Source organism: Giraffa tippelskirchi, chromosome 11 (assembly GCF_054371585.1).
Source record: "Giraffa tippelskirchi isolate mGirTip1 chromosome 11, T2T-mGirTip1v1.2.pri, whole genome shotgun sequence".
Classification (NCBI taxonomy): Eukaryota; Metazoa; Chordata; class Mammalia; order Artiodactyla; family Giraffidae; genus Giraffa; species Giraffa tippelskirchi.
This window is the reverse complement of record NC_137285.1, coordinates 91,462,091-91,606,269: the sequence shown is the minus strand read 5'-3', so window position 1 is coordinate 91,606,269 and position 144,179 is coordinate 91,462,091. Positions and strand designations below refer to the sequence as shown.

The window sequence follows — 144,179 nt, the reverse complement described above, 5'->3', positions numbered from 1 at the left end:
CACAGTAGGTTCTTACTGGTTATCTATTTTATACATAGTGTTATATGCATGTCAACTCCAATTAAGTCCGATATTCTTTTTTTTTTTCTTGATGTGGACTATTTTTAAAGTATAACATTGATTCTGTGTTTTGGCCGCAAATCATGTGGGCTCTTTGCTCCCCACCAGGGACTGAACTCACACCCGCTGCATTGGAAGTCGAAGTCTTAGCCACGGGACCACCAGGAAGTCCCAAGTCCTGTGTCCTTAAACTCAGTGATTCTCATCTTCAGTAGAGGACTCTAAACTCACCTCAAGCCAGTTTGCTTTCCTCCTGGTATGAATCAGCAGAGTCCCTAAAGTATTAGGCATTAAAAAGAAAATGCCTTATGAGTCATAAACAATATGAGCTGAACAAGAAACGAGCGTCAGAGAGTGAAAAGTCCCAGGGGAGCCTCTGAGAAATGATAGAAACACCCAGACTTCCCCTGGCAGCCTGCCAACAGGAGGCCAGTCTGGGTCTGCCCCTGAGTCACTGTCCTGGAGCACACCAGACAGCCACTCCTGGGTTTATGATTCTGGAGGTTGTCTCAACCCATTTGTGGACGAGGCACATCCAGGTGTATCCTGTTCACGACATCCAGAAGGAAACTTCCAGGGAGGTGAAAGTTCCAGGAGTGAGGAATCAGCAGGCTGGTCAAAGAAGAGGATGCATGTGGTCCCCAGAAGACCCGAGTTCGCTTCCTCTGAGTCACTGCGCCTTTTCTGGATGCTATCACAGGACCGTCTTTAGGATCGTGTCAAATTGCGGGTAATACATCTTTTCTCTTCAACAAGCACTTTCACATGGGTGCCTCGCAGAGATTAAGTTCTAGCCATTTCTCCCTACTCTTTGAGGCTTCCCTCAAAGTCAGAGAAATCTCCTGGGACATTATGGGAACCACAGCAGAACATCATTAACATTGTCATTGTTATCACCATCACCATTGTTATTCTTGTCATCAGTTCTTCCCAGACTTGCAAAATTGACGAGTAGGGTAACCATTAGGTGGCAACCAACCTGAGAGCACTAAAGAAAATTAGCCTCCAATTAAAATAAATAAACAAATTAAAAAAAAAGAAATATAACACTCATTGTTCCCAAATAACACCCCCCTCCCCCCCAGCAGCCTGCAGTATTGCCAGAAGTCTCACCCCTTGACTCTCTTCCTTCCCGTTGTCTGTTTTCATGAAAATACAAACAGCTCAAGGAGATTTAGCCCATTGTGTTACTATTAGCAACTTAGAATGGATGATCCTATGAAATCCTTCCTACCAGCTGGATGGAGTCCCACACCCTGGACCTGTTCTGCAGGTGAGAGGCGTGGTGGGAACACTGTGTTGGAGGATCAGGAGGTTGCTTAGACCAGTTTCCCACGGGGCTGGAGCCTGGCCCAGGCAAGCCCTGTGTTTCCAGGTCTGGGGACAAAGTGGGGTGCCCCTCTGAGATCTGGGAAATAATATAACAAATTGCTCTCTACTTGTCAAACAGACGATCAGCCCACAGTAGATCAAAGTAGAAATATACACCTGAAAGAAGCAACAAGGCTCACCACCTGCAGTGTGCTAGTTAATGTCGAACAACCAGCTTGCTGGGGGTGGAGACCACCTTGGTGTGGAACCTGCCAATTTCTCCAGTATAAACATGCCCACAGTGCCTGATTTCCAGCTGCCTGGGTAATGCCACCATGAAAAGCACAGTTGGGAACAATAAAATCTGCCCTCCTTAGCTGGCCACATGGCTTCCCTGGTGGCTCACACGGTAAAGAATCTGACTGCCAATGCAGGAGACCTGCGTTCAATCCCTGGGTTGGGAAGACCCCCTGGAGAAGGGGATGGCAACCTACTCCAGTATTCTTGCCTGGAGAATCTGATCGACAGAGGAGCCTGGTGGGGCTACAGCCCATGGGGTTGCAAAAAGCTGGACATGACTGAGCAACTAACATGCACTCACGCAAGCTGGCCACACACACCGCAACTCCAGAATCTAATCGAGGGCCTTACAACATATATAGAAAAAGTGTTTTCCAGCACAAAAAGGAAGTGTTCAGCCATTGTATATCAGGAAAAGAAAAATCACTGAGACAGACACTGACCATGCCCAGAGGAGCACTCACCAGGAGAGAGGAAGGTCTTGCAACTTGAACTTTGAACATTTCCAAATCCAAAGTCTCCATCACCTGCCCTGTAAAATGAACGCATCATTATTTTTGGCTCGATGCTGTTAAACTTCAACCTACCTAACACTTCTTTTTCTATCCCATTTCAACTGTTAGGTAGTTCGAGTAGGAAACGGGAGTCCAGAATGGCGGTGGCTAAAAGACAAGGAAGGGAAAGCCCACGAAAATAAAACAAAGAAAAGTCCGAGGACCGGAGTGAGGACCTCAGGTAGAACAAACAGCACTCCTGGCGAGCCCAATTTACATAGGGCAGGCCCAGGGGGAGGAAAAAACATATAAAATGAGGAGCCAAAGAGCTGGGAGGTCTCTCTTCTCTTCTCTTCGCGTCTTTGGGTCGGCACGCCCTCATGCCTCAAGGATGTATTTTCCTGTTATTTTCTAAATAAAACTGAGCTGTAACACAGAGCTGTAACACTGATCTGTTCAAGAGCTATAACACGGTCTGTTTGAGACCCGAGAGCTATAACACGGTCTGTCTGAGAGCTGTGACACGCGGAGGGCTTTAACGTCAGTCACTTCAAATTTTTGTTGAGATGAGACAGAACTGAGGAGATTTCACTCACCTGACACAACCAAAGAAACTGATTGTGATAGAGTTTCTGACGTTGTTTTGCCTCTAAGGTGAATGTACACCGAACATAGATTTCAACCTCCCTCGACAATGCTTTATCTTAGCAAATTTTAACAAGTATGTAAGTAAGTGCTAGTCACTCAGTCTTGTCTAACTCTTTGTGACTCCATAGACTGTAGCCTGCCAGGCTCCTCTGTCCATGGCAAGAATATTGAAGTGGGTAGCCTATCCCTTCTGCAGGGGATCTTCTCACCCCAGGGATTGAACCCAGGTCTCCTACATTGTAGGCAGATTCTTTACTGTTTAAGCCACCAGCAAAATCCAAATTTTAACAAAGTGGCTTTCAATATGTTTTGGTCTCCCATGTAGCTTAAGAACATACTGTATTAAGATGCTGATGGAAGTGTTCCAGTCTACAAACCAGTTCTATTTTTCAGTTAACTTAATAAAGTAATCATAGTGCTGTTCCCCTCAATGTCTCATGTGTCCTAGTATAAACCCCTTTCTAGAAGGCTGTCACTTCCGGAAGCTCATCAGAACCTGCATATGCATTCTAAATATGAGAAAATAACTCAGGGTGTTGTGTCCAAACCAGCAGAGAGAATTCTACACAGCCCTTGTTAGCTTCCCCTGAAACACCATGGTTACCCTTCCATCTCCTCTTTCAAGACTTACTTCTTAGTTCTGGGACCTCTCTTCATGAATCAGATATCATGAGGGTGCCCTGAAAATCAGCGAGAACTCATCTGCTGCCATTGTACTTCAAGATGGCAAAATGCATTTGTCAGGATTTCTTTAGCTGCATGCAACAGAAACCCCTTTGAAGCTAGCCCAGTCCCAAATTTACTGGATCACATAACAGAAGCTTGGAGAGGGTCTTTGGATGTCAGGGACTCACATGATGGCAGAACTCGACTACACTATGTTGTCCCCTAGAGTAGAGAGTCTTTCCTCATACCGCACGGTCACAGGCAGCTCTGGATATTCATCCTTATGGCCTCAGGTCTAGAGAGGAAGGGAAGCTTCTTTTTAGCTCTGGCTAGGAAAATCCCCAGAGAATTAATTTTTTTCTATTTTTTTGCCCAGTTGGGTACAGTCTATCTTGGGCCAATCCCTGTGGCCAGGAAGATATGATAGGATGATTGACCCAGTCTGGGTCATGGACCTGTGTGATGGTGGCGGTGTCATAAGAAAGATGAAGGAGGTGGTACAAGATAGATACCTACAAGCTGACTGACTTGTAGATACCTACAAGTGGACTGACTCACAGCTTGATTTAAAACATAGTGATGCCCTTTCAATATATGAGGTGCATTGTGATTTATAAAGCCCTTTCACATTTATTAGTGGACATCTGAACAACACCTATTTTGGTATCTGACTTCTCTTAGAAAAATAGAAACTCTGGTAACTCTGGGCCAGCATTTTTCTAAGCCCATAATCATCTAGGACTGAGTAGACAGTTTGTCATGGGCCCCATCTTTTCTTGATCATCCTTCTGCACCACTTGGCTCATTTAAGTTACTTGCTTTATCACTTTTAGCCACCTGGGTTTGCTAATCCCTAACATAAGCTCATTTCATTTCTGTCTATTCCTGTGAGTACTAATTATCCAAACTGTACAGATTTTAAAGCAATATTCAGAGATTCAACTGACTTAACTAAGATGACACAGTTAGAACCTAGATCTTAGAGTTTAAGGCTATTCAAGGTCACCATACAAGGTTGTACAGGTGGTGCCCTGCACATCATGTCTGTGTGAATGAAGTCCTCTAGAGTTGTATAGTTAACACTATATGTGGAAGCCCTAAGACTATTTTCCCTTCCCTTTCACCAGTTATAAAACTGCTACAAATTTGGTTAAAGAAGTCAATTGTCAATTCCTTCAAATGTTTATTATAGAACAAATACTCCGATGACTAAGAGAAATGATGAGTGATCAGGTTGGAACAAAGACCAACAAGTGTTAACACAAATAGATACCTTGTCTACCTTATGGTAATGATGCCCTTAGGTCTGCAGTGAAGAACTTGCTCCCAAATGGTCATGATTGTTCTAAGGGTGATTTTGCTATCTTTCCATTTCCTTTGCTTTACAAATAATCCAATCTATCCCTAGATTTCAGTTTCCACATGATTAACATGAGAGGTTTGCCCTCAATTTTTCAGTAAGATGGTAGTGCTTAATCCTGACTAAGCACTGGAATTACCAGAGAGAATTTTATTTATTTTCAACATCTGCTTTCAACAGATGCAGGGCCAGTCCCCAAAGATATGAACAGAAGCTTGACCAAAAAAGATATACATATGTCATAAAAAAGAATAAAGTACATGAAAAGATGCTCAACATCATCAATCATTATAGAAATTCAAATTAAAATCACAGTGAAAGGTACAACACACACACCCCTGTGAGAAGCATGAAGATGTGGAACAGTTGCAGCTCTTATTTTCTGTTAATGGGAATGTGGAATGTGCAAGCACTTGCAAAACTGTTTGGCAGCATCATAAAATGTAAATATATACCACTGTATGATTCAGTCGTTTCTCTCCTAGGTATTTATCCAAGAGAAAAGAAAACATGCATCGTACAAAGACTTGTGCATTCATGTTCAGAGCAGCTTTGTTTGTAATGGTCCCAAACTGGAAACAACTCAAATGTCAGTGACAGACGAATAAAGAAATTTCAGTATATCCATGCAATGGAATGGAATACCACTCAGCAGTGAAAGGGAATTGGTGTACAACCACATGGGTAAATCTCAAAATAATTCTGAGTGAATGAAGTCAGACAAAAGAAAACAGTATGTGATTCAATTTTTATAAAATTCTAGAAAATGGAAACTAATTTATAGCAGATTGATGTTTGCCTGGTGATAGGATGGGGAAGGGAGAGAAGGATTACAAAGGGCATGAGGAAACTTTAGGAGGTGATGTCTGTGTTCATTATCTTGATTATGGTGATGAATCAGGATGTAGGTTTATGCTGACAATTTTTTTTTAAATATAACTGTTGTTCAGTTGCTAAGTTGTGTCTGACTCTTTGCAACCCCATGGATTTCAGTACACCAGGTTTCCCTGTCCTTCACCATCTCCTGTTTATTGTGTATCACTTATATAATGTATATAATATGATGTATATCAATGCAGCTATAAGAATACTGATGCCTGGATCTCTGGTGTAAGATTCTGATTGAATTGGTCTGGGCATCAGTATTTATAAGACCTTCATATAGAATTCAGTTGTACATCAGGGTTGGTTCTATGATTTTAGGTCATTACAGTTGCCCTGGGCCAGGTTCTTTAGGAGAGCCTTCCCCTACTTTGTGGACTAGAGCAAAAAGGAACGGTCCCACAGCAGCTGTTTCTCATGCAAAAGGATGCAAGTTGCTCAAATCCATTGCCTCAGTGCCCAGGGGTCCGGTCTGGCTGCTTTAAAGCTAGAGCTGCCTTGCCATTTCAGAGAACAGAAACACTTCACCCCTGATGTTTATACATCTCCTCCAGCCAGGCTGATGTCTTCTTGGGACTTCCTTTCCTTTCAAAGATGCCTTGGGTAAGAATGTTGATGATACTTAAAGCAGACAAAGATGTCAGGTGGGAGAGTTTGTGTGTGTAGAAACAGTGTGATTTGCCCTAGCGAAGGTGCCTCCTAGTAACACCCATCATCAGTACAATCTCAGGCAGGCTGAGAGACTGATACCAAATGCTTAGGGTTCAGAATGACGGCAGCCAAGTATGAATCACAGGAAGTGGAGGAGAAATCCTCCCCATCCTGGTGCTCCCAGTGATGGCAGGAAATCTTGGCCAGTGGCATACGCCAGGGAACAAGGCAGTCCGGAACTCAAACGAGGTGGATGGGCTTTTTACCAAGACACTTTCTACTCAGCCCAGAGACACAGTGAGAAAGATACTGCTTCAAGTCCCAGTGTACCTATTATTAGTTTGGGAAAGTCATTGAACCTCTTTTTACCTCACCTGTAAAATGGAGCTACAAGGTCTTTTTCGTTCATTTTCACAGAGTTGTTGTGGGGGGGGGGGTCACATAAGGAAGCAGATGTGATCATGTCTTATAAACATAAAGGGGTTGTTATTTAGCGTGATTATCTCAGTGTTTCACAGAATGGAGACACAAAGGGGTAGACTCAGTTGGTAGGAAACTGTATAAACCTGAGGAAGGACATCACTGCACAGTCTCCAGAAGCTGAATTTGCTGTGTACATGACTTGCTGCTGCTGCTGCTAAGTTGCTTCAGTCGTGTCAGACTCCGTGCGACCCCATAAATGGCAGCCCACCAGGCTCTGCCGTCCCTGGGATTCTCCAGGCAAGAACACTGGAGTGGGTTGCCATTGCCTTCTCCGGTACGTGACTTGGGTGGTACCATAATCTTAATATAACAATAGCAGCTAAAATCATTGAACTCTTTTGCTCTAGACATTCTGCTGAAGTGCACATCTATTTTTTACAAGGAATTTTACAAAGGAAGGCATCGAGGATTAGGGAGGTTGACACCTTGTCCAAGGTCACACAGCCAGGAATGAACTTGGGTCTTGACATGCCATAATCCAGCTTTAGAGCCTATAGTTATAACCACCAAAGCTTTCTCCTCTAAGGAGGTCTCTCTCCACTCAATGTTTTAATAAATGTTTCAAGTGTTCTCTGCAGGTGTTCTGTCTCAATCCCCAAGCAGGCAGGGCTCTGCCAGGAACCTTTGTTCTAGAATTTTCTCTGCCATCTGGAGATGAGACTGGTGTTTGTGACCAGGTTTTCAATACAAATATTGTCCCTTAGCATCTGAAAATAAGCCTAATGAAATAAGCTTAGGGTTTTCAGATGGGTTACAAAATGCAGGATGATCTGCCTTTAGAGTTTCTGATTAATATTCATTTGCTGAATATTTCATGGCCTCTAGGCTGTCTAGTAGGCTCAGATGGTAGACCAAAGATACATTGTGTATTTGTACACCTTACAGTACAAGGTGGATGAGGCCAGGGGGGAGAGTGACAAGTATAACATGGCAGACAAACAGCGAACACCCTTAATATATACATATTACAAAAATGCCTAAGAAGAACATTGTTGAAATTATCTGTTAAAGTCACAGTTCATCTTTTTTAAGGAATGAGTTCATGGAAAGGAAGATTAAGAATGCAATTTTCCCAAATGACATCTTTTATTGATATGTAATTTTACTGTCAAATTTTTTTTAAATGGGCAAAGGATCTCAAAATAACATAAGTTCCTATTTTGAAAAGGGAAATGATTTTTTAATGCAAAATCACTATCAAAACACTTATTTTTAAGAAGGGGCTAATTTATAAATGCCTTCAACCACTCTTACTAGAGGTGAGGTTGTAGAATGGGGTTCTACCTGTTTCAATTTCCTGGTGTGAAACCCCCATCGTTGTGGACAGGTGCTTAACTTCTGCCTTTTTCTCTGAGCAATTCCAGCCCCTACATTTGATTGATTTCCAAAGATCATGAAGAGTCTTCTGAAGGAAAACCAAGGTTGAGTATCTCTGATCATAAGTATTGTGGGGACCCTGAATGTATTAGAACTGGGTTCCATCAAAAGAGAGACTGTCCATGTCATCTTGGGGCAGGAAACTTGCCAGAAATGTGCCCAGGACTGTGCTCATAGCCTTGCCAATTTGCAGGAAAATGGTACAGATGAAAAATTCAGAGAAATTGTGTAGAAAAATCCAATCTTCCTTTGAGAAGGACTAAGGACTTTGGCTCAAGTGGCACCCTGTGTTGCCTCCTAAGCCCGTTTGGTTCCCTTCAGCCTGGAGGCATGTTTGACCTGCTCAGAAAGTGTCCTCTGGGTCTTCTAGTGTCATGGTCTGCAGGGATAAAACTGAGTCAGATGAGGGACTTCCCTAGTGGTCCAGTGGTTAAGAATCCGCCTTCCAATGCAGGGAATGTGGGCTCCATCCCTGGTCAGGGAAACTAAGATCCCACATGCCGAGGAGCAACTAAGCCCCGCTAGAGAGCCCCCGTGCTGCAACTAAGACACCACACAGGCAAAAAAAAAAAAAAAAAAAAAAGAACTGCTTTCTTAAAAAAAAATTGAGTCAGATGAGGAATTCATCCTCAAAGAACTCACGGTCAGGTTGATCAATCAGTTCATCAAGTGCCCTTGCCTCCCAGCCTGTTTACTTACATGTTACCAGAACAACGTGACCCTGGAAATGTATTCATTTATTATCAGCTAGTATTGCATCGTAAGAGTGAGAAAATGGATCAAAAGTGCTCAACCCATTGCTGGGCATACAGAAAGTGTTTCCAAAACAGCCTCTCTTATGCCAGAGGAGTTGTGAGCAATGGTGTCCTCCTTCCTAACTCCATGGTAGGCAGTGGATGCCCGGTGTGAAGCATAGTTTTGGAGTCCTGATACTGTTGCAAGTGGTCACACGCCACAGACCTTGAGCCATGTTCTTCCTGGGAGAGGCATTTCACGCTACCCCATGCAGGGATCCAACTTCCAGATGTTGGATTGAACAAAGAAGATAAAGAAGGTGATCTGACCATCAACATACATCTCTCTCCAGGGCAGTTTCCTAAGGACTGAATTTCAGAATCACTTATTTTGAGAAATTCAGTATTCTGTAGAAGTTTCTCCAAATGCTAACATTATGTAAGGACACACCATTGCTTTCTTTGCAAGGCAGAGTTAAAAACAACTTTAGGGGGTTGATTTAGACTGAGTCAGTGAAAAGAGCAAAGAAGAAATCAACTTTCAATAATGAGAAACTATGTCTATCCCCAGGAGGGAGCTAGTGTTTTAATGAAAATGCAAACTGATTAGGGAAGAAACTCTCATAGCCTCTTTAGATTTAATTGCTGGAAAATGTAAGCAGATTTTATCCCTGAAAACTATTTTATTCATAACCCTAATCACACAAATATTCTTTTTCTTGAATGAGTATCTCAGTCAACTGGACAATGACAAATATCTAGTCAGGCTTAGCTAGATGTAAATAAATACTGTAATCATGGCTCAACTTGTTTTTTAATTGAAGTTTAGTTAATTTACAATATTGTGTTAATTCTGCTGTACAACAAAGTGATGAACATATATATATACACCTATATACATGCACACACATCCTTTCTTTATATTCTTTTCCATTATAGCTTATCATAGGATATATTGTTCCCTGTGCTATATGGGGGGCTTTCCTGGTGGCTCAGAAGGTAAAGAATCTGCCTGCAGTACAGGAGACCAAGGTCTGATCTCTTGGTCAGAAAGATCCCCTGGAGATGGGAATGGCCACCCACTCCAGTATTATTACCTGGAGAATTCCATGGACAGAGGAGACTGGTGGGCTATAGTCCATGGGGTCGCTAAGAGTCGGACACGACTGAGGGACTAACTCAGTCACTGTGCTACATAGTAAGACTTTGTTTATCCATTCTAGATGTAATAGCTTACATCTGCTAATTCCCAGCTCCCAGTCCATCTGTTCCCCCGAGCCCTGCCTCCTTGGCAACCACAAACCTGTTCTCTATGTCTGTGAGCCTGTTTCTGTTTCATAAATAGATTCATTTGGATCAAGACTACACTTGATCCACTATATGCGTTGCTTAACGAAATAGGGGTGATCCTCCTAGGGACTGCAGGAGGAGTTTCCTGAAGCCCTGGGGTTCAGAGTGGACCCCACTTGCTGCATTCCCCTTGGGCTCTCTACAGGCACCATCTTGCCTGGGGACTTAACACTCTCCAGTGTGGTTTCTCTTCCCTGCTTGTTAAAGCACAGGAGCCTGACATACCACTGCCCTTTCCAGGGCCCTACTGCTCTCAGCCGTCATGTGTTGGAAGCGTCACTTGTATCTAAGAGATCGCTGGGCTCAGTTGTAAGTGTTGAAACAAGCAGCTGGAGCCTGGCAGGGCTGGTGGGAGGAAGATGAAAGTTGTGGACCATTATGTACACTGACCAGGATGTGAACTGTCTTCATCATTACACTGGGAAGGGAGGAAGAGGAAGATGATGGAGACTTGCTTGGGGGGAATGAGACAGATGGGGAAACAGGTGGAGGCCTTTTGGACCAATAACAGAAGTAAGCAAGAATAAAAATGGAAGGTGTTAGTCACTTAGGCATGTTCAAGTCTTCAAGACCTCATGGACTGTAGCCCACCAGGCTCCTCTGTCCATGGGATTCTCCAGGCAAGAGTACTGGAGTAGGGTGCCATTCCCTCCTCCAGGGGATCTTAGCGACCCAGGCAATGAACCCAGGCCTCTTTACCAGGCCAATTCTTTACCGTCTGAGCCAGCAGGGAAGCAGCCCAAGCAAGAATGAAGGTCTGACTTTTCACAGGCCTTCCTGTCATGACTGCATGGGTACATCTCTTTAGCATGGGTGCCACAGGTTCCCAGTTCCTTCCCATTCTAGGAGGCCTTAGAAAAAGTATCTCAGACCCATCTCCCTCAAAAGGGGTCCACCAGGGCCCTCCAGACACATCTCTGTCTGAGAGGGCTCTTGGCTCCTCAGAAACAGTATGAACTGGGAGAACATATCAACATTCCCCAGATGCCTCTCTTCCTAGGAGAGCTAATGATGACTTCCCAGGTCCATCTCTCTCTCCAGAAGGACCTATCGAGACATATCTCAATCCAGGAAGGTTCGTGACTCCTCAGACACTTCCTTGCAAGTCAAGGGGACCTACCATGTTTCCCCAGTTTTGACTTTTCATGTCCATCACTTCCTGCCCCAAACCAAAAGTTGTAAGATACTAGAAAGAGTCTCCAGCAAGCCCTCTCCACATTGGAAGAGCCAAGGACTTTCTCATCAGTCACTTCCAAAGGAGAGTAAATACAAATAAAATAGGGTTTCCCAAGTGGTACTAGGGGTAAAGAACCCAGCTGCCAATGCAGGAGACCCAAGAGACATGGGTTCGATCCCTGGGTCAGGAAGATCACTTGGAGGAGGGCATGGCAACTCACTCCAGTATTCTTGTCTGGAGAATCCCATGGACAGAGGAGCCTGGCGGGCTATAGTCCACGGGGTTGCAAAGAGTCAGGCAGGGCTGAAACCACTTAGCACAGCATATAGCAAGCACCCTGGGAGCTCAGTGGTGAAGAATACGTCCGCAACGCAGGAGACACAGGAGACATAGGTTCAGTCCCTGGGTCAGGAAGATCCTCTGCAGGAGGAAATGGCAACCTGCTAAAGTATTCTTGCTGGGAAAACCCCACAGAGAGAGGAGCCTGGCAGGCTGTAGTCCATGGGGTCACAAGGAGTTGGATACAACTGAGCAACTGAGCATGAGTTCCATGGGGAAAAAGCAAGCAAACTCCTAATCTGCTTCCCGCCAGAGGGAGAGCAGGAAGGCCTCTGGCCCAGACCCTCTCCAGTGTGGGATGGACCTTAACTATGGAGCTTCGACTCTGACTCCAAGACGAAACAGGACCAGCTCTTCTGATTCCAGCTGGACCTCCTGCACTGCGGATGGGCCCACCTCCTGGGCACAGGCTTTCTGGAGCCCGAATAGACTTGGTATTAACTGACACACAAGGAGAATCATAGAAACTGAAGAAGCAAGAAGAAGGAAGCGTGGAGTTTGAAGCTGAATTCTAAAATGCCAGAGTCTAAGATGAGCCCAGACAGATGAGGAACTTGAAACTGGATGGTTTGTATTAACAAAGGGAAGCAGAGAAGATGGGGCATCTGCCGTATGGGGAAAGGGGCCAATCAGAATGAAAGAATGCAGAGGAAAAAATGATGGAGATGAAGAAGCCACTGGGATGTTCCTTTCATTGGATGCTCAGGGGAAAAGGGGGGGATCCGTGGCCAAATTCATTGAGAAGAATAAGACCAGGAAGAATAGGAGTAGGGACAGGAAGCTTTGTAGCAGTGGCCTGGCACTTCTTCCCAACAGATTTGAAATCTAGCCTGGGTACAATAGAATGGAGTTGACAGATCCAACCCATTTGAACCAAAGCATTTTGCAAGCTTATAAGCAAGAAGGTCAGGAAGGTACCTTGGAGAAAGAAATGGCAACCCATTCCAGTATTCTTTCCTGGATAATCTCATGGACAGAAGAAGCCTGGCAGGCTACAGTCCATGGGGTTGCAAAGGGTTGGACACGACTTAACAACTAAACAACAATAGCAACAAGCAAGAAGCTAGTGGAAGAACTTGGTAGTAAGGGGAGTGTTGTTCATGTCAGTCGCTCAGTTGTGTCCAACTCTTTGTGACCCCATGGACTGCAGCACACCAGGCCTCCCTGTCCATCACCAACTCCCGGAGCTTACTCAAATTCATGTCCATCAAGTCGGTGAAGCCATCCAACCATCTCATCCTCTGTCATCCCCTTCTCCGCTCACCTTCAATCTTTCCCAGCATCAGGATCTTTTCAAATGAGTCAGTTCTTCGCATCAGGTGGCCATAGTATTGGAGTTTCAGTTTCAGCATCAGTCCTTCCAGTGAATATTCAGGACTGATTTCCTTTAGGATGGACTGGCTGAATCTTCTTGCAGTCCAAGTGACTCTCAAGAGTCTTCTCCAACACCACAGTTTCAAAAGCATCAATTCTTCAGTGCTCAGCTTTCTTTATAGTCCAACTCTCACATCCATACATGACTACTAGAAAAACCATAGCTTTGGCTAGATGGACTTTTGTAGGCAAGGTAATGTCTCTTCTTTCTAATATTCTGTCTAGATTGGTCATAGGTTTTCTTCCAAGGAGCAAGCGTCTTTTAATTTCATGGCTGCAGTCACCATCTGCAGTGATTTTGGAGCCCCTCAAAATAAAGCCTGTCACTGTTTCCATTGTTTCTCCATCTATTTGCCATGAAGTGATGGGACCAGATGTCATGATCTTAGTTTTCTGAATGTTGAGTTTTAAGTCAATTTTTCACTGTCTTCTTTCACTTTCATCAAGAGGCTCTGTAGTTCTTCACTTTCTGCCATAAGGGTGATGTGTGTTGAGGATGTGTAACTCTTGTGGCAGAGGGTATGGTCATAGGGATGCATACAGCTAGCTGCTACATCTGTCTCAGCTAACAATCAGGGCTCCCTGGTACCAGCAGCAACTTCTTGAGCATCTAGTTCTTCTACGGACTGGAGTTCTAACTAGGGGCACCATCAGCTTTTCAGATACTTCAGGATAGAGGAAACACTGGTTTTTCAGTAGGACATCCAGAGTTTGTTTTGGTTAGGGTTTTTCTCTTTTTTACTTTTCTTAATGAAACAAATGCACATTTATTAGAGAAAATAATCACAAAGGCCCTCAACTTGCGCTTCTGGAATCAGCGAGGAGCTAGACTCAAAACCAGAATTTGGAGCTGTCCTCCTCCTTAAAGAGCAGCCAGCAGCACAGAGACTGGAGCTGGAAGTTGGCTGTAAAGAGCATAGATATTAAACAAGTTCCATATTGTATGAACAATGACTTGGGCTCATATGAAAGCAAACTCAATTGGACCCTTTATGACAAAAAGGTGAGTTACCTAATACATCAGGAAAAAAGCAAACCAAACTGGTGTAGAGAATAGCCAAGAGATCTGCAGCTCAGCGAGTGCTGAGCAAGGTCAAGGTGATAAAGAAGTTAGTGAAAATACGCACTTTGGGCTATAAAATAAGCACACAGAGAAGTTTCATGGTGTTGCAGTCTCCTCTTCCAGATTGAGCATCTAGAGCTTGCCAAGGGCACCATACTCGGTCGTTGCTTCGTTTTGCTAAGGAACAGGGGATTGAACCCCCAGAAAGGTACCAAAAGTACCCACTGATAAGGTCTCACAAGACCATCACCTTCAAGATGTTGAGCAGAAAGAGGCGGACTAGGCAAGTTTTGGACACTCTGGAACTATTTTCCTTCTACTCCCACTTTAAGAGGGAGGGGCCAGCGTTGGACCTCCTGGTGTGAAGGGGCCCTGCTTCTGCTGATAAACAGGTTTCCCCCTTAGCCATCACCGCATCCATGCTCCCCGCCACTACTGGACTCCTCTGTTACTGCTGTAGCTCCCTGGATCCAATCTTGGCATCAGGAATTCACCGCCAACTTCTGGGATCTCTTCCCAGGTCCTGGGTGCCTCCTTCATCCGCTAGTGTTCACACCCCGGCCCAAAAATCCATCCACCGATTCCTGCAGTTGACTCACAGGCCCTAGAGGTCCATCAGCTTTTGGAGTTTATCCTGCTGGCTTCTGTGGGTCACCCCAGCCTCTTAGAGGGCATCCCACTGACCTCAGACTGTGCAGTGATTCCCAGCTCTCCAACGAGGAGGTCCTCACTCCTCTCTGAAGGAGGAAACATTCCTAACCCTCTTCCTAATGAAAAGTTCTGCCCTTCCTCCGCCAAACTTTCCTTCTCTTCTGATTTCCTGTGTTTTCCTCCATAGGAAAGTTTTGGTGATTTTTGCAGAGGAGAGTGCATTATCAACAGAGCTGATGGCACAGATTCTAGCCCCCCCATAACTACGACCAGGATATGAATACATTATAGCAACAAAAATAGAATAAGTTGCTAAGTTAAAGAGGCCTGGGGTATGTTTTATGTAAAATACAATCACAGCCATGCAGAGACACAATGCAAACAAGTGATAACATTTTCAACTAAGGAGCGAGCTGGTGAGCAGGAGAAGGAGTCTCACTTAACGATGAACGGGAAACTATAAAGCAGTGAAACAAACTGCTTCATTGGTCTGCTGGTGTATTCATGCCCGGGGTTATGGGTTCCCCACACCTGTGAGGTGTGGGCGGGGCTCACAGCAGGTGAGTTAGGTGGGAAGAGAAGGCCCAACCAGGTGGCCCCGCGCTCTGCCCTGGGTGGTATACAGTGTTCTCTTCCTGTTTCTCGAGAGACACAACATTCTCAGCTGTGACACAGAACTTGTATTTTTTCTTATAATTCAAAACAAATTCTAACCCGCATATTTGTGTAAAGTTACTGGCTGGTTAAGCATTGTCTAAAGATAATTTTAAGAAGCCATAAAACAGGGCTATGTGTGGGAAACAGTGACAGCTCACACACTGCAGCAGCTATTAACTACCTTGTTGGAATGAACTCAAAGTGAACTTTTTCAGAGTTTTCAAAAACTGGTTTCACCTTACTATTAAAACCCCAGCCTATTAAAAACTTAGACACACTTGTGAAGCCTGAGAAAGCAGCTTATAGTGGTAATTCTCCCTGATGTTCTTGCTTGAAATGAGCTTGAATTAAAGGAATTTTTGGCATGTTTCTGAACCCACACATAACAGGATACATTTTGGTTTGTTTTGGCTTTCTTGAATTTTCTCCCCTTCCTTCTCCTCCCCTTCCCTCCTCCTCTTTCTTCTTTCCTGGTGGCTCTAGGAGCTGGGGCCTCAGCAATGATCAAGACCCAGGCACTGCCCTCAAAGAGCCCACACTGGTGTTCAAGTGCCAGGAAAACCCTTCCTTCCTTGATGAGAGTCAGCGTGAGCAGAGGTGAGTAAGCGGGTGTGTAAACAGTTGACCTCAGATTACGAGACGAGAAGGCAAAGAGTCTGAGAGCTGCCGTTCAGACTACAGACGACGATACCCAGAAAATACAGCGGCAAGAGCCAGCACACAGGGAGATGTGGCCAACGCAGGGAAGGCATCCCGCTTCTCTGCAGGGGCCCTGCACACAAGCTGTTTGCTTCAGCCCTGCACCGAGTGTTCCGTATCTCTGTCCCACTTCCCAGCATTACCATCTACAGCCCTTCCTAGCCAGGACCAGGGTTAATAAATGTCAGGTTACGCAAACATTCAAGAAGGAATGTCCCATTCAGTGGGAGGTGGAGCTAGAAGATTCCTTTCTACTCCAAGATTCTCTGCTTATAGAGAGGGCCTGACAGGTGGCAGGTGCTCACCAAATATTGAGTCAGATGATTCCTGCTTAGGATTGAGTTCATTTGTACCTGTGTTTTCTCTCTCCATGTAAATGAGCTTACCTTTTCTTTAACAAGCACTGTGCTAATCAATTTGCATACATTACCTCACTTACTTTTCACAACAACCCTAGGAGATAGTGTTTTGTTTCCATATCACAAACTGCTCCATAATTTAAGCAACAGTTTATTATTATCCATCATGGTTTGTGGGTTGACTGGGCTCAGTGGGGCCATTCTTTTGGGGGGTTAGGGGGTCGCAGTCAGATATTGACTGGGACCACATGCATTTGAAGGTCCAGTGGGGCTGGACATCCAAGATGGCTAATTAACTTGGCTGGCAGTGATGCTGGCTGCTGGCTGGGATATGGTGAGCAGATGCCTATGTCATGACCTCTCTGAGGGCTTGGGCTCCTCACAGTATGCTGGCTAGGTTCCTACAGGGCACATTATAGGAGACCCAGATGTAATGATTACTCTCATATGCTCTAGCCTTGGAAGTCCTAGAAATTGCTTCTTTTCACATTCTCATGGTCCAGCAAGTCCCTGAGGCCAGCCTGGAGGCAAGGGGATGAGAAGTAGACTTCATCTTTTGATGGCAAGATCATTTCAGAAGAGCAGCAGGGATGGTCAACACTGCTGTAGGAATTTAAGAAAGATACCACCTGCCCTTTGTTGTTGTTTAGTCACTCAGTTGTGTCTGACTCTGCGACCCCGTGGACTGCAGCACGCCAGGCTTCCCTGTACTTCACCATCTCCCGGAGCTTGCTCAAGCTCATGTCCATTGAGTCAGTGATGCCATCCAACCATCTGTCATCCCCTTCTCCTTCTGCCTTCAATCTTTCCCAGCATCAGGGTCTTTTCTAATGAGTCAGCTTTTCCCATCAGGTGGCCAAAGTGTTGGAGCTTCAGCTTCAGCATCAGTCCTTCCAATGAATATTCAGGATTGATTTCCTTCAGAATTGATTGGTTTGATCTTGCAGTCCAAGGGACTCTCAAGAGTCTTCTCCAACACCACAGTTCAAAAGGATCAATGCTTTGGTGTTCAACCTTTTTTATGGTCCAACTCTCACATCCATTGGAAAAATGGACTACTGGAAAAAGCATAGCTTTGACTATACAGACCTTTGTTGGCAAAATAATGTCTCTGCATTTTAATATGTTGTCTATGTTTTGCCATAGCTTTTCTTCCAAGGAGCAAGCATCTTTTAATTTCATGGCTGAAGTCACCATCTGCAGTGATTTTGGAGCCCAAGAAAGTAGTCTTTCACTATATTTGTGGTTTCCCCATCTATTTTTCATGAAGTGATGGGACTGGATACCATGATCTTCATTTTTTGAAAGTTGAATTTGTAGCCAGCTTTTTCACTCTCCTCTTTCACTTTCATCAAGAGGCTCTTTAGTTCCTCTTCACTTTCTGCCATGAGAGTGGTGTCATTTGCATATCTGAGGTTATTGATATTTCTCCCGGCAATCTTGATTCCAGCTTGTGCTTCATCCAGCCCGGCATTTCTCATGATGTACTCGGCATATAAGTTAAATAAGCAGTGTGACAATATACAGCCTTGACGTACTCCTTTCCCAATTTGGAACCGGTCTGTTGTTCCATGTCCTATTCTAACTGTTGCCTCTTGATCTGCACACAGATTTCTCAGGAGGCAGGTCAGGTGGTCTGATATTCCCATCTCTTTCAGGATTTTCCACAGTTTGTTGTGATCCACACAGTCAAAGGATTTAGTGTAGTCGATGAAGCAGAAGTAGATGTTTTCCTGGAATTTTCTTGCTTTTTCAATGATCCAACAGATGTTGGCAATTTGATCTCTGGTTCCTTTGCCTTTTCTAAACTCGGCTTGAATATCTGAACATTCTCACTTCACATACTGTTGAAGCCTGGCTTGGACAATTTTGAGCATTACTTTGCTAGCATGTGAGATGAGTGCAATTGTGCAGTAGTTTGAGCATTCTTTGGCATTGCCTTTCTTTAGGATTGGAATGAAAACTGACCTTTTCCAGTCCTGTGGCCACTGTTGGCTTTCCAAATTTTCTGGCGTATCGAGTGCAGCACTTTCACAGCATCATCTTTTAGGATTTGAAATAGCTCAACTGGAATTCCATCACTTCCATTAACTTTGTTCATAGTGATGCTTCCTAAGGCCCACTTGACTTCACATTCCAGGATGTCTGGCTCTAGGTGAGTGATCACACCATTGTGGTTATCTGGGTCATGAAGATCTTTTTTGTACAGTTCTTCTGTGTATTCTTGCCACCTCTTCTTAACATCTTCTGCTTCTATTAGGTCCATACCATTTCTGTCCTTTATTGTGCCCATCTTTGCATGAAATGTTCCCTTGGTATCTCTAATTTTCTTGAAGAGATCTCTAGTCTTTGCCATCTATTCTGTTCCTCTATATCTTTGCACTGATCACTGAGGAAGGCTTTCTTATCTCTCCTTGCTATTCTTTGGAACTCTGCATTCAGACGGGTATGTCTTTCCTTTTCTCCTTTGCCTTTAGCTTCTCTTCTTTTCTCAGCTCTTTGTAAGGCCTCCTCAGACAGCTATTTTGCCTTTTTGCACTTCTTTTTATTGGGGATGGTTTTGATCACCGCCTCCTGTACAATGTCACAAACCTCTCTGTCCACAATTCTTCAGACACTCTGTCCAGCAGATCTAATACCTTGAATCTATTTGTCACTTCAATTGTATGATTGTAAGGGATTTGATTTAGGTCATACCTGAATGGCCATGGGATTTCGTGGATAGCTCAGTTGGTAAAGAATCCACCTGCAATTCAGGAGACCCCAGTTTTATTCCTGGGTCAGGAAGATTCACTGGAGAAGGGATAGGCTACCCAATCTAGTATTCTTTGGCTTCCCTTGTGGCTCAGCTGGTAAAGAATGTGCTTTCAAGGTGGGAAACCTGGGTTTGATACCTGGGTTGGGAAGATCCCCTGGAGAAGGGAAAGGCTACCCATCCCAGTATTCTGGCCTGGAGAATTCCTGCCCTGAAAATCAGAGAAGGCAATGGCACCCCACTCCAGCACTCTTGCCTGGAAAATCCCATGGACGGAGGAGCCTGGTAGGCTGCAGTTCATGGGGTTGCTGAGAGTTGGACACTACTGAGCGACTTCACTTTCACTTTTCACTTTCATGCATTGGAGAAGGAAATGGCAACCCACTCCAGTGTTCTTGCCTGGAGAATCCCAGGGACGGGGGAGCCTGGTGGGCTTCCGTCTATGGGGTTGCACAGAGTCGGACATGACTGAAGCGACTTAGCAGCAATAGCAGCAGCAGCCCTGAAAATAGGTTCATCTGTACCATTTTTCTAGATTCTATGTATATGTATTAATATACAATATTTGATTTTCTCTTTCCTACTTATTTCACTCTGAATGACAGACTCTACATTCATACATATCTCTACAAATGACCTGACCCAACTCAATTTTGTTACTTTTTATGCCTGAGTAATATTCCATTGTATATATATACCACATCTTCTTTATCCATTCCTCTGTCCATGGGCCTTTAGGTTGCTTCCATGTCCTGGCTATTGTAAACAGTGCTGCTACGAACATTAGGGTACACGAGTCCTTTTGAATTGTGGTTTTCTCAGGGTATATCAGAGAAGGGAATGACAATCCACTCCAGTATTTTTGCCTGGAGAATTGCATGGACAGAGGAGCCTGGTCCTCTGCAGTCCATGGGGTCACATAGAGTCAGACATGACTGAGCAATTAACACACACAGGGTATATGCCCAGGAGTGGGATCCACAGTCCGTCTGATTTCTTTACTATGATGCTTTACCTAAGACAGTGTTCTAAAACTTCGATAACAAAAGAGTCACCCCTTTCAAAGATGCAGTATCATTTTCAAAATTATAAAAACATAAATTCTAGTAAAAATTTATAAACTAGAAATATGGTCAGTTAGAAATATAGTTAGTTCCAGTGAGCTTTGGGATGTTATATTTGAGAAATACTATTGAAAGAAGGACTAACATTTCTTGAGTGGCTTCAGTGATCCAGGTTCTTATGCACTATATATAAACTCGATTAATTCTCACAATAATCTTTTTCTCTCAGATAAAAAATGAAATTTTGGGAGGTTAAATAACTTGCCTAAAGTCACATGGCCACTCAGTGACAGAGGCAGGGTTTAACCACAGGTGTGTCCCAGTCCACTTTCGGTGTGCTTTCCACGCAGCTCCACAGTACAGCACCCAGCGATCAGGCTCTGAGATGAGGTGAGTGAGAAGGAAGTTAGCTCAGGAGTGCTCAGGGATCACACTTGCGAGGGAAGGTGAAGGCACAGGAGCAGGCACAGGAGAAGGCGGGCTGTGATGCGGTCAGAGGAGAGAATGCAGCAGGCCCTCCAGAGCCGTCCCAGTTAGAGGGAAGGGGTCGGGACCCTTATTACCGCCCCAGCCCACGTGGCAGGCATCGTGGTAAATGGTTGCAGAATAAGCAAATGCATCAGTGGTCAAAGCAGATGGAACTGTCAAGGGAGGCGCCTGGCAGAAGGGAGGGCCACAGGGGTAAGGGCAGCCTGCCCTTGCTCCGGGCCGGGAAAGTCTTCCCTTCAGGACTCTAGAATACTCAGGACCCTCCTGAAAATGAGAAGCCAGGTCTCTAAGCCCAAACAAAGTGCTGAGATGAACACTCCAAGTTCCTCCACGTAACCTGTCCAAGGAGCCCTCAGGGCAGGCTGCTACATTTTTAATGTTGTTGAGTGTAGGCATGGGCCCACAGTGAATCAACTTACAGTGTTGAATTTACTCACTGGAGGATTCCAAGTGGTGATGCACACCCGCTGCGGAGTTCCTAAAAGTAAAAAATTCAGGAGATGTTCACTCAGAGAGGCCAGTGCTGGGAGATGGTTGGCTGATAAGAGATTAACAGCCAATCACAAAGAGAGGCATCTTCAAAGGCCGCCGCTTACGAGGTTGGGATGGAAGAAAGGAAGCACATCTTTCCTGTCCTCTGTCTGATCCAGCGTTGTCTTCGATCTCCATGGGAAAAGGGAAGAGGGGAGTGGGGAGGTTAGAGGTCAAGAGGGGAGAGGAGAAATGAGACAACTTGAGGGAAATAGGACTGGTTTATCGAATATATGTTATCTCATTTAATCCTTATTGTTGCTATTTAGTCACTAAATTGTGTCTGGCTCTTTTGCGACCCAATGACCTATGGCCTGCCAGCTCCTCTGACCATGGGATTTTCCAGGCAAGAATACTGGAGTAGATTGCCATTTCCTTCTCCAGGGCATCTTCCTGACCCAGGGATCAAACCCAGGGAACTGCATTGGCAGGTAGATTCTTTACCACTGAGCCACCAGGGAAGCCCTTAATCGTTATTACAACCATGTGAGCCACTCTTTCTGAAAACATTTTTATTGGAGTAGAGTTGCTTTAAAAATTCTGGGAGATAGTGGAGGACAGAGGAGACTGGGTGCTGTAGTCCACGGGGTCACAGAGTCAGACACGACTTAGCAACTGAACAACAAATAGTTGCTTTACAATATTGTGTTAGTTTCTGCAGTACAGCAAAGTGACTCAGTTATACATATACATTTATTCACTCTTTCTAAGATTATTTTCCCATATAGGCCATTAAAGAACATGGCCTGTGCTATACAGTAGGTTTTTATTAGTTATCTATTTTATATTAACATATAGTAGTGTGTGTACCTGTCAATCACAATCTCCCAGTTTATCCCTCTCCTCATGTTCCCCCTTAACCATAAGTTTGTTTTCTACATCTGTGACTCTATTTCTGTTTTGTAAATAAGTTCATTTGTACCATTTTTTTTAGATTCCACACATAAAGTGATATCACATGATATGTGCTTTTCTCTGTCTTACTTCACTTAATATGATAATCTCTAGGTCCATCCATGTCACTGTAAATGGCATCATTTCATTCTCTTTTATGGCTGAGTAATTTTCCATTGTATATATGTACCATATCTTCTTTATCCATTCCTTTGTAGATGGACATTTAGGTTGCTTCCATGTCCTGGCTATTGTAAATATTGCTGCAGTGACTACTGGGGTGCATGTACCTTTTTGAATTATTATTTTCTCTGGATGCATGCTCAAGAGCGGGATTGCTGGATCATGTATGTGTGTGTGTGTGCTAGTCGTTCAGTCGTGTCTGACTCTTTGTGACACCATGGACCGTAGCCCACCAGGCTCCTCTGTCCATAGGATTCTCCAGGCAAGAACACTGGAGTGGGTTGCCATTGCCTTCTCCTGCTGGATCATATGGTAGCTGTATTCTTAGTTTTTAAAGGAACCTCCATACTGTTCTCCACAGTGGCTGCACAATTTTACGTCCCCACCAACAGTGTAGGAAGGTTCCCTTTTCTCTACACCTTCTCTGGCATTTAATGTTTATAGACTTTTTGAAGATGGTCATTCCAACTTGTGTGAGGTGATACTTCATTGTAGTTTTGATTTGCATTTATCTGATAATAAGTAACATTCAGCATCTTTTCATGTGTTTTTGGCCATCTGTCTTCTTTAGAAAAATGTCTACTTAGATCTCCTGCCCATTTTTTGATTGGGTTGTTTTTGTTTCGTTGACATAGAGCTGCATAAGCTGTTTGTATATTTTCAAGATTAATCCTTTGTTTGTCACTTTGTTTGCAAATATCTCCCATTCTATGGGTTGTCTTCATTTTGTTTATGATTTCCTTTGCTGTCCAGAAACTTCTAAGTTTAATTAGGTCCCATTTATTTATTTTTGTTTTTAATCTCCATTAGTCTAGGAGGTGGATCAAAAACGATATTGCTGTGATTTACATCAGAGTGTCCTGTCTATGTTTTCTTCTAAGAGGTTTGTAGTGTCTGGCCTTATATTTAGGTCTTTGAACTATTCTTATTACAAACTTTTCAAAGGAGGAAAAATTGAGATTCAAAAGGACTAATCGCGATCTCATACATGTGGGAAGAAACAGAGAGAGAAGAGAAAGGAGAGAAGGCAGGAGGCAAGGGAAGAGACTAGAGTTGGGCGCATTGATCAGAAAAGGGGGACAATTTTCAAAATGTTGCCGAAACATACTCATGCTGCCAGAACACCACGCTTCCTCCCTGTGCACCAAAACTGGGAAACCGAGAGGGAAGTCAGCCCTTGAAGTCCAGACCTCATTCTGCCTTCTTTCTCTGAAAGTAAGATGATCCTGCTTGTGGTGTTCAAGACCTCTGATGGCCTGTCTTTCCAGAGGTTTTAAACATGTGATCACAGAAATCATTTTTGGCTTCAGTTCTAATAGAATTTTCAACAATGAAATGAACAGATATCCTATTTCTGTAGGATAGGAACTTTCAAAGGATTTCATTTCATGTTTATTTCATTTACTCTGCATGATAGTGCGTGCGTGCTCAGTCGTGTCTGACTCTTTGTGACCCCATGGACTGACTGTATCCCACCAGCCAGGCTCCGCCGGCCATGGGGTTTTCCAAGCAAGAGTACTGGAGTGGGTTGCCGTTTCCTCCTCCAGGGGATCTTCCCGATTCAGGAATCAAACCCACATCTCTTGCATCTTCTGCATTGGCAGACAGATTCTTTACCACTGCGCCATCTGGAAAGCCCAATAATTCTGCCAAAATAATTATTTCCATTTTTGTAGAAGATGAATCTGAAACTCTGAGAGGTTGAGTAACTGATCCAAGATCACACAGCTTGTGTCAGAACCAGAATTCTAAGCCAGGTTTTTGCCTACACACTCTTTTCACTTAATCATCCTGCTTCAAAGTTACTGAGGTCTATGAATCCCACATATATCACTCTGGCCTCACTTTTGGTTGATCCAAACATTCAGGGTCCACCAAGGGGTGCACATTTTGCATGAATCAGTTACTGAATAGTGGGCATTTTATTCTTATCTGGCAGATTTAATTTTTCTTTTTGGGGGGAGAGGGGGTGACTGTCGGTGCCCAGATAGCATACTGGCTTCCCTCAAATAAATTCAACTTCCCATCTGTACTGAATCACTTGGCAAGAAGTGGTCCGTAGCCAGTGCAAATATAAGAAGAGCACAGGAAAGGGTGGTGGTGGGGGAATCGGGGAGAAGAAGTTTATAATGTGTGGAGCTATGAGAGCTTCCCAGGTGGCACAAGTGGTAAAGAACCTGCCTTTCATTTCAGGAGGCTCAAGAGACTCTGGTTCGATCCCTGGGTGGGGAAGATCCCCTGGAGGAGGAAATGGCAACCCACTCTAGTATTTTTGCCTGGAGAATCCCATGGACAGAGGAGCTTGACAGGCTACAGTCCATAGGGTCGCAGAGATTCAGACATGACTGACTCAACTTAGCACGCATGTGTGAGTGAAAACATCTCATCTCTGCCTCCTACTAAAAAACAGCACTCCCTTATCACTGTTGGCCCAAGGAACCATTCAGTCTCTCCTTTGAGTCTGTAGTTCCTTAGCAGCCCCACAGCCAGCACCCCCCCTGCCCTGAGCCATGGGCAGTCATCCTTGGTCTGGGATCGACTCTATCCTGTGTGGACACCTGTGGGTGCTGCCCAGAGTTCCTGAAAGGAGGATGGATGGTTAACCACGGCCCACAGCTCCCCTGGGGCTCTGCCCTTCTGCAAGCCGGCTGGGAGGAACCAGGGGCTCCTGGGTCCCGGCAGTGCACTGAGAGATGGAGGACAAGTCAGAGCTGGAGGGGAAAGAACCATTCTGGGAGCACACCTAAGAAAAAGGAGCAGTCCTCTCAGAACCCAACGAGAAGACAGAGGGCCCCCAAAACAGTCACACTGACCAGCGCTGCCAGGCAATCAAGGAGGTGGGCCAAGGAGAGGGTGGAAAGATGTTATTTCTGGGGCAGATGGAACAGCCCTGTCAAGCAAATGCCAGGGTCAGTGTCAAAACAGCATTCATCTTCGACCCTTGGTGGTGAAAAGAAAAAAATGTATATGCAGTTTCTCTTAAACAGCACTGAGCTCGAGATCCCCTGTGGTTCAGAGGTAAAGAATCTGCCTGCCAAGCAGGAGATGCGGGAGACGCGGCAGGATCTGTGGATGGGGAAGATCCCCTGGAGAAGGGAATGGTTACCCAGTTCGCTGTTCTTAAGCCCAAAGGGTTAGGAAAGATGCTTGGTTTTCTTCCCAGGTCCAGACCTCGAGGAGGAGCCAGGCTTGCGACGGTTTTTGGAATTCTCTAAGGGGAGGGCCCTGGGTGTGGAGGGCAGTTTCTGCTAGGAGGCGCACTACAAAGAGGCTTTGTTCCCGGAGGACGCGCTGGGGCGGGCCTGGGAGAGGGCAGGTTTGGTCCCGTCCGGGAGCAAACACTGTGGCCAGCCTCCAGCAATAGTTTTGTTAAAAATCAGGAATGCAGGAACGTGCCAGAGACCGTTTATTTTCCTCTGGGGTGGGATAGAGGGAAAGCCGCTCCCTTTCTTGAGCGGGGCCGAATGTTGTCCCTGCTTGCAGCACAGTGCAACTTCCCAGGTCCCCAGGGGGGAGGCCAGGTGACCACCCGCCCCTTCCCTTCGGAGACGGCGCACCTTTCCCAACCGCGATCCTTTTCTCTGGCGCTAAAAAGAGACGCTCAGACTCCCAGGCCCGAAACCCGGATAAACAACCCACATGGCTGCTTGGGTGTTCTGGCTTGGCTGACTCTTTGCGACCCCATGGACGGTAGCCCGCCAGGCTCCTCTGTCCATAGAATGTTCCGGGCAAGAATACTGGAGTGAGTTGCCATTCTCTTTTCCAGGGGATCTTCCTGACCCGGGGACGGAACCCACGTCTCCTGAATTGGCTGGCGGATTCTTTACCACTAGGCCACCTGGGAAGCCACTCTTACCCAACTCTAGTATCGAGAGATGGAGAGGTGGTTGGTCCCCAGAGCGGGCAATCCTTCAGATGCTCCCAGAGGAGACACACACACACACACACACACACACACACACACACACACACACACTTTGGGAAACCCCGCGCCCCCTTGTGGAGCAAAGAGCTTCTCCGCTTGCAGGAGGACTCCTGGGTTTGCCCCCCGGGTCTCCGTTTGGGGGTCCTCTGCTGTCTCCAGGCTCCTCTTCCATGGTCGGGGCTCGAAAGAGAAGGGGACGGAGGTTTGAGAGAATCTTTCTTCCCTGGGATCGCTGTCCCCCGCGCCCGCCTCCAGGTGGCTCTCTCAGCCAGGGCAGGGGACCGAGTTGTAAGGCGACAGCCCCAGTTTGGGATCCTGTCCCAGGCGGCTTCCCTGGTGGCTCAGACGGTAAAGCATCTGCCTGCAATGAGGGAGAAGCGGGTTTGATCCCTGGGTCGGGAAGATCCTCTGGACAAGGGAATGGCGAGCCACTGCAGTCTTCTTGTCTGGAGCATCCCAAGGATAGGCGCCTGGTGGGCTACAGTCCATGGAATTAACGAGCGATGAACACTTTCGGCGTTAACACGAGTTTTCAGCGATTAACACGAGCGATGAACACTTTCAGTTTCCCTGTGACGCCCTGGGTGTCCTAGCGCCGCCGGCTGCTCCCACCACCCCCGCCACCCGCCCGCCCCGCTCCCTGGGTCTCTGGTGACACTCGTTAGGAGGATGAGCTCAAAAAAGTAGACAGAGTCTGGCCGGGACAGGCAGGTTCGCTCCCGGAGGCCGGGTAGGGTCATTCCCCCCCCGCCCCCCGCCAAGGCTGGGAGCCTTTGGGCCTCAGAGGGCAGCTTCAGACTCTCTCCGGAAAGCTGCGCTCGCATCCGTCCAGTTCTGCGTGAACCTCGGGGCCTCCCTGGACCCGCTGAAGACCAGGGTGGGGAGAGAGAGCAGCCCTGGAGGGCGCGCCGGCGGCCAGAGCGCGCCGCAGGACCCGGGCGCCACTGTGGCTCAGACGGTAAAGGGTCTGCCTGCAATGCGAGAGACCTGGGTTCGATCCCTCGGTCGAGAAGATTCCCTGGACGAAGGCATGGCAACCCCACTCCAGTATTCTTGCCTGTAGAAACCCACGGATGCAGAAGGCTGGCGGGCTACAGTCCATGGGGTCGCAAAGAGTCGGACACGATTGAGCGATTTCACATTCACACTCATTCATTCGCCCTCACTGGCCCCTATGGGCGCACCCGCCGCGGCCTCCGCCCGGGACCCGCCTGGAAAGGCCGCGCGGCGCTCCCGGCGCGGAGCATCCTTTACTCCCGGACACCACACCCGTGCGTCTGCTCGCAGGTGCGGCTCCTCCGGAAGCCCGCCGGGAGGCGGGAGCTGGCGAAACAGCTGGAAGACGGTGAACCCAGAGCGGTGAAGCCGGGTGAATCGCAAGTATTGGGGACAGACGGCTCGGACCCTCCGCTAACCCATCTGTCCCCACGTGACCAGATCTCCTGTGAGCCCCGTGAGGCGCGTCCTCACCGAGACCCGCGTCCCCTTCCCCCTCTTCTCTGCTGCACCCCCGCTGAAAGACAGGCACTCGGGGTACCGTGTAGTCCGTCCCTCCTGCACGCGATCTGGGCACGCTTCCTCCGTGGGCTGATTTCACAGGGTCACCGGCAGAGGGCAAGCCCATTCCAAGTTCTTGAGGACCCCCAGCCCTGTCTGTCTCCACCGGCCCACGAGGTGGGACTTCCGTCTTGCCTGTGTACAGCCGTCCTCATCCGGGTCTCAGAAAATTCCGCCGAGCCGGCCTTCCTCACCTGCAGTGAGGCCGGGATGAGAGGGTCCCGGCGCGTCTGTGTCTCTAGCACAGTATGAACTGCCTCTGTCCAGATGACTGCGTTTTTATTCTTCCCCTTGCCACTTGTTTTTGGGTTTCCTTGGTGGCTCAGAGGGTTAAAAAAAATCTGCCTGCAATGCAGGAGACCCAGGTTCTATCCCGGAGTGGAGAAGAACCCCTGGAGAGCGGAATGGCTGCCCACTCCAGTATTCTGGAGAATTCCACCGACAGAGGAGCCTGGCGGGCTGCAGTCCCTGGGGTCACAGAGTCGGACACGACTGAGCGACTGACACTGAGACCTGTTCATGTTTGAAGGAGCCACGGAATCGCCAACCAAAGGAAAGCAGGCCTGGGAAGGCAGGGAGTGTGGCGGGTGTGCTTGGGTGTGGGCAGGGAGACAGCAAGACGGCTGCGCAGCCTCTGACCGAGGGTGAGCGAAGGCTTTTCCTGCTTTCTGACATCCCATCAGCTTCCAGCTTTGCTGGCGTGTGGGAGCCCCTTGCTCTGCCCCAGGCGCTCACTTGTACACTGTCTTCCTTAGCGCAACAAGCTCTGGGCTTGGAGCTGTGAGATCTTAACTGGATTCTGGCTCTTTCTCTCCCTATGAATTTCCTTCTAGAGAAGCACCTCTTATCTATTGCACTCCCCACTATGCAATTAAGCACATCAGTTTATCCATTCAAGACATATTTCTATGTGCCAATCTATGTCCCTTTGCTGAGCTTGTAGTCAGACAATAAGCAATAAATACAATAACTATGGTGTGTGTGTGTTAGCAGGGGGCCGGTTGTACAGGGCTTTGCAGACATTCTATGAACTTTAATTTGAAAGAAGTGGGGAGCCATTTGTGCGTTTTGCTCAGCACATAAGTACTTACTCTTCACAAGCATTGCACTTGGCTGTGAATAGGGAGGAACAACAGAACGGGGACCATGGGTGATCTGGGGAGCTTCTTTAGGGCCAGGGGTGAAGAGGAGTGCTCAGATTCTGCATGTGGTTTTCAAGGTAGGAGAAAAAAAGATTCCTGCCCTCCTGTGTTTGATCCCTGGGTGGAGAAGATCCCCTGGAGGAGGGCATGGCACCTCATTCCAGTATTCTTGCCTGGAGAATCCCATGGACAGAGGAGCCTGGTGGGCTACAGTCCCTAAGGTCGCTGCTGCTGCTGCTGCTAAGTCGCTTCAGCCGTGTCCGACTCTGTGCGACCCCATAGACGGCAGCCCACCAGGCTCTCCTGTCCCTGGGATTCTCCAGGCAAGAACATTGGAGTGGGTTGCCATTGCCTTCTCCAATGCATGAAAGTGAAAAGTCAAAGTGAAGTCGCTCAGTCATGTCCGACTCTTTGCGACCTCATGGACTGCAGCCTACCAGGCTCCTCCGTCCATGGGATTTTCCAGGCAAGAGTACTGGAGTGGGGTGCCATTGCCTTCTCTAAGGTCGCTAAGAGTCGGAAATGACTGAAGCAACTTAGCACGCCCTCCTGTGGGATGTGAGGGAAATTGGAGATGACTCCCTGCAGCTGGAAGGGTAGAGCTGCCGCTGGGACTTGAAGACTGTGGAAAAAAGGGGGAGTAGAGCTCAATTTTGGACATATTCAGGGTGCGGTGTCTATTAGGAAAGCGAGTAGAAAGATTGGCTAGGCAGACATTCATGTCTCAGGAGGGCTGGACTGGGGATAGAAGTGGGGGGTTGTTGGGATGCGTGCCCACCATGCTGAAAGCCCTAAGGCTGGAGAGATGAATGTGAGGATGAGTGGGGTGCAGGAGTCCATGCCCGGAGCCTGGGCCACCATCGTGCACATCACCGGGGAACCTGTTCATGCTCGGCCCCAACTCCCATGATCCCCCCTGGATCATGGCTCAGTCCCAGATCTGCTCAGAGAGCATCCGTTAAATGGACAAGCCTCTGACTCTTGCCATCATGTCTCAAATGAACAAAAACCTGGGACTCACTTCATAGGGTTGTCCTTGAGAAAGGTTAAATGAGGTAATGAAAGTGAAAATTCCTTACAAGTAGTAGGCACTCCATGTATTTTAAAGATATAGGTTTGAGGACCTCATCATCTCCCTTTTTTGTAACTCAGGTTTGTATGAACTTTACGGTTTATATCTCTTGATGGTGTCTTCACAATTATTAATAATTCCTGATGCAAGCATGGTTAACACCGTTATTGTCATTTTATGGATGAGGAATGTAGATTTGGGGAGTAGTGATTTCCTGAAGGCTCACCTCTGATAGTGGCTCCAGTGGCTAGTGTATCTGGGCATGTCTGTGCAGGCACTGGGCTGACGATTTTGCTTGCATCTTGCAACAACACCTGAGGTGGGTATTATTATCCTCTTTTGCAAATAAGAACACTGAAGCCTGAAGAGGATGGCGCATAGTCAAGGCCACGAGGTGAGTGGGTGGCAGAGCCAGGTCATGAAGCAGACCTCCTGGTCCTTGACTTGAATGATCTATTTGCATCCTCGGAGATCCTTTTCATCACTGGCATCCTAGACTCCCACCAGAGCAGGGCCTCGCCATGGGCAGCAAGAGTGGCCATCTCCTGGCTTTGGAGTTGGCCAGATACTCTCTCCTCACACTTCTGTCCTACCGTGCCTGCTGCAGGATGTGAAGGTTCAGTCACTTCTTGGGAACTTTCTAGAGCAAGCTAGGGCAAAGCATTTTGGTTCATTGCTTCCTCTCTTTGAAATGTTCTTTCCCTTCTTGATGCGTGATCTTTCGAATTTTGGGGAAACTCCTGTGTGTTTTTCCAAATCCGGCTCTACCGTGAAGCCTTCTCTGCTTGTACGAGATAGAGTTAGTCACTACTTAGTTCCCATGAGATTTTGTTCATACCCATGTCACAACAGTGAAGAGTCTTCTATGCATTTGACCGAGGCCGCCATAAGATTGTGATCTTATTTGTTTTTAGGAGAACTTATTTTTTCATGTCTTTGTATCTGATGTGGTCTTTGCTTCTGAAACACATAAATGAATGAGTGGCTTTCAATAATCACCATCAAAATGATTTTCTGGATATCAAATACTGTTTCAGAGATGAGGAAATAGACTCACAGAAGTGACTGCCCAAAGCCATTCAGCTAATTAAATATTGGAGCCTGAGTGCCAGAGAGCTGATGAGGTTGTGTCTTGTGAAATCTCTTGACAGCTGGTGACAATCTCTTGACAAAGGTTCCACACCACCCTTGCTTTCTCTTTGTGATGCCATCCAGGATCCTTGAACTCTGCCCCAAGTGATCCTGCAGGTGGCAATAGAAGCTAAGGAAAGGTGCAGTGTCCTGGCCCGAGCTGGTCTGGAGGTGTGTGTAAGGAAGGCAGAGTTTTCTAAAGGTGGAGCAAGGTGACTTGAAGAAATCCAAGCAAGAAAAAACATGTTATGCCCCATCGCGTGGAACTCAGGAACTCTTTAGACATTTTCAGGGGTAGCACTAGTCCTAACGTGGAGAAACGTGTAACATGAAGAAAAGGAAAAGGCAACAGAAATAAAAGGACATCAAGTAACAAAGTGAAACCTTATGTTTAGATGGAAAAGCCTCAGAATCCACCCCAAGTCGCAGGAAGTGGGACAGTGAGGGTCAGTTTCAGGACCAGGATGCCTTGTTATCTGCAGAGCAGGTTTCTGTCTGGTGGCTGAACTCAGAGGAACCAGGTGTAGGTTCGAGGACATTTGAGGTGACCCAGAGGCTGTTTGGTCACAAGCTGATGGCCACCTGGACCATCAGAGCTTCTGGCTTGTGAGTCTGTGTCCCCATCTCTGGCCTTGTACACATTTACCCAAGGCTCACTAAACAGCAAAGGGAAGGTCATCGAGTTTGCCAGGACAGGAAACTCTGAGTCCTACAGTACCCAGACGGAAGAGTGGTCGGGGGGAGATGGAACAAGGGGACATTTGCCCTGTACTCAAAATAGCTGGGAGCTTCCCAGGTAGCTCAGTGGTAAAGAATCTGCCTGCCAATGCAGGAGCCGCAGGAGACACAGGTTCCATCCCTGGGTCGAGAAGATCCCCTGGAGGATGAAATGGCAATGGAATGCCAGTATTCTTGCCCAGAGAATTCCATGGACAGTGGAGCCTGCTGCTAAGTCGCTTCAGTCGTGTCCGACTCTGTGCGACCCCGTAGACGGAAGCCCACCAGGCTCCCTCGTCCCTGGGATTCTCCAGGCAAGAACACTGGAGTGGGTTGCCATTGCCTTCTCCAATGCGTGAAAGTGAAAAGTGAAAGGGAAGTCGCTCAGTCGTGTCCGACTCTTTAGCGACCCCTAGCAGCCTACTAGGCTCCTCCGTCGATGGGATTTTCCAGGCAAGAGTACTGGAGTAGGGTGCCAGCGGGCTACAGTTCATGGGGTCGCGAAGAGTCAACCACAACTGAGCAACTGAGCGACTGAGCACGCATGCCTGCAAAGACACTGGAGAAGGGGACTGCGCGGACGTGGCGTGGCTGGAGCAGTGGTGTATGTGGGGAAGAGCAGGGCTGAGGCTTCTGCGATAACAACTCCTGTGTGGGCTCACTTGTAAGGCACTTCCATGATCTCTTTACTTCTCTCCACACGATAGGAGGTGGTAACGGGGAAACTAGGTTGGGAGCATCTCATCTACCTGTCCGCTTACCGTGGAGCTATAGTATCGGTTGTGTTTCTGTGACGGATTATTCTCTGCTTTGGCTCCACCTCTTTAACCAGGCTACATGATCTGCTCCTTCTTTTTTCAGAACATTGCTCATCTCCAATCTCGCCATCTGCCCTAGTATAGGAGCTATTATTAGCGGACTCTTTCTGGGACTGTTCAGCCTCTGCATTTGGTCTCATCCTTTCTTTCTCCCTGTTAGTTTGATATATGCCATAAGAGTAGGGTTGCCAGATTAAGCAGAAAACAAAAAACAAACAAACAAAAAGGGGTGCTCAGTTCAGTTTGAAATTAAGAAAATTAATTTTTATTGTAGGGACATATTAAAATGTTTCTATTTATCTGAAGCTCAAATTGAACTGGGTGTCTACATTTTATCTGGCAACCCCACATGCAGGTGACTGTCCTGAACACCATTCCCACCATTCTGAAAATGTCCAGTTTCCCTATCCATTGGGCGGGGGCCACAAGCTCCTATGGGGCCTGGGCAGGGAACGTCAGTGTGTGCATTGGGCGATGAGTAGGAGCTAAGCTGAAAATTGAAGAGCAGAGGCTCTCCCACTCCAGACATTCAAATTCAGAGTTTTATAATATCATTAAATATTTCAAATAAAATATTAAAGGGAAAAACAAGCCAGCACGCACATGTGCACACACATGATGCTCGGAGTCTGGCTTCATCTTGAAGCCCAGGCGGGCTGAACCCCTGGGCTGGCCTGGGTGGCCCCCGATCACGCGTTCAGCCCTCCCCTTCCTCCCTCCTCTCCTGTCCCCCTCACCTCCCCATCAGCTGGTTCTCGCTCATCACACACCCCTGGCCGTCTTCCAACCTGCCAGCCCCACTGGCCACCCAGATCCCAGTGATCTTTCTCTTTCCAAGGTCAAAGTGCCCTTCTCCTCCCAGGAACCCTCCCCACGATTGTATCCGGAGCCCAAAGGAGGCCAGGGAGTGACATTGAGAGGCCCCATACCATATGCCAAGATCTTTCCATACAGATCTTTGCTTCTGTTTGGTCTCCCATCCTTTGTGGGATGGTGAATGACTCAAGAACCGCAACCCCGTGACATCTACCTCTGATTTCCGTATTGCATTTTGATATAAATATGTGCTCAGAGGACACCGAGCAATGGGGTCAGGAAGGTACAAACTCGTGATCTCAGTAGCTGCAGGCTGGAGGCAACGTCCCAGTGCCTCCCCACCCCCGCATTTCCTCACCACATCCCTGTCCCCTCCCAATTCTAGTTTCAAGCATTTTTCAAATTTGAGGCTTGCCCAAGTTGAAACCTTGGCTTGCACATCCATCCATCTTTTACAGAGCTGATGAGGACCTGAATTGGAAAGATATTGATTCTTTTTTCTGGCCTGAGTCCAGAAAAGATGAGCTTTATTAGGAAATTAGCCGTAGCATCTTAAAGACCTCCTCTTGTGCATGTTGAGCTGAGTCAGACTTGGGGCTCTGAGAGGAATGTCGTCTCATCTTGACAAAGCCCCATCTTTTTGTTTCTAAGAAGGAAAAAGCCCCGAGGAACATGGGTGACTTGGGACAAAGGGCCAGTTGGCCCCAGGCATGATCTGCTTCCAATGGGAAAAGGACAAGGATCCTGGAAACACCTGATTTAGGCTTGGAAAAAGAAAAAAGGCAAGAGCACTGGCTGGGCAACCTTCCAGTCTCCCTAGCTCCAAAGATTTTTCAGATGCTCTCTCCTTGGGATTCCTGGCCTCCCCACCTGGTGCTGGCTGAGAGGTGCTTAGCTGAGCTGGGGACCCAGGCTGCTGCCTGGGCATGCCTTTGTAGCCAGTGGTGCCTTCTTCACAAACTCCATCTTAAGACTTGCTGTGGGACCTGCCCTGACAGGGAACTTTCTGGAAGCCTGGTTGCCTTTGAATTCTGTTATTACTATTTTTTAATATATGCTTTTTCTGATTGGAATATAATTACTTTACAATGTTATTGTGTTAGTTTTTTTCTGTACAACATTGTGAATTCTCTTCCTTTCAACAGGAAAAGATCTCATGACAGAGACTATGTCTCTGTTTTATCATTAGGCTTCAGACTTCTCCATGGGGAAAAAAGTAGCTTTTTCTTTTTTTAAGTTCAATAAACTTGAAGAAGCCAATTATTATTCGTCAACTTCAAAGAGACTGTCCTGGGCTCCTTGGACAGGACTCAGAGCAGTTTCCTAATCACGGGCAGAAAGAAAGAGAGAGCGGGACACATGGGTGAGTTTTCCTGGATTAGTGGTTTTTCCTAAAATAGTGTCTACTTTGCTGTCTGGGGGTGGGGGTGGGTGGGGAGGGGCCGATTTCACATGCCTGTGTGCCAGCTGCTGCTGGGACCCAGGGTCGCCGAAATGAATGAAGTGCAATCCCTGGCTCTCCCTGTCCACTGGAGGAGAAGGGCTTGTGGGGAGGAGCAGGATAGTGCAGTGGTTACCAGCGCCGGCTCTGGGGTCACAAGGCCTGTGCCCTGGCTCGGCTGTTGCTGGGCTGTTTGGCATTGGGCAAGTTACTTAGCTTCTCTGGGCCTTAGGTTTTGCATCCTAAAATGGGGCTCATTGCAATACCTACATCCGTTGAATGAGCTAAAATAAAGCGCTTCCACCCAGGGCTTTGGTCCTTGTGTTTATTATGATCATTCAGAGGGTGGGGAGGAAGTGTGTGGGAGCGTGGAGGAGGGTGTAGCTGACTGCCTGGAGGCGGCAGGGGTGGCTTCAAAGAGCAGGTGACGTATGAACTGCACCCGGAAAGGTGAGTAGGAGTTCTGTAGACCAAGGTGGTGCTGGCTGAACCCAGGGAGAAGGGAGTATGCTCGGAGGCGTGAACTGGCTGGAAGGAGGGGCAGAGGGGCTGGTGGGGCTGAAGCCAAGGACTTGTATCTGGCTTGGGGAGGGAGTGAAAATCACTAAAGGAGCCTGGAAATGTGGGGTCAGGCTGGATTGGGAAAGGCCTCCAATTCCATTCGTTCGGTCGTTAAGTCCCTGTGCCCACATGTGATGTACTTGAAGTGCTCAATAAATATTAGTGTTGTTATTAGTAAGATGATTTTCAAGTCTTCCACAGATATCGTCTCACTGAATTCTCACAGCCCCCCTGCAAAGTAGGTTCTGTCATCCCCATTCTGTAAAACCAAGAAGGAAGGCAGAAGAAGATTTCAGAATCTGCCCAGCATCTCTGAACCTGTAGAGTGGAGCCAGCGGGTGGTGGAGCTGAATTTTGAACTTGAGTTTGTCTGACCCCAGAGTCTAAGCTCTTTCCCGTGGCTTTGTGCATTCTCACAGTGTTTAAGGAGGATTCCTTCAAACAGGGCTTCCCATGTGTGGAGTTAATGGGATTGTATACCAATGATTGGGGCATCCTGGGTGGTGCAGTGGTAAAGAATCTGCCTGTCAATGTGGGAGGCGCAAGAGACATGGGTTCGATCTCTGGGTGGGGAAGATCCCTTGGAGTAGGAAATGGCAACCCACTCCGGTATTCTTGCCTGGAGAATCCCATGGACAGAGGAGCCTGGCGGGCTACAGTTCATAGGGTTGCAAAGAATAGGACACAACTGAACACACACACACACATACGAATAATACTATACTGTTTACCTTGAAATAAATTTAATTAAAGAGATGCAATAGAGGAGTCTGACAGGGGCCTTGAGAGAATAAATGCACCCTTCGGTTGGGGTGTCTTTCAGACAGCCTTCTCAGCCAGGGACCTCTTGGGCTGTACTCTCAAGGCCAGGCCCCAAGGCCCTGCCATCTGACCCCCGATGCTTGTAGCACAAGAATTACCATGGCAACCACGGGTAGCATTTCTTTGCAAACTTCTTGGCAGTGCTGAGTGGTACCTGACACCCTCTGGGGTACTCAGCTTTGAGCAAGGGCTCGGCTCCCTTAGGGGCCAGTGCAGGCCAGGGCATCAGGTCTCCAGGCTCAGACAAGAGCCCAAACATCTGCTTGGCACAGGGCCTGTGGCAGCGTCTCTCCCACCCATTCACGGCTGGCCAGGCCTTTGAGTCCGGGGTCTCAGTTCTGTAGGTAGTCTCCTGTTCTTTGGGGAGACTCACTGGGTGAGGACACTTAGCCCCTGGGCCCCTAGCCACTTCAGGGAAGGTGCTGGGGAGGAAAGAACATTCTCTAGTGGGGAAGGAAGTGGCAGGCATCTGGGAATTCCCCTTCCTCTAACACCCTCCTCGTCACTGTTCACTGGTTCCGCCAATGCCAAAGCTTTGAGAAATCACAGAAGATCCGGTGACCTTTGCCGTGGGACAGCTGCCCCAAATTCACATCCCTGCAAGTAGGTGAACCTGCATGAATGTCACCTCCTCCGAGAACCCTTCCCAGACCGCAGTTCACTCTTGTTCCCTGTCTTTCCCTTTACAACGTTTATTGCAATTTCTAGGCTCTGATACTAAGATTTTCTTGCTTACTATTCCCTGGCCCCTGCTCCTGACTGTAAACGTCTTGAGGGCCGGGAGCTCCTGTTTTCTTGTTTGTTGCGCCGCCGCCGGCATTGAGAACAGGCTCTGCAGGTGGCGGACGGGTCCAGTCTCTGGCAGCTCCTGTCCTGCTCCTTCCCGGGCCTTCTCCTCCAGTTGGCCTTGACTGTCGAGTTTCTCAAGGCGGGCTCTTCTGCTGCACAGCCTTTCTGGAAAGCAATTCGGCAATGAAGAGCATTAAGCGTGGTTTTGCTTTCTGGTCGAGAAGCTCCGTTTCAGGGATTTCCACTTCAGGAGGGGTTTGTATCTGGAGGTTGTAGTGGGGGGTCCATTTTCACTGTGGGGAACCCGTCTCTGACACAGCTTCTTCTGGGGGCCTTTGCATTAGCTGCTTTGTTAACGTGCAGTTTCCTTTGGTGTCTCTGTCATATGCTGACCATGCAGAGACGCTGAAGACAGTCGAAGTGGATTTAACACGGTAACTCTGTGTCTAATGTTTTCCGAGGCAGGGGGTGTCCCCAAAGATAGATGGTTCTCAAAAGGAGCCTCTTGTGGTGCTGAGTGCATAAAAAGTTGTGCGGGGAGCTTGTAAAAAGGGACATTGTATTGGCCCCTTACCTCCCATTCTGATTCAGTAAGTTTGGGTGGTTTCCAGGAACCTCTGTTTCAAAGAAGCTTCCCTGTAAATTTCAGCACACAGGGAGGTGATTTGAACACCATTCTTTAAGCTTGTAACCCCACAGAGCCCATTTACTTTTTAAAGAATTCCCCTAGGCCTTATTTTCATGGGACTATTGTATGTCATACAGGATCTGTGCATTCAAGAAATACTGAAATACCAGACAAGCATTCTTAGCACCAAGTTAGAGAAGAGTTAATTATCAAAGACAGCACATAACTTGTATACCACGCTTTCAAGTGTAACACTGCATATAGAGACAGAGGCATCTAGAATGACTTCAGTATGTAAACCTTGCTCTGCCCACAAGCAAGCACGGGCACTTGCCTTCTTCTCCTGGGGTCATGTGTCCATGCTCATCGCCCATCTCAGCACTGCTAAGACTCGGCCATAAAGAGTGGTTTTAGAAGGAGCTGGGAATTCCTTTTCGTCTCTCCCTAATCTGGCTCCCTTCTCTCCATTCTGCCTGGAGGTCAGAAATCAGGCTGCAGTTCTTCCCACTGTTAGGAAGAGGTCTGCTTGGTGGGAGGTGTTATTAATTTTGCCCACTGGTCCTCAAAATGTGCTGAACACTGGAATGACCAGGAGAACTTTTCAAAACCAAATGTCTTGCATGCACCTCAGACTAACTCCACTAGGATCTCAGGGGTAGGACTGGGGTTCTCAGAGATCAGTGTTTTTAAAGTCCTCAGGTGATTCTAGGTGCAATGTGGTTGAGAACTAATAATTTGGCCTAAAGTTCACTTGAGGTAGAAACCGAAGTAGTGCAGGGAACTTTGTTGAAAAGCCTGGAGAAGAACTTTTCTTTTCCTTGTACCTTATTTATGATTACTTTCTGTATCCACTTGTCTTCCTGTTGATTGGTTTGCTTTTTCTCTTTTCATAGACTTCAATTATTACCCTGTTGTATGACCCTGCAGGCTTCCCAGGTGGCGCTCGTGGTAAAGAACCCGCCTGACAATGCAGGAGACCTAAGGGGCGTGGGTTTGATCCCTGGGTTGGGAAGATCCCCTGGAGGAGGGCATGGTAACTCACTCCAGTATTCCTGTCTGGAGAATCCTATGATGGAGGACCCTGGCGGGCTATGGTCCACGGGGCCGCACCAAGTTAGACACCATTGAAGTGACTTAGCACACACGAATGCATGACTCTGTATTGTAGCTTCATTCCGTTCAGAACTGGAAACTCATCTTATAACCCAACCATTTTCCCCTCAAAGTCTCAGCATATGGCCTCCCAGTTACCACGGATGCTTTTTTAAAATGGAGATTTCTGGTCTCTGGCCCATATTCATTAAATCAGAATTTCTGGGGATGGTCCCACGAACTTGGATATTTAGCAAGTTCTTCAGTGATTCTTATAGTCTAGAGTTTGAGTATTTTGGCCCTAACCTCACCAGCCCAGTTATGAGTACAGTCATTCTTTGGATCCAAAATATTGAGGATGAAGTTTTAAGAACATGCTTAACAGGAATGTCATACGTTTTACCCTGTGAAGATGGACATTCTGAAGACAAGGATGAACAAAGGGCTGATTATTAAGTTACCAGTGACATTGACTCTAGAGATTATAAATGGAAACCCCATGACTGTTTTCAAGGCTGTCCTTCATTGACGGTGATATAAGAAGAAATTTCCCAAACTAGTTTCTCTGTGGAGGAAGCGCTCCTGCCTCCAGCACTGGCGTTCTATCAGTTATCTATTGCCACAGCCATGCTGTGTGACATACAACCGCAAAACCTCAATGGCTCACAATACATACTGAGCTCTGCTCATGAGCCTGTGGGTTGGTGGGGTGATTTTGCTGAACTTAACTGGGCTGGGTGAGGTGCTCCCCCATCTCCCAAGTCAGGAGTCAGGCTAGCAGCCAGGTTAAGAGACTTAACTGATCTTGGGTGAAAAGACCCTGATTCTGGGAAAGATTGAAGGCAGGAGGAGAAGGAGATGACAGAGGATGAGATGGTCGATGGCATCACTGGCTCAATGGACATGAGTTTGAGCAAGCTCCGGGAGTTGGTGATGGACAGGGAGGCCTGACGTGCTGCAGTCCATGGGGTCACAAAGAGTCAGATACAACTGAGTGATTGAACTGAACTGACTGAGTCTTGAGTGGGCTTTCTCACATCTTAGCTAGAACCACTGGGACAATTCAGCTTGCTCCAAGTGGCTCATCCTCTGAGAGAGTGGAAACGTGCAAGGCCTCTTAGAGCCTGTGTCTGTGACTTGTACATTGCACCTCTGCCACACTGTTGGTCAGCTCAGCCACCGAAGGAGCCCACGTCCAAGGAGGTGGAGAAACAGACCCTCCCTTTTGACAAGTGAAGTTGTCAAGTCACGTTCCAAAGCATGTGGCTATAGGGAGGACATCCATTGGTGCCATTTATGCAAACACATCGATCACTGAATCTTTTTCTCCTTAGGTATCACATGGTTAGAAGGCATCAAACTCCGAAGGGTCTTACAATGGTTCTAGACATCAGAAGTGTCTATGCGCACACAGGTGGGAGGGTAAGGCCTTGCATGCCAACAGTTTGCTTTGAGTATCTTAGGCTTTACCAGTCATGGCCTGGAGTACATCACTGAGGGGGGTGTGCAAAAGCATTCGAGAAATTACTCAAGGTATTCAGAAAACATCCCAAAGAAGCCATCACAGTTACCCTGTAGATCCTGTTTCTATGCATGTGTGCATGCTCAGTCACTTTAGTCACGTCCAAGTATTTGCGTCCCTGTGGACTGTAGCCCGCCAGGCTCCTCTGTCCGTGAGATTCTCCAGGCAAGAATACTGGGGTGGGTCGCCATGCCCTCCTCCAGGGGATCTTCCTGACCCAGGGATCGAACCTGCATCTCCTGCTCTGCAGGCGGAATCTTCACTGCTAAGCCACCAGGGAGGCCCTTCTGTTTCTACACTGCCCTGAAAATCTAGTTGGGCTCTGGTTGCCAAGGAGATGCTATTGTTTCAAAATATGGGACAACTCCATGCCAGTGCTAAAGACCCATGGAAAATGGCTTCCATCTCCTTTTCCAAATGCATAAATACAAGCTCTTTAGCCTGACCTTTCAGACCCTGCACAGTCTGACCAAATTACAGCTTCCAAATCCATCTGCTAATGTAGATCCTGCACATGCACACTCCACACTGCAGTGGACTCTTGCCACTCTGTCCTCCCTTCCTAAAGGTGTAGCTCCTCGGTCACTGCAAATCCAAATCTTAGCAATTCTACCAGCACCTGTTTCAAAACTGGCTGCTTGAAAAACCATCACCATTAACAGCTAACAAAAATGCATGATTCTCCCAAGTAAATGGCAACCCTCTCCAGTATTCTTGCCTGGAGAATCCCATGGACAGGGGAGCCTGGCGGGTCAGTCCATGGGGTCATAAGGAGTCGGCCATGACTGAGTGACTCACTCACACACACATCTCTCTTTATTTTGCATCAAGGGAAAAGATGAGTGATCAAAGCCAGACAAATCTGAGGATAGTTCTACTGTCCACTTGTTTGGCTGCAGACAAGTTGCTTCATTTTTCTCTGTCTCTATTTTTAACTCTAAAATGGGGAAGATACCCACTTTCAAAGGGATTATGATAAAATAATGTATTTAAAGTTCTTAATGTTTAGATAGGATACACGATAACTTGATAAATGATGGTTCTTTTTATACCACGTTACAAGTTATTATCTTCTTCTTTCCTATGTTGTCTCATGTTGCCTCTCTTACCCACACTTCCCCCCCTTTTAACGACAAGAGCCATCTCTTCCTTCTTATTCCTGTTATCCACATTTATAGATGAGAAAATGGAGGAGCCATAAGATCTGGTGATTTGTTCATGGCCAGATAGTTTGCCATGGTGGAGCTGAGATTTGAATTTATTCTAGGACCTGCCACCTAAACCCCTGCACTACGTTGCCTTATCTTGGTGTGGACTTCTGGGAAGCAAAGCCTGAGATAAAAGTTTATTTGAGCTTGAGGAGCAGGAGTGGAGGATGGAGGAGTCAAGTAGGCAAAGGAGGAAAGAGTGGACTGGTACTCAGTTCCGCTAGGTCCTCTGAGTCTCCGAACTGAGATCCGGGAAATGGAAAGAAGGAAACGGTCACCCCTGGTCTCCAGTTAGTCACTGCTCATGGGTTGACTGCTAACTCCTCACCTTTGTGGTTGTATGCGATCAGCATGGAGGTCCCGGAGAAGACTCTTGCGAGTCCCTTGGACACCAAGGAGATCAAACCAGTCACACCCAAAGGAAATCAACCCTGAATATTCACTGGAAGGACTGATGCTGAAGCTGAAGCTCCAGTACTTTGGCCACTTGATGGGAAGATTTGGCTCCTTGGAAAAGACCCTTATGCTGGGAAAGATTGAGGGCAGGAGAAGGGGACAACGGAGGATGAGATGGTTGGATGGCATCACCGACTCAATGTACATGAGTTTGAACAAGCTCCAGGAGATAGCGAAGGACAGGGAAGCCTGGAATGCTGCAGTCTACCGGGTCACAAAGAGTCGAACACGACTGAGCATCTGAATGACAACAACAAGGTCCCTCTGGTACCCTGCCACAAGAACTCAGAGCAGCTCCAGGGCAGGAAGCCAGACCTAAGAGGTGCTTTCCCACTGTCTCTGGGAAAACCTGGCCCCAGCCTTTGTGGAGCTGGTGGCCACAGCACAGGGCAGGAGGGGGTTAGCAATGGGCCACGGCCATGGTGAAGTGGTTGGTATGTGAAGTGGCTGGTGTGTGTGAAGCAGTTGGCACTGATGCCTCAGCAAATAAAGGAAATAGTCAATGGGCAGTAAAAGTGTAATCAGGAGTCTTCCTGAATTTCATGTTGATATGAGGATGAAGGATTCGTTTATGTTTATTTTAGAAGAGGCTAGTGCAAGAGGGATTATAAAGCATTCTTGTCTCAGATCTCTTTAAAGAATTCTACAGGTGAATTAAAATAAAAGAGTTCTGTGGAAAGGTGTGGACTCACCTGTGTTTTGAAATATGTCAAGTATGTGAGATTATGGGAGAAGAGACATTTTTCTGAGACTGACTTTCTTTTCAATTCACAGTTAGAAAATTACCTGAGTTAGAAACTGTGCCTTTGCATTGGTAACTTCCACCACATAGAAAAGTCCTAAAAATAAAAAAAAAAGCAACACAGTTTTAAGCTCTTCTGGGCCTTCTTTAAGAAAAGTGTCAGTTGCTCTTTGCAACCGCATGAACTGTAGCTTGCTAGGCTCCTCTGTCCATGGGATTCTCCAGGCAAGAATACTGGAGCGGTAGCCATTCCCTTCTCCAGGTGATCCTCTTGACCCAGGGATAGCAGCTGGGTCTCCTGCTGCAGGCAGATTCTTTACCAGCTGAACCACCAGGGAAGCCCAAGTCTTCTTCAGAATCAGGCTTATTGTTCTCTTGGGAAAAACTTCCAACCTTTAAGCTGACAGGTGAACCTCTCCCCTAAGATATCATCTTTTAAATCAAAAGGCTTATTCAGGACCGGAGGGGGAAAAAATCTATTTTTTAAAATGAAAAAAAGTTGCAAGTTAGCCAGAAAAGTAAGTTATCTAAACTTTTGTTTGGGAGCACGCACTATAATTTTTCAAGTAACTTGTCATGTTGCAAGCATAGTCATTTATATCATTAACCAAGAAACTGAGGATGGATTAAGGTACTGAAGTTCAGTGTAAAAGTGGCGTCAGAAAGACAGGGTTCAGATCCCCCCTGTGCTGATTCTAAGGCGCCAACTCTTGGGCAAAGCTCTCAAGACTGTTTCCTCTTGTGTAAAATATTATCAGTTCTTTACAAAGTTATTATGAGGATTAAATGAGACCATATATGTGAAAAGACCAAGTACATACATAAGGGGTTTCATTTTACTTTTAAAAATGGCCAAAGTTATTAATCAGTTCCTAGGGAACTAGGGTCAAAAAGCTGGATCTTGAATTGGGGAAGAAGTGGAAATTTAGCTGTTGCCTGAGTGTGGTCTGATGTGCCCTGTCCTTTATCTCCCCTGCTACAGCTGCTGCTGTTGGGTCACCAAGTCTTGTCTGACTCTTTGTGACCCCATGGACTGTAGCCCTCCAGGCTCCTCTGTCCATGGGATTTCCCAGGCAAGAATACTGGAGTGGGTTGCCATTTCCTTCTCCATCATCTCCCCTAGAAGAAAGGAAGGAAGGAAGGGAAGTCGCTCAGTCGTGTCCGACTCTTTGCGACCCCATGGACTGTAGCCTACCAGGCTCCTCCGTCCATGGGATTCTCCAGGCAAGAATACTGGAGTGGTTTGCCATTTCCTTCTCCAGAGGATCTTCCTGACCCAGGGATCGAACCCAGGTCTCCCGCATTGGAGGCAGACGCTTTAACCTCTGAGCCACCAGGGAAGTCCTTTCCCCTAGAGGTCACATATTATTGAAAATGACAGACTCTAATCAGCAAGAAGCTGGTTTTTGCTGATCTCCCAGTATAGCTGGGGGCTTCCCAGGTGGCGCTAGTGGTAAAGAACCCACCTGCCAATGCAGGAGTGGCAGAAGATGCGGGTTCCATCCTGGGTCAGGAAAATCCCCTGGAGGAGGGCACAGCCACCTGCCCCAGTCTTCTTGCCTAGAGAATCCTGTGGACGGAGAAGCCCGGTGGGCTACAGCCTATGGGGTCACAAAGAGTTGGACACGACTGAAACAACTTAGCATAGATGTGTGCAGTACAGCTGGACACACGGCACAAAGGGAGAGTTCTTGCCTTTGCTATGAGTTTTTGTGTGATTAGTGAGCTAAGAGAAAGACAAAGTTAGGGCTCTCCTTGGAATACCTTGCACAAAAGACTTTGCACATCCCCTCTAGCTTTCCCAAAGACTACATTTCTACTTGACAGTCTTACTATCACCTCATTACACATGTATATTCAACCCCTCCTCCCAAACTCTCCTTCCTAACTCTTTATTTCAATTAGCAACAGCACTATTCTCTGGGATTTCTCAGGCATCCACTCAGACTCATCACTGTACTGCGTATTTCAAATCCCTTCTTACACATAACCCAATCTCAAGCAACTATCTCAAGAAGGCAATTATCTCCCTCAGATTGTGGTACAGAAATTATGGTTCCTAGAAATCAAGTTACTTAAGGTCACAAAGCTTACGTGAAAAAGCATAAGCTTTGAATTCAAGCTCTGACCCCAGGTTCAATGTCCCTTTCCCCATTCTACCTTACTATTTTTGGTTAATAGGAGATAATAGTGAAATTAATTTTCCTGTTGCTGAGATCACAATGGACAGTTTCAAAGGTAATAATAACTATATTTTGCACAATTTACACTATTCCATTAATGCAATATTAAGTGGTTGTAATAAATGTCACAAGGAAACTGTGAGTCAGGAAGAAATAAGAGGGAAAATGACTCTTACAACAAAGCTGATATCTTTCAGAATGCATATCCAATAATTAACAAACAAAACCTACACAAGAATGCTTCTTGAATACTCAATTAAATATATATACATATAAAAGCAAATAGTCAGTGTTCAGTTTTGCCGATTTTATTGAACCAATAAAATTCCTACTAATAACAATGAAATAAATTTCTGCAAGTATAAATGTGATACAGTTTAACAAAACCCATTGTTCTGTACCTATAAATAGATTTTCAAAATGTCATAAAAAGTGCAGTTATGAATTGTTAACATGTTAATACACAGTTGCTTTATTTCAAATGTGTTTGCCTTGACTCACCAACAGTTCCTTCTGTAGCTGTTCAAATAATATTACCCATCCCTCCAAAAAAAGAAAAGGCATTAAAGCACTAGAATATTACACATAAACTGATCCATTGAGGTCAGCTTTAGTCAGAATTGTAAAATCAGCAACGTAAGAAAAATAAAACCTAGTTATACATAAAAAAGCTTTCATGGGTTCTATACTCTTCTTAACTGCTGACTCATGTGGAGGGCATAATAGTTGAAAAGGCTTATATGGTTAACTAACTTAGACTACATCTACAGCAGGGTATGATTTGCCAGAACAAGTTTAAAGTGGCTGTTTATCAAGTTTGTTGTCTTCAGAATTGAAACTATAAATGTAAGATCACCATTTGACACTGAAAATTGTGTGAATACTAAATTGCATCAATGATCTATTTGATAAAAGCTTATTCTAATTGAAAACCTTATATAGTAAGAGACTGATATATAGCAGTTTTAAAGATCACGTCATCCGCCTCACATTAGTCCAAAGTCACGTGCTTCGTAAAAAAGAAAAAAATTACAGTAACAAAGCACAGGACTACAAAGGCAAAACATCACAGCTTCTGATTACATGGAATAAAAAGTACCAAGGAACGCAAAAAGATAATTCTGTATTAATACTGATGAATTAAAGAACTATAACAGACATTTCACAGCATGCTACATATATCACTCACAACTTAAGGATAAAATGATGTCTAAAATTGAAAGATAAGAAGCTGGCAATCTGATTTCATGTGCAATTCAGCTACAAAGTCTTAATATATACATTCATGATGTAGCTGCCCTGCAAAATCAGGTTCTTTTAAAAAAAGAGAGATTTCAAGTTCAAATCCTATTTCATAAGCTAAAGGATACATCCAGTTCTTCCATGACCAGGAAAGCTATTTTCAGGGTTGAAGGAGCTAATCCAAGTAGCAAGGCCATGTTCCGCACTGACCGGACAGGGTTCTGTGTAACCTTGCTCCAACTGTGCATGTATGTGGCTGTGAGTATTCTATTAGCATGGAGAAGATGCCAAACTGGCTTGTGGTTTGCTTTCTGTGTCTATCTATCTGATTGAAAAGAGTAGATGTGAAAATAGAAAAGAGGAAGGGAAAAAATGGTATTTTCTTTCCAGGGAAGATATATGGATGCAAAGGGAATATCTGCACTAGGTATAGAGTTGGGATGACTTCCCTTGGTTAACAAGGGTAGCATTTAACTCTTTCCCTTCATTTTAGAGAATCAGTGAAGTTCAGGAAGGAGAGAACAAGTCTCAACGTTACAAAGGAAATTTCTTGGCTACCCAGCTGATGAATTTCCTCGATTCTACTTTTTGATCCTTCCTTATCAGATTTGGGAGTCAGTCGACAATTTGTAAAGACTGATTCACTTAAGAAGGAGATGTATAATCAGTTTCATTCAGTAGGTGTCATAATGCATAAACTTATGCTAATCAGGATTGATAAACAATATTTTAGCATTAAAGACTGGAGAGTCTCTCTCCTTTGATTTTTTTTTAATGAGGTTAAACTAAGGAATGCAAGAAAATAGACTGCTTTAGCAAATTTATATACCTAAAATTACATTTATCATAGTTAGACTTACTAACATTTGATGTTGTACTATGAGCTGTAAAATAGGGTGTTTGTTCTAATGGCCATTCTATAGTACGAATGTCATTACTTCAAAGATTTCCACAAGCATTGAAAAGAATCAGATATTCATCCCCCACCCCCACCCCCCCACCGCCCTCATATTCCTTCGGTTTCAACTCTGGACTTCACGGTGGTGCACTCACAATTAATTTAAAGCTAGAAGGAACATTTTATAACATAGCATTTAATAAAAACTATCCCTTCAGTCTCCACTTATCCAAGTCTCATCTCCTAACTAGGCATATATTCATCCCTGGGCCCTTAAAGGTATTCACTGGACTCTGATTTGGAGTTGGGGTGTTCACAGATGGGCGTGGAAGGCATCCGGACACCACCACAGATCATAATATTTTAATTTGTACTTTCAAACAGGGCGGGGGGTTGTCTTCAGGTCAGACAACCGTCTGCAGATGAACATGCCCCCGGATAGAGACCTGACAGCGTTCGCTGCGGACCGCGCTAACCAGGCACCGGCCAGACCGGAAGCGCTGTGGCTTCTTCTTCCCTGTGCGCTCCCTGTTCCTGGATGAGCCTGCCTGGACATCCTGCAAATACCGCCAGGGGCATAAGGACTACGAAGGCAGTGCATTTCCTCTTCATCTCACAGCTCATTTTCCCCAGTGAGAAACAGGGTAGGAACAGGGCTTACGAGCTTAGTCTAACGAGGGAAGTTTGATCAAACCCTTAGGTAGCCAATTTTGTGGTATTTTCTCTATATTATAAATCCAATGGGCTTCTGTGATCCAATGGGACCACCTAAACGCCATTTATCGCATGTCCTTCTATTGGAAATACGTTTCAAGGCCCAAATGACACCCATAAAACAAATGTCAGAAACACCACCCATGCGTATGCCAGAAATTTCCTGTTCCACTGATCGGTTACAGATTAGTCTGGACTGCTGGAGAATTTTCACTTTACATTCAAATAACTTGGACTAACGCAGGTATTTACTACCTAATATAGATCCAGGTTAGGATGGCATTTCAATCACTTTAAAATCCTGCTAAATGCTAAATTCTGCATGGTAGAAATAGTTCAATTTCTTATCATGTATAAATATAAATATTCCTACTTTGATAGAAGGCAAAATTCTTCTATGATTTATTTAAAATATGGAAGTAGTACTTCTGAACAACAGACAGTGAATCCATGAAAATGGTTGGATACTCTGAGTTTATAGGCTCTTTGGGGATGAGGTAGAGGAGAACAAGATATTCTGGCAGCTGGGAAAGGGCAGAACAGTATGGGATGGGCGCGATCGTACGTGGTGCTACATAATTTCTGGTAGGGGATCGAGGGCAAAGGTGAGCCAAAATTTACCTAGATGATTGAGGGATTTCAAGGGATTTGGGACAAGTCGTATTCCTCATGAATGGAGAAAAAGTAACTGGGAAAAGTAAATGCTGGTGACGATCAGCAGGTGGCTGGTGATGTTTGGTTTGTGAAAAGGCATTTACACCAAGATGGGGTGAGGGGAGGCGAGGCGAGTGAGCATGGTTGAGGCTGAGGCACTTGGGAGGAAGAGCAAGCAGGCAGGAAAGGGTGGGCTGAATGTAGGCAGGAGCTCCCGCAAAGGTAAGGGCTCCTTCAGACTGGGTGTGTGATGCTGAAGGCAGCCATGCTATTAGAGTTATGGTCCATGTGTTCTTTGAAAAACTCTTCCTTCCTCACAGGGATCTGCCTCAACAGGTACCTCTACCTCTGCAATCCATTTCACTCCAGCTGTTTTTGTTCTAGGTCTCACCTGAGCAGACACTACTGATGAAGCCAAATTAGCATGGGAGTAAGTTCCACAGGGAGGGGGCGCTGAAGTTCTGTTGACTGAGAGGAATACATTCATGTTACAGTACTGTTTTAAGGAAAGACTAATTTGTTTCTCAGTCTTCAGACGGATATAATCAGGAAACAGAGTTTATGATGATGGCCACCTAGAATAGGTTCTGACTATGAAATTAGGTAACTTAAAACTCAGTCTGAATAGAGGAACCACATAGCTTTCAGTTTCCTGTTAAATTATACTATTAGCAAATTTCATATACTATTTATATAACATTATAGTTGCATAATTTTCACTCCATGCAAGACCGTCTATTTGCATAAAAGAAGAAAAAGCCCCCCCTAGATAAAGAGTTTAAGGTCTTGCGTTTCAGAGGAATGATTTAGAATTGTCTTTAAAACACAACATAAAACAAAAATGAAAACCTCATTTTACTAGCACAGTGCAAATCATTTTTATAACATGCACTGAAATTTATTTTTTTCCCTGATGAACTGCCCTTAGAGTTTAAAAGAATCTTACCACCATATAGGCATGTACTCTGCACAAAAATGGTGAACTATTTTTAAGTACACATTTTTAACTGCTGGTTGATAATTTCATTTTGCTGTAGCATAAAAATTAAAGATTTTGGATTTAAAAACTCTGTAAGGTGGGAAAAAAGTTGCTCAGGAATAATGTTAACCAGGTTTTAGAAGCATTTGAAATCTTTAAGGGACTTTATAGCACAATTAAAATAGGGGCTCTGGTTCAAATATGATTTTGATATAGAGCTGACATTGAGAGTTCTATTCTAAGACAGTCTTGTGTTGTTATTATTTGGGTTTAAAGCTATAATTACAGGCCAAGACCATGCTCCAGATTCCACGTTAGCCACCTTTTACTTAAAAGGTACCCCAAATGGGACAAAGGTTCTTCCTGAGACTAAGACAATATCCTTAGCTCAAAAAGGTGAAGCAAGTTACAAGCTGTCCCATCTCAAACGCCTGCTTTCCTCTAATTATCACGAGTCCAACTGAGGAAGCCTAATCTGAAGGATTTAAGGAGGCACCTGTCTGGCCACTCCCACAGTCAAGGGACTGGGTTCACCATTTACTTTCAGAGAGAAGAGTATTTGGATTTTCTTAAGATGATCGGAGAAAACAGCATTCTAACTCTAGCGGGAAAACTTGAAATCGAAAGTAAACAGAGAACCATTTCAAGCATATACATCAATGGATAATTAGACTAATTTGAAAATAATAAGCAACGGAGTTAGAGACTTCACATTCACATGTGCTTTTTTTTTTTTTTTCACGTACACGTGCACATCTCAGTTTGGCACAATGTGAGCCCAAGGGGTAGGTTAGCAGATCGTATAGTCACATCATGACACCAATTGAACCAGAGAGCTCTTTTAAAAAATATCACATTTTAATATAAAAAGCTATACTATAAATTACTACATAGTAAATTCAATACTCTGAAAAAATACCACCCTGGAAAACCGCATCAGAATTTCAAGTTTGCAGTAGTTGAAGTTCACAGCAAACTCGCTGTACAACGGTATTCACAACCTGGAAGGCTGTGCATGCTGCATCTTGGCAGGTGCTTTGGCACCCCCAAAGTCAATTCTTCTAGGCTGATTCAGTGAGGTTCAGAAATATCTTGTTTTATTTTTGTTTATAGTTCCAAGTCAACTGATTTTCCTGATTAGCGATAAGATACATCCATGCTAAGCTAAAAAGAAACTTTGCTAGGAAAGAGATCTAGTAAAGGCACTAATAATATTCCCATAACCCAAACTTCAACTACTTACATTTCTGGGGCGGGGTGGGGGAATGCAAAAAGAAAAACTAAGTGGCCATTTTAGTTACTTAAACCTTGTTTCCCCTTTTGGTTTAAAGCTCTTATGATGTTCTATGAGAATTTTTCCTCCTTTTCAATATATAAATTATTTTTCAACCTCTAATACAGGTCACCTGCACAAAAACATAGGGATATTAACTGAAAGAATTCTAGCTAAAAAAACAAAATGTCAAGAGAAAAGGGTATCCTCAGCTTGAAAGTTCTAAAATTAGGGAAGTCAAATGGACATGCATGTTATCATTCGTATTTTGCCATTCCCCTAAATACTTTCTTTGTAGTTAGTACCTATATAAAATGTGATATGGAATAACACCAACATATGGTATATGCAATAAACAAAACAGACTAGATCTGGCATGAGTTCTTTGAATCATCTTTTTAAATAAACCACCCTGTCTTTAAAAATATTAGCAGTTTTTTTCCTCACATGGAAGATTTCAAACAAGATCCTGGAATCTAAAAATGCAGAACTACCTTATGTTCATAGGTATACAGTCATCTTTCTATTTTCTTACCTAGAACAAAGCCTAACAGAAAGCAACCTAATGGATTGTACCAGAAAAGGATGATAAATGGAAGGGGACAATGATTGACAAGAATACTAGCCCACAATTCTTTCATGAGAGGAAAGAAAAAGTTAAGTCCTAGATAACAAGTAAGTGTAAAATGCAATCTTTGTGGGAATGCTAACGGAAAAATTTAACTATCTTCTTTACTATGAAAGAAATGGATTTTTTTTTAAATTAGCATGTTTGTGTAAAATTCAAGTCACCCTTGGTTAACCAAAAAGTGTTTAAGCAGTGCAGTCGTGTCCTACCGGATAGCTGTGAGCATCTCTTTAGGCACTTCACTGGTTCATTAACATAATACAAATTAAAGCTATAAATGTACAACGTTGTGCTCTGTGAAGATAGTCTAATCAAGCAACATAAACCAATGCAAAAATGTGACTTTTGGGATGTTTTTTCCTCCCTTAAGACTTGAGATCTTTTTTAAACCAGTTGTCCAAAGAGATTGTTCTGGGAATGGGGATGCTTTGGCATTGTAAAAGGAACATTGTTCAACCCCAGGAAGGCAAAAACCTTGTGCAATAAAGAAATCTGAACTAAACTTCTTTATAGCTCTGTGGTAAAAGGACACTTCTGCAGTGACATACATAATAGGGGGAAAGTTTGTTGAGTCTTTTTCTCTCTTTTTTTTTTACATATTGCACTCCTGTGCTGCTGTTGTTCAATCACATTAATGCATAGAAACACAATTTTTACCTTTGAATAATCAACTGTTTAACCTATCGTAAGAAAAACCATGAAAAGTAAGTTCTAGAAGCCTAACAGGAAAAAAATATAGGCATATTAACCTTCCTCTGCTTACCATAATATAGAAAACACTATGAGAAAAGAAAAATGTGCAAAGAAAATTTTTGGTCAGTCTTGTGTGGGTACATGTTTATATGTGCCAACTAAATGAACTGTAAGCAGTCCTGTGAGCACTGATTACTCTGATGACTGAGGATTACTGTCAGTGATAGAAAGGAGTGTGCATAATTCCACTTTGAATATATACATCTGATATGGAAAACAGAAGCTTCTGTTTCAGAAGAGAAAGAAACTAGCTGAATTTGGCATTTCAGTAGCATGCTATAGAATTCATCATGATCAATTTCACATTAAATTATGGACAATGGCTGTATCACATTTCATGTTATCGCCAATAGCAGTAAAAAAAACAAAAAAAAAACAAAAAAAAATAAACAGTGCCTGACAAACTCCTGGAGACACAGATGTGTGTCCTGTGAGCAGCTTAGTTCAACAGCGCATGCTTCTCCTCCACCAGGTGTAGGACACAACCTTAAAATTCTAGAATGGCCAGAGGAGGTCATTCATTGCTGAATTCTGATACCTGCAGAACAATTGCTTGAGCAGATTGTAAGCGCTTTTCCTTATTTAAAAAAAAAAAAAAGGAAAGAACAAAAATACACATACACACAAACCCCAAAGCACTGAAGTTAAGCATTAACAAACCAGGTTCATGATTTATGATCAGTATCCAAAAACCCAACTATAAACAATGCCAAGTAGTGCTCCTCAGTATTATTTTTGCAGTTGTTAGTCATGTTAAGCATCAAGGAAAAGAAAACACATCATTGCACATTACAGCCGCCCCCAAAAAACGGCTAAAACTTTGACACTAGAGAATTGAATAATGTTTGATGCTACATCACAAACAGCTTCTGATGTGTATCCCATGTGAAAAGGTCTTGACACACATATGATATCTTCCCTGGGTGATGCTTCAGGTCAAATGCCGAGTTATGGCACGAAGAGCATAGAGAAGCTCAGCTTGCATCCGTGCTTCCATTAGAAGTAAATTGACATGAACCTAGAAGTCAAAGTGTTACCAATTTAGTGACCATTATAAACAACTGAAAAAACTTTAGTTTATTTCATATATCAGACATTCAGAAATGTATTATAACATTAGGTATTATAATTGCATCAGTATTACAGACGCACATTCAAACACACACGCCTGTGCATGTTTATGTGTCCACATGATGTAATACTCATAAGAAAACTGTGTTTATTGAAAAAACATGAGCAGTAAAAATGACCCCTAGAATCTTAAAAAGTCCAATAATTTTGTTAGGATAGCTGTAAAGCCAGACAATCCTTTGCGTTATAAAACAAAAATAATTTTTGCAAATTACAATTCTCCTACAAAAAATACTTTCTTCCAGATGTAAAATTTTATATGGCTGAAAATCAGCCTGACATTTTCTATAGCCTGTACTTATTCCTTGGAAATTTTTTACTATTTATAGGCATAGCTCATTTTATTGAGATTTTGCTTTAACGCGCCTCATAGACACTGCTTTTCTTTTCACGAACTGAAGGTTTGCGGCAACCCTGCACTGAGTAAGTCTACTGGCATCATTTTTTCCAACAGCATTTTCTCACTTCTTTGTCACATCTGGTAATCCTCACAACATTTCAAACCCTCCACCACAATAAAGATTATGACTCACTGAAGGCTCAAATGATGGTTAGCATTTTTTAGCAATAAACTATTTTTTAATTAAGGTACAGATACTGCTTTGTTCTTAAAGACATGATGCTATTATACACTTAATAGGCTACAATGTATTATAAACATAACTTTTACATGCACTGGGAAACCAAAAATTCATGTGGCTCGCTTTATTGTGATATTAACTTTGCTGCAGTGGTCTACAACCAAACCCAGAATATCTTTGAGGTAGGCCTGTACCTGGGAGAAATCAAGGTGAAAATCTGAAGCTTAAAGCAATCTGAAATTATTACCTGGTAGTTTATTGAATGGTGATGAAATTTTGGTTATGTGTTTTGTCAAATGTGGTGTGTAAAGTAAAAGTCTATCATTGGCCTTTGAAGTATTGGATCTGACCCAGATGCTGGGAGATTGAGGGCAAGAGGAGAAGGGGGCGACAGAAGATAAGCTGGTCGGATAGCATCACTGACTTAATGGACATGAATGTGAGCAAACTCCGGGAGATGGTGAAGGACAGGGAAGCCTGGAGTGCCGCAGTCCATGGGGTTGAAAAGAGTCGGACACAACTAAGGGATTGAACAACAACAACTCAGATATGCTTAGCTTGCCTAGAGTCTTTCGTATACAGCTGTGAACAAGCACCTGGGGGAATTTTTGAGAGGGATACATCTCACCTGATAGGTTAAAATAAGCACCCACATATTTTCAAAATTTTGTATAAAGAAGTATGATATATTTAAATTATTTTTATATCTTTCTACAGGTTAGATATATCATTGGATCTATTCTCTTGATGAGTAAAGAGAATTTCTCGGTACCACTGAGTAAAGGGAGAAACTGTAATGCAAACTTATATGCAGAGCATAAAGATCCATCAAGGAGAGATGCTGGAGGTAAAGGGGAGTTTATCTGAGGTGTGATTGGCTCTAAGACTTCAAGAAAGACTGCTAGGGATGGAGGTTATAACATTCTCTATCAAAGTCAGATAGTTAATTAGTGAATATTAGAACTCTAAAAAGGTTTTCTTACTCTCAAGCTTAGGAACTGTGGTATAAATAGAAGATTCTTGGATTTAAAGGTCAATAGACCCCTGATTTAAGGCCATACTTATACTATACTATTATATTGGTCATTTATTAGGTCTTAAATAATGTTTCCTATATATTGATATTTCAATCCAAAAAAACCCTCATATAATAATATACTTGGCTCAAAGGTCTGCATTATATCGTCAAAACACTAAATTACCAAATTGGAATGAGAACTATTGTTCTGATAGGTTAACTGTAAAATGGCTAGAATGAAAAAATCTCTAAATGGATATGTCTTCTGGGCCAAGATCCAATTTTCAGATCCAATCTTTCAAAGGCCAGTGCTAGGCATTTGCTTTACACACTACACTGGGTAAAACGCATAACTAAAATTTAGTCACCATTCAATAAATTTGAATTTTAAAACACTGTAAAAAAAAAAAACAAACAAACTGATGGCCAAATGATGCCACTTCCAACTTCTCTGATGGTGCTGATTTATTAATATTTTCACATTTAATTTTTCATAATCATTACTCCTTATGTGGAATATATGTCTATGGTAAGTCATGAAACACACCTTTTCTGAGTGTTTGAACTGACGCCAGTAACTATCATACATGCGCTTGGTAGTCCTCTCAGGATAGCAGGTCACTGTCTTAATGTAAACCTTCAGGCTTCGTTCAAGTAATTGATTAACTTCTCCATAATCATAGTCATCATACCTGTAAGCAATATGATAACAAGCTTTAGAATGGCAGAATCAAAATTTCTAATTTCTGAAGTTATACCAAGACACAATAATTATCCAGTAATTAAATACCAAAAGCCCATTCATTAACTCATTTAAATAATAAATATTTGAGTGCCTGCTATAAGCCATACAGTTTCCATGTACTCCTTTAGGCACTGATGAAACACAAATGAACAAAACAGACAAAAATCCCTGGTCTCATGGAATTTGAATTCTATTGGAGAAAAAGAAAAATGAAAAAGAAAACCATATAATATATCAGATGGTGACAGCTGCTATGGAGATAAGATACAGCTGGGGGCTGGGAGGAGCGCTGTGATTTTAAACAGAGTGGGCAGGAAGGCTTCTCTAAGAGACTGACATCTAAGCTAGTACCGGGAGAGGAGAAGGAGCAAGTGCAAAACCCTAAGATAGGAGTCTAGGGTCTTAGTGAAAATGAAAGTCGCTCAGTTGTGTCTGCCTCTTTGCGACCCCATGAAAGGTAGCCCACCAGGCTCCTCTGTCCCTGGAATTCTCAAGGCAAGAATATTGGAGTGAGGTGCCATTCCCTTTCTCCAGGGGATCTTCCTGATCCAGGAATCGAACCCGTGTCTCCTGCTTGGCAGGTAGATTCTTTACTGTCTGAGCCACCAGGGAAGCCCCTACGGTCTCAAGGAAGAGGGAATAATCAATTATGTCTGATGCTACTGAGTAGGCAAAGAAGATACCACGGAGAACTGGTCGAGGCAAGGAACTATGGAGAGGTCGAGGGCAAGCTCAGAAAGAGTAGTTTCATAGTTTTGTTGGTGTGCAGGAGTAAAAGCCTGACACTGCGGTCAGTTCACAAGAGAACAGGGGATAAGAAAATGGTGACAGCAGGTATACAAAATGTTTTCATAGGGATCTGCTGTGCATGGGAGCAGAAGTGTGAGGCAACAGTCAGAGGGAAATTAAGGATGAAGAAAGGATTTTTTTTTTTGAGATGATGAGAGAAATAAAGGCATGTTTACATATTGATGGGAAAGATCTGATTAAGAGAGTAAAGCTAATTATGCAGGATAGAGAAGGGAGAATTGCTAGAACAGGGATCTTTAGATGAGAGGAGATGGGATTCTGTGCCCTACTGCATAGGACTGTAGATAGTTCATTCACAGGATGAGAGAATAACAGCGTAAACGGGCACAGAAATAGCTATGAGGGGAAATATAGTGATGGGAGCTTGTGGGATTTTTCTTCTGTATTTTCAGTTTATTTTTAACCCAAACAAAACACTTAGTTAAAAAAAAAACTCTGGGATTTTACATAAGCTTTATTTAGTAGCACCCAGCAGAGAAATATCACCATAATATTTGTTATTTATTGCCTTAAATATATCATTATATTGAATCTAATATTAATTTATACCATGTATTGAATTAAAATCTATTCAAATTAAAATCTATTAGTGTTTATTTTTCTTAATTAGGTTGGTATAATATGTTTTAAAATGTGATGATTCTTTCCAGAATAGCAAATGGGCAAATAGTGGAGCTACTATTTACCATCATAATAGTATCTTTTAGGTAGAATATTTCATATTTGTTGACTTTTCCAGGAAATTCGGGATTTTTTTTTTAAGTCAAAATTATAGAAACCACTTTGCTTAACAAATAGAATTCTAATTCTGTTCCATAAGGGCTTTGTGATACTATATCAGAAAGGATATAGTACAGAGTCAATTGAATGTATTCATAACTGGGGATTTTCTCTTTCAGCAGACCTATCTCCACAGAAGTCTTCAAAACCCAGCTCAAAAAGTATGTTCTCCAAGAAGAGCTTACCCAATTAGACCATTTAGTCTTATTCACTCATTCACTCTCGGTTCTCTCAATTCTCATTTTCTAACTTTAGGTGCCACTAATTTATTCTGACTTACAGTTTCATTTCAGTATTCTTACATGAGCTTATGTAAGTTTTATGAGGGCAGACTCTATCTTAGTTTCATTTATACCCAAATTATACCATACCTTCAAAAACCAACCAACCAACCAGCACTTGCTATAGTTATCTAACAGGATATCATGGGCTTCTCCTGTGGCTCAGCAGTAAACAATCTGTTTGCAATGTAGGAGATACAGGAGAAACGGGTTTGATCCCTGGGTCGGGAAGATTCCCTGGACGAGGGCATGGCATCCCACTCCAGTACTCTTGCCTGGAGAATCCCATGGACAGAGGAACCTGGCAGCCTGTAGTCCATGGGGTCGCAGAGATCAGACACCACTGAAGTGACTGAGCACGGCTGCACAGTAGCACATCAGCTATACTTTTGAAAGGTTCAGTTTTTCCAGGAGGGATTCTCAAATGGAGAGTTTTTCTACTGTCCCAAATGATTACTGGTGTCTCTTCCCTCCTTACTAAAATTTTACTACTGTATTTATATGTGCATATTGAGACTTTTAAACAAAGAAAAATGCTCTTCTATAAAATAGAATTAATTGTTTACAGTCAGGAGTCCACATGTAATTTTCTCCCCAGAAGTATATACTCTTAAACAGGATAAAGGTAAGACTCCTGTCAGAATTTTCATTTACAAACATGTAGAACTGTCTCTATATGGCTTTCCAGGTGGCGCTAGTAGTAAAGAACCTGCCTGCCAATGCAGGAGACATTAGAAACGCAGGATTACTCTCCGGGTTGGGAAGATCCCCTGGAGGAGGGCATGGCAACCCACTCCAGTATTCTTGCCTGGAGAATCCCATGGACAGAGGAGCCTGGAGGGCTACAGTCCTTGGGGTCTCAAAGAGTTGGAGACAGCTGAAACAACTTAGTGCACACACACACCTGTCTCTATGACAACCATACCTGATTCCAAACATGCAGTGAACGTAGTTAAATAAAGCTCTTCGCAGCATGGTTGTGTCAACGTCCTCATGGGTGGCCATAGTGTTATAGGTAAGACTGTAGACCATGCGGAACTTCTCGTCAAGGAGGTGTCCAATATCAGAATAAAGTCTGTTCACCAGGGAGAACCCGTGATTTTCCCAGGTATAGTCCTAAAAGAACAAAATGTATCACAAAATGGTCACTGTCCATTTAAAGTCTATGTTTCTGTGAAGTATAACCACTGAAGCAAGCAAATGGAGATATTTCAAAGTCTGTAATTCTTTCACGGATTCTAAGTTTGTCACTTTACCAAGATTGCTTTACCAGCACATCAGTTTGTAGATGGGAGGGCTGCTCTATTTCCTCACGGGGTCCAGGATGAGGCACCCTGGTGATAAACTCTGGCTGCTTCCCGTGGTCATGTACTATGCAAACTACACCCTCATCTGGAAGAGCCCCAGAAGGCCCTGGAATATTCCTACGTGACTAAACCTACTCAGTGACACGGATGGCCAGCAGATCATCTGAAACAAGCACAGAGGAGTCTGTTTTCAATCTCACCTAAACTCTCTTTATTTTATGAACCACATCACTACTGTGGCTCTTATCTAGGGATGGGTAACAGGTGGCCCTTAAGCCCATAATTATAGACATATGGCCTTTTTATAAAAATGCCTTCTTAATATAAATGTGAACATATCACTCAATTTCCTCCCTGCTTCTCTCCAAAAACATGAGCATGATACTACTACCTTGCAATAATGCAAGTAACCACATAAAGATGTTTCCTTTTGCCTTCTTGGGGTTGAAGGTAGGGGGGATGCTGAAATAATAATCCATCAACTGGGACTTCAAATTAGACAAGGCTGAAAAGTAGGTTAAATAAAGATATTTATAGATTCTATCAAAATGATCTATTAGTTTCTTTGGGAGTCAACTTATTCAACATTTCACAGTTAAAATGACAGTATCTCTTCTCCAATTTCTCTGAATTAAAGGCATCTCATACCTGAGCTCGGAATGTTGGCAAATGTTCCTCCCCTCGTCTGGCAAAGTCTTCATACCCAAAACCAGGGTCTTCGATATATCGGGATACATCAGATGTTATAACCATGTCATCCTCAAAATCTAAGGACAATAATGAACAATCTGGTGTTAAGGAAACTGTACAGAGTTAGAACAATGAATTAACTGCATTTTCTTCCAATTTTTCACTTTAGCTTTTCCAAGGATTTCCGTAGTAACAATATTGACTACATGGTTTACATTCACATAAAATACCTTTTGCTCAAGTTTTGAAGACAATTTCATTACTAAATACTGGCAATTGTAACATTTAGCTGTAGCTATTCAGGCAAAAAAATTGACTAAATTAAAATATCTAAATATTAGTTTGGCCAAAAAGTTCACTTGGGATTGTCTGTAAAATGTTACAGGAAAATGTTAATGAACTTTTTGGCCGACCCAATACAAATATTTTTTTCCTAAATTTACCTTAAGAAGTTAAAAATTTTTTAAAAAGGAGTTAAAATTAATATTCTGACAAACCTAAAACCCTAATTTTAATTCTAGCTAAACAAATATTTCAAACCCTGGACTCAAAGGAAATAGTACTTTGCATATTATCCACATTCTTCTGCTCCTAAGAGACAGATACAAATAAAATACAGAAAATACTATGTTACAGTAATGGAACATCATTCTAATTTGAAAAGCAAAAAACTAATAAAAGCTAGTCAACTCTGTTACCAAGCTATAGAATAGTACCCTTGTAGAAAACTTCAAACATTTTCTTCAAAAGGCTTGAAAAACTATTCTTAGAATCTCTACATGGAATCTGAAATGCTTTATCATACTGATCAAACCAAGAAACTTGTTATAGGGAAAAATAATTTCTATTTCCATTTTAAAACTCAGTAAGTCTACAAAAATAACTCAGCCACATACTGAGTCATTTTTCTCTTATCTTCGTGTGACCAGCAAATTTAGTACTGGGAATGGTGAAGAGTAAAGAATTAAACAATTTATTTCCTAATTTATAAATGATGTAGCTTCTTGTTAAAATCAGAATATAACTTTCCACCAAGGTGTAAGGCTTGCTGGTCAAAATTCACTTTAGAAGGCAAAAGTCCTTGCTCAAGCATCCAAGAAGGGAAAGACTGACATTCTAAAACATACTTTCAATAATAAGAAAAGAGCTTCCCCAGTGGCTCAGTGGTGAAGAATCTGCCTGCCAATGAAGGAGGTACAGGTTCGATCCCTGTTCTAAGAGCGACATGGAGCAACTGAGCCTGTGTGTCACAACTCCTGAGCCTGTGCTCTAAAGACTGAGTGCCGCAGTTACTAAAGCCCGTGTGCCTCGAGCCTGCGTTCTACAATAAGAGAAGCCACAGAAATGAAAAGTTCGAGCACCGCAACTAGAGAGTAGCACTATTACAATAGCCAGGACACGGAAGCAACCTAGATGTCCATCAGCAGATGCTTAGGCAAAGAAGCTGTAGTATATACATACAATGGAATATTACTCACCCATAAAGGAACAAATGTGAGTCAGTGGTAGTAAAATAGGTGAATCTTTAAAAAATTTTAAAAAGAGAGTAGCCCCCACTCACCACAACTAGAGAAAATGCCTGTGCAGCAATGAAGACCCAGTACAGTCAAAAATAAATAAATGAAACAAAAAATTAAAAGAAATAAAACATTTATGTCCTTCAAGCTCTAGTGGTCTTAGAGAAGCTTTAAAAATCAATGTCTAGGGAATTGCCTGGTTGTCTATTGGTTAGGACTCTGTGCTTCCACTGCAGGGCATCTGAGTTCAATTCCTGGTTAGGGAACTAAGATCTTGCAAGCTGCCCAGCGTGGCCAAAAAAAGATAAATAAATAAATACTGTCTGTGCCATCTTTCACTGCCATTCAGCTCCAAATATTTTCTAATTTCCACTGCAACTTATTATTTCCCTATGAACTGTTTAGAAGTATACTGTTTCATTTCTAAACATTTGAGAAACTTCTAGTTATTCCTTACTGATTTCTAGCTTACTTCTGTTATAGTCATAAGTTATACCCTGTAAAGTTTAAATCTCTTAAAGTTTGCTGATATTTGCTTTATTAACAGTATATGGTAAAATTTGAAATTGGTAAATTTTCTATGTGCACTTGAAAATAATGGTATAGGTTGCAGTTTGGGATACAGTGTTTTACTTATGTCAGGTAAAGCATGCTAAATAAGTTTACTCTCTTTTTCTAGATTTTGCGTCTACTTACTTTTAGTTATAAAGAGATGTATATTAGAATTTTTCACCCCATGTGACCCCATGGACCGTAGCTGCCAGGCTCCTCTGTCCATGGAATTTCCCAGGCAAGAATATTGGAGTGAGTTGCCATTTCCTTCTCCAGGGGATCTTCCTAATCCAGGGAAAGAACCTGCATCTCTTGCATTGCAGGCGGGTTCTTTACCACTGAGCCACCAGGCAAACCCAAATTTTTCATACTTACAAAAATTAATGTCTAAAAGTAAATACATACTGTTAACTTTAATACACTGTTTGCATTTTAAAATATTGGTTTCCCTAGAAGGTTTATCCTAGGCTCATTACTTTCCTTTGTCCCACTTGTTTTCTCTGGATGATTTTTTATAAACAACTGTTTTGATTTTAACTCCCAAATATATACTGGTAACTTCCAAAACTTTATTTTGGGCTTAAAACCCTCTCCCGTTCAACCCTGGCTGCTCCAAGTGTGGTGTGCAGACCAGCATCATGGGCATTGCATGAAGACATGATTGAAATGTAGCTTCTCAGGTCCTGGCATGGACAGACTGAACACAAAAACCTGCATTCCAACAAGATTCCTCAGTGATTCACATGCATATTAAAGTCCGAGAGACACTTGTAGATGTTTCCAGACTGGAGGTTTTATAAACATCACAACTCAACATGTCACAAATATGGCTGGTTACATGATCTTTAAGGCTGGAAAGGTCATCATGATAAGGCTTTTATCTACCTAATCAGCTTCCTGTTCACAATACCTACCTCATGTGTCACGTCCTAGCAACGCAGAACCAACTGTTCCTGCACCAGCATCCTGCACCTCACCACTGTGCGCCAGCTCAGGCAGGTGTGCTATTTACCAGCAACTCCCCATCCCCCAGCCTCTGCCTGACTCCCTTGCACTCAAGTCTCTAAGATTTAGCTCAGAGCCAAGCGGCTGGAGGAGATCTTTCCTAGGACCCCTTCTGTCCACACCCCTCCCTCTCCATCACTGGGTCCATTTACTCCTCATATTCTGCTTTGTATTGCAATTATTTCTTTCTCTCCCACTAGCGATGAGAGCCTGCAGAGGGCAGCAATCACGTCTCGTTTAGCCTGAAAACAGTGCCTACCACCCCGCTGAGACTGCGTGGAGTACAATAAATGTCTGCAGTATGAATAGCAAACCAGTAACTGAAGCGCTTCTTTATATTTGGGATTTCCTGCTGGTCAGAAGTTCTGAGAAATTATTATTAAATATACTCAGTTTGGTAGATAAAATCTTCCATAAAAGAAATCACTGGGGAAATGATAAAAGAGGGATCTTGTTCTTCCTGGTAAAATTTCTGAGAGCTGTTGGTCAATGTCATATTTAATATTAACAAACCAGTCACGGCCAAATCAATTACCCTCAGGATTTATGAAACTGACTAACCTTATGACTAGTCATTTTGAAGCCCTCTTTTAAACCTACGGAACTCTACTTTAAAAATAAATGTTATGTAGATTGATGACTTGGAAGGGTTTAAGCTTTCAAGTCTACTGAGTCCATGCTACTTTAATAGCGTGTACTATGTGGTGTTTAATATCTTTTTAAGTTGTTATTGAAAAGTTTCCCTCCTATTTCAAAATCTCTCAGAGTATTAGGAAAAGAAATTATTTTAAAGACTAAAGCAAAGAAGCCTTTTGATACAGAAAAGCCTAACTTTTAATACAGGATGAATTCCTCCAAATTCAATCTAAGAAAATGACCTAAATAATACATTTTTATATAATTCCAAAGGTTTCTCCAAAGAAATGCAAATGCAAGTGCAGTGTAACTTTAGAAATAATCTGGAAAAAAGCAGCAGCAATCCTCCCACACACTCCACACTCATGAAAAAGGAAGAGATATTTCTTACAAATTACATCTATTGAAACAGGATTTTACTTATCATTTAAAAAAAATCACACAAGTAGGATGGATTAAATACTCTTATCTAACTCTATAAGCAGTTGGTCTGCTCTGAATAACATTTTATCCAGGATAAGAGCATGAACTACATACATAGCTGAAGTACCTCTCAATTGGATCTGAAATACATTCAAAGATGCAGCAACACAAGAGGGGAAGCAATAGCATCAGCATCAGGTAGAGGAGAACTAAATACAAGGAACATGATAGTGGAATCATTCCATTATCCATGTGGAAAATACTGAAGGCGGTCTGAAGATGGTCAGTCAGGGTTCTAAGAACAACAGGGATCTTCCCGACCCAGGGATGGAACCCGGATCTTCCGCATTGCAGGCAGATTCTTTCTCGTCTGAGCTACCAGGGAAGTCAAAGGCAAAGACAAAAGGCAAAGACAGTGAAATAGAAAAAGCACCTGAATGAGGAAATGAATGAAAAGTATCTCCAGAGACCACAAAAAGACTTTCTTTCTTCTCCTTCTCAAAGCGAGTGGTCATTTCTTCCTGAGACGCCTCTTCATCTTCCCTTTCTTCTTGAAGCCTTTTCATTCTTTCCATTAAGGCCTCTAGCTCACTTAGAGAATCGACAATCTGGAGCCAGAGAAGATAATATTGGGTGTTATTAATATTAAAAGTTGTTCCGGTAAATGTCTCCATCTCCCAATGTCACCTTATGTACAGTGGCACTAGCAGAGTCATTAATTTCCTAAGTGGGCTTTCCAGTAACTCCAAAGAAAATCATATGGCAAAATCAAACATTTTCAGAGGTATAGCATTTCTGCTTCAGCTATAAACACAGAAAGTTTATATGAATGGATTTATTTAATCTAGAATTCTACTGGGTTGGCCAAAAAGTTCATTCAGGTTTTCCCATAACAGCTTTCAGAAACATGCAAACAAACTTTTTAGTCAACCCAATACAACAGAATTTGATATATATTAGATTATATTATCACTTGTTTCTAAAACTGGGGCAGCCTTACAAGCCTTATGATTTGCAATCGCTTTAAAAGCCTCCTTAAGACAATTCAGAACTTCAGGAGCAGGTTAAACTTTCAGGGTAACAAAAAATTATACAAAATATTTCAAGCATATAATATCCTGTTTAATCAGATAATTTCTCTAGATGTTTTTAGTGTAGCAAGTTTAAAGGCAAAGTAGTAAAGAAAAACAGTTAGGAAAACGAACCCCAAAGTTGCTGCCTGTAAGGGATGCATTCTCTATGTTGTTGTCATTAGCGAGATCACACACACAGAAATTGTTGACGGGTATCAGCCGGAATCCATTGGAGATTTCTGGATCTCTTTCTGGATTGATGCCACTACCAAAAACAAAGCTTGCCAAAGCATGATAATGAGCCAGTAGGACCACAGCATGTACCAGCTCAGGCAGAGACCAATTATTTTCTCCAGTTTTGACAAGTTTCTGAAATGAGAAAGCCAATCACGAACAAAAGTGAAAATCATAGAATGTTACAAAGCAATTTTAGAAAGTACGGGAAAATGTATAAAACTTCATATGTCCATTTGTAGTAATAATACTAAAAATTCCATTTAAACTGTTTCATATAATAAAGATACAGCTTTGGTCAAACAATATTACATTAAACTTATCAAAACTAACAATAGAATTACATTGTGGCTTCTCTGAAATTCCTTATACATATAATGGAGTTTCTGTTTCCAAAGCACTTTTCTATATTATGCTATTTTAATAAGGTATTTTAGAGAATCCAAGAACATTGACGCTAGAAGGGACTTTAAAGTTTCTCTAGAAAAACCATTCATTTGAAGGTTTTAAAGGTAGAGACTCTACCTTAAAAATAACATAAAAATGTAATTCAGTAGGTCAGCTTTTAATTGTCTTTTAGATATCTTCTCTGACAGAGGAAGAACCTACAGCAGATGACAGACACTGTAGAAAACTACCTCACATTTGAAGGGACATAAAAAAATAATCTGCTGTATTTAAAATGGATAACCAACAAGGTCCTACTGTATAGCACAGGGAACTCTGCTCAATGTTATGCAGCAGCCTGGATGGGAGAGGGGTTTGAAGGAGAATGTATATGTGTATATGTATGGCTGAGTCCCTTTGCTATCTACCTGAAGCTATCACAACAATGTTAACTGGCTAGAATCCAATACAAAATAAAAAGTTAAAAAAAAAAACCAAAACAAAAATATCAGAGCACTTTTGTTACATGCTATTTTACTGGATCCTCCAGATGAATGGGCTTCCCTGACAGCTCAGTTGGTAAAGAAACCATCTGCAATGCCGGAGACCCCAGTTGTATCCCTCGGTTGGGAAGATTCGCTGGAGAAGGGAAAGGCTTCCCACTCCAGTATTCTGGCCTGGAGAATTCCGTAGACTGTACAGTCCTTGGGGTCACAAAGTGTTGGACACGACTGAGCGACTTTCACTTTCACTTTTTCCAGATGAATGTTGGAATCATAAGTGAAGCCATTAAACACAGTAATCATTACAATACCGGCTACTAATCCATTCAAGGTTTTCCCCCACCAACCTTGGTCTATTACTGTATCTCTCAGTGTATGTAAGGGGGTCTGTTCTCAAATCTAAAACTTTTACTTGGCTCACTTCACATCTAAAACCCAAAAAACTACTTTTGCTTTACTCTCCGTTATTTAACTACATACAAATTTAATACATTACCAAAAGCTCAGGGGGAGAAAAGGGAACAATCAATCATATTCTACCACTTTAATGTATCTTTTACATATCTTCTTTTACTTTTAAGAGTATAATTAAACAATCAGCATATACATCCATTTTCTCTGCTTTTCAAACTTTTTGAGAAATTTGATTTTCATGAGGCTCCACTGTCTTCACTTAATTATATTAAGCATGGGCTATATTGTAGCCCAGAACTACAGTTTCATTTCCTTACACATTTAAATTGCTTCTAAATTTCTTATTTGCTACTATAAATAGCATCTTTCTGCTATAGCTTTGTTCATATTTTATAAACAAGCCCTAATAGATAATACAAATCTGAGAGTATACAGACTGACAAAAGCTAAGTTTGGTTAACAGGGCAAATAACTAACAAAATGAGGGAAAAAACAAAACCAAGGACATTTCCAATGCATTAGAAAAGGAGTTTTAAGTACCTAAGGCTTCTACTGATAATGATTTAGCTGATGACTCCTACTAACTGAATAGTGCCAAGCATGGTGCTAAGCATTAATTCAACAACCTCATCCTGGAGGCCTTTCACAGATGCTGCTTTTGAAGGGCAAGTGCTCCAGTCAATCACAGTTCTCTTTCTTATCTAAGTTCTAGTCTCGAGAGGCATGTAAGCATATACACATCAGTTGGCAAATCATTTTTATTTGCAAAATCATTTTTTCAAAATCTTAAAATTATGAAATGTTAGAACTGCAAAAGGTTTAGAACTCATTTAATCTAGGCATTTCATTTATAGAAGGGTGAACTACCAAGGCCCACAAAAGTTACCAAAGGTCACATACTTTGTAGTTAACAGAGTTAAAGACTAGAACTTAAGTATCTTATCCTCCTCATGCATTTTCTTTGTTCTGCCTACTGCTTGAAAATAGAAATCAACTTTTCTTATAGCTATTTGCTAATTACTGATTACTTGAAGAGGGCTTCCCTAGTAGCTCAGCTGGTAAAGAATCCACCTGCAATGCAGGAGACCCCTGTTCAATTTCTGGGTGGGGGAAGATCTGCTGGAGAAGGGATAGGCTACCCACTCCAGTATTCTGGCCCAGAGAATCCGTCCATGGGGTCACAAAGAGCTCGACATGACTGAGTGACTTTCACTTACAGAGAAGTATTCATTTATATTTAACTTAAACCCACTGACTTATGTTTTCTACACATTTTAATACACTATCTTATTTTTCAAATTCCTAACATGCAAGTATTTCAAATTAAGTCTTAAGCAAAATAGTTAACTGAAAAGAACTCTTACTAAGAATCATTAGTAAAATTTCTTTCTCTCCTAAAGAAATACTCAGTACCTGAATGTGCTCTTTTGTGATCAGCCAGGGTCGGTGTGCTAACAGCTTGTTTATTTCATTAAGATTTTTCAGTCTTTGTGGTACATATTCCAAACCATTCAACCACTCAGCAATACCTCCTGTCTTTAAAAATTCATCCACATGCATGTTTATTAAGTAAGAACACTGATGTCTAGCTGCAGCCTACAACACACAAAAAAAGAGTTGGTGGATAAAACAGTCCTGGTACGGTCTTAATCTACAAGTACTAAGACAGTCATTTAAAGTTCATTTTTATAGCTAATAATTCTTTTCTTACAGAATGCTCTTCCTAAAACTTTCATCACAATGCTGTCATAGATTCTTGAATCAATACATCAAGTTGATACTCTATATAAGTAAATGTCACATGAAGCCAATTACTTCCTTATCCAAAAGTGGTAGGGGTCACTCTAGAACCCATTTTCTATTTATGTGAAGGAAGTATATGTTCATTTCATTATGGTAAGTGATATCAACTTACTCTATTTAAAACACAATAAAATCTCATTAACTTGTACCAATTCAGAATATACGCTAGTTTGAGTATTTTTCTTATTCTCTTTGAGATAACTGTGACTCAGCCTTATCTGTGCCCATCCTTCTATTGAGATGAAACTGAAGCTCACTGACCCTTTCTTTCGTAGGCAAGCCAGAATCAGCCCTGATAAATTGGCAAATCCATGCAAAACAAACTTCGAAGCTCATTTGCCTCAGGACTGCTTCTCAGTTACATAGTACTGTTTTACTCCGTTTTCCACATCTTATTTCTCTCTTTGTCAGTGACCATTCTAAATTGGCTTTCAGCCTTACTGTCGTCAAAACCTTAAGCTGAGTAATCTTAGTCAAGTTTCATCATTTAGTAAAACACAGGATGCAGCCCTTTTTTTGTTGTTTAAAATTTCAGTGAGAGCATATAAACAAATTAAACTTGATAGAGACTAACTCCTGGCTGGCTCCGGTCGCTCTGCCAGCCCAGATGTTCCCCTAACGTCTCAAATATATCGCACTTGCATCTTGTTCTTTTCTCCAGCAACAGTTCAACTGTAGCACTGTTTCTACCTTCCTATTCCTGCTGCCCATTATCCCAATTTATAATTCTCTCTCTCAAACATTAATTAGTTAACTAGCTTGTACCAAGTACTAAACTTAGAAGTATTATAACTTATTTAAGAATTCTTCTCTGACAGAGTCGCCTTTGGTGCTAATACTTCGCTCTTATTTGGCCAAATCAGTGATATTCTTCATGTACAGAATAACTAAATAAAAAGTCACAACTAACCTGCTTTATATTAATACTGAAAGAAAACTATCAGGAGTAAAAAGAAAATTTGAGGGACACTAGGAACTTAACTTTCGACCCTATAAACATCTTCAATCATGAGATCTTCAATCATGAGAGTACACATGGAAAATGACTTCACTAATAATTAAATCAGAAACATTCAGTATATTAAGTGGGTTACAACATTCAAGATGTAACCAGTGGACTTGGAATCCAAAAGGTCACAAGCTTCTTGAGTTGCTGTTTCCGTGTAATTATATTTCGCTCTGCACCACAGGTAATACCAGCAGCGCGAGGGACTAAATGAGGACAAAGTCACGTGAACACAGGAACCGGAAGTGAGCGCACCATGATGGCGATGTAGTGCCGGTGCGGTAGAGGAAGGGGGCCGTCCATGCGCAGCATGTAGAACTGGCTCCTCAGGAAGGACTCCAGGTACTGCGTGTGCAGGCTCATGACCTGGGTGATGTTGTCCAAGCGACCGGATGTAGAGTATTCTTCCACAAGAAAGTTAGTACGTTCATCCACTGTGTTTGCCTGGACAACCTTTCAACCAAGAAGCACAAAGCAAAGTCACGACTGAGAAGTAAACACACCAGTGGTTTACATGCATTATTCCACGACTGAAGTCGATGAAGGTCCTTTTGATATTAACAGACACTGAAATAATGCAGTTGTTCCTACTAGAAACAGAAATGAAAACGAAAGCACCGTTCATTTTTGGCTCTGGGACCACAATTTATTAAACAACAAATGTTAAATTATCAAACACTATACACACAGCTATGAAATTGGAGAAAAGAAGCTTCCATCTGCTTTGCCAGGCACATAAGGCAAAAATTTTCAGGGCCTGCTTGCCTGGCTATTGTCACATCGATTCGTGGGGAGGGAAAGCATTTAGAATTTTATCTCAATAGCCTATGAACACAGTTAATGACTATATCTTAGGACAGACATTTTTCAGTCTGATCCTTTGCTTGTTTTCGTTATTCAACATTAAAAAAGCTTTCTGCATTCTTTTTTGGGGACAAAGAAAAATAGGATAATTTGTAAGAAAGTGTTAATTGAAAAATTAATAGGACACTAGATTCCTATTTTGAGCCTATCATATTAATTACTAGAAACAAGGTAAGTTATTAAAATGGACGTGCAGCATCTGAGAAAATCAAAAGGACTTTCTCAAAAATAGATTATTTACATACAGGTTTATAAACAATGACAGCTTGGGCGTCATACCAACAATTTGCATCTGAAGGTGTTAAGAGCTTATTAGCACCCCGTGGAAGGACTTGTTTCAGTGGGAATCAGTGGACATCAGATGTGTATTTCTCGGCTTGGTTCATTATTTATTGGCATTTTATAATTAGAGTTCTAGAGTTAAGAAGAACTTAACTTGGCCCTTATTTTAGATAAGGTAACAGATTCAAGATTGAATGTCAGCTCATACAGCTATTTAATAGCAGAGCCTGATCTAGAATCTAGATCTCCTCAAATCTAGACTCCTGGTCTTTCTAAAGATCAAAACTGCTCTTAAGAAGCTCTGTTTACTTTTCAGGGCTGGCTTCACAATCTCTTCTGAAGATAAGTACAAATTATACAAAGGCACTATTGATTGAGGAAAATTTAATCCCAAAGGAAGTGTGATGTTTGAAAAGTGTTAATTGTGAGGAAATGTTAATTACAATGGTATAAAAAAAAAGGCAATTCCACTTTGGCTCACTATAAAACCAAATGTATTTCCATTTGTTCATGTCCTCCCATTTTGTCAACCACAGGGAACCAAGATGACAGTTAAAAATGGAATAAGATCATGATAAACTCCATATAGTTAGGGACAGAATATTTGTTGTTTTTGTTTTGTTTTCCAGCAGAAGATTCTTCTGCTTAACTGATGCCTGAAAGACATTACTAGAGTCATATGATGCAACAGAGCCTGAAAACAGCCGTTGCTTCTGCAAACCAGATTGCCTCCAAATACATTCTGTGTAAATGGCAGTATTTCAGGAAGTCTTTATGTATGTATTAGGCAATCACTCTGCTAAGAGCAGCCGTGTGCTCCAGGAGGGAAACAGGACAAGCCCAGCAGTTTCTCTAATGCATGGTCACCACCTAGATCAGCTACAGTTACTGAGCTCCTGAAACACTACTGGTAACTTTGGAGTTTCATGTAAATGGCAAGGTCACTAAAAAGGCAAAATGAACATGATGGAACTGCTGACTCTAGTGATGACCTGACATGTATTACTATTCAATTCTACTCATTCTTTAAGGGATACCTGAAACATCATAGGTGCTCTAAATATGTGTTGACTAATTTCTGAACAATAAAGGAATAATGCTAGTGCTTTAAGATAAATGATATCTTTTTGCAATCAATAGTGAATCAGTATATATAATCATGGTTAATATGAGTTAATAACTCCCTGAAGCAGAGAAAAACTCAATTAGTGGGCCTTAAATTTTTCTTAGCCCAAGTATAAGTTAAAGGCAGCTAGGAATCTCCAGGTCTTAAACATTGCTGTGATCTTTCATAGAGATGTGTACCCACTAAACAGGCATGCAAATTTTCTTACAATATCTTTTGTGTCATTTCACAAACTTTCTTTCTGCATTTACCATCTTGACTCCCCCAGCTTCATCAAAAGTGCAGCTTGTAGTGGAGATTCTCTGACATTCTCTCATCAGAGACTTAGAACCAAATGAAAAGATTAATTACTAGTGATATAATATCATGTTTTCTTCAATAGATTTAGTTGGGAAACTTACTTTTTCATTTTAAAATGTCTTTTCTTAACATTTATGTAACCTATAATCACCATGAAACACTGGCCATTTTAAAACCTTAAACCTACATGATAATATTAAGTTTTATTACTGTTAGCAGCTTTGTTCAGAAATGTTGTATTTAAATCAAATATGGTAAAAATTTATATTTTTCTAAACTTGCAGTACTATCTAACTCCAAATAAGACGATTATTACACATATAATCTTTCAAGTGAAGTTGAAAAGAAAATACTTCTGTGGTTTTCTGACAAATAAGAATAAGAGCAAACCACGTTTACTTCCATATTAAAAAATGCAGATATTCTTTGACACAACTAAGTTATTTTTAAAATCACTTTATATATATATTAAGACAGATTGACTTACTTCCTTCTCTGGAATAAAGGCACTTGGTCCTCTTGTCAAGGGTTGAGATACTCTGATTCTTTTATCCTGTTTTTAAAAGAAAAGTTTTATATATTAATGATGACTTTCTATGAAAAGTTAAATTGGTATAAATTGCTAAGGTATAAAATAAATGGAATAAGTAAATAGAATTATGTAAAATCAGAGTGTTAGGTCTTGGATTCCGCCCCCTCCATCCCCATAACGAACAACAACAGCAAACAACCTATGGGGTCATTGTATGAACAAGATAACGAGACAGACAAGCTCCTACCGCGGTGCTGGGTACACAGGCAGGCTCCTCGAATATTACTCCCTCAGTCATATTCTATAGCACCAGAGATTTTAGCCCATATTTGACATGACTGGAAACCATCAGCCTACATAATAAAATCATATCTAATATTATACTAGGACACTGTTAAACGTCAATTTGAAAGCTAAAGGAAAAGTTAGATTCTAAGAGGATTACATACAACCTCCTAAAGCAATGGTCTGATTTCTGTTTTTCTTTCTGAATAAAAGAGGAATAAGCATATCTAATATAAACTTCTGAAGCTTTCAATAAGAAAAATGTAAAACTTGGAGAAGTAGAGGTTAATTTAACCTGAGAAATGGAGACTATAACAATATTTACTGTTCTATTGCTATTCTACTTAGTATTAATAATTGCTATATTACCAATGGTATGTATGTGTTCATTTTAATTTTTTTTTGAATACTGTTTTTGTGGCCCCATTTAAGTACATCCATCTGTAAGTCAGGAAAATTCCCATCAGGAACAAACTTCCTCCTCCGTAGGCATAATGAAGAGCAGGAAGAGTCAGAGGCAGGCTCTCAGGGTTTGAGATCCTTCTTACCAGGAGAAGAGACAGGAGGAATGGCCACTTAATTTTCTATAATACAAGTAATAAGGCTGTGAAATAGAAGCCCTCCAAAGTCGTAACACAAAAACAGGGACTATGCTATGGTTTATAAATATTATAAAGACGCTGAGGAAGAAACTGAAGAACAGGGGAACAGATGTCTCCTGGAAATGAGTGTGAACACTGAGCTTGCCCTTCTCCCCACTCCCTCCTTCCCTCTTTCTCCAAAAGGTAGCCTGAATCTTTTTTGTTCCTTACAATCCAAGAGCCTACCAAACACAAAAAAGTATTTAAATCCCTTCCTTCATTAGGAAGCAGTCAAGTACTCAACAATCTTTTGAGAACCGAACCAGACACTGTGATAGCCTCAAGACATAGGGTGAGCAAGATAGACCCGGGCCCTGCCCTCAGAAGTTTGGCACGCAGTCTCCAACAATTTTCAGGGTGCTACTGAAATAAATATATTCAACAATGATCATCTTCAACTGTTACTGCTTTAGGAAGAACTAATCATCTAGGTTATATTTGTGAAGGGATGACAAAGAGATCTCAATCTGCTGGTGAAGTACATTCCATGTCAAAAGAAACAACTTAGAATTTCTAATATTGGTATTTCTTCCCTGCATCAACCATCATCTGGATTTACCTAGAAAAATAATTTAGAAGAAAATGACAGACTTCTTCCCTTTGTTAGTCTTAGTAAATTATAGGAAATAAAAATTTGAATACTTTCTATATAATACAGCCTAATGCACCAGTATGTGAAAGGCAATTTCCTTGACAACTGATCACTTCAAATAAACAAAGGAGTTAGAGAAACTGATTGTGAGGACAGATCACAGGTTTGAGGGGGAAAATGTCAATAGGGAGATAAGTGAAGTCTTTTATATATATTTATTTAAAAACTACATGAAATTCAGAGAAAATATAGGGAGAGAAAAATAAACTAAAAGTGTACAAAGGGACATTGGAGATAGAGAATGATTTACTACTAATATGATTTATTTATAAAAATCATTATCTGATATATTTATCAACTGAATTTACCTTTAAAGGTCTGAAATAGTTATTTTGCCTACAAAAATATTTTCTGGAGTGGCCAAGGTTTAAATCTGAAATACATTTTCATCACAAATGGAACTGCATGCTACTATACTTAAAAGAATATAACATCTGTTAATTTTAACCAGTTGATAAGAAGCAACTGATACGATTTCGTTTGTGTCAACATTCATTTGTTCATTTATTCAGCAGATATTCACTGAGCATTCACAATGTGCTAAGTACAGCCAAAGAATTGATGCTTTTGAATTGTGGTGTTGGAGAAGACTCTTGAGAGTCCCTTGGACTGCAAGGAGATCCAACCAGTCCATCCTAAGGGAGATCAGTCCTGAATGTTCACTGGAATGACTGATGCTGAAGCTGAAACTCCAATCCTTTGGCCACCTGATGTGAAGAACTGACTCATTGGAAAAGACCCTGATGCTGGGAAAGATTAAAGGCGGGAGGAGAAGGGGACGACAGAGGATGAGATAGCTGGATGGCATCACCGACACGATGGACATGAGTTTGAGTAAGCTCTGGGAGTTGGTGATGGACAGGGAGGCCTGGCGTGCTGCAGTCCATGGGGTCTCAAAGAGTCGGACGTGACTGAGTGACTGAACTGAACTGAAGTACAGTGGGAACATGAAAAAGTAGAAGACTGGCAGAAATGTATTAACTATATTATAGTTTGTATATGCATATACAAAGCGGTATGGTAGTACATCATTTTATGAATTATCATTTAGTCATTTGCTTCCCCAATGGCTCAGCAAATAAAGAATCTGTCTGTGATGCTGGAGACACAGGAAATGTGGGTTCAATACCTGGGTCAGGAAGATCCCCTGGAGAAGGGAATGGCAACTCACTCCAATATTCTTGCTTGGAAAATCCCATGAACAGAGGAACCTGGTGGGTTCTAGTCCACAGGGTCACAAGAGTTGGATATGACTTTGTGACTAAACCATCACGGTTTATGATGGTGTACAGTTTATGGTGGTGTATGTATGGTTTCATTATTGTAATAGTGCTATGATGAATATCTTTGTATAAAGAGACTTGGGGGCATATTTTGCAGTATTTAAGATGGTTTCTTTAGAAACATTCCCAGATGTGGATTTACTGGGGTTTAGGTTATAAATCTTTATAAAGTTCTTGTTGCATACTACCAATATGCTAATGAAAAAATGTTTTACCAATTTTACTTTCATCAGTTGAGAAAATGTTCACTTAGCTCACTAACTTCAAAAATGAAAAAAAGTCTTCAAAAAATGTTTTTGAAACTTTTAATTGTATACATGGTGGTGGTGGTGACTTAGTCACTAAGTTATGTCCAACTCTTGTGACTCATGGGCTGTGGCCTGCCAAGCCCCTCTCCCTATGGGATTTCCCAGGCAAGAATACTGGTGTGAGTTGCCATGCCCTCCTCCAGGGGATCTTCCCAACCCAGGGATGAACCCTTGTCTCCTACATTGGCAGGTGGATTCTTTACCACTGGGCCACCAGGGAAGCAACTGTATACATAGTTCAGATAAAAATTCCTTAAGCAGAGTTGTGGATCAGATCTGTGTTTTCGATAATACAGTTCTTGGTGTGATAGTCACTCCAGAGACCAAAACAAACAAAAACGCAAACAAACAAAAAACACCCCCAAAGAAAAAAACAAACCCCAAGCTAGGAAGCTACTGCAATAGCTCAGGGGAGAGATAATGTGGCCTCACCTAAGAAAGCTATTTATACACTGAAAAGTGAAAGTGAGAGTCTCTCAGTTGCGTCTGACTCTTTGCGACCCTATGGACTACAGTCCATGGAATTCTCCAGGCCAGAATGCTGGAGTGGGTAGCTGTTCCCTTCCCCAGGGGATCTTCCCAACTCAGGGATCGAACCCAGGTTTCCCGCATCGCAGGCAGATTCTTTATTGTCTGAGTCACCAGGGAAGCCCACTGAAGAGAAGGGAAAACTAACATTTTAAAATTATACCAACATGTAGCCTTCTTCAGTTGTATTTTTAAAATGGTGTCACTATTCAAAGAATCAGCCTACTTCCTGTTTCTGTAAAAGAAGCATCTTTTCTGGTGAGGATATTACTATTGTCTCAGTTAACTGCTTTGTATATTTATATGAAGGTGAAAAAGTTCTTTCAATGATCAAGGTAGTTTATAAATTCTTCTTAAAATTCATTTTACTGAATGTTTATTCCCCACCTACTTTCTATCTCTAATGTTTTTAAAGTTGATAAAATAAAACACAAAAGAAGTAGCATAGTACTGTTGACTTAAAAAGTAGTCACAACCTAAAAGTTGAGAGTTATGTTTTACTTGATGGAAATTTTTAGGACTTAAGCCTGGCAGGCAGCATCTCAAGTAACCCTGAGAGAACTGCTCCAAGGAGGCAGAGGGAGGGGTCAGGTTATACAGAAGTTTGCAATAAAGGGCAGGTCTGAACATCAAAAGTATTTTTGTGAATTAAAGAAAACCAGATACCCCAAGTTAAGGAATTTAGCATTTTTCTACATATGGGAAGATGCAAGAGCCTGGGCTCATTGACATCATTCCTTTCACATGCATCTCAGCTCTCTGGGCCAGTATCCTACATTTTTTTCACATCCTGAGCTTCTGTGCTCACCACAGGGAGTGGCTGCAGCCAGCAGTGGCTGCCAGATCACTTCAGCTTCCTGGGTGCCCTCAGGGCTCAGAAATTCACATTTGGAGAGCTGAAATCACTGATGACTGTGACATCCTTGCTTACTGATATGGCAGGAAATACTCCATTTCTCAACACCATATCCAGAAGATTCCATTTTCAACCATAAGCTGGAGTTCTGGTCTTCTATATAATACTTTGTAAAACCTTTCCTCATCTTTCATTTCAAATCCAAAATGCCCAAGAACTTGGTTCCTACTTTATTCGTGCTCTGGTTAACTTTCCTGAAGTCTCTAGACCTGAGTTGCCTTATACAGTAGCCATCAGCCACATGTGACTACATTTAAATTAATTAAAATTAAATATAATTCAAAGTCCAGTTGCTCAATCACACTGGTCACATTTCAATTGCCCAGCAACCACCTGTGGCTCTGACTCTGACAGCACAGCCTGTGAAGATATTGCCATTGGACAAGGCTCCACCATCACAGACATGCTGCTCAGGACTACATCTGATTTTTGTGAAATCACATCTTCAGGCATCTTAATGCCTTTTGAAATGTTAAATGACTCCTCTGTAGAGTTATTGGTTTGATGGTCACACCTACTCAATCCCATAACCAAGCATTTTAATCTAATTGCAGAAATGCTCTCAACCGTATTGAGAGTGAATTCAGAAAGAAGCAATTTGGGAAAAGAAAAAAAAAAATCAGCCAGTTCTAAGAATCTTTTGTCTCAATGTCTGCACATAGTATAGTCTGCCAAGAAGTATCAAGGACTTTGTCTTTTCCCCTTTTAAAACTTGCGGTAAAAAATACATAACATGAGCTCTACCCACCTAACAAATTATAGTAATTACTGTACAGTACATTACCGTTAACTATAAGCACAACATTGTGTAACAAATGTCTAGGACTTTGTCATCTAGCATAACTGAAACTTCACACCCACTGAAGGGCCGCTCTTCACACTCTTCAGATCCCAGCTGAGATGCTACCTCTGTGATCTCCAGCCTTCTTGCCTCCGTGCAAAACTCAGAAGATCTTCCTTTTGCTAGGCAACTCTCCCCTAGTTTGGCTTTCCTGGCTCTGAAGCACCCAATCCTCCAACTTCTTTCACCACTTGTACTCTCTTCCTAGACATTCCCTGCATCTCCTTCATCAGTATTCATTCTCTCAAGTGAGTGTGCTGACCCATGGCTTCCATCTTCCTGATACAAACAAAACTCTGCTGGACTGTGTGAGCCTCACCATACTGGTGGGAGGAGGGTGGGGTGGGTAAAGGAGAGAGAAGGGTACGTGATATGAAAAGCAAGCAGGCCCTGTAACAGACTCCCGCACCTTTGCTAAAGAGCATGAGTTAGCACTGCTCTGCCCTTCCATCGGACCTGGGCCATTTTGAACTGCCTGTGACATGCTGGAACCTTAAAATTAACATATTTAAAACCAGTCTCCTACCCTAAACCAGCTGGCCCTTACTTTCCTCTTTAAGTTATAAAATCGCCACACAATACCAGTAACCCTGGCTCTGATTTACAGAGTTGTCGTGGACCCTTTATCTTAGGAATCTGCATTTAGTTAGTCGCTAAATCCGATAATTGCCTTTTCCCAACAGTATCTTTCAGTTCTCCTTTCCCCAGCTCTGTCTCGACTGTAAGAGTGTCTCTCATGCTAAGAAATATTTTCCCCTCACAATTGAGTCATGCCAATTCTAGGCCCTAGCTTTTGAGGAGATAACACTTAAAAAAATACCAAAAAACCCAAAAACACAAAGTGCAATACAAAAGAAGATTCTATTTTTATTCTTCTGTCAATTTTCCCTAAAACAAAATAAAACACCCCAAACTAGAACAGCTGTGATATACTTTCTCAACATATGCTACTCTAATAGAAGAATTCCAGCGTTGGTCTATATTAGAAATGAAAATAACTTGCAGTGCAGTTGCACTAATTTTGAGGAATAATATTGCCAAGTTTTCCTTTCTTAAATATAAAGCTAATATCCTGTCCTAGGGAATAAATGACTTTGACCATAGTAGTGAATCTTACACAATGACCTTTAAGTCATAAATCTTGTTTAATAATTGTGTAAAAATAAAACCGAAAATCAAGTCCGGGTTTGTTTTTGTAACTGTACTGTCCATTATAGTATCCCTTGGCTGTTTAAATTTAAGTTTGTTGTTGTGTTAGTTGCTCAGCTGTGCCTGACTCTTTGTGACCCCATGGACTATAGCCCACCAGGCTCTTCTGTCCATGGAGTTCTCCAGGCAAGAACACTGGAGTAGGCTGCCATTCTCTTCTCCAAGAGATCTTCCCAACCCATGGATTGAACTCCTGCATTGCAGGCAGATTGTTTACCATCTGAGCCACCAGAGAAACCCAAATTTAAGTCGATTAACATTAAATAGGAGATAAAAACTAAGTGTCTTGATTGCACTAGCCACATGTAAAGTATATAACAGCCACATGTGGGTACCAAGCTGAATTCTTCTATCATTGCCAAAGGTTCTATGGCACAGCATGGCTCCATAGCATTGATTAGTCTTGGTTTCAGCTACTCAGGTAATGTAAAGATACAAAATGGTTAAAAATTCAGGAATGAACACAAGCAGAATAAACGAGTATTAAGGTAACTTCATAGAAATAAAAATTTGATTTGGATAAGACTGGAAAACCAAAAAACCAACAAAATAATCACAATGGCAGAAAAGTTTGTAGATACCATTCTTCAGAGTCTCAATTTGATGACAATTTTCAAATCACTAACTTAAAAAGAAGAAAGGAAATTCTCTAATATGTTGACTCATTAAAAATAAAAGAAGGTATAAAATATGTAAGAAACTTTAGATAGTAGTAAATTTAATTGATTTTCCTTCAAATATCTTAAGACAACATTCACAGAATTTGCTTAAAAATTTTTCCATAAAATCCTACAGTTTCAATCGAGAGAAAAACTAGTTATAAAATAAGAACTCATACTTTTTATATATCGGTGTCATGTGTCCTAAGAGATTATTTTACAAAGGTTATGATCTCAAAAGTGCTACAAAAACATATCTTTTTTCAGATATGTTATTATAGCTGAAAGAAGTTATGCTTCAAATTCATCAGCTGAAATTATGCCTATTAAGTAATTATCTACTGGAAAACAAAACACCAAAAGCATAAAGATGGATTATATTTAAAAAATTGCTTATTCTGACACTTTTCTGTCAGGTAATTTACTAGATCATTTTATATAAATTAATCCCACTAGAAAATTAAGATATGTGAAAGTTAAAGATTCTTAAAATTATAAGTCTTTAGAGGTAATCAGCAAATTACTTGCCCCTAAGAGACTAACTGTTAAAGAGAACTAATTGCTGCATTTTAAGCTACTAAGTATCTTTAAAATAAATTATTCAATTTAATTCTTACATTTTTCTTGAGTTTATTTCATTAAAAAATGGAAAAGCAAAAAAAACCCCCACAAATTCTATCCATTGAAATGTAAAAGAAAAACATACAAATTCTATCCATTAAAATGTAAAAGCTCCTTATGAATTTATATCTATAGGAGAGAATAATACTGAGAGTAATGTGTGTAATTAACTTTATATACAGACATTGAAGAGGTTAAAAAATGTATTTAACATATAAAAACTTCTGGCAAAGCAGAAATTTTTGATTCCACTGAACATACTAATTCCCCAATTTTTGAAGATTTTTAAAGCTATACTTAGAAGATAGTTTAATACCTTCAAAAAAAAATTAACACACTGCAATAACAAAATATCTTAAGTATAAAAAACATGCTTAAACAAAAATTTTAAAAGTGACTGTAAGAAAAGTAACTGTAATTATCAATACAAGCAGTAAATTACAGTTGTTGACTCTCCTCTCCTTTTTAGATGTTCTATTTTGGCAGAAACCACTGCAAAAAGGACAGAGATGGGCAGGTGGCTCAATGCTTTGAATACTGATGTCATCTTATTTCTTGGCAGACAATTGCAGAAATAAAGACTGGGTTTATAGAAACTGATGACCTTACATATTTCAGAAGGAACAGACAAATGGAAAGGAACACAGAGATGTTCTAAAAACTCTCTATCCCTAAATGAGAAAAGAATGGATTTTAAATTAGATTGTTGTAGATGTGTAATTTTATAGTAAACTCATATTTAAATGTCTGCCATTACCTGAATAAACATTATTTCCCACTATTACAAAATGGCCTAAAAGATTATAAAATTATTACTTCTCCTACTCTAGATTAAAATATGTATTGACCATCAATGCAATAAAAATATGTATTGTAATAAGTAACTGAGATCTAAGGTCATATAGTGAGAGAAGATTGGGAAGCAGAAAATTGTAATACCACCAGAGGCAAGAATCTTGCAAATTACACATCTCCCTAGTCCTTGGAGCCTGAGTGGTATAGGGACCCCCGGAGCATCAGGAGCCCAGCCCTGAACACAGGGTGTGGCAAATATTGGCTGAGGATCCAAAGAGCACTGGAAATTCCCCTTCATAAGTGGGGAATCCTGTCGCCGTCTAAAGGTCTGAGACTTTGGTTCCCCTTTTTAACCGAGCTCTTAAAACCAAGGCAACCAAGCCCTTTCTGCAAGAGTTCTACTGCTGGGTACAATCATTTGAGGAACACTGCAAAAAAGATCTTGTAACTAAGAGCATGAATTTCAGCTTTCTTCAACAACACATACTGATAAAGATTTTTAACTTCCAATCTCAAAACATTTCCACTAAAAGGAGTGCATTTGTCTGTTTCTCTACCTCCTTGTTCGCCCTAGTAAACTGTCAGGTGCTAGCGGACTGGGACAGTACCTTGTTCATTTTGGAGTACATCAACTTTAGTATGGAGTATGGTGTCAGGTAAACTTCAGTTCCATTGTTTAAAGATTTACATAAGGCCACATTAGCTATTCCTTTAAACTAAATCTAAAATCATGTTCAAGTCCAGTGCCATCCAGAGGTAAGCAGCAAAGAGCACACCTAGTTGCCCACTTTCCATGTAATATACCACAGAGTAGCATAAATCAAGTTAGATTCACCTGTAAACGAAAACTTGGTAATTCTAACGTGGCAGATCTTTTCTGTGTTGGGCAGAATTTAGTCATTTGAACCAGTATTTCCTGAGGCCCTGTCCTCCCTTTTTAATGTCTATTGAAATTCTACCCATTCTTCCTTTAAGATCCAACTCAAACACTAACTCCTTTGGTCTTCCTCCACTCACACCGACTCCTAAGTTCTTCTAGGAAATTCAAATGATTCTTCTTAAGGTTCACAATTATATTTAGTTTTTCTCTCTCTTAGAGCTATTAAAGTATATCATCATCTTATCACTTTCTTCAGACCATAAATACCTTGACGAGCAGGATCAATTTCTAACACAGTATCTGTACCCTTACAGCACAGCCACGTGAAAATAGTAGACCCCAGGCAAATGATGAGCTGAACTGAGGAGACAGAAGTCTGGTACAGGCTCTTCTATCCCTTTTCCTTCCTTCAATGGGGAAGAGTATCCTGTGGACTTGAGGCAGTTCTCTGTACTCTTATTGAGACATACCAATAAATTAAATTAATAACCACAGTCCTAGACATCAATCTACTACCTTCCTTGTATCATCTGGGTTCCCTATGTGACAAATATTCCTTTTTCTCTATTTGTTTATCTTCTAGTGTTATTAAAACAAGCAGTACATGCAATTTCCTGTAGTTTGTGCTACCTTCTTAAAAATCAGTAATGATACTTCACGCCTTGACACTGATCTTAAGCAACAAAGGCTCCTATACAAACTTTTAAGTGTTAAACACTTTCTTTAGAGATGCAGAATGACAAAATATACTTGTTGAGTATATTAAAATTTTGGGCTAAGTCCCCCAAAAATGAAATTTCTGTCAGGTACAGAAAACTCTGCACCTGAGACAAAGTCCATAATAACTACTTAACTCAATGGTTCCCTAATGACATATAGATAATATACTTTTCTACCACTAATTATAAAATTGCTCCCCAGCTCGCCATGAAGTATTAAGAACTGCTTTACTTTTATACAATTTTTAATGTGGTCTATTGTGTAATAGTAAAAACTTGGCTTTAATTTTAGAAAGTTTTACCTATTAAAATTATGTCCCAATTAGATTAAAAGAAATAAAAAAAAAATGGGAGCTTTTGAAATTAAGACTCCTATTAGAGACAATTACAGTTACAGAGTCTCTTGGACAGCGAAGAGATCAAACCAGTCCATTCTAAAGGAAATCAACCCTGAATATTCATTGGAAGGACTGATGCTGAAGCTCCAATACTTTGACCACTTGATGAGAAGAGCCAAGTCATTGGAAAAGACCCTGATGCTTGGAAAGACTGAGGGCAAGAGGAGAAGGGGGCAACAGAGAATGAGATGGTTGGATGGCATCACTGACTGAATGGACATGAATGTGAGCAAACTCCGGGAGATGGTAAAGGACAGGGAAGCCTGGCATGCTGCAGTCCCTGGGGCTGCGCAAAGAGTCGGATACGATTGAACAACAGTTACAGAACATTCTAATATTACTCAGTATATGGCTGATAGTCTTTTAGAGAAATAAAAAAATATGCTGTGAATGTAGCTACCTGGTGTATGAAAGAAAAGTAGGGCTTTAAGTCAAACCTCTGTATTTATCATCTACTACCCAGGTTGTAACAAAATCGAAAGGTCTTCTAAGTTATTCTAATGAAACAGAATGACATGATAGTTTCCAGGTTTTTCAAAACACAATGATTAACAAAATAAGGTCACTTGCTCAGCTTAGAGAAATTGTGAAAAAACATTAAAGCTGTGTTTTAATGTATACAGGTAAAGTTAAAAACCATTGTAATCAAAATTAAAACATGACTTATTATGCTCATGTAAGTAGATGGTTCACAAACTTTTTGATATTAGAAACTCTTTATATTCCTAAAAATTATTGATCCCAAAAGCTTTAATATAATTTTTTTTCTTGTTTTGTTTTAGTTGCTAAGTTGTGTTTGACTCTTTTTGCAACCCCATTGACTGCAGCCTGCCAGGCTCCTCTGTGCATGGCAAGAATACTAGAGGTGGGTTGCCACTTCTTTCTCAAGGGGCTCTTCCTGACCCAGGGATTGAACCTGTGTTTCCTGCATTGGCAGGTATATTCTTTACCATTGAGCCACCAGGAAAGCCCAATGTGAATGATATCTATCAATAATTATTATATTAGAAGTTAAATCAAAGAAAAATGTAAATACTTAATTAATTTAAAAATAAAAATAGAATAAACCAATTACATGTTAACAGAAATGAATTTTTTGAAACTGTAATTTCCAAATCAAAACAAAAATTTTACTGAGAAGAGTAACATAATTAAACATTTGTGCAAATATCTGACTTAATTTTAGACAACTGGATTCTTACATCTAATTCTGTATTCAATCTGTTCCTATATGTTTTATAGCATGAAGAAGACTCAGCCTCACAAAAATATTTTAATAACCTTTTAAGATAATTTTGGATATTCTATGATACTACATTAAGACTTGACAAATAGTAGCTTTCAAGTTTGTTGGAATGTGGAATCTGAAACCACATCAATAATCGTCTTACTTTGTTACATTAAAATCCATGGGTTTATCTTATACTTTGAAGAGATCGATTACTCATGTGTGATTTTGTATTATTAACTATTAGCCATCTAGAAAATATTGGATCACTGAGTTCGGTAGGCTTTCCAAATGTTCATACATTGAATATAGTATTTAAAATAAAACATGTTAACATCACCACCGTTCATATCAGAAAAATCTTTAAGCTTTGAGAAATGGACAGCCTCATGGTAGTGGATACCATGAAAATTGTTTTCTCCTCAAAGTCCAAATTTTATTTTGGCAGTAAATCCTATTGATTGTTTTCCTGGAAGCGATGGATTCACTGTTTATTTTTGTATAAATGTCTGCCAGATACTCGTCTGAATAACCATAACTATCAGTCGGTCATTTTTTCATATAAAATAGTGTTCAATAAAAAGAGACTAGTTTGGCTCACAACTCAGTCACACAGCTGCGTTTTCTCAAGACAACCACCATACTTTGGCATGGAGAAGAGCTTTATGTATACTCCCCATTTTGAAAATGATTAAGCATTTAATGGTCAATATTTAATAAAATGCCTAATTTTTACTGTTTTATCAAGGATATTCTTCAGTGAAACCAACTTTTTTTTTTTTTTACTCTGAATACAGAGCAGTGAGGGAAACAATGATTACTATGTCAGGAGAATGCCACTGCTTTGTTTTGTGCTAAATGTTTAGCCAGAGTTCCACAGCCACACTTTGGGAAGCACTGACTGAAATGAATGTTTCCAATATACTCTGCCTCTCTTCCTTCTAATTATGAATCCTTCTGAAACAGTTTCAGTTGCAAAAATATTGCTACAATTAACTTTCATATGAAGACAAGGTATGAAGGAATCATTATGAACAATTACTATTTTTTTACTTTTCTCATTACTGCCATGGCCATAGAACTTCTATGGAAGTTCTTTATTTGTAAAATAAACTTAATTATAAAACAATTAAGCATGAATGTTCAAGAAGACCCTGTAAAAGCAATGTAGGAGGGGTGCTAGCCTTACCACATAGTGAAACATAATAGTTCTATATTTAAAGGAGCTGTATTAGCACATAAATAGACAACAAATGGAACTTCTCAAATTATGACTCAAAATCCAGAAACAACAAACAATAATTCAACTACACATACACACTTTAAAAAATTTTTCTGTATGGTACAAAAATATGATAAAAATCAGAAGACAAATGTTTGTAATTTAACACACAATGGCTAATATATCAATTACACTAGGAGCTCCTGAAAATTAAAAGGGAAAAGCCAACAACCAAATCAAAAAATGAACAAGGAATGGGCAATTAACAGAAGAAACAACTCATAAAAAGAAAAGCGAATATTATATTTCACACACCAGATTGGCAAAAATCCAAGTTAGGCAACATATTTTTTGACAGTACTACAGGGAAACAGGTATTCTCAAAAACTGTGGGAATGCAAAATCAAACAACCCTCCTAGATAGGGATTTGACAATGTCTAGAAAAATTACATATGCATCTGCCCTTTGACACCTAAGTCCCACTACCAGGGCTCTAACCCATCAACACAACCATAAAATAGGATGAAGAAAATGTCTATATATAAAAATAATTTGAACATGATCAGTCATGTCCGACTCTTTGTGACCCCATGGACTATACAGTCCATGGAATTCTCCAGGCCAGAATACTGGAATGGGTAGCCTTTCCCTTCTCCAGGGGATCTTCCCAACCCAGGGATCGAACCCAGGTCTCCCGCATTGCAGGTGGATTCTTTACCAGCTGAGCCAAAGGGAAGCCCGTTTAATCAAGCATTTAGCCCCAACTTCAAATTCATAGGAAACAGAAGGTTAGAGGAACAAATTAAATGACAACATGAGGACAACAAGCATAGAAAATTATCCAGCTTATGAAATATTCTAGAGGAGAGCTGACAACAACCAGTTAAGGGCCTGGAAAACAAAAAGCAAAATAAAAGGAGGAACAACTCCTAAGAGAGACTTAAAAGACCTAACTACCAAAAGGAATGGTGAACCTAATTCACAAAAAGTTACCTCTAAAAAGACACTGAACAATTGAAGGAAACTGAATACAAAGAGGTATTAGATGATTTCAAGCAATAATTGCTAAGTTTGTTAGGTGTGACACCGGTATTGTATCTATACAAGAATGTGTCTGTGTATTTTAGAGACACATACTGACATATGGAGGGGTAGAAGGAAAAGAATTTTAAATTACTTCAGCAACAATAACAACGTGTGTGCTCGGTCACTTCAGCCATGTCCAACTCACAAGCTTGATAAAGAGTGGCAAAATCTTGTCAATACTGAATTTGATGATGGGTTTTGGAGGCTCATTACACTGTTCTTTCTGATTTTGTGTAGTTGGACATTTTTCACTATAGTTTTTTTTTAAAGGTGCATAGCAAAGTCCCTGATATGAAATAGGCATTTAATAAATGGCATCTATTACAATAAAATTTTAGTACTTTACGAGTTTGAAGAAAAAATGTGTTAAGTATATTTTAAACCTTACTAAGATTAAACATTGCAACTTTTATAAAGAAGAACTATCAATGCATTCAACAGATTTTTTTTTTCCTTTTTTAAAAATTTGTTATCTGGAAGTTCTTGGGCTAAAAATTGGAAGTGTAAAGATAAATAAAGCATAGGCACTGACCTCAAGAAAACATGAGGTAAATATATTTGGATGCACAGTTACAAAACCTGTGAGGAGCTTTAATGAACAGGATAGGAAAGCCTAATTCTGCAAGGGGATGAAGCAAAATTACCCTCCAGAGGGTGTTATTCTTTAGGAAGAAATAAAAATCTGCCAGGTTACTTAGAAAAGAATGGCTAGGTCTGGGTGAGTACAACATCCCAGGCAAAAGGAATAGAAAATGCAAAGACATGACACATTTGGGGAATTATATGCTGTTTCTACAGGATCCCTGAAACGGTCTCAGGGACTAAGATTGATATATAGGCAAGAGCCATATCACGAATGTCATACTAAACAGTTTCGACTTCATAGAAATGATAGACAACATTAAAAGGATATTTGTCTTTTGAGAAAGCATTCCTGACATCAGTTAGAAAATGGACTGGAATGGGGGAGCTGAAGGAAATCACGTCTCTTAGAAGGCTACTGTATGTTCTAGGAAAAAGATGCAACGTAGCTAAATAGTATGAATTAAGAAAAGGAATTAGGTTGAGAGTTCTTTAGGAGATAGAATAAATTGAATTGACTGGCCGTGAGGGTAGTGAGAGACGTCTAAGATGCATCACAGAATTCCGCATTGGATGAATGGATGATGAACAGGGTGACACCAGCCGGTATTAAAGAAATCAGGAGACTGGGGCAGCTTGGATTTAGGTTGATTCTAATAATCCAGGGACATGTGTTTATAAGGCAGATGTATGGAAGGATAATGGGGTTCAGGGAGATGAAATCGCTGCCAAGAGTCAAGAATTTCATTCTTTTAATCTGCACCTAAAGTCCCAAATTTCCTATCATGAATAACATCCTAACATCTAATAACAACTTCACATCAGGTTCTTTACTCCCTGTTTACAAAGTTTCTCTTCGTGACTCTAATATGCTTTCCATTTCCATCATCACTACTCCATTCTGGGCTATGATTTATCCCCACCTACGGCAGGGGATGGGAGGGCATTAAGTACAGTAGAAGCAAGAAAGGAAGGTTTTCAACATTCTGGCCCATACTGAGCTTTCCCATGTTTGTTTGCCAAGCATTTCTGACATGAGCACTTCACTTCACCTACACTGACCTGCTGACTCCCCAAAACTCCCATACTTCTGCCCCTTCATCCTTGAGCCCCCAAATGGAATATCACATCCTCTCTTCATATTTGTTACAATGTTACAGCTCATTCATCTCATGAGACCCAACTGAGTTCCTACATTCACCATACTGAGTCATTCAAATCCTGTAAATTGTCTCTTTTCAGGTTCTCACTTACACAGATACCTCATCATATCCTTACGTATCTTTATCTTCTCTGTCACCAATTTGATTATGAAAGACGTGTTCATCTTAATTAACTTGAATAATTAATTCAAATCAGGAACTCAGTAAGTGTTGATTTATCACAATTTTTCTATATTACTGAGTCTATTACACATTTAATGATACTAAGCAATAATTTTTGGACAGCAACCACCTTAAAAATTGTTACTTGGCATCCTGGACTCATTATTGTCCTAAAAAACACACCACACACACAAACATATTATAAATGAATAGAATTATTTTACAACATCCAAAAGTTTTGAATTTGTCTTGGCAACAAAATTCTCATGGTGTAGTTTCTGATGGAAAAGAAAAGAAAGTGAAGTCACTCAGTTGTGTCCGACTCATTGTGACCCCATGGACTGTAGCCTACCAGGCTCCTCCCTCCATGGGATTTTCCAGACAAGAATACTGGAGTGGGATGCCATTTCAAAGAGCTATAATTATGCTACCGTTGAGACCTGTGAAAATAATCATTTTCTAATAATCAAAAGACTTTCCTTAATTTGACATTCTCCTGATGCCTCTTCCTATTTTACAAGCTGGCTTATATACAGATGTTATCCATGCAACTTTTTGTCCTTTCTTATTCTATCTGAACTAACTTCACTTATTTTAACTAAGGATGGCCTGTACTTAAGGTGTCAGTATTAGCAGACTGGGTTCAGTCTTCTAGTTACCTCGAAATAAATAACAATCATTCATATGATATAAGCATTACCAATTTTTAAGCACTGAAATGATATTTAATGGGAACCAGAACACTGCACTAAGCATTCTAAGTTAAAAACACCTATTCAAATCAAACAACCACCCAATCAATATGCACTAACTGAATTGTTCATTGTCAAACAGTTTATGCAATAGCTCTTTTAGGAATATACAAACTAGAAAAGCTACCCAAAAGAAACTTACAAACTAGCTGGTGAAATTAGGCATATATACCTCTAACAATAATAAACAGATATGTAACTGAATGGTACAGGCAAGGTGATACAATGAAAACAGCACAAAAACCCTGAGTTCTTTTCCCTTCTCAAGCACTGAGAGACCTTGACCAGTTTCTGGGGCATCAATTTTCTCATTTGAAAAGCAAAAAATGAGAAAGATGACCTCTAAGGGCCTTTTTGCATTAACATTTTCTGGTTAATCACAATGTGGTGACAGGTTCTAAAAGCTGGTAGAAAGTTTTCAGAAGAAAAACAACCGATTTGCTTTAAAATTGCTTTCTCATTGTTTTCACTAGTTTGAAGCAAATATTGTTTTAAAGGTAACCATTTTACTTATAGTCTATTGATAAACTGAAATAGAGTTTTTGGTAAAATGTTATAAAGCCAAGATAACCTATAAATACATACTATATAATGTATATATCTTTATAACAGAATGACTTTAGTATATCTAAGATTCTTTTCAATGATCCAGTTAAGAAAACATACCATACTCTAAAAAAGCTAAAGAGAAAAAGATCCATTTCTTGTCAGGATCCATGTTGCTTAAAGGTTTTATTCTTTCTCTCAGTTTTTTTTTCTGGCCAAATAAATCGAGAGATCATGATAAACTCCTTTGTGTGAATGATGAAAGTAGTATCCTCATAGGATTTGTAAGTATCCTCATAGGATTTATAGTCTTTTATAAATATCATAAATAATTTTTCAAATTCATCACAATATATGGATTTGTTGACTTGTTGTTCTATAATTCTACTTAACAATGTATTAGAGAGTTTTGGCTTTGGCATTAAGAATACTAGACCTGTCTATGGGGCTTCCCTGGTAGCTCAGGTGGTAAAGGATCTGCCTGCAATGCAGGACACCCCCCGGTTCGATTCCAGGGTCCCCTGGAAGAAGGGATAAGGGATAGGCTACCCACTGCAGTATTCTTGGGCTTCCCTGGTGGCTCAGATGGTAAAGAATCTGCCTGCAATGCGGGAGACCTGGGTTCGATCCCTGGGTTGGGAAGATCCCCTAGCGAAGCACATGGCAACCCACTCCAGTATTCTTGCCTGGAGAATCCCCATGGACTGAGGAACCTGGCGGACTACAGTCTACGGGGTTGCAAAGAGTCAGACACGACTGAGTGACTCAGCACAGCACAGCACAGGTCTGTGTATGTTCATGAATTCTAATTTTCCCTAATGTATTTTTAGGGAATTTACACAATCTTAAGAGGTCTTCAGCTGTTTCTTGCCTAGAACACAGTCTCCAAAAGATACAGGATTTTTCTCTTCTATGTTGTTGCTGCTGTTTATTTGCTAAGTCCTGTCCAAGTCTTTGCAACCCCATGGACTAGCCCATCTGTTTCCTCTGTCCATGGGATTTCCCAGGCAAGAATGCTAGAATGGGTTGCCATTTCCTTCTCCAGGGGATCTTCCCGACCCAGGGATCAAACCCACATCTCCTGCTTGGCAGGCAGATTCTTTACCACTGAGCCACCTGGAAAGCCCCTTTCTCTTCTATAGGAAGAGTCATACAATCATTGCTATGCCAAACATGTATACAGCTATCAGCACGTTGACTGACAGCTCAAGAGGTCTCACTCAAATGCTGGCACCGGTGCTGGCTGTCTAGTGGGTGTCTTGCTGCTTCTCCGCTTTGTCTGCTTTTGCTTCCTCCAAGTATGGCAGCTAGGTTCCAAAAAAGAAGCCTACAAACGGAAAGGTTGAAGCTGCAGATCTTCCTCATGAGTTTTTAGTGTTAGCCCTTCGAAGTGTAGTTTTACTTTGTAAAGCAAAGAATTGTAGTTTTCCTCGTCATTCTCCAAACTACCTTTTCTCTACAAGGAGCGCACAAGAAGTGGGAACAACTTTTCAGTTTCTTCAGGACAATTATATGAGTGATTACAAGAGCTAAGGATTAAGTTCACATGACGAAGTGTATGTCTAAATCAATAAACCAGTCACAAAGATAGCTTTTAGAGCATGTAATGATGAATCAAATGGTGATTTTATGTTATGCTCCAGTGGAAGTGAACTTAACGAAGCTAAGACACTTACCCATGCGAATACAATTATTTTCAATAACATTTGAATAGACACATATGATTATCTAATGAGTAGAATTTAGTTGACATATATTTTTAAACAATTTCAAGGTACAAAAGGACAGCTGCATTTCCAATAGCCAACAATTTCTTTTGTATTTTGTTAATATTATTACATGATTTCTCAGAGAAAAATATGAAAATATCAAATAAGAATGCTATATCGAACAGAGGCCCCAGTTTAATTTCACAGATAAACACTGAAGTAGTATTTATTCCTATCATGGCAAAACATGAAATAAAGATTCATGAGTCTTGAGTGGCAATGTTCTACAATATTTTAAGGCAATGAGGTACTTTGTTAGAAAAATTAACAACATTTTTAACCCAAATAAGTGCTTTTATCTAATTTAGAGAACAATATGATAGCATTTTTCTTATTACAAATAAAAAAAACAAACAAGTGTTTCAAAAATACACTTTTCCTCAGAAGAAAAAGTAATGCATTATAATGGTAACAGTGCACTATGCAAGGCAGCAGGTAAATAATCTCTTCAAGCTTTGATTTATTCTTAGGTCAAGTGGGGATGGAATTTCAACTTCATAAGATATGTTACGAGGATTAAATGAGGTAAGGTATGAAGGAAAAAATCTAGTACTGTGTCAAGAATATAGTGGGCACAAAATAAAAAGTAGCCCTATATTTAAATTTTGGATAGACTTCCTTGCAGGATTTACTAATTTCCCTCCATTCTGGATTATGTCTTCCTTAAGAGCTTCATGAACAAATATATTACATTTTGTTAGTACAATACCCTCCCATATTTGTGTGCTCTCTCGTCCTCTGTAGTTTTTCTTTTTCTTTTTTTCTGATTTAACTTTTTATTATCACTTTTACTTATGATGGAAAAAAAAACACAGAGAGCAAACAAAAGTTCCTCATAATTTTATCACACAAAATCTACTACTACTGCTAACATGGTGAGTTCTATCCTTCCAATATGGTTTTCTAGGCTTACACATGCAGATGGATAAATACAAATGTACTAGAGATTATGATTTTTATAATTTTTTAATTTCTTTTTACCCCAAACATATATTTTAATAATGTTATAATAATAAATTATGCTTTTAACCATGAATTTCGTTGATGGGTTCATGACAGTTCCCTCTGGGCCCCTCACAGGTGACATATTTTAAAGACATCTGTGACCTCTAACGGTCCAACTATTTTAAAAAATCTACTGAATTCCTAAATGCAATTTATCACATCTATAATTAGTAAATTTATTAAATTAGTCACACTATTACAATGAATTACCTAAAAGCCAATGGTAATTTGGAAAGAAAAAAAAGAGGATAACCTTTTCAATTACAGTCATTCTGCTGTATCACAATATATGTGCCCCTAAAAATTTCACTGAACTGTGCAAAATCATACAATAAAACTATAGGCTTACAGGGAAAATGAAGTTAAGGGCACAATACTTAAAAAACTGCATCAGTTTTACATTTTAAAAAAGGAACCTAATAAAAAATGGTATCAAAAGTTTCATACATGTTAAATTGCTAAAAATGACATAAGGATTAAAATAAATATGGCACATTACCTTGAAAAAGATCTGAAGGTTGTTTGTGGAAGTGGGTTATTGGAGGGCCTGCAGCTTGGGAGTTACAAAGCAGTAAGGAGGAGGATGATATGAAATTGGATGGAAAGCTGTGACACCAGACCTGGAGGGTGAAGGTTTGAGCAACATGTGTGTTTAGGGTATTCCTAGGCAGCTCAGGTCAGCTGAGTTGGTTTTCTGAATTCACTGAACATTTCTCTCTGATGAAATTGCCCATAAGCAAATGCAAAATTCACCATCATGCTCAAATTATTCCCTGATACATCAATTGGAACAAATCGATGTGTTACAGTAGAACTAACAGCACGCTGCACTCTGACACTCCATCAGTGAGGCAAAAAGGAAGACTAAAAAAGTTTATTATCCTTGTGAACCAGATGACTCAATACTATTTAATAAGTAGATGTGAAATTGTTTTTATTTTTTAAAAAAGTTAATTTGACAATGCTCACAGACAAGGGGAAGGCAATGAAAAAACTCAAATGTGGAAATTCTGTTTTTGATTGTCAGATAGTTCATGATAAGTAATACTCTATAAATATATACTTATCTTCCTTATATCAAAGATTTGGTCATACCAAAAAAATAGTAAAAACAAAACAAGAGTCAATTCAGGCAGTTTATAATTTGATTTGCATTACTTGAAGACCAAATCTAGAAAAATAAACCTAATTTTATCAAGAAAAATGAGATATTCTGATATTATTAGAGTGATAAAATAGGATATACATCGCAGATAACCATCAACTACTTCCTGTTGCATAGTTAAAGTATGTTTTTAAAAAAATAACGACAAATCGCGTTTGGGGGAGAATGGATACATGTATGTATATGGCTGAGTTCCTCTGCTGTCTACCTGAAACTATCACAACATTGTTAATTGGCTATACTCCAATATAAAATAAAAAGTTTAAAAAAATAATAACAAATAGGATTTTCAAATTCCAAACTTGTAACCCAGTAAAATTTCTATTGATCAAAAGTTATTTTTTTTTATAAGAAGTATAGCTAAGTTACTCATAGAAACACTGGATCAGTGGACTGTTCCCTCTCATGCTAGACAGAATAAAATCCAAGTAATCTTAATATTTCTTCTGCTTTTAAAGGTCCTAGAAATAGAAAATCAAATCTGTTACTTCTCTTGACAATGACTGTGTCCAGCAACTCTCAATCAAGAAATGAAAATGTATTTACTTAATTTCAGAGTTTATACATTTATATAGAAAAACAAAAATCATCGTGACACAGAGATGAAAACTCCTTGACAACTAGTAAACAAACAAACGTGAAAGCAGTTCATTTCTGTTTATGAGATAGACATGGGGGTGACCCATTGAATTTCTATATGCCTTCCTTTTATTTCTGGATATTGAGAATTTCTATCTACATTGAGGGAAAGCAAATATATAAGGAATAGTTGGAAGTGTGGTCATCATAGTGTTAAGCAGGTTAGCTTGTGTACCTGCTATCCTCATCTATGAAATGGGGTTAATAATTCCACCTACCTCATAGGGTCATATGGTGTGAGGCCTAAAATTAAGGTTCAATATTATGTGCTCCTTAGACATACGATGAAATCAGCTCAGTTCAGTTCTGTTGCTCGGTCATGTCCGACTCTTTGAGACCTCATGGACTGCAGCATGCCAGGCCTCCCTGTCCATCACCAACTCCCAGAGCTTACTCAAACTCCTGTCCATCAAGTTGGTGATGCCATCCAACCATCTCATCCTCTGTTGTCCCCTTTTCCTCCTGCCTTCAATCTTTCCCAGCACTAGGGTCTTTTCCAATGAGTCAGTTCTTCGCATCAGGTGGTCAAAGTATTGGAGTTTCAGCTTCAGCATCAGTCCTTCCAATGAATATTCAGGACTGATTTCCTTTAGGATGGAATGGTTGGGTCTCCTTGTAGTCCGAGAGACACTCAACATTCTTCAGGAAGATCTCAAATGGCCCAATTTGCAAGTTCTTCTCCTCACTCTGCTCATGAAGATAAGGTCTCTTAGCCAAATAACCCTTCTTATCAAATGGACCAGGTGCAATTCCTGCTGATCCCTGAGTAGTAGGTTTCAGTTCCCTACCAGCCTGCAGAATTTCTCAAGCAAGACATGCACAGATTCCCACAGGAACCAGGAGGTACCTCACTCTCTTGATACTACAAAATCTCCCTCCCACGACCCCTGATTGCTCACTCCTGAATATAACCTCCATATGGCCTGTATGGCATGCAATGTTTTCTTTCCCTGGGCTGTGGTATATGTAACTAATAAGCTGTTGATCTCATTTGTCTAGTTTTGAGTGTTGTTTCTTTGGTGGTCTCTATGACCTAAAGCTAGGAATCCCTTCCTCACTAATGGGATGAATAGGAGGCTATTGAAACAGGTGGTAAAAATACTATATGAGCTAATACCTGTCAAGCTCTTAAAACAGTGTCATATTATCTACTATATATGTGCTTGCTACTATAATTATGCAACACTGAGTTCACAAAGTTCAATGTAACTAGTCAAAGAGTTTAAACATTAAGTTCAAGAAAAGATTTATAGAATAGACTGGATTTAGAAAGCTATTAATTGACTCATAGCAGTCCCTTAGTTCAATATTTTGCTCAACAAATGACCAAATTAAAAATGGAAAATAAAATTAGAAAATAAAGCTACTTAAGTGAGAAACACTCATTTAAAAAATAATTGATTATACTCTATAATGAGAGGATCATTTTCAAGAAATAAAATAATTAAAAATGTAGAAAGTCATCAAGATCACATCACTCCACCTTAAAAGTAAGAACAAATATTTGATATTTAATACTTGACTAATCTTGTCCATACACTAGCATATTTGGGTAACTGAAGTTTTATTCATGCCTTCATAAATAATAAGATAAATAATAATCTGCAAAAATCTATAAAAAACCAAAAGCATATATATTTTCTATTTTTACCTCCCTTCATAATAATTTAGTAAAGGTCTTCCTTTGCAACCACACAGTAAGTTCTCTAAAATCTAGTTCATATTCTGTATACCTTTGTATTCTTCAAATGCCCTAAAACATAAATACTAATTAAAGTAAATACTAGTAAATTAAGGTTAATACATAAATTCTAATTAAGCTGTAAATTAAATTACTTCACAAATTAATTAACTTTTCTAATCTTCAGGTCCTAACTGAAAACACCTCTAGATGAATATATAATGTTCAAATAACAGATTTGACACATCTGAAAATTATACGAGTCTCATCTATCATACAGTATACAAAAGCAGAATACAACTATAGCTATCTTTTGAATTCTAAATTAAAGAGAAAAAGTAGTTTTCTGATTAAATATTAGTAAGAACATAAAAAAGAAAATTCTGAAATGACTGCTATAACATAAAGGAATACAGTATAGAAATAGCTACACTACTGCCATTCATTTCCAGATTGTATATATCTGTGTCTACATATCTGAGTACTCATTAAAATTGGCACTTACCAAGAGCATTGCCAATGACTGAACTATAAAGGCTTTTGCCATCTGCCATGGAGATTGAACCCAATGCTGCTATAGCTGTTGACCTTCAACAACCCCTGAGGGAATTCAGGGTGAAGTGAGGCACTCTGTGCTCCAGGGAATCTGGTGGGACAGGTCTTTAGATAGTTGGATGTTTTTAGGAAAAGATTTTATGATCTCAATCCTCGAATCTCCTCATATTTAGAGAAGCACTAAATCCCTTCATGGTGACATCAGATCCTCAGGACTAACAAAAACCTTTTGTAAAATAAATGCTTCATGGTATTGAACTCCCCCTTCACTAAAACCTTATATATTGACTTTCCCCCACTGCCACTTTGGAGCAGCCTCTCAGAGCTATCAGAGATGCTGCCTCCCACGCTGCAGTCCTCAATTTGCCCTCCAAAAATGTAACTCATAACTCTCAAGTTGTACATCATTTTTAGTTGACATGAGCCACCTACACACATTATTATTCCCTCAGCAGTCTATCCATAGCTTCTATCATTTCAGTTGCTCATTCTTGTCCGACTCTGGGATGCCATGGACTGTAGCACACCAGGCTTCCCTGTCCATCACCAACTCCAGGAATGTACACAAATTCATGTCCATCAAGTTGGTGATGCCATCCAACCATCTCATCCTCTGTTGTCCCCTTTTCCTCCTGCCTTCAATCTTTCCCAGCACTAGGGTCTTTTCCAATGAGTCAGTTCTTCACATCAGGTGGCCAAAGTATTGGAGTTTCAGCTTCAGCATCATTCCTTCCAACGACTATTCTGGACTGATTTCCTTTAGGACGGACTGGTTGGATCTCCTTGCAGTCAAAGGGACTCTCAAGAGTCTCCTTCAACACCACAGTTCAAAAGCATAAACTCTTCGGCACTCAGCTTTCTTTAGAGTCCAACTTGCACATCCATACACGACAATTGGAAAAACCATAGCCTTGACTAGATGGACCTTTGTTGGCAAAGTAATGTCTCTGCTTTTTAATATGCCATCTAGGTTGATCACAGCTTTTCTTCCAAGGAACAAGCATCTTTTAATTTTATGGCTGCAGTCACCATCTGCAGTAATTTTGGAGCCCAAGAAAACTAAGTCTATCAGATTTCCATTGGTCCCCCATCTCTTTGCCCATGAAGTGATCAGACTGGATGCCATGACCTTACTTTTTTGAATGTTGAGTTTTAAACCAGTCTTTTCACTCTCCTCTTTCACTTTCATCAAGAGGCTCTTTAGTTCCTCTTCACTTTCTGCCATAAGGGTGGTGTCATCTGCGTATCTGAGATTATTGATATTTCTCCCAGCAATCTTGATTCTAGATTGTGCTTCATCCAGTCTGGCATTTCACATGATGTAGTCTGCACATAAATTAAATAAGCAGGGTGACAATATACAGCCTTGATGTACTCCTTTCCCGATTTGGAACCAGTCTGTTGTTCCATGTCTGGTTCTAACTGTTGCTTCTTGACCTGCATACAGATTTCTCAGGAGGCAGGTAAGGTGGTCTTGTATTCCCATCTCTTTCAGAATTTTCCACAGTTTGTTGTGATCCACACAGTCAAAGTCTTTGGCGTAGTTAATAAAGCAGAAGATGATGTTTTTCTGGAACTCTCTTGCTTTTTTGATGATCCAACGGATTTTGGCAATTTGATCCCTGGTTCCTCTGCCTTTTCTAAAACCAGCTTGAACATCTGGAAGTTCATGGTTCACGTACTGTTGAAACCTGGCTTGGAGAATTTTGAGCATTACTTTGCTAGTGTGTGAGATGAGTGCAATTGTGTGGTAGTTTGAGCATTCTTTGGCATTGACTTTCTTTGGGACTGGAATGAAAACTGACCTTTTCCAGTCCTGTGGCCAGTGCTGAGTTTTCCAAATTTGCTGGCATATTGAGTGTATCACTTTCACAGCATCATCTTTTAGGATTTGAAGTAGCTCAACTGGAATTCCATCATCTCCACTAGCTTTGTTTGTAGTGATGCTTCCTAAGGCCCACTTGACTTCGCATTCCAGGATGTCTGGCTCCAGGTGAATGATCACTCCATCATGGCTATCTGGGTCATGAAGATCTTTTTTCTATAGTTCTTCTGTGTATTCTTGCCATCTCTTAATATCTTCTGCTTCTGTTAGGTCCATACCATTTCTGTCCTTTATTGTGCTCATCTTTGCATGAAATGTTCCCTTGGTATCTCTAATTTTCTTGAAGAGATCTCTAGTCTTTCCCATCCTATTATTTTCCTCTATTTCTTTGCATTGATCACTGAGGAAGGCTTTCTTATCTCTCCTTGCTATTCTTTGGAACTCTGCATTCCAATGGGTATATCTTTCCTTTTCTTTGCCTTCAGCTTCTCTTCTTTTCTCAGCTATTTGTAAGGCCTCCTCAGACAACCATTTTGCCTTTTTGCATTTCTTTTTCATGGGGATGGTCTTCATCACTGCCTCTTGTACAATGTCACGAACCTCTGTCCATAGTTTTCAGGCACCCTTGAATCTATTTGTCACTTCTACTATATAATCGCAAGGGATTTGATTTAGGTCATACCTGAATGGTCTAGTGGTTTTCCCTACTTTCTATGATTTAAGTCTGAATTTGGCAATAAGGAGTTCATGATCTGAGCCACAGTCTGCTCCCAGTCTTGTTTGTGCTGATTGTATAGAGCTTCTCCATCTTTGGCTACAAAGAATATAATCAATCTGATTTCATTATTGATCATCTGGTGATGTCCATGTTTAGAGTCTTCTCTTGTGTTGGTCAAAGAGGGTATTTGCTATGACGAGTGTGATCTCTTGGCAAAACTCTGTTAGCCTTCAAACTGCTTCGTTTCATTCCCTAAGGCCAAATTTGCCTGTTATTCCAGGTATCTCTTGACTTCCTATGTTTGCATTCCAGTCCCCTATAATGAAAAGGACATCTTTTTTGGGTGTTAGTTCTAGAAGGTCTTGTAGGTCTTCATAGAACCGTTCAGTTTCAGCTTCTTCAGCATTACTGGTCAGGGCATAGACTTGGATTACTGTCATACTGAATGGTTTGCCTTGGAAATGAACAGAGATCCTTCTGTCGTTTTTGAGATTGCATCCAAGTGCTGCATTTTGGACTTTTTTGTTTACTATGATGACTACTCCATTTCTTCTAAGGGATTTTTGCCCACAGTAGTAGATATAGTGGTCATCTGAGTTAAATCCACCCATTCCAGTCCATTTTAGTTCACTGATTCCTAAAATGTCAATGTTCACTCATGCCATCTCCTGTTTGACCACTTTCAATTTGCCTTCATTCACAGACCTAACATTCCAGGTTCCTATGCAATACTGTTCTTTACAGCATCGGACCTTGCTTCTATCACCAGTCCCATCCACAACTGGGTGTTGTTTTTGCTTTGGCTCCATCTCTTCATTCTTTCTGGAGTTATTTCTCCACTGATCTCACATAGCATATTGGGTACCTACCAACCTGGGGAGTTCATCTTTCAGCGTCCTCTCTTTTTGCCTTTTCACACTGTTCATGGGGTCCTCAAGGCAAGAATACTGAAGTGGTTTGCCATTCCCTTCTCCAGTGGACCATGTTTGGTCAGAATTCTCCACCATGACCTGTCCATCTTGGGTGGCCCTACACAGCATGGCTCATAGTTTCATTGAGCTAGACAAGGCTGTGGTCCATGTGATCAGTTTGGTTAGATTCTATGGATATCTATGAAATCCATGAACTTCTGTTTTCACCTCAAAGCATCTTCAATTTCCCAACTCACTTGGACTTGCTCTCTGTACTATCCTTCACTTAATTTGTTCTAGTCTATTATTTCAAAATGCTAATAGATCTTAATATTTTTATAAAATACATATTTATTGTTAAAACAAACAAAAGGTAATGAAGAGAAAGAGGTGGTAAAAATAAGCTCCAGTAACCTCACTACCCGGAAATAAATACTATTCATTTTGGAGTCTCTCCTTTTGTATTATCTTTTTACATTTAAAAAAAATTAAAATAAAAAAAAACCTTAATATCCTTTAAAAAGGTCTTTTCCACACAGTAACCTATTATGGACATCTGTTCATGTCAATACATCCTAAGAGTTGTCCAGTCTTCCACGGTACTTATGCCACAGATTTTAACCAATTCTCCTGTTAATAATAACATCAGAGTATTAAGTATTTACTGATGATATTTTACAAAAAAGAAATCTGTATGCAAAAAAAAATCTTAATGACCCAGATAACCACGATGGTGTGATCACTCACCTAAAGCCAGACATCCTGGAGTGTGAAGTCAAGTGGGCCTTAGGAAGCATCAGTATGAACAAAGCTAATGGAGGTGACAGAATTCCAGCTGAGCTAATTCAAATCCTAAATGATGATGCTGTGAAAGTGCTGCACTCTATGTACCAGCAAACTTGGAAAACTCAGCAGTGGCCACAGGACTGGAAATGGTGTTTTCATTCCCATCCCAAAGAAAGGCAATGCCAAAGAATGTTGAAACTACTGCACAACTGCACTCATCTCACGTGCTAGCAAAGTAATGCTCAAAATTCTCCAAGCCAAGCTTCAACAGTATGTGAACCGAGAACTTCCAGATGTTCATACTAGATTTAGACAAGGCAGAGGAACCAGAGATCAATTGCCAGCATCTGTTGGATCATAGAAAAAGCAAGAGAGTTCCAGAAAAACATCTACTTCTACTTCATTGACTATGCTAAAGCCTTTGACTGTGTGGATCACAACAAACTGTGGAAAATTCTGAAAGAGATGGGAATACCAGACCACCTTACCTGCCTCCTGAGAAATCTGTATGCTGGTCAAGAAGCAATAGTTAGAACTGGACATGGAACAACAGACTGGTTCCAAATCGGGAAAGCGGTACTTCAAGGCTGTATATTGTCACCCTGCTTGTTTAACTTATATGTAGAGCACATTGTGTGAAATGCCAGAATGGATGAAGCACAATCTGGAATCACGATTTCTGGGAGAAATATCAATAATCTCAGATACGCAGATGACACCACCCTTATGGCAGAAAGTGAAGAGGAACTAAAGAGCCTCTTGATGAAAATGAAAGAGGAGAGTGAAAAAACTGGTTTAAAACTCAGCATTCAAAAAACTAAGGTTATGGCATCCAGTCCAATCACTTCATGGCAAAGAGATGGGGGACCAATGTAAATGTGGTAGACTTAATTTTCTTGGGCTCCAAAATACTGCAGATAGTGACTGAAATTAAAAGATGCTTGCTCCTTAGAAAGAAAAGCTATGACAAACCTAGACAGCATATTAAAAAGCAGAGATATTACTTTGCCGACAAAAATCCATACAGTCAAAGGTATGGTTTTTCCAGCAGTCATGTATGGATGTGAGAGCTGGACCATAAACAGTGAGTGCCAAAGAACTGATGCTTTTCAACTGTGGTGTTGGAGGTCCCTTGAGTGTCCCTTGGACAGCAAGGGAATCAAACTAGTCAATCCTAAAGGAAATCAGTCCAGAATATTCACTGGAAGGACTGATGCTGAAGCTGGAATACTTTGGTCACCTGATGCCAAGAGTCAACTCATTGAAAATACTCTGATGCTGGGAAAGCTTGAAAGCGGGAGGAGAATGGGACAGAGGATGAGATGGTTGGAAAGCATCAGTGACTCTATGGACATGAGTTTGAGCAAGTTCCAGAGTTGGTGATGGACCAGGAAGCCTGGCAAGCTGCAGTCCATGGAGTCAGAAAGAGTTGGACGTGACTGAGCGACTGAACTGAACGGATAATACTTTTAAGTTGAGAGATGATTCAACTGGAAATTAATCCCATAGTTAGATAAGGCTTAGTCAAGGAGGAAATGAATATAGTAAAGGACAAAAGATTATAAAGCATAATGTGGTCTTTTTCCTTAGCCTCTAATACACAGCACAATGATATTTACTGGAGGCTAGATGGCCTAGCAGTGAGAACTATGGGGCTTTGCCTTTTCAGTGGGTACGGACACAAGAGGTAACAAGGGTGGCAAGTTGCCAAGGGTGTCTTTAACAAGAGAAGTAACCCATAAATCCCAAATTGTAGGAACTGGTTAGAAAAAAAATCGCATAAATTGTTAAACTTTTGTTTTTAATTTTGTCATTGCTTCCAGTGTTCCAGAGACAACTCAGTTTAAATGTAATCAAGAATGGCCCATAATTTAGTCAGTATTTTTATTCTTTATGAGAATAAAATTACAGCCAGTCCTAGGCAAGTCTTTTTCCTCAGGGTCCCAATTCTAATCTTGGATCTGAGCTCCTCAAATTTTCTATTAATCTGAAGATAATAATTATCACTATTAATTAAGTGAAGGAATTGTTCTATAGCATTTTGAAATATTCAGACAAAAAGTGCTATGTGAAAAAAGATATGTTAGCTTAATCAGACATGCAAGAACTGACAGGAAATATTCTCATACCTTAACTTTTGCTGTACTGCTATTTTAGACCATGAAAATGCCTTTTAAAATTTCTTTTTTTATAAGCCTCAGAGTCAAAAGCTGACTGGCCATTGCCATGGAGACAGTTCTATTTAAGGTACTATATTAGTCCTTTCCTCACAGAAGGAGGATAAAAAGTGGTCAATAAAAAAGCATCGCTCTCCATGGTTGAGAATTAAGTCAGTAAAAATGCTTCTTGGGCAGGCAACATAGGGAAATTTGGGAGTGGGGTGGGAGGGGACAATTTAATACAGTTCATTACTTTTCCTGAGTAAGATCAACACAGGTTAAATTTTAGTACTAAAAGCAGAGAAAGTACGAGTAAAACTCCATTACCTCAAAATCAGATGCAACCAAATAGCAAAATAAAATTACTTATATTCACTATCCTAGATAGAACTGCAACTAACTGAAATGATGTTTCTTTTCAAAGAGTAATCTTTTTTATTCTTTTCATCTAGCTAGGGCCCATGTATAATTCCTTAAGTTTGCTTTGTTTTAAATTTTCAGGCTTCCAGACATCCCATTTGTAACTGAAGAGTAAGCTACCAGTTTACGAGTAAAAAAGAATAGTCATAATTCATATACATATTTAATCTTGTCTAAGAGAATTAAAACAATTTAAAAAAAGTGCCTATTCTAAATCTGTCTTGGAGACAAATATAGTCATTTCTCCTTCTATTTAAGAAAAGACATTCAAGATAATTTTATTTTCCATGAAAATAAAACATCAATCTTCCTTGAAATAAAAGTAACCTAAGATGATAAAACCCATCAGAGTCTACCAATGTTAGCACTAAAACACTTATTTTTACGTAGAGGAGGGATTCCAAAAGATATTTTCACTTGATTTCAGTCATAAACAAGTTTACAAAATCCATCTTTTTTTTCCTTAGAGTTCAGTATCTAGCAACAATGATATATTTTTCTCAAGGTGAGAGCATATTGTACCTAAAAGTCTGAAATCTATATTTTTTTAAAAAGGCAAAAGAAATCTTCCTGATTCTAGAGCTGGTACTTGTCATTACTATCTCTAAAAAGTAGTGATTTAGTATCGATTTAATTGGAAACAATTTCTTCCTTTTATGATATTTCTCAAATAATTGATAACACATACTGAACATAAAATGGATGTATAAATTTTAATTTGCAGAAGTATTTAGTTATTAATCCTAGACTAGCAATTTTCAGTCCAAGAGTGCTTCATATCACCTGAGGGGCTTATTCAAATCCAGATTGATGGGTCCCTCCTCCAGAATTTCCAATTCAGCAGGTCTGGGATGGGGTCCAAGAATCTGCATTTCTATTCTAACAAAAGTCCCAGGTGATGCTGATACTGCTGGTTCCAAGATCACCCTTTAAGAACAACTGTTGTAGACCTTAAACAAACTTCTCAGACTAGAGAACTGTTATTTCTTATTAATAAAATACTTCAATCTTTCCCCAAATGAACGATTTTAAATAAAAAAAAAAAAATCTTCAGTCCCTGGGGAAAAACAGTTAATCATAGCAATTTGGAGAGGCTATTCATTCAATCAAGACTATGTTAATTCCTAAAAATTGCTATCTAGTGGCTGGATAACTGCTGTGAGGTTACAGTGACATTTAGGAAAATAAACCCCTGACCAGCAATAAACAGCTTGTGTTCCCTGTGAATCCTTGAAAAACAAGTATCTACTATTAAATCATGCAGAAGAACTTAGCACTTGAAAGCAAATTTTTCTTAGAAATAACTGCAAGCCAATTATGCCAATTACATAGGTTCCAGAAAAATGTATGTGTATTGAGTTTCTGTGAGTCTCATGTAGCTTTTCCACTGATTTACATCTTCATTTTAGAAATGCTTGATGTTGGATTGATTGATCCACAACTGACAACACATTATATATTGTTTTCTTTTCTTTGTGTCTCATTTTAATGTAATAAAAGACATCATAGATATAGACAGAGACACTGAGGCAGGCACAGTTAATATGAAAATGGACTTGTTCCTTCTGTGACACTGTTATTGTTGGGTTTATCTAGTTAGGAGATAATCTAGGTTTGGGTTTGTTGTTACTTTGGTTATCCTTCAAAGTACCACATGCTTCACCCATCTCTAATAATGCCTTGGACAGCACATTATATTTTAGTTTTCATGTGCTCTACAGCTCTGTCAGATAGTTAATTACCCATAAACACTAAAATGCATTAAAATGACTATAAGGATAGAATAAAAAGAAAAGACCTTTCTATAGTAACAAGGTACTCCTCTCCTTCTTTTATGGTCATGTAAAGCATACCTGTCCCTGAACAAAAAAGTGATGGACAAGTCAGGAGTTCTAGAGGACAGATTACTTCATTTTTATGACATCAGAGTACCTTTCAGGAAAGGTAACAGAGTGGTTTGTTAAAAGCTAAAATTACTAAACGCACATTGCCACATAAGATTCAAATTTTACTGGCACTCTAAAAGATGCAACACCCTGTAGCACACTGATGGCAGGATCCTCAGTTTCTTAGTAAGAAACAGCTTCTATAAATATCTGAAGTTAAATGAAGCTATCATCCAGGTATTCATTAATTTTCAATTCTTTCCATTTGCCATTGTGACAAATACATTCCCTGCTGAATCTTTAATACAGACCATCGATAAAGGAAGAAACAGAAAAACACATAGACGTCATGTACTTACCATCAGAAGTTTAACATCAATTAAAAGCAAAATATTTTCCATTAATGGCTGCTTAGACATTATGGAAATTTGTTTTTTTAAATCAAGTGCATAAGATTCAGGATTACTTCATAAGATAAAAGAACAAGAATGATCATTTCATATAAATACAGGGGTTATGTAATTTAATTCTCCCATATATAGTCATAACCAAGCAATCATAACAAGGGTTGGTCAAGAGAACTCTCTACCAGATCGAGTTTGAAGGACACATTATTAAAATGCATAGTTACCAATAGTTATTTCAATGAAAACTCTGATTGACTGACTAGGGTTTGAATCTTGCCCACGACACTGGCTGTGTCATTGCTGTGGGTATCAATAGATCTCAACCGCGGAAAACATCATATACTGATGCTTTTAAAACGTGTGACTTGGATAAATGCTGTCATATTATATTCACTGATTAAATGCTCAGTGTGAAATTTTTTTTAAGTTCATCTCCATAATAAGTATTCTGAATAGCTAATTATTTTCCATGCTTAAATTATTGACAGTCATCACTTCCACTCACCATAGAAGGGTTCTATTTTGACGGAATCATCCTTCCCTCACACAGCCTCCAGCACCAACACTCAGGGATCACTGTGGAGCCTGTGTTTATTTCACTTATATGACACGTTTCTCGAGGGTCACTATGTGCATATTTGTGGAAGGAAGGTGGGGAATTAGGACTTTAATGGAATAAGACAACGAGTTCAACACTTTAAAATTATTTACTTTGAAGACTGCAGTGCGGGTTGTACTGCCAGTTTGTAGTCATAAGGAACGTCTATAGAATTACCATATATGCTGTTCATGTGAGACCTCAAAGATGATAAGAGTAACAGAGCTCTGAGATCCTAACACAGGTTTTCTGACCAGCACAAGAAGAGATTCTTCATTAGTTGCGCATTAAGACATATCAATGCAAACAACTCATATTAGATTTTGGGAAACTCTTGAAATGTACCTTCAATTAAGATGTAAGCCTCTGTAACATACAATGGCACTTGCAGTAAATTCAAACAAGGCGTGACCACTTCAAACGAGGTGAACAGCACTGAGGCCAGATGCCCACGGACCTGACAAATATGCTTGCAAGTATACTCAATATCTACACATGTGGGTCCATCCAAATTACATGCTGTCTTTCCAGGTACTAAATATGCAGGTCATCCCAGTTACATGTTTTTACAAATGGTACTGCTTATTACATAGATGGCTTCTGATTAATTTTGTACACCAATGAAAGTAGATAGAATTACATAGAAAAAAATTTTAATAGGTCCTATTACTATTGATATTTTAACAATAAGCAAAGCACAATTCAGAAAGGTCACCTAACCAAGGTGATGCAAAAATTCTTTGTACTGATTCTATACCAAGAGGTCAGCAAATTCCTAACTGTTGCCTAAATCTGGTCTGCCACTAAGTGTGAAGTGAAAGTCACTCAGTCATGTCCAACTCTTTCTGACCCCATGGATTGTATAGTCCATGGAATTCTCCAGGCCAGAATACTGGAGTGGGTAGCCTTTCCCTTTTCCAGGGGATCTTCCCAACCCAGAGACTGAACCCAGGTCTCCTGCATTGCAGGTGGATTCTTTACCAGCTGAGCCAAAAGGGAAGTCCAAGAATACTGGAGTGGGTAGCCATCCCTTCTCCATGGATCTTCCGACCCAGGAATCAAACTGGGGTCTCCTGCACTGCAGGTGGATTCTTGACCAACTGAGTTATCAGAGAAGCCCCTCTTTTCCCCCCTACTGCTTGGGTGCAAGCATGGGGTTTATATTTGTAAACAATTGGGAAAAAAATGAAAAGGATGTTTACAATGTCAAAATTATGTAAAATTAAAATTTCAAGACCCCTAAATAAAGCTGTATTGGAATAAAATCACGTCCGTTCATTCTCATAGTCACGTCTATGGCTGGTTTCACAGTACCAAGGCAGATCTGAGTAGCTGTCACAAAGAGAGCTATGTAGGCCTTACTCTAGACCAGCAAGCCTCAAACACTTACTACCCACCTCTTTGTAGAAAAAGTTGCCAAACCCTGATCTATACTATCTGCTAAGTAAGGGGCATAATCTTGAGGATCTCTCTGTGAGATCCAGAGGTATGACGCAACTCATCACACTGCTTAGGCAAGAACTCTCATGTCCTCACTTTGTGTTTTTTCTGTGTCTAACAGGCAAGGGCACTTAATGTCTTTTGAATGAATAAATACATGAAAGATATTCACATAGTATGTGAAAGGTTTCTAAATGTTTACAGCATTTACATTTCTTGCCTGCTTAAGAATATGGAGGCCATTAAACAGTAATATCAGTGAGACCTAGAGTAAGTGTAAAATGGCAACCCATACATTTTTACCAAAAAAAGACAATTGTTCCTACATTCTTATTTGCCAAAATAAATATTTTCCCTCATTTTAAGGGCACTGAATACTAAATAATTCTCTTGCATAGTCAAAAGAATATTTATAAGTTCATGCTAACTTTGAGTACTCAAAAATCAATGTACTTTGCATAAAGAATATTAGAACTAGGACCTTGTAGTCATTTTAATAGCTATACAATGTACAATAACTGATACCTCACGATTATTAACTATATTGTCATATTTTCAAAAAAACAACTATAACACAATCCTATAAATAGGATTCCACACTTCAGCTGAGAATTCATTAATTTCAAGTAATATATTAAACAAAAAAGCTTTGATAAAAGAATTTGAACATTACTTGGAGTTTAGTGCTAAGATACCTTAGCTTACATGATTTTTTGTTTTAATTCTTTCTGAGTGGAGTAAATTTGCTGGTGTAATTTGTTTTCTTTATTGGTTTACACCAAAAGAATTAAGATATGCATATTAAATTCCTAATTGCAAATAAAAAGGAAATTTTCTTGGGAGTTAAAATTATTTGTTTCATTTATATTACTTTAAAGACATCAGTAGGTAGTGATATGCCATACCATATGCCAGCATATGCCACCCAGCTTGTAATGAACCATTCTGGGCCAGTCTGACTGAGTACAAAGTGAGCAAAGACGGACAAGCTTGATGCTGGCCCTTGGTTATCTCAACACCCTGCTGCTGCTGCTGCTGCTGCTGCTGCTGCTAAGTCGCGTCAGCCGTGTCCAACTCTGTGCGACCCCACAGACGGCACCCACCAGGCTCCTCTGTCCCTGGGATTCTCCAGGCAAGAATACTGGAGTGGGTTGCCATTTCCTTCTCAACATCCTGATTATCACCCAATTTTTATCCCTCCCATCAACTCTTACTTGAATGTTGGATAAAACTGCATTAACACAGCTTTCTTATGAGACACAACAACCAATAACCAAACATATCCTCAGAGTCAACATACTAAATCATTAACCTTCTTGGTGTTCAGCATACAAGTTAGGAAAGATAGCTCCTGTGAAGCAGTTACTTAGATTTCACAATGTATTTTTTTCCCTGGAAACAATGTTACCTCTAGTGGTAAGGTTTCTTGCCTAAACAGTAAAAGCCTATTGAATATACTAGTTATATTAATAGTCCCCTGGAACTAAATTAGATATCTTACTGTGTTTCTATGGAAAATTCTCGAGAGTTTCAACCAAGAAATAGCAAAACCACATCTTCCCACATATCCCTCTCCCTAACATAAACCCTTTGTAAGACTAAAAAATTCTTCTGGAGACACAGTATTGTAGAGATATTGGTAGGGAAAGGATAAAGTCCCAGGGTTTCTTCGCTTTTTTTCATCATCATTTTTTCCTTAACACAGAAAGCCAAAATGAATAGCAGGAATAAATATTCATGCTACTTCTTATCTCTGTAAATTAACTCTTTTTTTTTTTACTGCAAAAAGTTTACCAAAAAGTGAGACTGTTTCTTAGAGGTCCTTTTTGAGAGACACAATACTTAAGCTCAAAATGTTTCTAGACAGCATCTTTTGTCACAGACATCATAGCAATATTGAATGAATCAGTATTAGTGAACTAATGAATGGCTGGTTGGCAAAAGGAGTGGGTCAAAGTTTGCTAGGAAATTACGAAAAGTATATCCTGGGACTAGGAAAGAATGGCCACACAATTAACAACAGATTTACATAGATAAAATAGTGAACTAGATAGGTCAAAACTGTTTGACCTCAATTTAACCTTATAGAGAGAAAAATCTACATTTTTCATGTGAAATTAAAGTAGTAGAAAATATCTGAACTTGAAATCACTCCTAGTAATCTCTTAGTAACCAAGTCCTATTAAGTTTTGTTAATTTTTACATTTTCTGACTCTTGCACATAAAGAAAACAGGTGGAGGATAAGGGAATGCAGGGTTTATAGGTGTATAAAAAGCCAGGCTTTGGAGTCAGACTGGTTTCAAATCCTGAGCCTGTCACTTATTGGTACTATGACCTTAAGCAAGTAACCAAGGTTCTCTTGAGTCCCAGTTTCTTCACCTATAAAGTGTGAGTAATAATTCTTTATGGGTTTGTTGTGACAATTAACTGTAATACACATGTAGGGCTTAAATACTTAGCACAGTCCATTGCACATACGTGATATTCAATAGAAGCTATCATTGTTATTGATATTATAAAATACATTTCAAAACTAAGAGTTACAGTCTCAGGTAATTATCATAATCTTCCACAAAATCCAGTTTTAATTCCCTGTGAGGTAAATTTGACCTTTTAAATCCTGCATATAAAGAAACATAAATTTCATTTAAGTGCCAAGTTCCATCTTTGCAACATAGGAAGATGCAAAAATAAAATACAAATCTAGAAATGAAGACATATACCTCTAGTATAAGTAGTTCAAAGCTATACTTTAAGAAATCCCTGGTACAAGAAATAATATGGCCCTAGTCAGCCAGTTTTATGGCCATACTTGTTATACACAGGATATGTTCAATACATTCTTTGTGAAACATAGGCAAAATGCCTGTCATTCCTTATTAACTTTGAGCAGCAAAATTCAAGGTGTTTCAACCCACTGTTGAATAACCTGTAATATTCATGTACTCCTTAAGTGGCAGTCACTATTCTGGTCCATAGACCAACAAATGACTTCTGGGATGATCTAAAAAGCAAAGGCTAGCTAAAGGGTAGTCCAGGCCAAGAACAAGTCTCTGGTTCACAGTTGCCAAGGGAGTGCCTGCTGGCTGAAGAGATCACAGCCAACTCTGGAATATCCCAAAGTAAATGACTCCTGGTGGGGAGGATGGTAGGAGAGGGAAAGGCTTAGCCAGAATTATCCAGTGAAACAAACCCCATGAGGAGACTTGCTGTGAAGCTTGAGGTTTTAAGATCACACCTCTAAAATAGCCTTCTCCAAGAGAGCTCTAGCTGACTCCAGGAGGTGCAAGATGTGTCCCCATCAAAGCAATGGCCATTTCACATTTCTGAGAAGGACCAATCCTTAAGGGCTGTGTCCTGATCCTCTTAGTGAATTAACATTCCTACTCCCTCCAAAAAGGGGTATGATATTTAATAGAGACATTCTCATGGTCACAAAGATGACCATGGTCACAACATCTCAAAGTGGAGAAGTCACAAGAGTTTTGAAGAAAACTTTTGAGCAACAAATAGAAAATTTGAGCAACAAACAGAAAATTTCAACTTTTGTTATTAAAATTCTCAAGGTGTTCAGATAAATCTTATTGATAAAGAGGGCAAAGTATGGCTATAAAGAATAGACATATCCTGGAAAATGAGAAAAAAAAATTGTCATTTTGAGTATACTGTATCCAATATAAATGTACTGCCAATATTTGCTAAAAACAAGCTTTCCAATAACTAGATCACAAATAAGAGGCAACCCAGTAAAGATATATATATATACACACACACACACACACACACACATATATATATATAAATTTTAATCATAATTCAACATGCAAAATACAACAAATGCAGTATACTTGAGTAGCATGGCAGTCCAGACCATAGAAGAAAGAGTTTGAAGATTAGGAAAGACTTTTTGGAGATGTCACAAGAGTTTTGAAGAAAACTTTTGAGCAACAAATAGAAATTCTACATGTTAACTGTAGGTTTAGATGGTATGTGTGTGTGTGTGCCCAGCTGCTCAGCTGTGTTCAATTCTTTGCAACCCTATGGACCATAGCCTGCCAGGCTCCTCTGTCCATGCAAATCTCCAGGCAAGAATACTGGGGTCAGTTGCCATTTCCTACTCCAGGGCATCTTCCCAACCCAGGGATTGAACCCATGTTTCCTGCAGTGGCAGGCAGATTCTTTACCACTGTGCCACCTGGGAAGCCCTTAGATGGTACAGGATAGATATTTTCAAATAGTTTATAATGCAGCTACTTATAGATTTAAAGTAACTGTTATGCAACACACGACTAAATGTTTTGGTTTGGCAATGTATTATGTATTATGAATTCCACCTCCTCTTTCTATCCTTACTCCCACCACAGTGATGTCTAAAATGGACAGGTCAGCTACTGGTAATCATGTGGAGGTCTCACCAGATCTAATCAGATACATCCTTATGCCCATGCCTTCAAGACCACGCTGAATTACAGCTGCCATAGCTTTGTGTACAGTGTAAACCAACCCCAAACCACACACCCACACCCTAAATAGAAAATGCACTATACCTTAGCAGGCTGCAATATTTAGGGACTATCACATTTAGAGCTGTCCTATCTCCTGTTTACAGTAGTGGTTTTCTTTTTATTGAAGCAATCTAGTTATCAGTTGTCTATACTGATACATCTCTTTTCTTCTGATTCTTTTCCCTTCTTCTGTATTGCTTCTCTCACACTTCTCGGCTTTCATGAAAAATAGGCTAACTTTGCTACTTAGGGCCTTTATTTCCTCTCCAGCCAAGAACCAACCAATTAGAGCACACTGGACATAATCTTTGGATCTGACCATTCTTTGCTCGTTGCATAGTAAGTACTAAGGAGAACATTCCTTTAGAGCCAAAGAGCTTTGTTTTTGTCCATCTTTGGTTTCTACTAGGTAAAAGGATGCTCACAAAACTTAGAGAAAGATCATCTCTAGCTAGTCTAAGCTTTTACTCCACTTATTGGAATACATCCCAATAAACTCATTGCAAGTTGAAAATATCGTAAGTCAAAAATGCATTTAATATACCTAGCCTACCTTCAATGTGCTTAGAACAATCATCTGAGTCTACAATTGGGTAAAGTCAGCTAACACAAAGCCTGTTTTATAATAAACTGTTAAGTATCTCATGTAATGTATTGGACACTGTACTGCAGGTGAAAAACAGAATGGCTGTATGGGTCTGAAAAGCTTGCACAGTAAGTGGGTTGGTTAACTTATGATCGCATGGCAGACTGGAACTCCACTCAGTGTATCATAAAACATATGGCTATCTCAAGAAAAGATCAAAGCTCAAACTTCAAAGATACAGTTTCTACTGAAAGTCTATCACATTTTGTTGCTGTTCAGTCGCTAAGTCCTGTCCAACTCTTTGTGACCCCATGGACTGCAGCACTCCAGACTCCTCTGTCCTCCACTATCTCAAGGAGTTTGCTCAGATTCATGTCCATTGAGTCGGTGATGCTATCTAACCTTCTCATCCTCTGCCACCCCCTTCTTCTGCCTTCAATCTTTCCCAGCATCAGTTTTTTTCCAATCACCTTTGCACCACAAAAACTGTATTGAACCATCCTCAATCAAGGACCATCTGTACTGTGGTACTAGAGAAGCTTCTAGTATGTCACTGACAGCTGCTAGGCAGCATCTGGAAGTGATTCCCACATAGAACAGAGATGGCTGGGTTGGGTTTATCTATGCTTTCTGCCAGTGGTATTAGCCTTTTATTTCTCCCATAGTCACTCCAGAGAATTACCTGCATATGCATCATACGCTGCTGCTCACTCAGCAGTTCTCAAATGTTTTGGTCTTGGAACTCCTCCACACTTTTAAAAACACCTAAAAAAAACATTTCTGCAAATCTCTTCAATGTCTATTTAACATAAGACAGCTAGATTTCATATCTCTTCTACATTCAATCTGTTGTGATAGGTTTTGATTGAAGGTATGTAAGGAAAATCTTGTCTCACACAGATATGTAGTTGGATGATGCAAAAGATAACTGTGAATGTTCTGCTTTGATACTATACCAAAACTCAACAAGTAGAACTTCTGAAAGGTTAGCTGCAGTGTGGAATCTTAACCCCCATCAGTAAACTTAACCTTCTATATTATATTAAAATTCATTTGTCTATCTTGTACTTTGAATGGATCTTTTACCCATGCATGATTTTGAAAAACTAAAGTCAGCCTGACAGGTGTTAAGTAAAAATGGGGTTCATTTTAAAAGTGGCTAGTTTAGCCTGCAACTGAAACAACTACACAAATCCTTTCCCTAGAGACAACCAGACTGCTGTGCAGCAGAAACACAAACAAGGATCAGGATTTAACAAAATTTAACAGTGATTACTCTTTGGTGCCACTACCTTTACTTATTCTAAGGGGCCAGTACAGTTTTACGTCCATTGCTTTTGCACACTGAAAAAAGCTATAAAGTCTTGTATGATCATAAAAGGGCCTCCCAGGTAGTGCTAGAGGTAAATAATCCATCTGCCAATGCAGAAGATGTAACAGACATGTTCAATCCCTGGGTTGGGAAGATCTGCTGGAGTAGGAAATGGCAACCTGCTCCAGTACTCTTGCCTGGAAAATCCCATGGACAGAGGAGTCTGATGGGTTACGGTCCATGGGGCCACAAAGAGTTGGACATGACTGATCATCTGAGCATACACATGTGTGCGTGTTCACACACACACACACACACACACACTCACACACAATCATAAAAACAGTTTTGACTTCCCAGATCCTCTGAAATGGGTTTGGACACTCCCAGGGTCTGAAGATTGTATTTGAGATTTGCTGTTTTATATCATTCAAGAATTAACAAAACAACAGTTAAAGAGATAATAAAAATAGCCAACTAACTCTTCTCCTTCCCCTCCAGTTGATCTGCAGTCATGCGTCAAAGAGTGGCTAAAAGTCAAATTTCTGTCTAATATTACCTGGAGAGTTTTAGGACCTATAAGCATTCCACAGATGCTGAAGCTGGCAGAGTGGGGATGGACGTTCCCTGATAGCATCAATACTGCAGGGGAAAATTCAAAAGTAGGTTTAGTTTATTACAGAGGTAGTCTTAAAAATTAAATGGACTTCATGCTAGTTGCATGACAGAGTTCATTCCTCTTAAATTTTCTGCTTGTGAAAACCAACAGATAATGTGAAAGCACAGTAAAAATTGTGAAAAGTGAAAGTCTCTTAGTTGTGGCCAACTTTTTGCAACCCCATGGGCTATACAGCCCATGGAATTATCCAGGGCAGAATACTGGAGTGGGTAGCCTTTCCCTTCTCCAGGAGATCTTGCCAACCCAGGGATCGAACCCAGGTCTCCTGCATTACAGGCAGATTCTTTACCAGCTGAGCCACAAGGGAAGCTCAAGAATACTGGAGTGGGTAGCTTATCCCTTCTCCAGCGGATCTTCCTGACCCAGGAATTGAACCAGGGTCTCCTGCATTGCAGATGGATTCTTTACCAACTGAGCTACTAGGGAAGCCAAGGTCTACATAAACATAAGTCATAATCCAGTCCATTCAAAGGGGAAAAAGAGGATGAAGAGATGGGGAGAAAAAGGTTAAAGCATTTTATTTCCCTAGCTCTTCTCCTAAATTAAAAGTTAAACATTCTTTGCTTTACCCTAGATTTGCCCCAAATTCTAGTAAGCACAATCTTCCTTAACTCTTAAGTCTTTTCAAATCAAATACCAATTTCCCTCATCTGCCGAAGTGTCCAAAAGCCAATTTTTTTATTTGAAATGCCAGAAACACATTAGATTATTATTTAAGGAAAAGGAGGGGTAGAATACAAATATAAATATGCAAATAAAAATTAGCAGTTGATCACCCTAATTAAAATCATAAAGTCATCACCTCTCATTTGCAGGCAATAATTAGATAAGACAGAAAAGTGAAGACTAACCAAATTACTCAGTATGTATTAATATATATTGCCACAACATACAAAGGTCCTACTCTAGGAATAGGGAAAACACATAGGCTTGTCCTTCTTATATTTGTAGTTGTACTTAATGGTTTACGAAGTACTTTAACACACATTACCTCTCCAGCTATGCAGCAACCAGCAAGGCAAGTAGAAATGATCTACATTTTCTAGAGAAAACTAGCCTCCAAGAAGTTAACTAAGTTGCCCGATACTCACAGACCTATCAGAGACCTAAGGATGAGCATATCTTGTGACTTCCAGTGTTACTATATATGCAGTTACATTTTAGCAATTTATTTATTTGGTGGGGGCTTTCCTGGTGGCTCAGTAGTAAAGAGGCCACCTGCCAAGCAGAAGACCCGGGTTCGATCCCTGGGTCGAGAAGATCCCCTGGAGAAGAAAATGGCAAGCAACACACTCCAGTATTCTTGCCTGGGAAATCCCATAGACAGAGGAGCCTGGCAGGCTGCAAAGGGTTGCAAAGAGCAAGACGTGACTTAATGACTAAAGAGCAACAATTTATCTGGTGGTGGAGAGGTTGTGGAAGCAGTACCAACCCTTTTATAAACGAAATCTTATATTGAACCTGAACTGTGAGACACATAAATACACTAAAGGGCTTTTATAAGTGTTTAATTATAAACTAACAATTACTGATAATAAGTTTCCGTTCTCACAAATGAAAATTGATCATGAGCAGATATATAGAGGAAGGTTTTTCTAAAGGCATGTGCCTTCATAATCAATGAGAGTCTTTCTCATCAATGTCTTATTAGCAAAAGTTTTCAAATACATGTACAAAGGGAGCAGAACAAATTTTTCAAGGCCTGCACAAGAATAGTCTTGTAATGAAAGATTTTTGGGTAGTTGCAATTTTGTACTTAAAATTTAATCCAACTCAAACATTTTTGAATACTGAAGCATCATAGGGCTCCATAAAAAGCAGTCTGAAAACCACTGCATAATGACTTGCTGTCATAAATTCACTTGCTTGCTCTCCGCTTGGCTCATTTTGAGATAAAACTAAAACCTACTTTGACAATCCAAAAAATATATATAAGAAACCTGATTAATCAAAACAAAATATCATTACTATTTCACAGTCAAAGCAATCCCACTCTTTTGGTTGAACCATATAAAACTGCCATTAACTGACAATTTTGACTATAAAAATAAGGTTCATATGGTTTAAACTAATATTTCTCATTTTATTTTCCCAGTCTTTTCACTCATAAAACTATCAAAAAATTGTCAAAAATAAACTGATATATAAGCAAAGTGGAAAAAGTACAATATCCAACAACAAAAATCACTGGAACTACCTAACATATTAAGCACTTTAAAATGTTAAACCTTCTAACATAATGTGCAGAGTTTTATTCACTTCAGTAGCACTAACTGCTTAACACTCAAAATACATTGTCATATGCCCCCTTTTATTTACTGGAGTATGTGTGGGTTGACAGTTACCTACCTTCCTTAATGTAGATTGGCACTCCACTTTGAAATGTATCTAGTTGTCAGTGGAATTTCTTCAAGCAAAACATATAACACTTCGGAACTCATCAACTTTTCCAAAGTAAATAGAAGCATTTCCTTTTTTATTAAAAACTTTATTGAATTATTTCATTGATAACAGAGCAAGTCATAATAAGTAGGAGTTATAGATTTGAAGAGTTTTATTTCTTCATTTCTTTCCCTAGCTGGTTTACCTCTCCATTCTTCTCACTGACCTAAGGTTACCAAATTAGGTGTATTCAATACTTGAAGAAGTCTCTCTTTTTTTGGAAGACACTGAATCAAAATTATAAAGGTACTTCTAAGAATAAATGTGATTCTCATACAACATACAATTCAATTTTCAGATATTGGGTTGAACCAAATCATTTACTTTGATGGAGAATCCAGTTCTTTTGTAAGTTCCCCCTCAAATTCAATACACTGGCAACAAATTAAGCCACTTAGACAAAAGGCTTCATGCCACATTAATAAAGGTGACTCTTTCCCCATCATTAGTGAGGATTATACAGCAAAGAGTAATTCACACTGGGTGTGCATGAGTTTCATTATTCCATCATGAACTACATTGAACTAAAATTCAAAATGCTGTGACTCACATGGTTATTACTGAACACTTAATATTAAATGGAAAACACAAGATAAATCCAGAGGATCCCATTTTGAGAGTTACAGATGAATTTTACTTAGAGTTATATAATTTCTATCAAAAAAAAACAACCCATTTCTTTATTAGAAAAGTCTTACATGCTATTTTTAGAATGATAAAGAATTTAAAATGCTAAACACTTGATATCTTTTAAGAGCACTTAAGGCACTCTTAAAAAGCTACAAATGTTGCCAAGTCATGTCATAACTGGCTCAAACAATCCCATTCCCATCTAAAGTTATTTCATGCTACTGCATGAATCAATATTAAATACCTTGGAGTTACTAAAAACTGGAAATTGGCATAGATGTGCACAGCAATTATAAGATATGAAAATGGTGACTATTCATTTTCCATATATTCTTTCTTTTAATAATAGGAGGGTGTTTTCCTTCTAGGTAAAAAGAAATAATTTCTTAAAAGCTAAAGAATCTGTCTGCAATGCAGGAGACCCCAGTTCAATCCCTGAGTTGGGAAGATCCTCTGAAGAAGGGAAAAGGCTACCCACTTCAGTATTCTGGCCTAGAGAATTCCATGGACTGTATAGTTCACGGGGTCACAGAGTCAGACACGACTGAATGATGTTCACAAGAGAAAGATAAAAAGATGTCTTGAAAGCTAGCAAAATGTCATGGATCATAGCCTTGGTTCTCTCAAAAGAAAAACAGATTTTGAAACTTAATACTACCTCCAAACATTTTATTAGTCTGCTAAATTGCCAGAATCATTAAAAAAAAAAAAATTTCAAGTTAATACAGGTCTTTCCCCCCCTTAATCAGTTAAAAAAGAAAAAGCTGTTTTTTTAAACCAGGCTTGAGTTTAGTCAAATATGTCTCAAAAAACACTTTTTTTTTCATATTAAAGACATAACATCACTTTTAAAGCTGGAAAATCATCATCATCATCATTTTTATAAAAGCTAAGTTCAGATGGCCATCTGGCCCAGAAATGAAAGAGTTAACATTCAACTAAGCTGGTCTGCACTTCTGATCCTTTGCATTTCTCACAAGCTGCCCTACAATGAGCTGAGCAAGTATCAACTGTAATTTGATCCCGGAGTTTATGGAAAAAAATAATTGCACATTCTCAACACGCACATTTAATAAAAATCTGTTTCAAGGAAAACATACCCGATAAACATAATTTAAGGCATATTTAACTGTTTGATTAACTTTAAATATGCAATCCCTTTGCTTTCTTCATGCTCTCAAATAAAACTGGGGGGAAAAAAAAGCAGCGGCTCTACTGCAGGGAAAAGAGGCTTGAAAAACAACTTTGATTGGCACTTGGCCTGACCCACAGAGGAAGAAAAACAGTTTTTGGACAAAGAGCGCAAATATTTGAGCTTGCTTACTTACATGTTTATTTCTTTCTTTTTTTTTAATATAGAAAGAACAATCTCAATTGAACTGTAGTTAAAGAAATTCACTAAAAACGGTGCCGTATTCATGTTAGCCTTTCAGTCCCGACGCATTTGCACAGCTCAGCAATTTTAATTCATTTGTACTGGACAAACAGAAGCACCTCAACTACTGTTTCCACTTAATGAAATGTAAAAATAGTCTCGAGAAGAATAAGCTAATTATAATATAACCCAGTGGCGGCTGTTAAAGTCTGATTAAAAGCTTTTCTCGGTCTAAAGCGACATCTTTTCATACCGCACTCCCCCCCCCCCGCCCCCGTCCCAACCCTTAACGGAGCGATTAAGCCAAGTGAGCTAAACAAAACTGGAGTAAACTTTCTATCAATCACTCTGGGAAGCAATAAACTGATTGAGCGTCTGATTTTTCTGGAGCAATACCGGGGTGCGGGGGTTGGGGGGGGACGGGGGATGGCGGGGGGAGGGGGTGTGGTGCGCTGGGTAAGCTCTAAAAAGGGACCACTCACGTCCACCCTCGTCTCCACCTCCCCCAGCCCCAGCTTGAGGAACCGTAACGTCGAACAGCGTTTCCCATGGGCATAAAGTTCAAGCTGCTTTACCAGTTTCTTTCGGGATCGACCCGGAGCCACAGACGACCATCAAAGAGAAGGTAAAAAAAAAAAAAAAAAAAAGAAGAGTATTCGGGTAGAGCGTGCAGAAGCAAAACCGAAATAAACAAAAACAACACCCGCAGGAGTTAGGCGCAGCCGAGACGCAGCCAGGTTCCCCTGGCCCAGACCAGTTCTGATTTCACACCGACCTGCACCCAGAACACCGGGAGGAGGATCGAACAGGTCCGTCACCCCTCCGCCCGAGGAGCGGGAATGGGGGGCGGGGCAAGGTAGCTAGGTGAACGGAGAAACGGACTACAAGCACCCCCAAGCCCCCGTCCCCCAAGCTCCCAGCCCCGGGGGCCAGCGCTTTCCCGGCAGGAATCAAAAGCCCAGCAGGCTAGCGCCTCCGCTCGCGGCTCAGGCCCCCCCCGGGGGTCCGGCGGAGGGGCCCCGGGGGCCCTCGGCCACCGCGGGCAGCAAGCGCCCCTCGGGGCCGTTCCCGGGCCGAGCCCGTACCTTCCGCAGCACTTTCCGGCAGTTGGTACAGAGCAGGTAGCTGGCGGCGGCCGACGGGCTGCTGCCGCCGCGGTTCATCGCGGCTGCGGGCGCGCGGGCGGCGAGCCGGGGCCGGGCTGTCACTGCGGCCGCCCGCGCCGCTGCGGGGCCCAGACTGTCCCCCTCACACGCCCCGCAGGCCGCGCTTCTAGCCTCAGCCTCCTCGGGGCGGGAGGACGGGACGGGGGTGGGCGACGGCCGGAGAGCGGGCGGCTGCCCGCAGCGACCCCCGCGGCGGCGGCTGCCGGAGCGACGGCGGAGACGGCGGCGGCGGCTCCTCAGCGGCTCGTCGTCCCTCCCGCCCCCATCCCGCAGACCCCCGCCCCCGCCCGGCCAGGACCAGCAGCCGCCGCCGCCGCCGCCGCCGCCGCCGCCGCCGCCGCAGCCGCCGCAGCCGCAGCGCCTCAGCGCCTCCGCGCGGCCCCGCCCCCGCCGCCTCAGCGCCTTCACCACCTCCGCGCCCCGGCACCGCCCCCTCCCGCCACTCGGGCCGCCCCGGCCACGCCCCCCGCCGCCAGCCCGCAGCCAATGAGAGGCTGCAGCCGGCTGGGGCGCGACGCCGGCCAATCACAGACGCCGAGGACGCCTCGAATCTCCGGGCAAGTTAAGTTTGTCTCCGAGGCTCCGAACTGCGGGGAGACGGCGGGTTACTTCGGTAGCCGGGTGGGAGGGAACTGAGTTTGTGCTGCTCCGCCAATAGGAGGAGGGGGGTGTGTCATATGCAAATAATCCCGTGAAACCTGGCCCCTCCCCTAAGGCCAGCCACAGCCCCTGCCCCAGGTCCCTGCAGAAATGGGGAGAGAATGAGATAAATAGCTGGGAGCTAGAGCTCGCTAGAGAGTCTAAGACGCGACTAAATGTTACCTGATTTCTTGAGAAAGACTGTGGGGATGGGGGGAGCTAAAACGTTCATACCAGTCCACCAGGGCAGTGGTTAGGCTTTCTCTTACCCAGAATCTTAGCTGGAAAGAAGACTGCAGTCATGTAGCAGTTGGTAGCCAAGGATCTCAAAGAACTTTATGCATCGCTTATCCTTGTTTTGCAAAAGACCAGTTACCTAAAGCTTCGGTAGCGGGTGGGGGGTAGATGTTTAAGTACATTTACACCGTTAGTCGGTTAGAGGGAAACAAAAAGACTCAAAACCTGTGGGTTAGCGGTTTCCTCCTCCATCTAAAGCCCCTTCTCGTCGTAGTCTCTCAGCAACGAAAATTCTTTTATTTGTCCAGCTCGAAAAGGCCAAAGAGACAGGTTTGTCTTCCACCCCAAAGTCCTTCTGGGGCAGCTGGTTAGATAAACGCAGAACACGGAGGCCCGCCTGGGAACGAAGCTTCAGAGAACAAATTGCCGTTTAAAGCTGTTGGGCTAGACCTGCCTCTTGCAAAGCTACAAATGAATTCAGGATTTTGGTGTTCACGCTCTGGGGAGAGAAAGCAGTTGTAACTGGGGGAAGCTCAGGCTGGCAGGGTGTTGGGGGCGACAGACAAGTGGGAGAGTAAGGTCTCCGGAGGGGCTAGCAGCTCTCATGCTGGTCGAAGGCGGGTCCCGACGCGAGACACCCCGAAACCTGCTGCCCCGTGAGAACAAAGGCAGGTGCCGAGCGAGAGCCTGGTTGGTGCCGGGCGCTCCCCGGCGTCCTCCGGGCCGCGGAGATTTCTTGCTCTGCCCACTGGGGCCGAGTTCCGTGCACACTGGAACCCCAGCTCCCCGCTCGTTCCTGGCTGAAACCACACAGGACTGTGCGTTATGACATCACCTGTTTTCGCGCTGGAGAACGCGATTGGTATTCTCGGCTTCTGCTTTTCTTAAAGGTCGCTAGCGTACGAGGATCTGTGAAGGCCTGCAGTTGGCAGAATGAATCTGTGGAGATGATTTACATGGACGATTTCACTGGTTTGCATTTCTTTCCTTTCCTTTCTTTTTTAATTTAAAGAACTGCCCTGGTTTCCTTAGGGATTCAGTGTGGGGTTGTGATGCAAAATCAGGAAGGTACACTTGGAGGAGCTAGCAAGTTTAGCATATCAAAGCTATTAGACCAAATTATGTGGTTAAAACTGCCAATCTCCTCATTTTTGGACAGCTGCCCCCTCTCTGTCCCTTTTAGAGATCAACGGGCATAAACCAAGTTACACAAGGAACAAAGGAAATGAAAATCTGCCAGTGTCAGGTTTAAATAGATTAAAATAGACTGGAAAACCCCCAAAGGGTTTAAGTGATGTGGTGGGGTAAATGTGTTGATCCATTTAACTAGTGATAGCTAAAGTTCTCTTGGTATTGTGTGGATTTATACAGCCTAGGAGAGCAATGGTGTGGGGAAGGTGTATAATAACATTCAGTTAGAAGAAACTAAAAAAGAAGATTCAGCAAAGGGAGAAATGACTTACATACACTTCAATGCAGAGAATCAAGAAATCCAGGGAGAAAGTTAGGAAGGCACAGTTGTCCTAAGAACTGAAACACATATGTGTCCCCATTTAGTGGTACATTCCTTGAGTTATATTCCTGGCTTGGAAAGCAGATTTTATGTGAATACATTTTAAAGGCAAGTTGAAATTAAAGGATGAAATGAATTTTTGTGCAGAGATTGAATTTTCTCAAACAATATTTTAGCTTCAAATTATTTTCTATCATATACTTTTTATATCCTTTCCTTTTATTTGATAGCTAAAATTCTTTCATAGTGAAGTCCCTTAAGTTCTTCAATAACCCAGAGAGGAAGGCCAAGAGAGGCCAGCCCCATACAATCATACCCTCTAACAAAGATTGCTAAAAGGAGGTTTTAGAGGAATCTCTTCATTGATCCATGGTCATGTACAGGTATGTGACCTATTGATGCCCCTCTCCACCAAATCCTCCAAACTTTTATAAAATTAATTGTTTACACTGTCATTTATTTGGCAGTCAACCATGTAACATTTCTCTTATTGAATCACGATATATGTGTAATATGTCTTCTGTTGAACCACAGTGTATAGTGTTTGTGTCCCACCTCTGAAGTTTCCAATCCAGTAACTCATTCTCAATACCCAATGAGCATCCTTTCCTCCGGTCTCTCACGCCCTCAATTCCATCCTCCTTCTTCTCCCTTCTCCTAGTAATGTTCAGCTTCTGGACTCGTCCTTTCTTTTCCATCCCTCACCTGGCCTCTTTTTCCTTCCCAGCCAGCCTGGATACTAGGAGACTGTGACTTAGAAAATAAGTGACTTGCAAATCCTGGACCACATTGTTAGTTAGAGAGAAGGAAACAAAAGCCCATTCTTTGAACTTGATACAGAGCAAGGAAAAACTCTGCCCCTTTCATTGGCTGTCTAAAACAAGAAAGAACTTTAGGAAAGTAAGACAGTGGCGAAAATTAACAACCAATGTTGAGCACTCCTTTTTAAGTTTTTAATTACAAATTGAGAATGATATTTTGTTAAACATTTTACACCATTTAAAAATAATTTTTGCTTGTTTTGAACTATTTTTTTTAAGTGTGACCTTTTTTTTCCTCGTCGTACATAAAATCACATGGCTTGGATGTACCGTAAATTATTTAACTATTACTCCATTATGGGACATGTAGATTATTTCCAGTTTCTCGTGATTATAAATAATACTCTGATAAGCTTCCTCATATGTAAGTTTCTGGCAGCATCTTTGATTCTTAGATATGAAATTTCTAACCAGAAGGATGTGAATATGTTTTAGGACTCTTGATATAATTTACTAAAAGGTTTTGTGGAAAGATTTAACCAATTTGCACTCAATTCACCATAAGAGGGCTTCCCAGGTGGCTCAGTGGTAAAGAACCTGCCTGCCAACGGGGGAGATGCAGGTTCAATCTCTGGGTCAGGAAGATCCCCTTGAGCAGCAAATGGCAACCCACTCCAGTATTCTTGCCTGGGAAATCCCACAGATAGAGGAACCTGGTGGTCTACAGTCCATGGGTCATGAAGAGTTGGACACAATTGAGCGCACGTGCGCATACACACACACACACACACACACACACACACACACACACACACTCAACAAATAAGCACCCAGGAGAGAGATCGTTTGAAAACACAAGTCTGATGTGTCATTCTCCTCCAGAAGCCCAGTCAATAGTCTGCTTACCTCTGCTTTAAATGCCCTCCACCTCTTTCTGCCTATTGGTTTCCCTCTTTCATTGAAAGATCTCTTGGTAGATTAAGCATTTGTCAAAGCATCCTTTCCTAAACTTCTTCCTTAGCATCAAACACAATACTGAAATGAGTGGTTCAGATTCTATTTTCTCATTAGACTGTGAACCCCTGAAGGGCAGAGAATGAACTGCATTCCCTTGTTCACTCCCAGCTCCTAGCTCAACCCATTTTAAGAGAAATGCTTAAAAAATCTTGGAGAAAATAAGGAGTTTTCACTTGACTTTCCTCAATATACTGTAAGTCTAGGGCATCTCTTTTTAATCTCTAATAATAGCTACAGGATCTTACAAAAGGATCCCAACACATATCTGTGAATTGAGTGGTTCAAAACGACTATTGCTGCAAAGCAGAGATTGAATTCATGTCCTTACCTGTCACCAAGTTCTTCTTGACACTGAACATCATGATCACAACTGAAGCTTGCTATCTCTCTTATAAAATGAAAGTTCTTACCACAAACCAAGGGTATCGGGAGAGAGGGTTGGGCACATTTTTATGTTCAGCACTTTTGAAAGAAGATACCATGTAACATGCTGTGACTTTTGGACTTGAAATTGTTTACTTCTCTAGATATTCTCCTCCTACTGACCTAAGAACTGGGCCCCTTTATAGTTCCTAAATAAGGATTCAATTGAAAAAATAAATTACTGAAGATATTTTTAAAATTCCAGTTCTGGAGACAATAGGTCATTTTCTAATATTTTGCCTTCTCAGACTTTTTTGTCTTTCCCCTGGGGGCACCCAAAGCCTTGGATTGCAGGGCAAGTACTGCATTATTTACAAATTTGCAAATATTGTAATTTGTTTTGTGCACAAAGGAATTTGCACTTCACACAGTTGTAAATTGATTGCTCCCTTTGAGCTGTTAATTAGATTCCTGCTAATTTTTCCTAGGGCCCAAGACCAACACTACTCCAAAGGAGGAATTAAGAAGATGTGATCCAAAAGCGGCACTTACTTAAGTGCCCCTTCCCCTTCCACCCTCTCCATCGCCCACCTCCACCAGGAACACTATTCTTACCGAAGCTCATTTTCCAAAGAACAAATATTCCATCAAGATCCAGATTTCTGCCAGCTTTCTCTTCTAACTTCCCCTTCCAGAGTTTCCTGCATTAAACCCCGTAGAAAGCAGACTGCAAAGGCGAGGCCTACAGATGTGGGTTTGTCATTGTTTGTTTGGCCTGCAAAATATTAGCCAGCACAGTCCTTTTTAACATTGAATTACTTAAAAATACTTACGTTGTAGGAGATATTTGCCGCCACACCTCCCCCACCCAGCAAGTTTAGATTTCTGATGTCTCTTGAAAAATGGTTAGATCTGGTTACACTGGATGTATACTGGTATATGGCCACCATCTGCTGGAGCCCAGTACCTGTTATCTGGATTTGGACATGCATTTTCTAGTTTTCCAACGTCTCTGTCACTCTTCTGGGGTTCCATTTTACTACTTTACTTACATTACCTCCTTGACTTTTGTAAGGATTTGCCATCTCTAAACTTTCTCCAGCACCCAAATTACTGATCTGCTGACTGATCCTCTTAACTTTATCATAGAATATGACTTAAAAAGGAACTTGTCATCTCTTTGCTATAGCAAAAGTTGAGGAAAAGGATCCAGTGTAAAGAATATCATGATATGCAGTTGCCTGGGTGATGGTAAATAAGGGATGGATTGCAAAGTGGCCTGAGGAATCTTTTGTTGGTGATGGAAATGGTATGTATCTTGATTGTGCTAATACTTTCATGGGTGTACATAACTGTCAAAATGCAATCAACTGTAGTTTTATTATGCAGTTAACTGTGTGTAAGTTATGTCTCAATATAGTGGATTTTTTTAAAAAACAGAATGATGGTTGTATAATATTTTAGCATTTGTATGTAAAACAATCTGTTCTGTCAAAGTTCTATAATTGGATATTTGTAGGAATACTTTTAGTGAAAATGAATAATATCAGGTATGCAAATTGAAAAAAAGAATATCATGATATGTGTATCAATTACACGCCAATTAAAACATAAATTAAAAAAAGAATACTCTGGTACTCTGAGACATACGTGTGTATGTGTGTGTGTGTGTGTATGTATATACACAAAATGGGAGGGACAGTTGTGTTGTCTAAGAAGGGACTATTATGTCCTTTACACTGGTAACCTCACTCCTTATTCTAACTCTGTCTAAATTCCCATTCAAATTGTAGCTTTAGGAGAATGGGACCAAGGGGAACGTGGCAATAATAGGAGAACCACGAGAGTGCTTTCTCTGATAAGTATTATCATGTGGGGACTAAGAGCCTGGGCTCTGGAGTCAGATATGGATTTGAGTGCTGACTTGGCCCCTTGCTAGATATAGGACCTTGGGCAAGTCACTTACTGTCTCTAGGCTTCAGTTTCCTCATCTGTAAGATTAAGTAATAAAGGTACTTTCTCAAAGGGTGATTGTGAAGATTGAATGAGATAATGCACTGTAGTGTTCAGAAAGCGACTAGAACCTTGCAAGCCCTCAAAGAATGCTTGCTGCTAGCTGCCACAATACAAAGGATGTTATGCTCTGACATTGGTCTAGTTACTTAACTTTTCTGCGTCTTAATCTTTGTCATCTAAAAGGAAGATATTAATACTGGCTTAGTTATAGACAGCTGTTTTGAGGAATAAGTGGGTTATATGTAAAGCACTGTAAGATAATGTCTAGCATATAAGAAATGCTATGTGAATATTTAGTCTTACTGTATACTGTGGTCAGGAGATCTTTTTTATTTACTTTTTTTTCTGTGAAGGTCTTTGATTTTCAAGGTACTTCTTAAAAGTAACGTAACATAGTGTTGTACAAGTAGCAATGGACAGAAAGGCAGAAGACCTAAGGTTTAGTTCAGTAGTGCTGTAAACTAAGTGATTTTGGGCCTCAGCTTCCTTATCTGTTAAATGTGGAAGGGTCATTAAGTGGGCTCAGGGCCAATCCAGATTGTAGGAAAATTGAAGCTTATGTAATATGGAGACCTTCCTTAAGAAAAAAATACGAAACTATGGATGCAAAATTATTTATGAAAGTGAACACTTATTTAAAATAAATACTTATTTAAAATCAATAAATGGAATCAATAAACTTTAAAAAGCTGAAAATACTATAAACATCACAAAATCCAAATGAATAACAAAACTTTATCAATCAACTACCTGACACAACCCTATATTACTTTTTTCCCCTACATATTTTCGGCTGTATATTTTGATTTCCTTTTCATATGAGAATGATTTTTGCAATGTTATCTTCTATGGAGAAAATAGAAGGACGATTCATTTTTTTCTCTAGTCTAGTGCCCTAGGACATTTATGCGTCATAAACATTTTCCAGCCTACATCTTTGTGACATGATGCATGTGAATTGGCCTGGTGGCAGTAGAAATATTCCTAGAATCCATTCTTACATTGGGGCATCTCAAACCAACAACCGCACATGAAATGACTATTATCTCTTTCTATATATTACTGCTACTGCTGCTAAGTCGCTTCAGTCGTGTCCGACTCTGTGCGACACCATAGACAGAAGCCCATCAGGCTCTGCCGTCCCTGGGATTCTCCAGGGAAGAACACTGGAGTGGGTTGCCATTTCCTTCTCCAATGCATGAAAGTCAAAAGGGAAAGTGAAGTCGTCTCTGACTCCTAGCGACCCCATGGACTGCAGCCTACCAGGCTCCTCCATCCATGGGATTTTCCAGGCAAAAGTACTGGAGTGGGGTGCCATTGCCTTCTCTGCTTTCTATATATATAACCCACCAAACACAAGCTAAAGGTATCTGCATCTCAACTTCCCCTTACCTAGAATAACAAAAATACCCATGGCTTCCCAATTTCTCCAGCATGAGGGAGAGTTTGAAAGAGGTAACTTGAGTGCAAAGAGTTTGTGGTCCTTACCAATAATAGTTAATAGCTTGTTTTTAAAATTTAATTAAGAATATGACTATGTGAACACATTTCTCTGGTCTCTCCAAAGGCCTTGGAAGGGGCCAGTGCTAGTGATGGACACTAAGGTTTAAATGTCATTAAATTTGTGGTTAATTCATATCTGAGAATCACAAAGACCTATTCAAGCTCTAAAATTCTGTGAATTTGTTTTGTCTTACAATTTCCATGAGAATCTAGTGCAAGCAGGATTACTGGGACAGGAGAAGCAGGAGAATTTCTGCAAGTAGGCAGGAAGAAAGTAAAAGCAGCTCTAGACTCAAAAAATCCCCAAAGTTGCCCAGGTTTTCCTTTGTTCCCTTATTTCTTCTGTGAGTCTATTCCTTTTTTTATTAATCTATTTGTACTTCCCCTAGTTCTTAATATCTTTCTTATAGATGTGAGGAAACTAAGACAGAAATAATTTTATGTATTTTAAAGAAAGATCATTGTGGAATATGCTAGCTGTCTGGGTGTTAAAAGGGAAAGTAGGTGAAAAAAACAAAAATCCACATTAGAGTAAGGGAGTTTGGAAATAGGATCCAGTTAATTGGAGTATAGAGGAGTTATAATTTTTAGACTCAGGTGTCTTAGATAACATATAACAGTATTTATTCTATTGTGAAGAATTTGCAGGAAATCAACACATAGTTGAAGGGACCCTTAGAAGGGAACAGCCTACACTTCAATTTTCATCTCTTCTGAAAGTAACAGTTACATACAGATTTTGAATGTCTTCAAGGATGAGCCTTTATTCATCTGAGTATGTCAAGTACTTGGAACCTAAGAGGAAGTGCTTGAAAAAGCTTGTTGGATGAAATAATTGGATGTATTAGAGTTTGTTAACTAGAAAGTAAGCAGATATATTTTTACCAACAAAAGTTCCCAAGTTGTCTTAAAATTGTAAAATGATTTTCATGCAAAGGTTAAAATTTGCCTTGGTAGCAAGAAGGAACTTTCAATAATTATATAAATGGTAACAACAAATAGCAATTTCAAAGATAATTCAACATCCATTTATGATAAAAACCCTCCAAAAAGCAGGAATAGAAGGAACATACCTCAACATAGTAAAAGCTATATATGACAAACCCACAGCAAATATTATCCTAAATGGTGAAAAACTGAAAGCATTTCCCCTAAAGTCAGGAACAAGACAAGGGTGCCCACTCTCACCACTACTATTCAACATAGTTTTGGAAGTTTTGGCCACAGCAATCAGAGCAGAAAAAAGAAATAAAAGGAATCCAGATTGGAAAAGAAGAAGTAAAACTCTCACTGTTTGCAGATGACATGATCTTCAACATAGAAAACCCTAAAGACTCCACCAGAAAATTACTAGAGCTAATCAATGAATATAGTAAAGTTGCAGGATATAAAATTAACACACAGAAATCCCTTGCATTCCTATACACTAACAACAAGAAAACAGAAAGAGAAATTAAGGAAACAATTCCATTCACCATCGCAACGAAAAGAATAAAATACTTAGGAATATATCTACCTAAAGAAACAAAAGACCTATATATAGAAAACTATAAAACACTGGTGAAAGAAATCAAAGAGGACACAAATAGATGGAGAAATATACTGAGTTCATGGATTGGAAGAATCAATATAGTGAAGATGAGTATACTACCCAAAGCAATCTATAGATTCAGTGTAATCCCTATCAAGCTACCAATGATATTTTTCAGAGAACTGGAACAAATAATTTCACAATTTGTATGGAAATACAAAAAACCTCGAATAGCCAAAGCAATCTTGAGAAAGAAGAATGGAACTGGCAGAATCAACCTGTCTGACTTCAGGCTCTACTACAAAGCTGCAGTCATCAAGACAGTATGGTACTGGCACAAGGACAGAAATATAGATCAATGGAACAAAATAGAAACCCAGAGATAAATCCGCACACCTATGGACACCTTATCTTCGACAAAGGAGGCAAGAATATACAATGGAGAAGAGACAATCTCTTTAACAAGTGGTGCTGGGAAAAGTGGTCAACCACTTGTAAAAGAATGAAACTAGAACACTTTCTAACACCATACACAAAAATAAACTCAAAATGGATTAAAGATCTAAATGTAAGACCAGAAACTATAAAACTCCTAGAGGAAAACATAGGTAAAACACTCTCCGACATAAACGACAGCAGGATCCTCTATGACCCACCTCCCAGAATATTGGAAATAAAAGCAAAAATAAACAAATGGGACCTAATTAAAATTAAAGGCTTTTGCACAACAAAGGAAACTATAAGCAAGGTGAAAAGACAGCCTTCAGAATGGGAGAAAATAATAGCAAACGAAGCAACAGACAAACAATTAATCTCTAAAATATACAAGCAACTCCTGCAGCTGAATTCCAGAAAAATAAACGACCCAATCAAAAAATGGGCCAAAGAACTAAACAGTTCTAATGAGGTGGATGAAACTGGAGCCCATAATACATAGTGAAGTAAGCCAGAAAGAAAAACACCAATACAGTATACTAACACATATATATGGAATTTAGTAAATCGGTAAAGATAACCCTTTATGCGAGACAGCAAAAGAGACACAGATATATAGAACAGTATTATGGACTCTACGGGAGAGCGCGAGAGTGGGATGATATGGGAGAATGCCATTGAACCATGTAAATTATCATATGTGAAATGGATCGCCAGTCCAGGTTCGATGCATGATACAGGGTGCTTGGAGCTGGTGCACTGGGATGACCTGGAGGGATGGGATGGGGAGGGAGGTGGGAGGGGGTTTCTGGAAGGGGAAAACATGTACACCCGTGGTGGATTCATGTCAATGTATAGCAAAACCAATATAATAGTGTAAAGTTAAAAAATAGATAAATAAACTAATTTAATTAAAAAAATTTAAAAAAAAAGATAAAATGTTGGCATTCCTACATGAGCTTCCAGGTTGGAATCACAATAGCGTCTCATAAGATTTTGGAAAGCTGGAAGCATTTTGGAAGAGTATGCTTCGAAATACATGCTGTCCAGATAGTCTTATTCACCCATTGATTTATTGGACACTCAGCAAATAGAAGTCCTGGTGATTAAAAAAATAACAAAGGATAAGTTTACAGTTTAATAGAGAGACTAAGGTATAATCTCTGCACTTTTGTAGAAGATAAATAGAAAATGGAGAATAGAGGGTAAGAGAATTATTAGAGAAGAATTCAGAAAGCTCCTTTGAGCATCTATGCCTGTAACTGTACGTCTCAGTGGTAGCGATGCAAATTCATTCCTGTGTTCACGCGTTCATTTCCTCAACGTGTGTCTGTGGAGTACAAGTACCAGGCTCTTGGCTAGTTAGGGAACATGAGAATCAGGGTCTTACAGAACAGATAATCTGCCAGAGAAGATGGACTTCAAACAAATAACGCCGATATGTAATGAGTATTTTTATTTTTATTTTTGGCCACACTGTGTGGCATGTTGGACCTTAGTTCCCCAACCAAGGATCAAACAGGTGCCATCTGAAGTGGAAGCTTGGGTTCTTAACCACTGGACCGCCTGGGAAGTCCCTGTAATGATTATTATAGTAGGCAAAACACAGGAAGGAAACATACAGCAGGGGAATCTGACCTGATCCAGGCTTCCCTGAGGAGGTAAAATGCAAACCCAAGTAGTGAACTGTCCACATTTTTGACAGTGGCTACCCTGTATGCCAGCCAGTAGGTCCTTTCCATCTGCAACTCACATCTTGATATTTCAGTTCCTCTTTTAATATAGTTCCTGTTACTATTATAAAGCTCCTATTAATCCTGAGTTTTTATATTACAGTAAACAAACTTTGGGCTTCCCTGGTGGCTCAGATGGTAAAGAATTTGCCTGTATGCAGGAGACCCAGTGGAGACCCAGGTTTGATCCCTGGGTTGGGAAGATCCCCTGGAGAAGGGAATGGCAACCCACTCTAGTATTCTTGCCTGGAGAATCCCATGGACAGAGGAGACTGGTGGGCTACAGTCCATGGGGTCACAAAGAGTCGGACATGACTGAGCGACTAACACTGACTTTCAAACAAACTTTAATGCTGGGAGCAAGCTTCCTTTCTCTTGTATGAGGCACTATCTTTATTTAACTTCTTTTTCCTAATTAAAAAATATTATTTAACATCATTTCACGCTTGATATTTCTCACTTACCCCACCACCATGCTGAATTCCATCCGTGTATGTGCCAGATAAATGTAGGTACCATTTCTAAGAGGTACATTTATTTTATCTCTCTTCAGACTCTCAGGTATTTGAAAGTAATCCTCCTATCTCTAATCTGTATTCTCGAATTCCCACAACACCCATGCTAATGACACTATAATCATAACAGATATAGTAATAGAAGCAACCACTACCATTTACTGAGTGCTTACTGTGTATCAGTCACTTCACAATATTCTTTATACATTATCTTACCTAATATTTACAAAATGCCCATGAATGGCTATTATTATCTCCATTTTTACAAACAATTTATAGGGATTAAAAGTTTGGTCAGAGTTATTACAAGACATTTGAGATTTGAACCTAGATTTGCTTAATGCCAGTATTTATAGATAGTATTATGCAATCCTGTCTTTGCATTGTACAATCAGAATATTGTAAATATTCTTGGAAATAATTCTCTGTGATAGGTTACCAAACTATGAGGTCTACTGATTTAGGTCTCCCAATGTCCACCAAATACAGTGTGGGCATTTCTGGTAGCTGGATTACTATTGAAATCAATGCTATGGGAGTAGAAAAAGCAATATGCATTATTCTCTATTCTAGTATTTTATTGCCCATTGGCATGTTACTCTAAAATAAAACAATTGAATGATCCTGGGATTCAAAAAATCCTTTTGTTGACACTCCAAATGCCGAAATTCCAAATGTTTTGATATTTAAGTCTGACGATCCCTAGGCAAGTGGTTAGTCATGCAGGTAAAATGATGAATATACTAGAGATAAAGTTGAAGGAGAGGAGAGATGAAAGAAGTTACCCTTGTTCCTCTTATATGCTGTGTCAAGGATGGCCCAGGCCCATTGTGATTGGTTGAAATTAGCTCATCTAACAAAGGAGATGAATGAACTGGTTTCCATGTAATCTGCTGGTGAACTAGAGGTATTTGTCTCAGCCTGTCCCATCCAGATCCTCCTCTAAGAAGATCTTCCTGCCTGTGGGCTCATTCTAAACAGTGATGTTCTATACTATGTGTTTGCTCCTTGTCTCACATGAGTAGACCAAGGAGTAGGCACTTGGTGGAAAATAGCCATTCCGTGACCTGGCCAGCCATCTGAATGGACTAGCTTAAAATGATGATCTGGGCCAATCAGTTCCCTTTCTGGGAAATTCGGCAATTGGAAACTAAAACACCAAGCCAGCCGGCAGCAAAGTCAGATTGTGAGAGGATGCCATGAACCAAAAGGAACCTAGAATTATGAAGCGGGGAGCAGAGAGTAAAGGTTGAGGAAGAAAGGTTGGACAAGGAGGCTGGAGGCAATGCACAGAAAGAAAGCGAAGACCCTAAGACACCGGCATTTAGAGGTGCCTTCAATCTTGGCTCTTTCCAGTTCTGGTCCCTGCCGTGTATCCTTGTGACAATCCGCCCAGACTCCCCTCCACCCCCTCTCCCATCTAAATCCCCTTCCACCACGAATTTTGTGAAGTACCTTGAGTGTGCCTGTTTCTTTCAATCAAAAGAGATTGATGGAAACCATCTTCCTTCCCTTGCATGTCAAGCACTTACAAATATGAAGTATTACTCTTCGTTCTCATTAGCAAATGGATGTGAAAGCCTGGCATTCAAAAGAAAGAACAAGAATGCGCTGAGCCAGAAAACCCCAGTTTGGTTTTTGCACATAGAAAAAAATCTTCCAATGTACATTTCATTAAGAAAGTCTGCTCTTGAATTTTTAGGACATTTTGTGCCTCCAGCTGGAGATTGAAGATCAGTAATCTATTACCTAAACTGCTTCTCTCCAAGTTTAACATCAGCCGGATTCTAACGTGTCTACCTGAGCAACCGCCCGTGAAGAAAACTTTGAGAGATAAAGGCTTTCTCTCTTTCTCCTTCATTCAGACCTCATGCCTGCTGGCCCAGTTTAATGATTGTCTAGCGTTCTTGAACCAAAAAAGATTTTTTTTTTTTTAAAGTAAAAACAAACAGAAATGGAAGTTAAATATCTTTGAACATTTCCAAGAATTAAGTGGTGAAGAAAAAGATAAAATAAATGAGGGCAGCTTTGGGTGAATTTGCAAAGTTACAGATCACCATGGTGGTCTTTATGAAATAATGAAGAGGACCAGGTATGTAACTATGAACAGGTATAAATATTTTCTTTTGACTCAACTTGCCGGATGAGGAATATGCCTGAACAAGCAATCTGTTTCTGTAGGGCCAGTCGCTAGCTTTGGAGGAGCTCAAGCTCTACTCAGGTAGCCACGATAAATCTGGAATAGTCTTGGTTTCCATTCCTGTTCCTCACATGCTTTGCCTCTGTGGAAGCCACTACTTTTTCTCCCTTTTCTAAGTGTCTCTCTCTCCCTCCCTTCCTCCTCCCTCCCCATCCTTCTCCCTCCTCCCCTTCCCTCCCCCTTCCTCCTCCTCTTTCTCCCCCCTTCTCCCTCCTCCTCCTTCCCTCCCCCTTCCTCCTCCTCTTTCTCCCCCTTCTCCCTCCTCTTTTCTTCCCTCCCCTCCTCCTCCAGTTCCTCCCTGTCCTCCTCTTCCCCCTCCTCCTTCCTCTCCTCCCCTTCCTCTTCCTCCTCCGTTCTGTCTTTCCTCTTCCGCCTCTCTCTTTCTCTCTCACTTATATTGGGTTTATTCTAAACTCAGCCACCCTCGAACCCATGGTCTCTCTTGCAGGTACAATAGTTCTTAGGATTTGCTAAGATCTTGGGAAATAAAGGAGATGCTTCACTTGACCAGTGAGGATCCTCTCTGCCACACCTTTGGAAACGCTGTGGATGGGGAATTAAAGGAAGAGATGTTTCCCCCCGGGGCCATCCCAGAAGGACTGTGGTTGTGCTGGACTTGCTGTTGATGCAACAACTCTGCTGTTCTTTCTGTATGTTCGAGACCTGTCACTTTGCATTTTATTTCTCCAAGAAGACCCAAACATCTAGAGATTCACATGTCTGGGGGGGAACTGGAATGCCGAGGGATGGAAACAAATGGAAATACATTATACCAGTGGAACTTCAGCTATGACCTGAAATGCGTTACCTAAGAGCTCTGTAAGGGAGAAATTGAAAACTTTTTGTTTCTATCTTAATATTATAAAATCTAGTCACTGTTCAAAAACCCTTCAAATTTCATTTTTTTTAGTAATTACTTTGTAGAGTTTTTTGAGGATTAAATGAAAAAATTAATGTAAAGTGCATAGAACAGTGTCCCTCCTGTTATGAGCACTCAATAAATGTTAGCTATTATTATTACTTTTAAAAGGTTTCATACAGCAATAATATATTTGTTCAACTGCAATTGAAATTTATTTGAATTTTAATGTTTTGGGCTCCCTGGTGCCATTTACCACTGTATTTGATTTAAAAGGGCTCAAGTACTTGGTAACATTCAAGGTGGATCATCAAGCATCTTTACTGCAATTGTGTTTGCAAAGTACATTTTGGTATTCTATTAGTTACTCTGTTCAGTCACATTATAAGATAGAGAATTCTGTGTCGGAGATCCTGTTGGAAAATGAAGAATCTAAGTGTCAGGAGAAATTAAATGACAACAGTGTATCTCCCATTCTAACCTCTCTCTAGATGAAGAAAGACCATCTTCTTTGGGACTTGGGCTAGCATGTGAGGAATATGCATCCACACTGGAATAGGAAGTGGCAACCCACTCCAGTATTCTTGCCTGGGAAATCCCATGGACAGAGGAGCCTGGCTGGCTACAGTCCATGGTGGTTGCAAAGAATCAGACACGACTGAGTGACAACAATAACAGTGCATCCGCACACATGAATATATGCCTTTATGTGTCCTGCTCTCAACAAATTCTCTTTTCTTCTTATTTGGTCATGCTTTGCAGCTTGTGGGATCTTATTTTCCCAGTCAGGGATTGAACACAGGCCCCCTATAGTGGAATTGAGGAGTCCTAACCCCTGGACAGCCAGGGAATTCCCAACAAATTCTTTTTCCTAGAGTATGAAAAGGCAAAAAGCTAGAAATAGTGAGTCATAATCTTTCCTGAAGCTTTTGACTGAAGAGCTGCAGCTTGTCAGTTGATGGAAAGGAAGTATTATTCCCATTTAAGAGCGGGAATCCTGAGATAGAATGCCCTGGCTCTTGCCATCAAGATCTTTGTCTGCTAGCCAATAACTGATGATCTCAGTTTTGCTCTACAAGAGGCAACTAACTAACCTTAGGAATATGGACACTATCACAAAAGATAACATGCCTGATGTATTTTGTATGACTCTAGTAAGAAGCTAACCATACTATAAATAGGTCTGTTTTTTTTTTAAATATAGGTCTGGGCTGAGAGGGTCTTCTGGGAAGTGTAAATGGGGAGGATATATAAAGCATGGACCAACCCATGGATTCTTTCATCTTTGCCTTTTACAATTGCCCTCTGTTTATAGAAGTCTATTTATGAGTCTGCCTTGGTCATCAGGCAAAATGCCTTATTTATTTCCTAGCTGTTTACAGAACCAAGGACCCAGGCTACAGGATATTTATACTGTTGTCTATCAAAGCATTCACTGGGAGAAGAGATAAGCGATTCATCTGCCAAAAATATTGTGGTCTGCAAAATAGGAACACCCATGAAAGAAGTCACCACATTACCATGTCATGAGAAAATGAGTGTGTTCTCTTGAGCAGATGATGTAGCTCATTTAGGTCGATCCTTCCTCAGATATCATGAACACAATTTTTGCTTTTTCACTATAGTTCTTCGTTGCTTGGACAGGGACATCTCAGGTGGAAAGGGCCTGAAGCAAAGTCTGAGTTGGATCCTCCTGAGAACATCAAGAAGAGTTTTCTTCCCTTTTTTTCAAAGAACTGAGGAGTATATTTAGCCAGACAAACGTAAGGTTCCAGATGTGGAGGATTATGAGGAGCGGTAAGATTTTTCTAGGTGGAAAAAGCAAAGGGAAGGCAGATGCTTGGGTGTGTGCAGGGGCTTATAGCCCTGGGGCTGCCCTAAAGAGCTTCAGGGTGAAGCCAGCCATGTGACCCCCAAGGCGGGACAATAACCTGGGGTGAAGAGCGGCTCCAGCCCCACCTTTGGGTTCCTGAGCCGGCTCAGCACCACTTCAGCTTTGTTCTATTTGCTCTTTGTCTTCAGGGCTTCACTGACATCATTCGACCCTATTTCTGAGTGAGATCAGGTTGATTTCTCAGAGCCCAAGGATCCCAATGACATGTTAGCTTCACCAACCTCGAGTCACCACTGCTTCTCCAGAAACACGTTCAACAAGATCACATGATTTCTCAGAGCCTTTTAACAACGCCTTTGGTGTGTCACTTATCTGACCTAATTCTGACTTTTCACATGCCAGTGTCCCATCCCTTTAATTTCATCTGGCTCTTTTCTCCATCATCAGCCCTGCTTCCTGGCCCCTCTTCACCAGAGCAAACTGCCAACCCCAGGGCTTTTGCTCTCCTTTTCACATTCCCCTCTAAAGTCACCCAAAGTATCCTGGAAGCAAAGTAGAAGAGCTTATACTATTTTCGCAGTGGAAATCCTAGCGATAACTTGTCTAAGCATGGCTTGTTTGCCAACTGATGTGGTTCATGCTCTGGCCAGGGGGGAGGTAGGGTGGGATTTTGCCCAGGCACACTTTGGCCATCCTGTGTTTTATGCTGCTTGTGCTGAGTCAGCTATTGTTTTTCCTTGAGGAACAGTGTTGGAGGCAGGGGTGGAATTCATATAACTGTAACCTTTCAGGTTGTCTCTGGTCCTGTCCAAGAACAGAATTTCAACTCCAGCCAGATACTCCCAAAAGCAAAGATCATTTGTCATAGACTGTAAGCACCCTGAGAGCACACATTTCAGTCTGGGTTCTCTTCATTCTGGGCACGTAGAATGGAGCCTGTCCCTTAGCCTGTCCCGATAAGTCTTTGTTAATTTGAATTCCTGCCTGATGAAATTATTACTGTAGTACTCTAGTACTGCATTGCAGCAAGGCTCTGCTCCATTAAATAGTGCAATATCAAATGAGTATGGCAGGGTAGATTTTAATATGCTAACTAATGTACACAAAGGAGAAAAAGATCTTTGTATGTATCATGGGCTTTGAATGAACATGAGCTTCTGAGGTCTGCAAATATCTTTCAGAGAACAGGACTGAAAATGGGGGAAAATTATAATAAATTTTAAGGAGCGTCTTGAACATGAAAGACAGTTGGTAAAGAGGAAGTTAAGCTTTTTAATTATAAAAATATGAAATTGATAGAGTTCCCTGCTTATTTGAAACACCAAGTTTTCCTAGGGCCTTGGTATTGCTATTTCCTAAAAAAGGAGGGGGTTTGTTTATACTAGGTAAAATTCCCTCCAGTTCTAAAAAGTTGAGAGACTATAATTATAAATGATCAAAAATCATAAAAAAATAAATAAAACTGATGTCTTTATTCTCTCTTGGGGGAATGAGTCTAGCCCTAGAAGAAAAAACCTGAAATAACCTGAAGTCTATGGTTGTACTCTTTAGTGTATTTGAATTCCTTAAACTGTGTACAAAAGTTTTATATATTTTTTCCCTTGAGGAACAAGGATCCATAGTTTTTATCCAATTCCCAAGGCAGTTTGAGGATCCCCCCCTCAAAACCTTATAAGTTACTGGATTTTTTATTTTTAGATTTTTTTTTAGATTGTTTCCTTATAAGGCTTGAAGTAACGCTTTCTGTATGTCAGGCATTATGCTATACATTTTATATGTATTTCCTCATTTAACCCTAACTTTGCAAGACTGCTGCTTTTCTAAGAAGTTAACTTTCTCAAAGACTTACAGCTGATAACTGGTGAAGCTGGGACACCTACCCTGGTTGAACCAGGGTGCCAGGCTTTTATTCATTATATAGAACTACTTTCTTTTTGGGAGATAGAACATGTCCCCCAAACCAGAGCCTTTTCATTCTTAGCCATTATTTTCCCTGTAATTCGTCTTTTATATTTATATCATAACTGCTTTCTGAACACCCTAAAGCCTTTATACACCCAGGAAGCATTTCTCTGTGGAACCAGCCTTCTAAAGCACTGAAGCAACCCTCTCCAGACCTCTCACCTCCGTTTTCTTCCATTGTACAACCAGGGCAGCAAGCTTAATTTTGCCTTAACCATCTATTATAGACTCAAGTCTGGCCACGTGGCACTAATGGACAACCCATACATTTGGAGAGACTCCAAGAAATCCATCCCAAGCCCTGAATGGTCCTGGCCCCGTTCCAGAATTTTACTAACTTTCCACAAATTGTGATTCTAGACACGTTCATACCTTGGCCCCCAGGATAATGGAAGCCACAAAAGAGACAGAAATTAAAATGTCAGCCCAGCTGGGCCCACAATGTGGGCCAGTAATTACAGTGGAACCCTTTGCCTCTTCGATCACCTGAGTGTAGCACGTCTGTGCCTCCTGCAAAAAAGGATAACAGAAAAATTCAGAGCAGTGTTTTTTATTTTGAAAGATAACCCTTAACTCAGTGTAAGTATAGTGTGCTAGTTAACAGTGGCAACTAAGGTTTTAATAAACCACAGGAAAAATTTTAAAAGTGAGGTGAGACGCAGAGATCAGTCTTCTGATGAGTTTTGTAATTCAGTGACCACCGTCATCACTCAAGACCTAAATTACCTGAAATGTGTCATCAAGGCCTCAGCAGCAAGTAAAAGAAAGCGTTGTTATTCTCTGCCTGAGAAAAGAGTTACCGCCCAAACCTTTCAGTTACAGCAGACTCTGAAGGGCAAGTTGTATGCCATGTCACTATGGGTAGAGAAAAGGATGTCCACAGCCAAGGTGACACCTGAGAGGTCATACACTTTGTGGGATCATGATAGAAGTTCAAAACATCAACCTGAGAAAGGTAAGTGAAACTGACAACCAAGTGTGAAGCATGGGTGGCACAAGGGATTAAATGGTGTGGGAATCAGGACATTGTCTATCTCCTCATTTTCTCCTTTTTTTTAAAAAAAAATTTTTTATAGACCCAGCCACTGATAGGAGTGGCTCATTTCCCATGAAGTGATCTGTTGTTTTCTGTGCCCTGAAGGCGCTGATTTTCAGCGTCTGTGATGTTACATCCATGAGTTTTTCCAGCTTTGAAACTGAGCGCTCCAAGCACTTGGATCCCTTTTCTTTGGCTGCCATGCCAGGGAAACACTGAGATGACTTCAGCCAAAGTAACCTTTTTGCCAATTTATATCCTCATCCAGAGAGGCAGCTGGTTGTGTTACCAAAGGAAACTGGCATTTGGTCATGAAGGAGTGTGGTGAAACTTTCCCTTTATCTTTTTATCTCCCAATATAACAAGATGGAGATGGGTTGTTTTCTTAAAGTGCTTGTCACCTGCTTTTTGATTGTTGTTTTACTTGGCTACTTTCTGCACAAGATTACAGGTTTTATGAGGACAGTTTTCCCCCTCAACCTATCTTCAATACAGTAACAACATTTTTTTTTTGAGAAATGAATAAAGAAAATCTTCTATGTTATGTGAATAGTGACATCTTTTCAGGTTAGTAAAATATGGGTTGAAATGCTCAACCGGTGGTTGTCAGCTGAGTTTGTATTACGGGTGACTGTAATAGTGAATGCAGTTAAAAGTTCTAGAAGGCACAAGTTCAGGCTCTAGTGGCTAAGTGCTATTTTTGTCCTCCAGCTCTTATGTTGCCTTCAGGTAACTCTTAGCCAGTGTTAGCCTTGGAAATCGCCCCCTCCTTCAGCCTCGGTCCCGTCCTGTTCTCCTCCCTCAGGTACACTGGGTCCTGCATTGGTAGGTGACCCTCTGTGCACCAGAGAGCCGCCTTCCCGGGGCCACTGGGCTTTGTTCAGTCACGGTCCCAGCTGGTCTCGTCAGCAGAGCGTGTCCGGTCTCTGCTTTGGTGAGAAGTGAGCTGGGGTTGTGAGCTCCTCTGCACTGACGCCAACACAGGAAAAACTGGGGGTGGGGAGAGCAAGGGAAAGGGAGATCGCGGGGGAGAGAGGGTCCTGACGACATTACTGGAGACAGTAAACTACCCACAGCTTAGCTTCCTGGTGGCTCAGATGGTAAAGAATCGGCCCGCAATGTGGGAGACCTGGGTTCTATCCCTGGGTTGGGAAGATCCCCTGCAAATGGGCATGGCAACCCACTCCAGTATTCTTGCCTGCAGAATCCCATGGACAGAGGAGCCTGGAAGGCTACAGCCCATGGGGTCACAGAGTCAGACAGGACTGAGCGACTAACATACACATCCGCAATTTAACTTTTTTTCCTGTCATTTGCCACAAAAATAACTAACTTGTTCCAGAGACTCTGTTGTGTTATTTTGTTTTTATCTTTGTAAAAGAAACATAATCATTTAGATGGCTCCCAAAGGAAGTGCCACTTGGTACATCTTGGTCTTGTTAGGAAATTCATTATTTTCTTGAACGGAAACTTCTGCCTTAGATATAATGTTGGAGCCTCTGGAACTACAGGTGAATCAAGATGCTTGTACACTCTCTTCTACCTGAAAGCTCCATATGAAGAGAGCTATTATGATCCATCTGTTCACGCATTCAATAAATAGCTATTGAGCACCTACTATGTACGGCCATATCTTTTCTTTAGGATTTATGTTTAGATTTTTCTTTGAATTGTTTTTCACATCACAGGGATTCTGGATGTTCCAGAATTGGATGTACCAATTGCTGGAGTTCCTTCCTTAGAAGGACTCCAGTGTGTCAAAGGCTCCCCTTTAAAATATAGCATCTGGAGCAAAGCATGACACCATCCATTCATATATTTTACACATGACTTAAGTGCCAACTGTGTGCCAGGTGTGAGGGTAACAGTGAATGAGGGACAATTGTGTGCTCAAAGGACTCACTACCTAGAAAAAGGAGTGCATGCGTGCTAAGTTGCTTCAGTATTGTCCGACTCTTTGCAACCCTATGGACTGTAGCCCACCAGGTTCCTCTGTCTGTGGGATTCTCTTGACCCAGGGATCAAAGCCAAGTATCTTATGTCTTCTTTATTGGTAGGCAGATTCTTTACCACTAGCTTCACATGAGAAGCCCCTAGAAAGAGGAGGCTGCCCTGTAAATAAGATAGGGAGCTACAGTGAAACCCAAATTGTAGTAGGGAAGAGTAAATTATTTTAACCTTCGTATTCTAGTGCTTTCGCTACAAGTTACTCACTAAAGAAGGGCTTCCCAGGTGGTGCTAGTGGTAAAGAACCTACCTGCCAACACAGGAGACGTAAGAGACTTGGGTTCGATCCCTGGGTCAGGAAGATCTCCTGGAGGAGGGCATGGCAACCCACTCCAGTATTCTCGACTGGAGAATCCCACAGATAGAGGAGCCTGGTGGGCTACACTCCACAGGGTCGCACAGAGTCAGACACAAGTGAAGCAACTTAGCATGCGCCCACACAATCAGTAAAGGGATGTTGCCTATAGCTTACAGAATACATAATAACCCACATCTAGGAGCCCTGCCTTCTGTGTAATGAGCACTAAACTAAAATGCCTTTGTTAAGCCCACAGGAAGCTTCCTGACCAGGCCCACCTGCAAATGGCTCCAGGCAGGGAGAAATGAACACATCCTAGATCCAGGACTTTACCCCATTCATTTTAGTATTAAGGAAGCCTGAATTTAACTCAGGAAAGATGGCTCTTTGGGACACCAGTCCACCATCTCCTTGGCCTGCCGACTTTCTGAATGATGTCCTGATTTCTTGTCCAACGACTTGTTTCTCGATTTGTTGGCCTGTTGTGTGGTGAGCAGTATGAGCTTGGACTCGGTAACAAAATGAGGGAGCTGCCAGTTCTCCTTGGAGTGGGGAATCCTTGGAAATGCTTCCCACCGGGGGTAAGTAAGTCAGAGTGTGCATGTGGACATCTGATAAGCAGATGGAGCTGGGGGATGGTCTTGTAGGGAGAGTCAGCAGCCTGAGCAAAGGTAGGGAGGAATGAAACAGCCTAGTGAGCTCCAGGAGCTGCAAAGGCTTTGATAGGGCAGGAGTGTGGGGTGTGACAGCACAGTGCAAAAGAGTTAGGGCCAGAAAACTCGGCAGGTAGAGCCTTGAAAGCCATACTGAGCAGCTTGGATTTTTTTCCCTACAAGGTGACAAAGAATCTGAAGAAAGACAACATGATTGGGTTTATATATCATCCATAGAAAGACACTTTGAAGCTGTATGACCCAAGTGTCAGACCTCCAGGACACTGAGGCAGGAAGAGCAGCTGGGAGATCAGATCATCTGGATAAGAGATGAGAAAGGATTCCAATAAGGCAACAGCTGTGAGGATGGAAAGAAGGGGAGGTACTGCAAGCAGACAGGACACACGGGCAAGCAGTGTTTCAGGACTTGGCTACTCAAAGTGGGTCAGAGGACCTATAGCATCAGCATCCCTTGGAAGAAAAGCAAGTTCTCAGGCCACACCCTAGACTTACTGGATAATGATCTGCAGCTTAGCAAGATCCCTCAGGGCATTCACTCATAGAATGAGTGAAGCTTGAAAGACACTGGTCTGGGTACTGGGGATTCAGGGGTGAA

The 144,179-nt window shown here is 41.0% G+C and overlaps 1 protein-coding gene and 1 long non-coding RNA gene across 4 annotated transcripts; both read right to left on the bottom strand.

Annotated features, from left to right (window-relative positions):
* Positions 1-36,457: 36,457 nt before the first annotated feature.
* LOC145527433 (uncharacterized) lies at positions 36,458-44,100 on the bottom strand. The gene is made up of 3 exons (XR_014069750.1): positions 43,035-44,100; positions 37,290-37,507; positions 36,458-37,150 (listed from the first exon to the last, which is right to left on the bottom strand). It is a non-coding gene; the product is annotated as an uncharacterized LOC145527433 (long non-coding RNA).
* Positions 44,101-52,135: 8,035 nt separating this feature from the next.
* SESN3 (sestrin 3) lies at positions 52,136-122,070 on the bottom strand. Of its 3 annotated transcripts, none has more exons than XM_081545466.1 (10): positions 121,360-122,070; positions 72,270-72,335; positions 69,466-69,663; positions 67,815-67,997; positions 64,996-65,232; positions 64,224-64,398; positions 59,616-59,734; positions 58,586-58,776; positions 55,592-55,736; positions 52,136-53,332 (listed from the first exon to the last, which is right to left on the bottom strand). In XM_081545466.1, the coding sequence occupies exons 3-10, from the start codon at positions 69,571-69,573 to the stop codon at positions 53,246-53,248; spliced, it is 1,245 nt and encodes a 414-aa protein (XP_081401592.1). In that variant the 5' UTR covers positions 69,574-69,663; positions 72,270-72,335; positions 121,360-122,070; the 3' UTR covers positions 52,136-53,245. The 3 variants fall into 3 exon arrangements, with proteins under 3 accessions (XP_081401592.1, XP_081401590.1, XP_081401591.1); XM_081545464.1 differs by lacking the exon at positions 121,360-122,070 and adding an exon at positions 120,371-120,832; XM_081545465.1 differs by lacking the exons at positions 67,815-67,997; positions 121,360-122,070 and adding an exon at positions 120,371-120,832.
* Between the last annotated feature and the right edge of the window lie 22,109 nt (positions 122,071-144,179).

What these genes read in the sequence shown, in the direction of transcription:
- SESN3 (XM_081545464.1), bottom strand. Translation starts at nt 120,448, where the DNA reads ATGAACCGCGGCGGCAGCAGCCCGTCGGCCGCCGCCAGCTACCTGCTC. An exon ending in CCTTTATTCCAGAGAAGGAA is followed by an intron (nt 69,664 to 72,269) that starts GTAAGTCAATCT and finishes CTTGGTTGAAAG; the next exon opens with GTTGTCCAGGCAAACACAGT. An exon ending in TCATTCATTTCCTCATTCAG is followed by an intron (nt 59,735 to 64,223) that starts GTGCTTTTTCTA and finishes TATTGTCCTTAG; the next exon opens with ATTTTGAGGATGACATGGTT.